The 144,179-nt window shown below is 41.2% G+C and overlaps 4 protein-coding genes, 1 long non-coding RNA gene and 2 pseudogenes across 5 annotated transcripts; 4 read left to right on the forward strand and 3 right to left on the reverse strand.

Moving 5' to 3' along the window:
- The first annotated feature begins 2,622 nt into the window (after positions 1–2,622).
- Positions 2,623–2,935, forward strand: LOC140599321 (small ubiquitin-related modifier 2 pseudogene; annotated as a pseudogene).
- Positions 2,936–3,573: 638 nt separating this feature from the next.
- Positions 3,574–62,163, reverse strand: LOC112912714 (uncharacterized). The gene is given in 6 exon segments (XM_072761595.1): positions 3,574–4,838; positions 47,492–47,582; positions 47,584–50,069; positions 59,010–59,105; positions 59,993–60,119; positions 61,964–62,163. Coding segments are annotated over 6 exon segments (4,080 nt in total). The 5' UTR covers positions 61,979–62,163.
- LOC140595233 (KRAB domain-containing protein 5-like) lies at positions 10,422–18,218 on the reverse strand. The gene is made up of 5 exons (XM_072737908.1): positions 18,150–18,218; positions 17,875–17,937; positions 15,890–16,016; positions 14,675–14,770; positions 10,422–10,489 (listed from the first exon to the last, which is right to left on the reverse strand). The coding sequence occupies exons 1-5, from the start codon at positions 18,216–18,218 to the stop codon at positions 10,422–10,424; spliced, it is 423 nt and encodes a 140-aa protein (XP_072594009.1).
- On the forward strand, positions 46,254–47,099 carry LOC140599312 (small ubiquitin-related modifier 2 pseudogene; annotated as a pseudogene).
- Positions 62,164–83,419: 21,256 nt separating the features above from the next.
- Positions 83,420–100,309, reverse strand: LOC140598978 (uncharacterized). The gene is made up of 3 exons (XM_072757683.1): positions 100,100–100,309; positions 99,505–99,600; positions 83,420–85,649 (listed from the first exon to the last, which is right to left on the reverse strand). The coding sequence occupies exons 1-3, from the start codon at positions 100,131–100,133 to the stop codon at positions 83,494–83,496; spliced, it is 2,286 nt and encodes a 761-aa protein (XP_072613784.1). The 5' UTR covers positions 100,134–100,309; the 3' UTR covers positions 83,420–83,493.
- A 10,774-nt stretch (positions 100,310–111,083) lies between these two features.
- On the forward strand, positions 111,084–126,113 carry LOC140599376 (uncharacterized). The gene is made up of 3 exons (XR_012002204.1): positions 111,084–111,228; positions 112,107–112,202; positions 126,045–126,113. It is a non-coding gene; the product is annotated as an uncharacterized lncRNA (long non-coding RNA).
- A 335-nt stretch (positions 126,114–126,448) lies between these two features.
- LOC140597770 (uncharacterized) lies at positions 126,449–127,927 on the forward strand. Its single transcript, XM_072747430.1, has one exon. It carries the CDS (start codon positions 126,449–126,451, stop codon positions 127,901–127,903), a length of 1,455 nt encoding a protein of 484 aa, XP_072603531.1. The 3' UTR covers positions 127,904–127,927.
- The last annotated feature ends 16,252 nt before the right edge of the window (positions 127,928–144,179 follow it).

Raw genomic sequence — 144,179 nt, forward strand, 5'->3', positions numbered from 1 at the left:
AGCACTGTAAAGGTGACTCATACAAAGCCTGTCATTTGCATTGTATACAGAGAATAGCTGCCCAGGAATAATATCAGGAATCTTACGAAGGGGTATTATGATAACCTACCTGAAAGGACAAGTAAGTTATTTGGAGACATTAAATAGCAGAGAACAATGTAAATTAAATTACATGTGAGAAAATCTGCAATGTATAATAGCCAGAGATAGAAAACTAAATACTGTGGGGAAAAGATTGATTAGCCCATAGTAGTTGGTTTCAATGAACCATTGGCTACTTCTTCCAGTAATTGCAAGATTATCATGGCAACAATATTTTTGCACACACATCAAAATCTGGAAGCAGTAACTCCTTCTCAAATTGTCATTTAGTGCTCTCTTTTTCCCAACCTCGAAGCACACGAGTAGGTTTTTAACTATTGACTAGCCATTTGGGGGACACAGGAGATATAGATGTTCATAAACATTACATAAGCTATAATTGATGTACCTGGAAAAACACCACCAAATTTTATGGGAAAGTACGTTGTTTTTCATAGGGTATTACATGAGTTATAAACACACTGTTAGAGTCCTACCAAAACTAGAATGGGGGAAATCTTTTTTTCCCAAGTGCACCATAATTAAAAACACTGCACGATGTAATCCCTTTATTTTATAATGACCCGTGCAGTGTCTTACTAGTCTTTGACTTAAAGTCTACTTTGATTGATGTAAGCATACCCATCCTGATTTCATCTGGTTTCTATTTGCATGGTATATATTTTTTCCACACCTGCACTTTCTGAGTGTGTTCTTAAGGCTGAAGGAAAATATACTTGGCTCTTCTATTTCTTTCCATTCAGCTATACCTTTTAATTGGAGAATTTAGTCCCTTTATATTTAAAGTAAGTAGAGATTAAAGTACGGAGTTACTGGTGTCATTCTTTCGTTTCCTGTCTGTTTTAGAAATATTTGCTCTCTTCTTCATTTGCTATTTATCTTTGTGATTTGGTGATTTTCTGTGGGTGTATACTTCGATTATTTTCTCCCTATCTATTATGTATTGACTACAGGTTTTTACTTTCTGGTTACCAAGAGGCTTAAAGAAAGACCTCATTTAACAGTTGATTTTAACTTGTTAACCGCTTAATTTCCATATAAAACTTTTCCAGGCTTGAGAGAACTCTTAAGAAATATGAATTTCCATTTGTATGCCATCCTAGGGAAGACTTATCTACTCTCTTTGTGGTATCTGTGCTGATTTCCTCATTGGAACCACACCACCTAATGTTGAGAATTCAACTTATAACCATGGCTATTATCAAGATTCGTCAGTATTTTACAGGACTGCCACCTATTTGTCCTTAAAGAACAACTAGCAAACCATTTTATTTAAACTATCCACAAAGATTTTTTAGTTTTAATGAATGGAGAATGATACTCTGAAACTTATTTCATGGTAACTTACATTAATGTTATAACCATGAACAGGATCTACATTTAGATCTTTATATATTCTAATTCATGTTGTTGTTCATCTTCAATGGGAAATGAGGTCAGCATGAGACCCACCGAAGGAAGAAGGGCATCTCCTTTTGATGCAGCAACAGTCAGCCATATAATTTCATATACCAACTAGGCATCCATGAATTTTCTGAAGTACAAAATGCTTTAAATGTACTAGTCACCAACCTTACACAGGGTCAGTAGAAAACAAGCACATCGAAATTATACCTTTGCAAAAATCCATCCCTTGTATCTTTTGAAGCATAATACATTATCCTCACGTTTAATTATATACTATTCCTTGAAGGTATTTGATGTAGAGTACTGTCTAAAAAGGGTAACTTATATACGGCTTTCTATTGGTTTGTGACATTTATTGATATTTGATGTTCAATAAGCACATTTCTAAAAATTTATGTCTTTCAACTTACTTTCCTTTCTGTAATCTCTGATGTTTTCTAAAGTCTACATATGAAAACAAGGTCTTTCCTCATTCATCTGTTTGTAGGTTTTGAATCTAGTATGCATTTTGGAATTTTTTTTAAAATTTCTTTTTATGGTAGTCACACAGAGAGAGAAAGAGAGGCCGAGACATAGGCCGAGGGAGAAGCAGGCTCCATGCACTGGAAGCCCGACGTGGTATTCGATCCCGGGTCTGCAGGATCGCTCCCTAGGCCAAGGCAGGCGCCAAACCGCTGCGCCACCCAGGGATCCCACATTTTGGAATATTGATTAAGGAGTGAATTCCAGTAAAGGAACTGCAACTTTTACACTTTATGGTTTCTATCCCTTATGATAGTATGACGCAGAGTAACTCCAGAGTTCTATCTAGAGGTTTATCTGGATGTAATGATGTTGTAATGACTTTCCTCAATGGTTAGTGTGCTTGCCAAATCTGTGGTATTTGTAAAATCCTCTCCACTATACATTTTCTGATCAGGAATCATGGTTTGTCATTGTTGAAAGGCCTTGCCACATTCTTTACACATATTTCATTACTCTCTGTTATGAATTACCTAATGGGGAGTAAGAGGAGAGCAGTACTTACAAATCCTCTCATAGTTGTTTCTTCTGCCACGTCTGCTATTTGTGTACTGTCGTTGGGGACCCGGTAGTTCTGAGAAGAGAGAGCTGAGGAGATGCTGGCACTCTCAATGGCCGAAGAAATACCCAATGAAGGAATCAAGACTGAGAACAATGATCATAATAATTCAAAGGTGATGGGGCACGATTGCTTTGTAGTACAGTTAAAGATGAAGAAGCGTATACCGCATGAAATAAACTAATGAAAAAGTACTGTGAACAGTAAGGTTTGTCAATGCAATAGGTCACAAGATTTGATGGGCATCCAATAAAGGAAAGAGACACACCTGCTCAGCTGGAAAACGGAGGAGAAAGATACAACTGATGGGTTCCAGCACCAGAGAGGTGTCTACTAGAAAGGGAACCTGTTCCTTGACAACTCTGCTCCTCCAGACCAAGAAGGGGTTTCCTCTGTTCTTTCATTTTTTCCTTCCCCATTTTTTATTGGACATAAGATAACTGTGTCTATGCACAAGCATATGGCTTTCAAAAAAAAAAAAAAAAACTAAAAAAACCCCAAAAGAACTAAATGGCCAATAGTACAGTTTGATCAACACCAAGAGGAGATACGATTAGGGGAAAAGTGGTTCTGTGAAAATACTCTTTTCCATTAATGCTGCAATTATTCAGCTCTTATCTTTACATTCCATGAGTTACTTTGCTCTCACAGTTTGACAACAACTATAAAAGAACATTGCATACCTTGTTAGATTGGATAATTTTTAAGTTTTTCATTTATCATTGTAAAATCAAGGAATACTTATATAATTTTGTTGTATACAGTTTTAGATGTAGGGCAATCGGTCTTAAAGAAGGGATAAATTACTGTAAAAAAAAAGAATCTTGATCATTTTCGTTCAAGTCAAATTTCTTGTTGCTTAAAAGAACTTAAAATTATTTTCGCACAATCCTAAAACTTTGAAGCTTTGCTCTAGTATGACTCCGTTGATAATGAGTGAAGTTTGAAAGGTGATTAAAGACTCACCACATTCTTTACATTCGTTAAGGTTTCTCTCTAGTATGAATTCTATGATGAGTAGTAAGGTGTGAGTGCTGGGTAAAGGCTCGACCACATTCTTTACATTGGTAAGGTTTCTCTCCAGTATGAATTCTGTGATGAAGAGTAAGGTTTGAGTGCTGGTTAAAGGCCTTGCCACATTCTTCACATTTGTAAGGTTTCTCTCCAGTGTGAATTCTGTGATGTTGAGTAAGATATGAATGCCAATTGAAGGCCTTGCCACATTCTTCACATTTGTAAGGTTTCTCTCCAGTATGAATTCTGTGATGTTGAGTAAGGCTCCAGAGCTGTGTAAAGGCCCTACCACATTCTTCACATTTGTAACGATCTCCTGTAATATGAATTCTGTGATGTTTAGAGAGGTGTGAAGGCTGCTTAAAGGCTTTGCCACATTCTTTACATTTGTAAGGTTTCTCTCCAGTATGAATTCTGTGATGCTGAGTAAAGCTTGAGTTATGTTTAAAGGCCTTGCCACATTCTTTACATTTATAAGGTTTCTCTGCAGTATGAATTCTGTGATGTTGAATAAGACCTGAATGAATCTTAAAGGCCTTGCCACATTCTTTACATTTATAAGGTTTCTCTCCAGTATGAAATCTGTGATGCTGAGTAAGGCTTGAGTTATGATTAAAGGCCTTGCCACATTCTTTACATTTATAAGGTTTGTCTGCAAAATGAATTCTGTGATGTTGAATAAGACTTGAGTGAGTCTTAAAGGCCTTGCCACATTCTTTACATTTGTAAGGTTTTTCTCCAGTATGAATTCTGCGATGAATAATAAGGTGTGAGCAATGGATAAAGGCCTTGCCACATTCTTCACATTTGTAAGGTTTCTCTCCAGTATGGATTCGCCTATGTGTATTTAGGGATGAGCAGACCTTAAACGTTTTACCACATTCTTCACATTTGTATGGTTCCTCTATAGTACGCAGTCCATGACGTTGAGGTAGTACTGGGTCCAAGGCAAAATCTTTGCCACATTCCTTATAAATGTCACTTTTCTCTCCACTATGGGCTGTCTTATATATACTTAGCCTTGATGCTTGACAAAACATGTTCCCAGGTTGATTACACCTGAATGGGTTTTTTCCCACATGAATTCTCTGTTGATCATCAACATTGGAGGACTGGTTAAGAGCACTCTCACATTCACTTTTAGGATTCCCTCCTGTATTCATACTATTATGTGCACTAAGGTTAGAGTTTTGATCAAAGACTTCCCCACATTTACTACACTCATGATGGTTCCCTAGAAACTGAGTCCACACACATGGACTAACATTGGAGCCCTGGTTAAATGTTCTCTCAGATTCACTGCACTGAGCACCTCTGTCTCCACTGAACAGGCTCTGGTAATTTGGTAGGATCGACTCCTTAGTGAAACACCTCTCAAATGGATCCTGTTTAGCACTTTGTTCTTCATTTTTAAATCTCTGATGTTTAGAAATATTTGACTGAATAGTCAATCCAATTCTTTTTTCACAAGGGTTCAAATAATTATTTTCAGCCTGGACTAGGTAACTTCCCAGATTTTCCAAACTGTCGTCGTTCCCTAAATATGTAAGTTTGAAGATTTGATTTGAGCTTTTGTTTTCAGAAACACACTGCTTTGTGGAAGTAGCAGACTTAAAAAGGGAGGTTACTGAAAATGTTCTATATCCTTCACCATTTCTGGCAGGGAGATTCTTATTATGCACAGATATCTTAGTATGGTTGTGGCCTTCATGATGTCTTTGATGCCCTTCACTCTCTCCATCATCGTCCCAATCTGTCATGAAGTGTAAATTCTGAATGGCATTATTTTTTAATCTACCCATTGACACTCTTTGGAAAGAAGCTTCGATGCTTGGCTTTGACAGCAAGCTCTGGGTGTCACGAGAAGATATGGCTGAAAGAAATCAAGAAAGAGAAATCTAAAATTAATCCACCTACTACTCTCAGATGAATATGCTGACAACCACTAATAGATAACCTGAAAATCAGTCAGAGAACATCAGCATGATGGCTCGGAAGGAATCATCAGGACTTTGTTCCTCAGTGGACACATAAACTAACACAGAATGTACTGACCACATAGCCTCATAGATAGCGGTAGTACTACAGCTATAGTAGTAGTACTGTAGTACTGTCATGCTATAGTACAAATTACTTTCTTATATCACAAAAAATAAGGAAAGTCGCATGAGTCCAAAGTTTGCAAAAGGGAGGAAATTTAAACATAAACAGAAAAGAAGAAAAGAGGAAACAGCAAAAATAGGAAAATATAGGGCAGCACGCGTGGCTCAATGGTTTGGCGCTGCCTTCAGCCCAGGGTGTGGTACTGGACTCGGTATCGAGTCCCACATCTGGCTCTCTGCATGGAATGGAGCCTGCTTCTCCCTTGGCCTCTGTCTGCCTCTCTCTCTCTCTCTCTCTCTCTCTCGTGAATAAATAAAAACTTAAAAAAAAAGGGAAATTATCAACAACAGGAAGAGTTGGTTTTCAGGAAAGATCAATAAAATTGACAGACTTTTAACAAAATCAAAGAAGAATGAAAAAAAAGGTAAATTAAAATCAGAAGTGAAGTGACAGCAGACAGTATTAACTGATACCATAAAAAAACAAATAATAAGAAGTGACAATGGATAACTATAGGCCAAGAAAGAGATACCAACAATGTGTATAAATTTCAAAAAGATGGGATCCCGGGGTGGCGCAGCGGTTTGGTGCCTGCCTTTGGCCCAGGGCATGATCCTGGAGACCCGGGATCGAATCCCTTATCAGGCTCCTGGTGCATGGAGCCTGCTTCTCCCTCCGCCTGTGTCTCTGCCTCTCTCTCTCTCTGTGACTATCATAAATAAATAAAAAAATTAAAAAAAAAATTTCAAAAAGATGTAAGCTCCCTAGATTTCAGGATTCCAATAAATATTTCATGAAGAAATATTTAAAAAGTCACAATTGATCTACAACTACTAAGTAGATGGAAAAAGTAATTTAAAACTTCCCAACAAAGAAAAGTCTTAATCCAAATGAATTCACTGGGTAATTCAGAGATTTAATGTAAAAGTACCTTTTTTTTGTTTAAATATTTTGTTCCTTTATTCATGAGAGACACACGCAGAGAGAGGCAGAAACACAGGCTGAGGGAGAAGCAGGCTCCATGCACAAAGCCTGATGTGGGACTTGATCAAGAGACTCTGTTTCACGCCCTGAGCCAAAGGCAAACGCGCAACCGCAGAACCACCCAGGAGTCCCATGGAAAGGTATCTCAAATCTCTTCCAACATTTTCAGGGAGGGAAGAGAAGGGAAATTATCAAAATAGTCTCTGTGACTCAAGTGTTACCAGGTTGTCAAAGGCAAAGGAAGACTGTACAAGTAAAGAAGATTACAAACTACTACCTGTGAGGTGCAGTTATACAAAGTCCACAATACAAAAAGCAAACTAGCACACTGAATCAAAAGCACGTTTTACAACACAATTAAAGGCAATTCTTCCTGGAATTCAAGGGTGTTTCAACATATGGAAAACTATAAGTTAAAGGCTCCACATTAACAGAATGAAGATCAAAAATGGCAATCATATTGCTGCAGAACAAGAATATGAGCATACTGGACAATGTTTCACTATTAAAAACACTCAAGAAAGTAGGAATAGAAGCAAACCACCTTAACTTAATAAAGGCCATATAGGTATGAAAACCTGAAATCTAATATATTCAATAGTAAAGAAAAACTGTAAGCTTCTTCTGTATGATCATAACAAAGGGATTGCACTTCTATTCAACACAGAACTGGATACTCTAGTCTGAATGGGAAAAAAAAAACATAAATGAATCCAAATGGGAAAAGAAAATGCAAGTTTATCTCTTTACGGATGACATCCTTAAAAAAACCCTAAAGAATACTTATTTTTTTGTTGTTTTGTTGGCTATCACGGGTATTGTTTATTTCTACTAATTTTTTCTAAGACACACTCCATTTTCAATTTTTTTAATACTATAAATGCCTGAATTAAGTTGCAGTTTCAACTTTTTTCTTTTTTTTTATTATATTCATTTCTTTATCATAGTAGGTTCTGTACCTAACATGAAGCCTAACTGGCTAACTGGGTCCTGAACCCAAGACCCTGAGATGGAGACCTAAGCTGAGATTAAGAGTCAGATGTGTAACTGACTGAGCCACCTAGACACCCCCAACTTTTCTTCTAAAGGTTACAAGACAAGGAACGAGAAAAGGAAGAAACTTAGCTGTGATCAAGTAGAGAAAGGAACTAACAAAGAAAATCAGAGATAGAGACCATAATAAACAGTAACATAACATTGACATAAATGCCCAGATTTTCCAAAAAATAATCAAAATTTTCACTACATTAACTAAGAAAAAAGGAGAGTAGCCTCAAAAATTAAAACAAGAAATGGGACAGAAAACACAACAGATAACTACAGAAATACATAGTGTGATAACAGATCGCCATGAACAATTATATACGAACAAATGAGGTAACTTAGAAAAATCCCAGATAATTCCCCTATATATATATATAAAACTACCAAGATTGAAATATAAATCTTAAACCCAACAAGTAGATCTTCACAGACCAGTAACAAGAATGAAAGTTGAATGTAGGATAAAAAAATTTCAGGCACAGAAAAGCCCAGGACCACAACCTTCGCTGGTCAGTTCTACCGAACATTAAAATGATAATAATAATTAATGACAATCTTCATCAAAATCTTACAAATAGTGGAATGGACAGATCATATTCAACATCATCCTATGAGGCCCAGCATTACCCTGGTACCAAAGCAGGATAAACATCGTACAAGAACAAAATACTCCAGTTTGTTTGATATACGTGTTGCTACTCTGGCCTTCTTTTGACATCCATTTGCAACTACAATGTTTTTCCCTGCAAGTGTAGCGAGTACCTAGCACCATAGAACCAGATTCCAATACCACTGACCATATCCCCTCTGCTATATCCTTTAGCCTCATGATTTATCTATTCTATAACTGAAAGCCTATACCTTCCATTCCCCTTTACCCAGTTGGCCCATCATCCCTCTCCATTCCACTCCAGAAAGCACCAGTTCTGTTTTGTTTTTGGAGTGGGTCTGTTTCTGCCTTTTTTGTGGTTTCTTGCCATTGATGACAATGAAAATAGACCTAGGAAGTATTGTGTGGACACTGTAAATAGACCTAGAAAGTACTGTGCTGATAAGTCAGGCAAATAAAAGCAAATAACACATGATTTCACTTATAAGTGCAGACTAAAACACAAGTGAAAAAATAAATAAAAAGGAGAAACAGATGCATAAATATCAATTTCATGTTTTTATTTTTTAAGATTATGTTCATTTATTCATGAGAGACACACAGAGTGAGGCAGAGAGAAAGGCTGAGGGAGAAGCAGGCTCCCTGCTGGGGATCGATCCCAGAACCTGGGATCACAACCGGAGCCGAAGGCAGAGGCTCAGTGACTGAGCCACCCAGGTGCCCATCAACTTCATTTTTAAATAAACTCATGGATAATCCCAAGAAATATAAAAATTACATGTTCCACATATTCTACAGTGGAACAAGCTTGCCTATAACAGTTTTCCAATGCTAGTAGAAGACAGAGGCTCTCAGATTCAAATCCAAGGATCTTAGGGTTCATGACACATGAAACAGAACAAATTTCTTGATCACGCTAATTTCACTGGCCAGCTCCAAATCCCCATTTCACACATGTAGATGCTGCATGTGCAGTGGGTTTGTGTCACATCTTGTGAGACCCTGAGCACAGGGAACCCCAATATCTTGAAGGAGCAGAGAGCATATCTTCCTGAACCTTTGCCATAAAGATGATATCTGTTTTCCTCTACAGTTAACAAATCTGTCCTCCACCTAAGGGTAAGATATTATCACTATATTTCAAAGCATTTTAAAAAAAAAATAAAAACAAAGCATTTTAATATTCACTCATCAGCGGAAAGTCAATTAAGTATAAACACTTTCAGTGCCTCTATCCTTAACATACACAGTAATTTAAACCCATAGAATCCTTTCCCAACAATATCCACCACTCAGTCTGACCCCAGCATGTCTCCTGACTAATTTTCCCAGATATGCACCACCTCATCAAACACTCATTAGCCTGACAAAGGATCTGGGAAAAAATCTATTCAATGTGGGTTGCCTGTGTGGCTCAGTCAATTCAGGGTCTGACTCTTGATTTCGACTCATGTCATGATCTCAGTGGTTGTGGGTTCAGGTTCCTCAACAGACTTTGGACTCGGTGCTCAGCATGAAGTCTACTTGAGATTCTCACCCTCTCCCTCCCACCCCATCCACATACACCCTCTCTGTAAAATAAAGAAAGTCTTTAAAACTTGAAAAAAGCAGTTTACATCAGGAAATATTTTTCAAGGCTATCATTGGCAGGATACAACGCAGAAGAATTGGGTGACTTATAACATTCACTTCTGCGCTGTTCCTGTGGGGCTTGCATTCAACCACGTAAACAAATCCCAGAACTCATGAAGGTCTACCTTAAACTTCTGTAGTGAACTTGCAGGGGAGATGTGTGAAGAAACACCTAAACTGTGTAGAAGCATATTAATTTACATGTAGTTGATGACAGATCTTGTACTTCTAAACCAGGCAGAGGCAGGTCCTGGAAACAGTGCAATCATGCGTCATTACAAGAAAATGGCTGAGAATTGGGAAACACATAGGATTTAGGGCAGAGATGTTCACCACCCATCAACAAGAAATATCATAAAGAACAACATAAGGGCACTTGGGTGGCTCAGTCGGTTAAGCCTTAGCTGAGGTCGTGATCCCAGTGTTTTGGGACTGAGCCCCATGTCAGACTCCCTGCTTGGTGGAGAGCCGGCTTCTAACTGTCCCTCTGCTGCTCCTCTTGCTTGTGCTCTCTGTCAAATAAATATATTAAATCTTAAAAAAAAAAAAAAAAAAGAACAGGGCAGCCCGGGTAGCTCAGCGGTTTAGCGCTGCCTACAGCCGAGGGCTGGAACCTGGAGACACGGGATCAAGTCCCATGTCGGGCTCCCTGCATGGAGCCTGCTTCTCCCTCTGCCTCTGTCTCTGCCTCTCTCTCTCCTTCTGTGTTTGTCTGTCATGAATAAATAAGTAAAATATTTAAAAAATAAAAACATTAAATTAGGGGATCCCTGGGTGGCTCAGCGTTTTGGCGCCTGCCTTTGTCCCAGGGCGCGATCCTGGAGACCTGGGATAGAATCCCACATCAGGCTCCCGGTGCATGGAGCCTGCTTCTCCCTCTGCCTGTGTCTCTGCCTCTCTCTCTCTCTCTCTCTCTCTGTGACTATCATAAATAAATAAAAAATAAAAAAAAAAGAAGTGTGATAAAAAAACATTAAATTAAAAGAAAAAAGGAACAATATAGACATGACGAGACCACGTAAATGAAACAGGTGATGACAAGGACAAACGTTCTTTGGGTGGCTCTGAAATGAGGTGAAGATTGGGAGGAAATGTTGATCTTATTATGAATACAGCTGACCTACTGCTTGTGCCTGGAGTGGATGAAAATCATGGAATTGCTGGTCCAGATCACAAGCTCACAACATGGTATCAAGGAATAACAACAATAGTCCATAAAGCAAATGTATCATTTTGATAAGATATCACAACCTTTTTTTTTTTTTTTACGATTCTATTTTTTATTCATGTGAGACACAGAGAGAGAGAGAGAGTGAGGCAGACACACAGGCAGAGGGAGAAACAGGCTCCAGCATGGAGCCCAAGGAGGGACTCGAACCAGGGTCCCCAGGTTCAAACCCCAGGCTGCAGACGCCGGTAACGCTGAACCACCCGGGCTACCCGAAATGACTAATGAAAGCAAATGAAAAGAAACCATAATATAACACTTTCAGAATATACTTCAATTTGTTATCCTTGTTGAGAAAACATGAAAAAATCGAAAACCTCAGTCACTACACAGAGAACAATGACACTTAATACATCTCTGATTGATATAATACAGATCATTATGATGCTTTTAGAAAAACAAAGGATTCTATCTCTGTGGTCTTAGTATATGAGAAAATTTCTAAAATGATAAAAACTACCAACCATAAAGTTTGATATGACAAATTGGATTACATTAAGAACTTCTCTGCATCATAAGCTCAAGAGACAGAAATAGAGTGAGAGAAGGAATAAAGGACCCATTCTCATAATATATATATGGATCTATAAAGCCTGAAGAAAAAAAATACCAAAACAGAAAAAATAGGCACAATAACCCAGCAGACACTTTGAAAAAGAGATTGTCAAGAGATGAAGAAGAGCCACATCAAAGAGACTAAGAAAGTTTGTGACACTTGCCCACAACAGCAGCTCACCCTCCCTGACACTCGAAGGCCACCCTGTGGAAAAACTCGTACCTCTCCTCAGGAGAGAAAGAAACGACTGACCTGTAGGTTCAGCGATCTGGCTTCTTGGCTGCTGCCGGAGGGACTTGTTTCTGTCACGCATGACATGGAAGCAGAGGGAACGACAGCACCCTCTGGATGCATTGTGGTGGCTGCTCAGACAGAGGGTGAGTGTTCAAACAAGAAAGAGACTACAGAGGTCAAGCAGAGGAAGGAATCATGTTAGGCATGGGACTCTTAATGTCGGTTCAGATCATGGTCATGATCCTTCAGATGGTCTCTGAACTCTGGACTAGAAACTGTCATCCGTGGGGCACCTGGATGGCTCAGTCGGTTCTGCGTCTGCTTTCAGCTCACATCCTGATCCCAGGGGCCTGGGATTGAGCCCAGGTCAGGCTCCCTGCTCAGGGCGCACTCTACTTCTCCCTCTCCCTCTGGTCCTCCCCTGTGCTATGCTCTCATTTGCTTTCTGTCACTCTCAAAAGAATAGATTAAAAATCTTATGGAAAAATTAAAAGAAAAAGAAAATTGTCATCGTGTAACTAAATACACAAGTAAAACCAAAACCACAACTAACTAATGTAGTGGAAAGTCCAAGACAAAAGGAAGCACATTGTTATGGAATGACAAAGCCAGAATAAGACAAAATTTAACCCTAGAAAAGTGACATTAAAATAGATGCATTAGGGATCCTTGGATGGTGCAGCGATTTGGCACCTGCCTTTGGCCCAGAGCGCGATCCTGGAGACCCGGGTTCGAGTCCCATGTCTGGCTCCCGCTGCATGGAGCCTGCTTATCCCTCTGCCTACGTCTCTGCCTCTCTCTCTCTCTCTCTCTCTGTAACTATCATAAATAAAAATTTAAAATAAAATAAAATAAAATAAAATAAAAGAGATGCATTAAAAATACGGGATCACTAGGTGGCTCAACGGTTTAGCGACTGCCTTCAGGCCAGGGCATGATCCTGGAGTCCCAGAATGGAATGAGTCCCACATCGGGCTCCCTGCATGGAGCCTGCTTATCCCTCTGCCTGTGTCTCTGCCTCTCTCTCCATCTCTCATGAATAAATAAATAAATAAATAAAATCTTTCAAAATAAAAAAACACCAAAGAGATGCATTTTTCTCAAGGAAACTTTCTATAAAACTAATTTTAAACTCTATGTATCATAAAAAACAAGCATGAATTATTGGCTGGTTTTCACTGACCACAGTATAAAAAAGAATGTTCATTAAAATGAATCATTAAAAGCTGTAAGTGAAAATCATATGAACAACCACTTAAAAAGGCATTATACAAATGTATTATTTTAGTAATATATCCCTCCTTGAACAGAGAATTTAAGGCTACAACCCACTCCTTAGAACCAAGGAAATAAACAACATCTTCATTTCCAAATAAACACCAAGAAAGTTGCAAAATATGCTGAAGGCCACTATACATAAAATACATATTTGGGATCAAATTCAGATATATTCCAAGGAAAGTAGAAGAAAAACCCAATGACTAATTGTCACTGAAGTAAAATTACATTTATGAACAAAAGCTTTCTTTAATATACAGGAATTATACGAATTATACCTCAGTGCTTTTTTTTTTTCTTTAAGACTTTATCCATGTATTTGAGAGAGAAGGAGAGAGAGAGAGAGAGCACAGCAGGGGAAGGGCAAGGAAGAACCAGACTCCCCACTGAGCAGGGAGCCCAATGGGGAGGGGCTGAGCCCCAGGACTCCAGGATCATGACCTGGGACCAACTGACTGGCCACCCAGACATCCCTCTACCTCACATGCCCATGTCATATCAGAACTTTTGATCTAATAAATAACAGATGAATCTCATATATAATGAAGAAAGTGAAAACACACTTGACAAAATAAAAAGAAATTTCTGTCATACAAGACAAATTCATCCAATGATGCAGTTATTAAGAAAGAAGGTAAAAACTGAGAATTTATTATGGCCTTCAAGTTCTAAGGTCTAAATGTTCTAGCTCCCCCATGGCATTAATTTAGTTAGGAATTCTAGGATACAAACAGATACGTTATATTATTTCACCACTGAGGAATGGAACACACTGTTATATCCTAATTTCAGTTCATACAAAGAAAAAATTAACGTTCAAGGTGAAATAAAGGATTAGATTTTCTTAGTTTAGGGAGGTGCTTTGTTATCTGATGAAATTACTGAGTGTCAATTTTGTACAATCAAGATTAAAGCCTCCATAACGTTGGAATGCATAAGGCAGAAAACGTGGTACCTGTCTCCAGTGTTCCCAGGATTTCTGCACCAAACCCCAGTATGCCCACCACTACCCCGACAGGCTTCTCATGACGCAAAACAGAACTTACAAAGGGCTAAGTCTATGGATCCTGAGAAACAGGGAGACTTCCCCAGGACCCTGACAGCAATGGAGAACCTTTCAATGATGGAGACCCTCCCACTCCCAGGGGAGTGTCCTGGCCCTCCCTGTGGAAGTGATGGACCATCAGTGGAGCTGAAGGAGAATCCTTAGAGAAGCTAAGAGCTTGATAATGGTGGATAGCACATGTCCCTCTGTGACAGGGAGAAAAATATAAATATAAACTAGGTTTCTCAAGAGTGTATCCATTCAAGGAGAACTACTCCCACCACAATTTAAGGTCTCTCTTTCCCCTTCACATGTGGACCGCACCTCTGTCATCTGCCTCATCCATTTCCACTTACCTGGATGGATGGTTACTCTCTTCTTTCTCTTCACACTCCAAGGCTCCTTCTTTTGCTCCAAAAAGGAGACCAGGTCTGGCTTTGACACAATGAGGCCTGGTTATTAGGAAAAAGAAAAATGGGTATTGCTGGAGATGTTCAATCAAGTATCATGCTCAGTAGAGACCATAGGACAGTGTAAAATTATAGAAAATGGGATCCCTGGGTGGCGCAGCGGTTTGGCGCCTGCCTTGGGCCCGGGGCTCGATCCTGGAGACCCGGGATCGACTCCCACGTCAGGCTCCCTGCATGGAGCCTGCTTCTCCCTCTGCCTGTGTCTCTGCCTCTCTGTCTCTCTGTGTGACTATCATGAATAAATAAAATCTTAAAAAAACCAAACCTTTAAAAAATAAATAAATAAATAAATAAAATAAAATTATAGAAAATACCTTCCCAAATGCTACTGACCAACAGCCCCTTTAGAACCAGTAGGAGGGCACACCGGGTGACTCAGTGGTTTGTGCCACCTTCAGCCCAGGGTGAGATTCGGGAGACCCGGGATCCAGTCCCACATCGGGCTCCCTGCATGGAGCCTGCTTCTCTCGCTGCCTGTGTCGCTGCCTCTCTCTCTCTGTGTCTCTCATCAATAAATAAAATCTTAAAAAAAAAAAAAAAAGAACAAGCAGAAGGAGTTTCAAATATTCAAATCATGGCTTCTACTTCCACGGACTAGATACAATAATAATACATAAAAACTGGAGTTTAAAATTCGGCAGTACCATTGGATGCCTGTCAATGTTTAGTACTGACATTCATCAACAGAAATGATGATGCTCCTTAAGGAAGGAGAATTAGGGGGGAACCCCTGGTGGCTCAGCAGTTTAGTGCCTGCCTTCAGCCCAGGGCGTGATCCTGGAGTCCCGGGATCAAGTCCCACATAGGGCTCCCAGCATGGAGCCTGCTTCTCTCTGCCTATGTCTCTGCCTCTCTCTGTATTGTCTCTCATAAATAAATAAATAACATGTTTTTAAAATTTTTTTTAAAAAAAGGAAGCTGAAGCTAGAGCTGAAAAGGAAATATGAAGATTTTTCTCCACATCTACAAATCCCCATTTATTTCCCTTTTTGCATGGATCCGAATTCCAGTCATGCAGAGGAATCTTCTAAGAGTCAGTCTTCAAAGGAAGGAAGAAAACCCAGAGTGTGGTCTGCGAAACCTGGAAGGAGTCATCCTCACCCAAGGAGAGAAGGTTTCCATAGTTCTCTAACATCACATCCCTGTACAGTTCCCGCTGAGTGTGGTTCAGGCATCCCCACTCCTCCTGAGAGAATTCTATGGCCACATCCCTGAACGTCAGCAGTCCCTGCAATAAATACCACAGTTACCAAGTGGCCACAGGCAGAGTTCACAAGGTACCTAAGAGGAAAGAGGGAGTTAAATGTCACCCCCTAGATCCCATGATCTGACCCTTACTGCCTATGGGCTTGTACCCTCTTTGTCCCATATTTTTCTTAGCCTCTTCTTTCTACCTTAATCTTTTACTTCAGGCATAGACTCCTGTGATGGAAACAGAAACTATCCAGCAAAAGAGGATAACTCCCCTGTGAAAAAGGTTGGCCCGGGCCAATTTTAGCTTAACCCCTGACTCACAATTATGCAGTTGGACCAAGGAGTGACCCATGGAATGACCAACAGTTGCTTTGAACTCATTATAATACTAAAATCTCCACTCAAGGAGAAGCACAAACCTCATTTATATAACAAAGTACATAGAGAACTGTTATCCTCAGCTTCATATGCCACGTTCTACTTAGCTCTACATAAGATGACAAGGCTCCAATTTCTAAATATCTACCCTAACCCTAAATAAAAGGAAATCATTCCCTCTGGCTCTGGGAGTCTCTTGTTGGGAAGTTACTCTCTGTGATCTCTGTATTTGCTGCAAGTCAAGTTTCCTTTGTGTGACAACTCGACCTGGTGTAGTTTCTATCTGTGATTCCCCAAGGAGTGAACTCCTTTTAGCGAAGTTCTACTAGAACTGGTTCTGGGTAGGTCAGCTTCCTGCTTATGCACTAAGATGGTGTTTAACACAGTAATATGCTCTAATGTATTGTCCAACTTTGACATAAGAGGATGGCATATGATTCAGAAAACCATTATGAATACTGTATGTTTATCCAAAATAATTTATAAATAAAGGTGTTGGGACATCTGGGTGGCTGGGCAGTTGAGCATCTGCCTTGGGCCCAGGGCATGATCCCAGGGTCCCAGATCGAGTCCCACGTGGGGCTCCCTGCATGGAGCCTGCTTCTCCCTCTGCCTGTGTCTCTGCCTCTCTCTCTCTGTGTCTCTCATGAGTAAATAGATAAAATCTTTAAAATAAATAAATAAATAAATAAATAAATAAATAAATAAATAAATATCTCAACAGAGGCATAACAAATTCCTGAGTACTGTAATTTATATCATGCATTATAGGTGGTATCTATTTTGTTTCAAGATTTTATTTATTTTTTTGAGAGAGAGAGAGAGTGCAAACAGGTTGGGAGAGGGAGAAGCAGATTCCTTGTGAAGCAGGGAACCCAATGTAGGGCTGGATCCCAAGACCCTGAGATCATGACCTGAGCTGAAGGCAGATGTTTAACGACTTCACCACACAGGCACCCACAGTTGTGTTTACTTCTTAGGTGGAAAATTTTTGTGGGTTACAAATGTACTTATCAAAGTCCAATGTGAATTAGAATTTTATTTTCTTTTTTTTTTTAAATATTTTATTTATTCATGAGAGACACAGAGAGAGAGAGAGAGAGAGAGAGTGAGAGAGAGAGGCAGAGACACAGGCAGAGGGAGAAGCAGGCTCCCTGGAGGGATCCCTATGCCGGACTCCATCCTGGGTCTCCAGGATCACGCCCTGGGCCGAAGGCAGGCGCTAAACCGCTGAGCCACCCAGGGATCCCCCAAATACAATCTTCAAAAATAAAAAATAAATACAGTTTTGGTGGCTTATTGGAAGCCCCGTTGTAGAGAAGGGAAAGACGGTGATGGGGAGAAGTGTTCTAAGATCGAACCTTGAGTATTGTATTTGAAAAGGTTTTTAAAAATAGGTGAAACCACAAGGCAGAAATATCAGAGCTAGAGGAATCAACATTTGCAATCTCCAAATGCAGGGAATTTCAGGCAAAAAAGGCAAAGCGGCCTCTCACCTGGGACACAAGGCTTACCTGAGACCGCGCCATTTCTGCTCCCTTCACCTGGTCCTCTGGCTGCTCTCGCACAAGATCTTCCTGGAGATCAGGAGAATACACCTTTAAAGCCGGCCACAGTCTCTCCACCTATAAACTGCTCCCCTGCAGGCAGGACTTTGAAATGCACAAAAAGCCCAACTTCCTAGTCCTTTGGGCCTGGAGCTGTTGAGAAGCTGTGACCTCCCACCTGGAACTCAGGAACTGATTTTCCTTCTCTGCTTCCAGGGGCCCTCCCCTCCCCAGATGCTCACAGATTCAGCTACAGCATAGGTCCCGTGTGCTGTGGCCCTAATCCTCCCTGACTCTGTCGTGGAGACCATTACCTCTCCTAAGGCGCAGCCTGCTCTCAATTCTCAGAAATTAACAGGAAGCCTTTCTCCTTAACTGCGGCCTCCCTGAGAATCACCTGGAGCACCGACTTAACGCTGTTGTTTCCACCATCAATTGACAGAATCAGAGGGGGAAGAACTTTTTTTTTTTTTAAGATTTTATTTACTTCTTCATGAGACACAGAGAGGCAGAGACAGGCAGAGGGAGATGCAGGCTTCTCGCAGGGACCCCCACGTGGGACTCGATACTGGGACGCTGGGATCACGTCCTGAACCAAAGGCAGACAGACACCCAACTGCTGAGCCACCCAGGCGTCCGGGGATGATCTATTTTGATACTCCAGGAAACATCAGGGGAGGTGACCGGGCAAAGCACCCCAACCCTGGCTGTGCGGTTACCAGATTTAAATCCACGGCTTCTTCACTGATAAGAGTTTCTTAAGATTTACACCTTCTCCCTCTTCCTGCTACACAAAGGGAGATACTCTTAGGAAAGGACCTTTCCTTTACAATTGCAAATATCTCTTACTTAAAGAATCGAATCGTGGGGGTCACAGCTTTTCCTGTGTCTTTTGTTGCTTTTTCTTTTTCAAGATTTTTTTTATTTATTTATTTGAGACAGAGAGAAAATGGAAAGGCTGAGCACAAGCAGGCAGAGAGGCAGAGGGTCAGAAGCAGGCTCCTCCTTTACCAGGGAGCCCAACCCGGGACTGAATCCCAGGACCGTGCTTCTCCCTCTGCCTATGTCTCTGCCTTTCTCTCTCTCTCTCTGTCTCTCATGAGGAAATAAATAAATAAATTCTTCTTACAAAATAAAAACTGCCTATAATTTTTTCACCAAAAGATTGGTTTATTTATTTTTTTAAAATATTTTATTGATTTATCACACACACACACACACACACACACACACACACACACAGAGGCAGAGATGCAGCCCAAGAGAGAGGCAGGCTCCATGCAGGGAGGCCTGATGTAGGACTCGATCCTGGGGATCCAGATTCTCGCTCTGGGCCCAAGGCAGGCGCTCAGCCGCTGAGCCACCCAGGGATCCCCTTTAAAGGTGGTCATTCAGGAATACAGAGAATTGCAATTAGGAACATAGAAACTGTGGCAAAACCATAGGCAAGTCCAGGAAACAAAGAGAGGCGGGCTTGGTTTGAGGAGACAAGCCTTAAGTTGAGAAGTCTGTTACAGAATAAAAATTATTTCTTGGAAAATGGTTTGAAGGACGGTGCGTTTTCACTGGTGAAGCTCTTGCCTGGGAAGGATAAGAAAAGCATCTCTTCCTTTGAAGAACCCGCCCCCCCCCCCCCCCTGCCCCGTGAGTAGGACCAGCCCTAATCCGGAGGCAGCCCATCCAGGTGCCTTCCTGGAATTTTAGCAATAAAAAACATTCTGTTTGTCCGGGATAAGAAAACCATTTCCGCCCACGCCCTGATTGAAATGTCCCTGAATAGGTTCATGTTGACCTTCTGAGAAATCAATAACCTGAATGCTATGTGATTCCCGCGATTCTTTTGTCTTTAAGTGGTTTTTTTGCCTTTAAAAGATGCCTGTAATTGCTAATCAGGGCTCTTCCTCCTCAGAGGTGGGGAGCCCGTTTGCGCAATCGTTCAATAAACCCGCTAATTGCATCTGCCTGTCTGGGGTCTGAGTCTCTGGGGCGTCCACCAGGACACGTTGGCACCCATGAGCCAGGGTCCAACACTTTTGGTTGCAATAGTAGGTATAAACCCCTTCCAAGGTCAAGCTTGTGTAAGGTCAAGATCTTCCCTTCCTGTTGGAACTGCCATTGACTATGAGCCATAGGGCTTAAGATCTCCCTCTGTGAAAACCTCCTGACTCCATTTTAGTGAGGGTTCCAATTACTAACTTTCAATCAACATTTGATCAATATATCAACATTTCCTTCACTCTCAGAGGGCAGCAAACATTCTCATCCTCACTTTGATGATGTTGACCTTTTTTTAGATTCCATGTGATTTCATACCAATTTTTTTTTCTGTGTGTGGTTTATTTATGTCAACAAAATATCCTCCATTTAGTGTGGGCCAAGCCCAGACTGCTCCATGATGGACCACTTTGGAGAAAGATGATTTTGATTTAAAAAGCAATCAAATGGGGCAGATTCAGGAAATGTCTTTTTCACGCCCTTCACTGACTAAAACGAATTTAGAGAGAACCTATCCCAGGCTGAAAGCTATCACCATATGTAACTACATTATTATATAAACTAAGTTTGAGAAACAGGGAGGACCATAGTTAGGCCTGTTTGAGAAAAGTTCTCTATGGCCTATCGTTTTTGAGTGGCCTCGATAATATTTGTTTATCAAATATTTCCTCGTTTCCTTCTTCCCTGTGAGTTGAATTTCTTCCCTTGGAGTTCCCAGACTTCAACCTTCTTCTTCTCAAAGACATATATCCTTTACTTTCCAGTCTTTGCAACACTCTGTTCTGTGGGGAGTATCCATATGTATGGTATAAATTTGATTTTCCTGTTTATCTTATGCCAATTTGATTCTTAGTCAATGAGAACTTCTTCAGATCTTCTGGTTTATGCTTTTGAATATTTCTCCAATCAATATTTAGCTCCTATTTTATACAACCAATGTTAAGGAAGAAAAAGAAACAGAAAGGCGGTGCCCGGTATCTACATTCTCAGGGAAAATATGAAACACTTAGTACCAACTGTGAGTATTATGAGAAATGACTAAAGTATTATGAGGATTAACTCACTTACATGTTCCTAAGGTCCCAGCAAAATATCATGAGTGTGCACAGAGTAAAAGCTCAATATATACTGCATTAATAAAATATCTATGCTATTTTCCAGATGTAGACTTTCTCAGACTCTAGCTTTGCCGAGCACTCCTGACTACATAAGTCTAACTCACTCCGCTATGCTCTCTAGCTGAAGTTTTGACTCATTGTAGCTTCTTGAGATTTCAACAGACCTCTGATGTGGGGGAAACAAGGAACCCGATGTTCCTGGAAGATCAAGTTTGACCATACTAGAAAGTGGCCTTCCCTGATGCCAGCAGGTCTCCTTGAGATCATACCAAGAACGATTAAGCACTGCAGCACTGCTTCCCTGCATGTCAATGCTCACTGCTCCTATGTGCCTTCCCCTGAAGGACTTCCTGCTTAGTCTGATTAATAGAGTGTCTTTGGACATAAATCCACCATGGTCTCCATCTGCCAACCTCCTGAACAAAGCAAATTTTCCCTTCCAACTGTGAAAATGAGTAATGGAATGCCTCACTAAAATGGAGTTGGCAAGGAGCTTTTCTGCCCTACAAACAGGTAGTCCATTGCAAACCCAGCAGGAAGAGATAGGCTTGATCTTATATGGCCTTGATCTTACTTATAGATACTACTCCTCTATTCCACCGGAAGGAAGAGACACTTATGTTTGAAAAATACTTTCCCTCCTCATGGGCATTTGAACAGAAATGGACTGACTTAACCGGAAGTCATCAAGAACTTCAATGGCCACAACTGCCTTCTTTGATCTTTCCAAAGGAACTTATTTTTAAAAATTTTATTTATTTAATCATGAGAGACAGGGAGAGACAGAGAGAGACAGAGAGGCAGAGACACAGGTAGAGGGAGAAGCAGGCTCCATGCAGGGAGCCAGGCATGGGACACGATCCCGGGTCTCCAGGCTCACACTCTGGGCCAAAGAAGGCACTAAACTGCTGAGGCACCCGCGATCCCCCATCCAAATGAAGTTTTATCAAAGATAAGTTGGACAACCATGGTTCTCAAATTGACAAAATTAAATGGGTTTCCTATTTTAATTGGTATTTTGAAGTTTTCAAACGCTATCAGGAATGTAATATCGCCTCATGACAACCTACACTTTCTCAAATACATAAGGTAAGTGGATAATTACAAAGATGAAAAGGGGCTTCTGGGAACTCTTTTTCCTCTCTCCTACCTTCTTTGTCAACTGCCTCTAGGAAGCCACCTCATGCTCAGCCCCTGCCTCCAGTGCAATCTTCCTTTCTTCTCTTCCATCCTAATTTCCACTCTCATTCTATCCTTTAGTTACACCTCCCTTTTCCTTTGAAGCTCCCTCTGCTACCTCATCCCCTGAATCTATTAAGAATCTGCCTTCCTTGAGTCTCTTGAGGACCTCAGTGGACCCAATGTCTCTTATTTTTCCTGGAGTAAGGCTGAACTTTGAGCTGAAGTTCCCTAAAGTTCCCGATAGTGACAAAGGATCCCAATAGGTTTGCTCAAGAATGTAACATAGTTATTCAAACTTCCCAAAGTGTTTTCTCAGAATTATATCAATCGGTCTACATGCTTGTTGGTGAGGGCCAGGTCAAACACTGCATGAAACTAGCTCAATGGGAACATCATGAGCAGAATCCAAAGCAACAAACCTGTAACTTTTGGCAAGATGCTACAAAATTTGCTAAAAGCCCCACTAACCAATTATGATGCATATTCCCAATCCTGTGGATTGGAACAAAATTCAGACTTGTACCCAGAAGACCAGTTGTTCCCTTCATGATGATTATGATCAACTTCAGTTGTCTTTAAAGAAATTTCTAGCCTTTATATGTTGAATCTGCTTCTGTAGTTTTTCATTCTACATTTATTTTTTAATTTTTGAAAAGTTTTTATTTATACATTTGACAGAGAGAGAGAGAGAGAGAGAGAGAGCATGGGCGGGGGGGAGGCGCAGAGAGAGAGAAGGACAAGCATACTCCGTGCTGACCAGGGAGTCAAGGGAGGGTTCAATCCAAGGACACTGGGATCCTGACCTGAGCCAAAGTCAGATGCTTAACTGACTGAGCCCCCCAGGTGACCCTTAACTCTATGTTTGTTAGTGGAGTGATCCAGGATCTTTCCCTTTTAATTAAAAGCATCAAGATGAAATGGGACATCATGTCCACCTCAGATTTAATTAATTAGACAAACCAGATTGCTCACACCCTGGAGAAGTCATCTAGAGGAAAGACCACTAAAAATTTTCATTATTCAACTCCAGCAAATGAATGCCCCTAAACAACAAGGGAAGCCTTGCTTCTGCAATTCCTTCAAGAAACCAGGACATTGGAGAAGAACAGTATTACACATTTAAGAGCTTTAGGCACCTTCAGCTCTTTAGCCAACTTTTTCAATGTCCTCCTGATTCTCAGTGGCAGGGCTCCAAGGAACTCTCCGGGCTTTTCCCAACCCTCCCTATCAATTGGCTTGGTGAAACTACTCTCCACGTTGGGAATAAATCTGTCTCTGTTCTTATTGACCCCTGAGCTACACCTCTCAGTGCTCAATCCCACTGCTATCAAGCAGCCCCTGCCTCAGAATACTAAAACAGTTAAAATATTATGGGTCTCTAACAAATCCCCCTGGGTGCCTGTGTCTGAACCCACTTCCTGTGTCTAGACCCTTTGAGCATTAGACAGTCTTTTCTCCTTAGTTCATCTGCCCCAAATATTTACTTACCGGCCTGAGATTTCTTTAAAAAATGTCATACTAGAATTTCTTCCTCCCAAAAGAGGAACATGATTCTAAAATCTCACAGTAGTAACCACACCTGGGAACTAGGGTAAATAAATGACACTTTAATATGTTTCCTATGCTCTGTCTCTGATAGCAATTATAGCTGAGGTTAGGGGTAGCAATCACTTCTATTGGATCAACTACCATCCTCATTTTTTAAAAAAGATTTTGTTTATTCATTCATGAGAGACACACACATAGAGGCAGAGACATAGGCAGAGGGAGAGGCAGGCTCCCTGAGGAGATTCTGAGGTGGGATTTGATCCCAGGACCCCCGGATCATGACCTGGGCCTAAGGCAGATGCTCAACCACTGAGCCACCCGGGTGCCCACTACCATCCTCTTTTTTTAAAAGAATTATTTATTCAAGAGAGACACAGAAAGAGAGAGAGGCAGAGACATAGACAGAGGGAGAAGTAGGCTCCTCGCAGGAAGCTCAATATGGGACTTGATCTCAGATCCTGGGATCATACCCTGAGCCAAAAGCAGATGCTCAAACGCTGAGCCCCCCAGGAGTCCCCACTACCATCCTTTTCATGAGGAAAATGTTCAACCGATATTGGCCCAATCCACAGTGCCCCTCCCATCAAGATTCAAATAGATCCTCAAAATACCTGTCTAGATTTAATCAATACCCTACACCTAAAGCAGCCCTTCAGGGCATCAAGCACATACCAGGATTACAAGGGTCAGGGCCTCCTTCTGTCCTAAGTCACTTCCTATAACATCCCTATTTTACCTGTGAGAAAACCCAAAGTCTGAGGATGGAGGTTTTCCCAGTATTTCTGAGAAACAAATAACATTGTTATCTGTCTGCATCCGGTTGTTCCTCACTCTCATGTACTAGTGACATCCATTCCCATTGAAAGCAAATTTTTCAATGAAACTCATCTATGCAGTTCATTTCTTTCTTTCTTTCTTTCTTTCTTTCTTTCTTTCTTTCTTTCTTTCTTTCTTCTTTCTTTCTTTCTTTCTTTCTTTCTTTCTTTCTTTCTTCTTTCTTTTTTGAATATTTTCTTCATTCATTCATGAGAGACAGAGAGAGAGAGGCAGAGACACAGGCACAGGAAGAAGCAGGCATTATACAGAGAGCCTGACATGCGACTTGATGCAGGGTCTCCAGGATCACGCCCTGGGCTGCAGGCGGCGCCAAACCGCTGCGCCACGGGGGCTGCCCTATGCAGTTCATTTCTAAGTATTCCAGTTGATAAGGGTAGCCAGTTTCTTTTTGCCTTCACTTCGGAGGGATGGCAATACACCTGGTCAATAATGCCTCCAGGTTACATAGTAGGTCCTTCCTGTTTGTCACAAATCTTAAAGGCTTATAAGAATGAGAAAGTTTTCTGCAAGCTCTTCTTTGTTATGATGTGTAGGTGATTTGGTTCTTTGCTCCCTTCTCAAGCTACTTTATATGAAGACATTATCTATTCCTTAAAACTTTTGCCCGAAGGAGACTTAAAGTGCCCCTCACTCCCCACAAAATACCCTACAGGTTGCCCACCCTTAGCTTAGATATTTAAGGTACCTGCTCTCAGAATAGGGACTAGATTTGGATTTGGGCAGACTTCAAGGCATCCTGAATTTCCCAAAACTTAAAACTAAGCAACAACTTTAAGGATTTCTTGGACTTTGCTAGTTATTGTCAAAGTTGGATTTCAAACTTCTCTTTCAGGTCTCACTCTGTATATGTTTTACTTAAAAAAAAAAAAAAAAAAAAAAGACTAAGCTAACCCCATGATTTAGAAAGGAGAGGAAGACATAGCCTTTGAGACTGTAAAAAAAAAAAAAAAAAAAAAAAAAATTAAAAGTCTAAAAGAGTCCCTACCTTCATATATCCTAATTATCAACTTCCCTTTTTCTTCCAGGATAAGGGGGAAGGAAATGACCTTGGAGTGCTCACTCAGAAACATAGGGACAAAAATATTGCCCACAGGGTATTATAGCCATCAACTGGATCATGCGGCTTGGTGATATATCCCCCTGGCCTCAGAGCCATTTCTGCCACTGTCTTTTAGGTAAGACCACTGAAGAAATAGTCACAGGGTCCCCTTGAACAACCTACAGTGCTCCCAAACTGCAGGGAATAAACTCTTGTATCCAAGTGACAGGTCTAAAGAAAGCACCAGGGTACCTTGGTGGCTCAGATGGCTACGTGTCTGCTTTCAGACTCACGTCCTGATCCCAGGGTCCTAGGATCAAGACCCTCAACCTGCTCCCTGCTCAGTGGGGAGTCTGCTTCTCCCTCTCCATCTGCTTCTCCCCCTCCTCATGTTCTCTCTTTCTCTGTTGCAAATTTATACATAAAATCTGAAAAAAAGAAGAGGAAGAAAGAGAGAAAGAAGGGAAGAACCAAACCCTGACTGGACCCGCACACCATCTGGTGATCTGAGCGTAAAGGTTTCCCTGAATTGCAGCAGACAATATCTGGAGACACAGATTTCCCTGGATGTACAGGCACATCATTTTCTCACTGGGGCTTCTTCTAACTCTATTGTGGAAAGAAAGTGCCCTTGACATATACTTCCCAATGTCTTGCAGGAGGCAGAAAGCTATTTTATTTATGACCTTTTTGGAAAAAGCCTCATTATGATTCGGTGCACATTTCTGAAGGTTAAGAAGGTGCAGATTTCTGAAAGTTTCTCTCTTACTGAACTACTAACCAACTCTGGATTTTTGTTGTTGTTATTAAAGATTTTATTTATTTATTCAGGTGAGACACTTAGAGAGAGAGGCAGACGAGAAGTGGGTTCCGCAAGGGGAGTTAGACGGGGGATTCAATCCCAGGATCGCAGCATCAGGCCTGGGCCTAAAGCAGGTGCTCAATGTTAGCCACCCAGACAGCCCTCAACTCTGGATTTGATTTGATTTCATTAATTTTTATCTCTTTAAAGATTGCATTTATTAATTCAAGAGAGACACAGAGAGAGGCAGAGACGTAGACAGAGGCAGGCTCCTCACTGGGAACCAGATGTGGTACTCGATCCCAGCACCCCGGGGTCACGACCTGAGCCACAGGCAGACGCTCAATCACTGAGCCACCCAGGTGTCCCAACAACTCTGGATTTTAATCCAAGTGCATGGTTTCTGAATTCAAAACTTTTAAGAGTATCATGGATAACACATGTGGCTCTTTTTTTTTTTTTAATTTTTTATTTATTTATGATAGTCACAGAGAGAGAGAGAGAGGCAGAGACACAGGCAGAGGGAGAAGCAGGCTCCATGCACCGGGAGCCTGATGTGGGATTCCATCCCGGGTCTCCAGGATCGCGCCCTGGGCCAAAGGCAGGCGCCAAACCGCTGCGCCACCCAGGGATCCCAACACATGTGGTTCTAAACAGCTTTTCTGATATAACACTACTCTTTTAAAATATCTTTGAAGTTTTGCTATTCCTACAAAAAAGTTCATTTGTTCATGGTTCATGTTTATACATGGTTTTATGTTCACAAATATGCTATGTTATGGCATTCAGTGCCCTCATATAGTATTACACCAGTTTGCGTCACAGCCGTTGTAACAGGTGACTTCCAGGCGGCATGGAGAGAAACAATTCTTTCCGAAGTCCAGATAAGTGCCAACAAATACTTTCAGTTGGCTACTATCAGAGCCAGGGTCCTGGTTTAGAACAAATACACAGTTGAATTGTCATTTACTTTTGATTTGTACTTGTTGTCTATCAATCTTTTGCAGATAATATTTGTCCAATGAGGGGATGCTGGCTCAACAGTCACAATCTTGAGAAGATACAAACTTCAGATACGAAGTACCTGAGAGTTTTTCCCTTGTAACCCTCCCTGTCACTCAAAAGTGCCTTATGTTCTTTCCAACTCCTATGTACTTTCCCTCTGACATGAGACATCACAACCGGGAAAGGTCCCTCCGGGCACTCAGAGACAAAACCTCTAAATATATAGAACCTGACTGAAACCATCAGTGATGCTTTTAAGGAAAGATCCTGAATTAAAAAGGGAATGTTGGGGGAATCCCTGTGTGGCTCAGCGGTTTAGCACCTGCCTCAGTCCAGGGTGTGTTCCTGGAGTCCTGGGATCGAGTCCCGCATCGGGCTCCCTGCATGGGGCCTGCTTCTCCATCTGCCTGGCTCTCTGTCTCTCTGTCTTTGTCTCTCTTTCTCTCTCTCTGTCATGAATAAATAAACAAAATCTTAAAAAAAAAAGGGGGGGGAAATGTCAAACTTGGTAATGAGAAACCTCATTAAAATGGAGCTGGGAGGTTTTGGCAGCATGAGCTCTGACATCCTCCCACTTGAAGTTAATTGTAGACTCATCAGTAAGAGATGGACTTGAAACTCCTGACTGGATCAGTCAGTGGAGAATGTGACTCTTGATCTTGCGGGTGTAAGTCTGAGCTCCATGTTGGGTGTAGAGTTTACTTAAAAAAAAAGTAGAGGAAAAAAAAAAAAGTAGAGGAGAAAAGACATAGATTTGGGTTTACATGGGCTGAACCTTGCACCTGGATATTGCTCTTTGACCCCAGCCCAAAAGAGCTCCTTTTCTCACCATCCTGGGCAAGAGATCCAACAATGAAAAGCAATCACACTGTAAATTCCCAGGTTACTTCAAAGGACTTAAGTTCATCACAACCTTCCCTACATACTCTTTCTATTATTTTATTCTTAAAAATTGTACATCACCGTGCCTGGATGGCTCCATAGGTTGAGTAGTCTGCCTTTGGCTCTGGTCATGACCTCAGAGTCCAGGGATTGGGTTCCCTGCTCGGCAGGGAGTCTGCTTCTTCCTCTCCCTCTGTCTCTTACTCTATCTCAAATAAATAAATAAATCTTTAAAAATTTTGTGCCTCTTCTTTTTCTAATAGGAATGCCTATGATTTTGCAGCTGCATTTTGTCCCAGCTCAGGATATTTTCCTTTGCTTTTGAATACACTCATCTTTTGGTTGTAAAATAAGTGGCAGTGTCTATTTTTAAGGTCACCAATACCAACACCAGTGTTGGCTTTTAACTATGGAGTAGCTGAACTTGGGTTTGAATAACAAGACATCAGTGCCTTCTCAAGCGTTCTGTAAACCTCAAAGTCGCAGCAAAGAATGTAATGCTTCAGGACTGTGACTCGTGGTCTTCACTGGAAACCGAGGCTACTTGTGTTACAACAAGATGGTGGGTATATGTGGCTCAGGTGTGCTGTGTCTGTTTTCTCTAGCTTAGTACTACTGATTCTGGATTTATGTGGTGCAACATCAGGGTTAGCAGAGCACTTTTATGAAGCTAATTCATGGGCTCCAGTCCAAACCCGCAGCACCACAATGTCTTAGGGAGGATGAGAGAACATGTAAACTTTTTATTCACATTAGAGCTAGAGAAGCCTTAGTTAAGCGGTTCTGGGCCCAGGTTTTCCATTAGAAGAGCACGTGGAGTTTCAGGTATGATCATCACTGGTGCTCTCCCCCACAGATTCTGTCAAAGAGTCTTGGTGGGAACCACAGTGTTCTTTTAATTAAGTGCTCCAGGTGATTTTAAGTGAGGCCATGGTGAAGCATGAGGGCTCTTCAGTAACTTATTAGAGTTGGGTGCTGGCTTAGGTCCAAGGGGAGTTAACAGTGTCTCCTCTACATAAGTCTGGAAGGGTCAGTCCATGCAGCACAGAGTTCCTATACTGCAATAGAATGTGTGATGTCTGTTGGAGGGGAGGCACCTTGATAATAGGGACGGAGAAACTGGAGGGTTGGTCTCCAAGTAGGAGCCCAAGGTCTTTGAAAAGCTCCAACACACAGAGGAGTAGGGAGTAGGGCCTTCTAATGTATTTTGATGTCCTGCCTATACACGAGTAGGTAATAGGTGAAGAGATTCTGTTTTAAAGGCAAATGCTTGAGGTGCATGGGGGGCTAGGTCACTTCAGTGTCTGACTCTTGGTTTTGGCTCAGGTTATGATCCTGGGGTTATGGGATAGATAGCCCAAATTAGGCTCCATGCTGAAGGCAGAGTCTGCTTGGGATTCTCTCTCTCCTTCTCCTTCTCTCCCTCCCTCTGCTTGCACTAGGTTTCTAAATAAGTAAATAAATAAAATTTAAAACTCAAATGCTTATGATCTGGCTGTGACTTCATTGGAAGTCAAATATCTCCTGAGAAGGAAAGCTAGAGCACAAGGAAGAAGAGAATGAAATGGCTGGTTCTCAGGTAAACCATGATCCCTGGTTAGAGGCTCTGTCATCTTTTCCTCCTGAAATTCCCAGCATTTAAAAATTGCTAAGGTTTATTTATCTACTTCTTTTAAAAAAAAAAAGATTTATTTTTTTACTCAGAGAGGGAGAGAAAGGCAGAGACACAGGCAGAGGGAGAAGCAGACGCCATACAGGGAGCCTGATGTGGGACTCAATCCCAGGACCTCGGGATCATGACCTGAACCAAAGGCAGACCCTCAGCCACTGAGCCACTCAGGTGCCACCTGTCCTGTAATTTTATTTATAAGATTTTGTTTATTTATTTAAAGATTTTATTTATTCATGAGAGACACAAAGAGAGCAGGAGAGAGAGGCAGAGACACAGGAAGGAGGAGAAACAGGCTCCATGCAGGAAGCCCAACGTGGGGATAGATCCCAGGACTCCCAGGATCACGACCTGGGCCAAAGGCAGGTGCTAAACTGCGAGCCACCCAGGGATACCTGTCTTGGAACTTTAAAAAATGTTCGTTCACAACAGATATGCAGGGGAAGGTGTTGAATCCAGGATTCCTATGGTGGATCAGCTCAGGTTCGGGGATACCAGTCAAGGATAACAGATCATATTTAGTTTTCATATGTATGTTTTATCAGCTCTCTGGAGACCAGGATTAGGAAAATGCAGAAATAGGGGCACCCAGGGGACCTAGTCAGTTAAGCAACCAACTCTTGGTTTTGGCTCAGGTGTGATTCATGGTCATGAGAACAAGCCCTGTGTCGATCTCTGCATTGACCATGGAGTGCACAAGGGATTGTCCCTCCCACTGTCCCCCTTCTCATGCTCTCTCTCTCAAGGAAATATATCTTTTGTTAAAAAAATGCAGAAACGGGTAGCCCAGGTGGCTCAATGCTTTAGTGCCGCTATTAGCCCAGGGTGTGATCCTGGACATCCGGGATTGAGTCCCACGTCAGGCTCCCTGCATGGAGCCTGCTTCTCCCTCTGCCTGGGTCTCTGCCTCTCTCTCTGGCCGTCTCTCATGATTACATAAAATCTTTAAAAATAAAAATAAATTAAAATGAAAAACAAACAAGTTGGCTATGTAGCCCAGAATGACTCCAAAAGTTATGAAAAAGAAACAGAGCCTTGCTCTCCAGAATGAAAAAAAAAGTTCTACCTAAAAAAAAAAAAAAAAAAAAAGGAAGAAAAATAGAAATGCTAAACATTAGTGGAATATGGGAGCTATTTAGGGTTTGAGTTTTTAATAAAAGATTTATTTATTTATTTATTTATTTATTTGAGAGAGAGAGAGAAAGCCTGCATGTGCCCTGGGTGAGGGGAGAGGCAGACGGAGGGAGAGAGAGAATCTCAAGTAGACTCCATGCTGAATGCAGAGCCCAATGCAGGGCTTGACACCACAACCCCTGAAAACATGACCTGAGCTGAAACCAAGAGTTAGATGCCTAACCTACTAAGCTACTCAGGCACCCTAGGACTTGAAGTTTGTATGAATCCACTGTTTTCTTTTACTTAGGTTCCTATTCTGATTTCCTTTGGGGTATCCCCCTGGCCTCAGAACCATTTCTGCTACTGTCTTTTAGGTAAGAGCACTGAAGAAATAGTCACAGGGTCCCCTTGAACAACCTACAGTGCTCCCAAACTGCAGGGAATAAACTCTTGTATCCAAGTGACAGGTCTAAAGAAAGCACCAGGGTACCTTGGTGGCTCAGATGGCTACATGTCTGCTTACAGACTCACGTCCTGATCCCAGGGTCCTAGGATCAAGACCCTCCACCTGCTCCCTGCTCAGTGGGGAGTCTGCTTCTCCCTCTCCATATGCTTCTCCCCCTGCTCATGTTCTCTCTTTCTCTGTTGCAAATTTATACATAAAATCTGAAAAAAAGAAGAGGAAGAAAGAGAGAAAGAAGGGAAGAACCAAACCCTGACTGGACCTGCACACCATCTGGTGATCTGAGGGTAAAGGTTTCCCTGAATTGCAGCAGACAATATCTGGAGACACAGATTTCCCTGGATGTACAGGCACATCATTATCTCACTGGGTCTTCTCCTAACTCTATTGTGGAAAGAAATTGCCCTCGACATACACTTCCCAATGTCTTGCAGGAGGTGGAAACCTCTTTATTTTATGACCTTTTTGGAAAAAGCCTCATTATGATTTGGTGCACATTTCTGAAGGTTTAGAAGAAGCTACACATGGGATTCGATCCCAGGATCCCGGGATCAGGCCTGGGCCTAAAGCAGATTCTCAACCTCTGAGTCACCCAGGCATCCCATATTTTTTTTTCAAGATTTTGTTTATTTACTCATGAGAGGTACAAGAAGAGAGGCAGAGACACAGGCCGAGGGAGGAGAAGCAGGCTCCATGCAAGGAGTCCGATATGGGACTCAATCCCTGGACAGGGATCATACCCTGGGCTGAAGGCAGGCGCTCAACCTCTGAGCCACCCTGACATCCCTCAACTCTGGATTTGATTAATTTTTACGTCTTTAAAGTTTGCATTTATTAATTCAAGAGAGACACACAGAGAGAGGCAGAGATGTAGGTAGAGAGAGTCCCACGTTGGGCTCCCTGTATGGGGACTGCGTCCCCCTCTGCCTGTGTCTCTGCCTCTCTCTTTCTCTCTCTCTCTGTGCCTCTCAGGAATCAATCAATCAGTCAATTAATCTTTAAAAAATCCTAAGATATAACACAAATGATGATTGAAACAAAAAAATATCAATGATATAAAAGACTCAGAAATATTAGCTGTTTTCTTTATAGCATTCTGAATATATGTTCAGGTTGTGAATAAATGACAGAGACATAATCATCCACAAATAGATTTATAAATTTTGTGTCATTGAGAATAGGTCCTAAGTCATCAAGACAATATTCTACTCTATCAATTTTAATGTGTGTAGTACTTTTGAAAAGTTTAGCACTCAAACCTTTCTTGCATCAGAGAATACAATCTGGGAAGAAACCTTACAGCATAAGGAGTTTGCTCAAGCCTTTAATTATTACTCAGACTTTCCTTGATATCACAGTATAAATACCTGGGGAGAAACCCCACAAATGCAGGGAATATAAGCAAAGTGTTTAAACAGAACTACAACCTAAGCAAACACTTGAACACTTGTACATTCATACTGGGAGAAATCCTAAAATGTAAAAATGTGTGGCAAAATGTTTGTCTGGATTTCAAGTCTCCCTCGATGGAGGACAATACATGCAGGGGAGAAGCCTACAAATGTAGAGAATATAGCCAAATCATTCACTAGAGCCACCACCTACTATAAATTAGAGAATTCAGCCTGGAGAGACTTGCAACAAACGTAGAGAATGTGGTAACGTCTTCACCCTGAAACTGACACTTATTCAACATCAGAGAGTGCTGACTAGAGAGAAACCCTAGAAATGAAGAGGGAAAGATCTTTGTTTTAAATATATATTTTGGGGCAGCACGGGTGGCTCAGCAGTGCAGAGCCCCCTTACCCCAGGGCCTGATCCTGGAGACCCGGGATCCAGTCCCACATCGGGCTCCCGATATGAAGCCTGCTTCTCCCTCTGCCTGTGTTTCTGCCTCTGTGTGTGTGTCTGTGTGTCTCTCTCATGAATAAATGAAAATCTTTAAATAATATATATACATATTAGAAAAAAACAGGTTTATACATGATACAAACATTAAAGATGTTCAAAACATTCAAGATGTCATAAGATGACAATCTATGTAATGAAAAAAAAATCCCAGTAAGTATCAGATTCACAGCAGAATGTACTAAGCCTATAGCACTTTGAAGAGATTCATCTGGTCCAGGTTTTCACTGCAAACTTGTAGGATTCTACATCTTTTATGTCATCCTTTTTTTTCCTGTACTGCAGTAGAACCAGGGCAAGTTTAGGAGGTTTTTCTCAGTCATAGGAGTGTAGCTACCTGTCGGTCATACTTTGTTTCTTGTTTTGAAAAAATTATATATTTAATCTTGAGACACACACCTACAGAGAGAGAAAGAGAGAGAGAGAGAGAGAGAGAGAGAGAGAGAGGCAGAGACACAGGCAGAGGGAGAAGCAGGCTCCATGCAGGGAGCCTGACGTGGAACTGGATCCCTTTGATTTCTTTGATCCCGGGACTCCACGATCCCACCCTGGGCCGAAGGCAGCCGCTAATGGCCAGGCCACCCAGAGATCCCCTGGTCATAACTTTCAAGTGGAACCTGACACACCTTGGGAGCCTTTGAAATATTTTCCCTATGGTTTGGGATGGAGACTTCTTTTCTAGTTTCTCTTTTTGTTTGAAAGATTTCATTTATTTATTCACTAGAGACACACACACACAGAGGCAGAGACACAGGCAAAGGGAGAAGCAGGCTCCTTGCAGGAAGCCTGATGTGACACTTGATCCCAGGACCTTGGGATCACAACCTGACCCAAAGGCAGATGCTCAACCACTGAGCCAGAGAGGCATCCCTCTTTCTAGTTTCACTGTGTCCAGAGGTGTGTCCATCGGCATCTCTGGCCCCTTCGATGTCTTCTAGGCCATCACCATCAGTCCCCAGATTCCAGGTGGGTGAAGCTTTAAGTCACAGCCATAGTTTCCATTGGCTGCTCCAATATCCTGTGCCAGATTCTACATGAGCAGATAAATACCACAGTTCCCATAGGTCTATTGGGCAAGAAGCTCAACAAATACATCACAAACATTGTAGGCTTTGGATCTTGTTCTGCTATACATTGTATGGAACACATAGACTAACTCCATGCAGCATTCAGATGGTCCTCAGATGTTTCATGTGTAGGACTCATTCTGGTTGTCATTCTGTGCACTCACAAGCCTAAAGGCCAACACCTTCATAGGAACAATATCTCACCTAGACCTTCTCTGAGATGACAGCTACCCCAAGGATTCTTTTTTTTTTTAATTTTTTAAAAAAATTTATTTATAATAGTCACACACAGAGAGAGAGAGAGAGAGAGAGAGAGAGTGAGGCAGAGACATAAGCAGAGGGAGAATAGGCTCCATGCACCGGGAGCCCAATGTGGGATTCGATCCCGGGTCTCCAGGATCGCACCTTGGGCCAAAGGCAGGAGCCAAACCACTGCACCACCCAGGGATCCCTACCCCAAGGATTCTTGTCCTTGAGAGTATGTTTGTCAATATTTATACCCCCGTCTGCCATCATTGTAATTTTTCTTTTCCATGAGATCATGTGGAAGGAAGTGAACAACACTGACTAATCAGGTGTACAGATATAAACAGATAGAACCTGTTTCTTTCCGTGGCATCTGGTCACGAGAAACCAGATGAAGGGACACCAGGGCGGCTCAGCAGTTGAGTGTCTGCCTTCAGCTCAGATTGTGATCCCAGAGTCCTGGGATGGAGTCCCACATCAGGCTCCATGCAGGGAGCCTGCTTCTCTCTCTGCCTATGTCTCTACCTCTCTCTATGTGTCTATCATGAATAAATAAATAAAATCTTTTTAATAAAGAAATAAAAATGGATGAAGACTCATAATACAGAACATCCAGGGCAGCCCTGGTGGCGCAGGGGTTTGGTGCTGCCTGTAGCCTGGTGTGTGATCCTGGGGTCCCGGGATCAAGTCCCACATCGGGCTCCCTGCATGGAGCCTACTTCTCCCTCTCCCTATGTGTCTCTGTCTCTGTCTCTCTCTCTGTCTCTCTCTGTGTCTATGAATAAATAAATAACAGCTTTAAAAAAAATAAAATCTAAAAAAACAAACAAACAAACAACAAAAAACATCCAGAAAATTTAGGTTAGAGCAAGTGGGTACATTGCTGAATTCAGGATTGTGGAGTCATTGTGAGGAAGGTGGTACACAGGGAACTTTGCTTCAGTTGGGCCAGTTCCCCGTCTGTGTTATCCTTTGAGTTCTGGTGTCATCCCTGATGGGTCATCCATGGACCAAAGACTTTTTTTTTTTTTTTCAAAGACTTTTTTATTAGCATACCAGCAGCATTTATTTGACATTCTTCTTAAGGAAAGCTTCTTAATATATGCATCCCAGAAAACTCTATTTATGTTAAGTTGCTTTTTCTTTTATTTTATAAAATAGAAATAAAAGAGACTAGACCAGACTAAATTAATATGAACTGTGTGTGGTGAATTTCTTTGGACAGGCTCAGCAATGATAGAGGCAGAGATATCAGAGTCTACCGCCAGATCCCTCCCTCGCCCAAACCAGATCTACCCCCTTCCGAGGCTGTGTCCAGGTCTGGCCTAGCTCTGGGATCTCTACCCTTCCCAGGACAGATTAGAGATCAGATTCTGAGTGGCTCTTCCTTTCATCTCTTCAGGGCTGCTGCTCACAATTCCCCAACCCCCAATATGATAAATGGGAGCAAAGGACTATAGATATTAGTAACTTCATTTCTGCTTTTTTTTTTCAATATACACTTGTTAACTAACTGTTTGAAAGATTTTATTTATTCACTCATTGGAAAACACACAGAGAGAGAGAGGGAGATAGAGAAAGAGAGGGAGAGGCAGACACACAGGCAGAGGGAGAAGCAGGCTCCATGCAGGGAACCTGAAGTGGGACTCAATCCCAGGTCTCCAGGATCACACCCTGGGCCGAAGGTGGTGCTAAACCCCTGAGCCACCCGGCTGCCCTTCATTTCTGTGTTTAACACTAAATCCTGTGCTTCATGACCCTTTCATCTAGATTCCTATTTTCCATTCCTGGAGATTCAGTAGTTGCTCAATTTACAAAATATAAATATCTATACATAATGACCTGATTAAAAAACAATGCAGCTGATTAAAATCCTTCTGACCTCCTATAGTTAGGATACAGTATTAGATATTTTTAATAAATTTGTGTTGAGAACTCCTAAGATATACTCTTTCAGCAAATTCCAAATATAATAGACATGGAATTATGTGTAGACTCCAGATTTCCAGAATCTGTACATCCTGTAACCTGAAATTTTGTACCATTCGACTAACATCTCCTATTTTGTCCTCAGTCATCTCCTGACCATCACAATTGTACTCTATCCTTTTTAAAACAGATTTTATTTATTCATGAGAGACAGAGAGGCAGAGACATAGGCTCCTTGGAAGGAGCCCAATGTGGGACAGGATCCTGGACCCCAGGATCATATCCTGAGCAAAGGCAGACACTCAACTGCTGAGCCACACGGGTATCCTAATTGTACTCTATTCTTAGGAGTTCAACGCAGATTCCAGGTATTGTTGAGATAATACAGTATTTGCCATTTTGTGTGGCTTATTGTTATCACATAACATCCTGAAGGCTCATCTCCTTTGTCCCAAATGGAAGCCTGTCGTTTTTTTAAAGGCTGAATTTTGGATACAGATATCTATAGATAGATAGATAGATAGATAGATAGATAGATAGATAGATAGATGATAGATAGATATAGATATTATAGACGTTATATAGTACGTATGACACATAGTAGATTCTGATATATTTCTATATCGTAAACAATATTACATTATATGTAGATAGAGAGGGATATAGCTATATCACATTCTCTTGAACCTCTCCTCCTAGAAAGCAGAGAAACAACAGGGAGATGACACTTCCTATTTGCTAGAATTACTAAGTTTCAGGAAAATACAAGGTAACACCAATGTGGAAGAATTAAAATGAATATATATTGCTAACGAGAGTGGACAGACTATAGGAAAACAGGCATATACTTACACAGTCATTTTTCTATCCTGTTAAGAAAATACAAACACAACAATGAGAGCTCTCTGAACTAATCTTTTTTTTTTCCTCTGAACTAATCTACCCTTTCTCTAGTTTTCCATTTATCCTTATTTCACACCTATAATCTACAAACCTTTTTCTCTTCATCAATAGGGAAACAGAAGATGAAGCACATAGGTGGAGCCCAGTATCTACATCTTCATCGTTATTATAGGACACCTGAGGGGAGCCCTGGTGGCGCAGCGGTTTGGCGCCGCCTGCAGCCCGGGGTGTGATCTTGGAGACCAAGGATCGAGTCCCACATTGGGCTTCCTGCATGGTGCCTGCTTCTCCCTCTCCCTGTGTCTCTGCCTCTCTCTCTGTCTCTGTGTCTATGAATAAATAAAGAAATCTTAAAAAAAGAAAAAAAGGACACCTAATGCCCAGCTTGGATGGTGTACGGGGACGACATCACATCATATATGTGAAGTTGCCAACATGGTGCACCGTAACTTCCTTGTGAACACCATACCTTCCTTCTGAACAAACTTCATGCTCAATCAACATTGCAGTAACGTATACACGTTGTTTTCCAAACAGAGACTTGCTCAGACATCAGCACATTGACTAGACTCCCTTCTGTGAACTCCAAAATGCGAAGAGAGAATGTGGTCCTTCAGGGTGGTGATTGGCGTTCTTTATTGGGAATCCACACAGAGGAAACTCACGACAGAGAAAATAAATAGTAGACTCTTTGCTGGGAACTCACCAGGAGTTGTTGGGGTTGACATCAGATGGTGGGGGTAGGGTGTTCAGGTGTGCTGTGCCTGCTTTCTCTAGTGTAGTGCCACTAAACATGGGTCTATTTGGTTAAATTAAAGGTATGGACTATGAGTGGACATCCCAGGAATGGAAGGTGGCCTGCTCCGATCCACTTCTACTGATGTGAAAATGCCAGTTTCATGCAGCATTGGGTAAGGAATGCAATGTCACTGACAATGAGTGTGATATGACAATATTTATGTAAACCAACCATTACGTATTTATGTTGAACCCAGTACAAAATATTTTAGTGTCTACGTGTTTTATACTCTGAAATTGCAGAACGGAAGCCCTCCCCCAACCTCACAACCTGTATGTCTGAAGGTCAAACTATTACTGACTGGGGGAAATTCATGGGCATTTTTAAACTTTATTTACATATTTCTCATTATACAATTGATGATATGCCTACGTGTATGTTTGCTATCGCTATCTTAGCCAATTGCAAGTATTTAGGAGGTCCTAAAAACAGAATTATGTTTTTCAAGTCTGAATTTCATTGAGCTTAACGGGGCTTTCTGTTTAGGGTGCTAAAGCTTAAAATCAAGGTTTCCTGAGGCATTGAAGGTACTGGTTTCCACATGATCTCCTCCATGGTCACAACTTGTGCGTGGTATCCTCAAGGCAGACAGACGATGTTGAGTCTCCCTGTTTACTCAACATTTTATCCGTGGTCCTTTACTGCCAATTCAACTGAAGGAACTACTAGGCATTTTATATAAGTAAGGTTATTGTCCCATGGCTGGAATTACAAACTTGACAGTTTTGAACCAAGTACAAATAAGACAAGTAATGAGTAGGAGGATGAATTAGTGACCTCCAAATGTACCCCTACAATTTCTACCACCCCCAGCACCATCCCTCCCCTCCTTCCTCTCTATCCCCCATTGTGACCTTAAGGTCTTCACCTCTGTGACCTTTACATTTCCGTGAAAACTCTTTCTCTGCAAAGGACTCTCCTAGTCTTCATTGCTCTTCTAGGTCCATGAAGTGTGTTTCAGACCTCTATACCAATAAACCCTTCTTGCCTGATTCTAGAGCTTTCTTCCTTCCATTGTCCCAAGAAACTCCATGTATTCTTTCCTCCTCCTCCAATGCCATTTGTCCCTTCCCCACCCAATTCCAATGATTTTAGCCCATTTATCGTATCTCTTATGTCCATTATCAATATCTGACCCATCAGTTAACAGAGTCCTTAGTTTCCTCATGACCCTACACTCATTACCCACAACCCTACACTCCCTGACTTTCTCATGGACCCTTTGGCCTACTGATGCCCACTCTTCTCCCAGCTCTGATGATCCCCCTCCACCCACATTAACTCTGTTCCCCAGGTATCATCTGTTCTCCCCATCCTTCATCTCCCATTGCAACACTGAATACTCACAGGACTGCATTCACAAGTAACTATCACCCTTCGACCCATATGGTCTTTAACCCATCACAGGCAATAAAATTTGCATATGTCTTTTACCCAACCTTGCCTTTGAACTCCCTTTGCCCATTAATTTGTCATCCAAGATCCCCTTCTTTCTCACGATTTCCTTTACCCTCTCATTCCCTCAACACACATAGGCCTCATACCCTAATGTCCCTGCATACACCCACCCAATCTTAAAATCTGTAGTGCACTTTAACCCCTCAGTGACATTGAAGAACCGAGTGCTTTTAGCCGTGTTCCAAGTTACAGAACCTGTCTCAATGTTCAAGTCCTAATCCTCAGTGCCTGTAACTGTAACCTATTTTGGGCAATAGGATCTTTGCAGATGTAATTAAGTTGATATGTCATACTGGATTCAGGTAAACCCCAATTCAATTCCTCTTGTCCTATTGAGAAGAGGGAAGTTTGTTTATTATTAGTTTTAAAAACATTTTATTTATATTTCTGAGAGACACAGAGAGAGAGAGGCAGAGACACAGGCAGAGAGAGAGAGAAGCAGGGTTCCTGCAGGGAGCCTGATGTGGGTCTCAATCCTGGGACTCCAGGATCACTCCCTGGGCTGAAGGCAGGGGCTCAACCACTCAGCCACCCAGGCGTCCCAAGAGGGAAGTTTACACACACAGTGCTGTGTGATGAAGGGACAGTGACGTGTTTACTAAGACAAAGATCAAGGATAGCTATAGTCCCCCGAAGTTAGAAAGGAAGACTCAATTCTTGAGACAAAATGTGGCCCTGCCAACAGCTTGGCTTCAGATGTCTAAGTGCCTCCAGAAGTGTGACACAATAATTTTTTGTGTTCTTTAGCACCCAGTTGTAAATATTTGTTACAGCAGCCCTAAGAAACTAACATGGGTCCTGTCTTCTCTTCCCTTGTGGCTGTGTTACCCCAAGCTCCCAGACTGTGCATTTCATTTATCCCTGTGTGCTCATTGTTACCGCCCCGCCCCGCCCCATATCACTACTTGTCTTCATGCCATGTACCTCAATCTAAAGTGGCACTCTCATTACTCTTTCACTGGCATATATTGTGAATATGGTCCTTGATGACATTATGAAGCAACATTGTTAAACATCCTACCAGAATTCTTATTTTCTATCTTCTCTACTAGCGCATGCTTGAAAATGTTGTATATTCTCATACATGTAGTCACATATTCTAACTTCAAAGATTTTGTGTAACTCTTTCTAGAAGCTATTTGCATTGTTCCATTTAGCTTATATTAAAGTTTTACCCCAAAAGACCATACCATTTACTAGACAGTCCATTCTAGAGAACATAATAATTACCTGTATATTTCACACTTGATATTAGCCAAAAAGTCAAGAAGCGACTACCTATATATTTCAGAGGTGCTTTTTCCTACTCACCTATGACTGTCTTCAGATTCCGAAGCTTCACCATCTGCACTGCCTTGGGTGTCTAGCCTGCTGGCCTTCTTTGCAGACTCCAGACTTGCCAGCTCTCACAATCATATTAGCCAATTCATTACAGGAAATTTATCCTGCTCTCTATCTATGCAGAGACATATAGAAAGAAAGACATCTCTTTCTTTATGTAGTAAACCTATATCTTGTCACTCTGTCTATGGAAATATAGACTAAAAATATGCATAGATGTGTGCATATCTATTCTATCAATTCTTTGAGAATCCTACTATAGATTTTAGTGTCCATACATTTTTTCCACTCAAAATCAATCTACTGAACTTAATTGATATTAATTACTATATGTTTTATCTTCCTTTATTTTTTAAAAAAGATTTTATTTATTTATTCATGAGACACACACTGAGATAGGGAGAGACAAGCAGGGGGAAAGCAGGCACCTTAAGGGGAGCCAGGCAGGGGACTTCGTCCTGGGACTCCAGATCTCAAGGGAGCTGAAGGCAGACACTCAATCACTTAACCACCCAGGTGTCCCACTATATGTTATGTCTAATTTGACAGAACTTCCTTTCCATGTGCTTCTGTGAAAAATTGTTTTTCTGTATTATCACAAAAAAATTTTTTTTTAATTTTTATTTATTTATGATAGTCACAGAGAGAGAGAGAGAGAGGCAGAGACACAGGCATAGGGAGAAGCAGGCTCCATGCACCGGGAGCCCGACGTGGGATTCGATCCCGGGTCTCCAGGATCGCGCCCTGGGCCAAAGGCAGGCGCCAAACCGCTGCGCCACCCAGGGATCCCTATTATCACAAAAATTAAAAGAGAAAGTCAAATGCCAAATTCCAGTTGAAATCTTCTGTGTGCGTGTATGACATATGTGTGTGTTTAATTAATACCTGAATGTATGCAGGTTTTCACATTTGCCATTAATACGAGATCTTTTCTAAGAATTTCGTATTTGGGGTTCCTGTTAAACAGCTTTATTTGGCATAACTTACATGCCACACAATTTATCCACTTAATGTGTACAATTGATAGCTTTTTAACTGAGTCACATGTAGGTATAAGCAAACCATTGTCAATTCTAGAACATTACCTTCGAAGAAACTTCACACTCTTTAGCTGTCACCACTCTCATCTTCTTATCCTCATATCTAATCAATAATCTGCTTACGTTTTTCCAGTTTTCTTCCCCTACTATTGACATGACATTATATAAGTTTAAAAGTGTACAATTTAACTATTATATATATAAAAAACATATATATATAGCAAAACATATACCACAATAAGTGTAGTTAGCATCCATTACCTCAACAGTTTACAATTTTGTGTGTGTGTTATAAGAATAAGAATTTTTTAGCAATTTTAAGATAGCAAATATAGTATTGTTAATTATAGCCAACATATATTTTATATATCTACCATATTATCTACTAATCTGAAAAGAGACAAGTCATTTCCAGGTCCTGGCTATTAGGAGTAATGCTATTGCAGGTTCTTTATTTTTCATATGTTTATAATTTTTCTAGTTTTGTACTTGTACCTGACTTCCACTTTTATGTCACTGTCATAGGAAAAGATGCCTAATACGATTTCAATCAAATTTATTAAGACTTGTTTGGTGACCCAATATAAAATCTATACTGGAGAATGTTCCTTGTGCATGTGAGAACAATGAGTTCTTTGCTGTTGGTGGAACATTGTAAGTCAATCTGCGAAATATCATTGAAGTCTGGTACTTCCTTATTGATTATCTTGTCCCATATTGAAGGTGCACAATTGAAGTCCCCTGCTATTGTATTGCTGTCTCTTGTTCTGTTCTTGTCTGTTCATTGTTGCTTATATATTTGGGTACTTTTATGTTGGGTACATAACTATTCTAAAGATTACATCCTTTGTCGAATTAACTCCTTCATTTTATTGTATTCAGGGAAAGTAGGTTATATTGATTTGGAAAACTGCGAAAGATTACTACGTATCAAATAAAATTCATTTTTAAAAGTAGGTGACTCCTATGTATCCAACCTTTGACCAAATGGACACCACAATGTAAGCACAAGCAGTATTATGTAGCTCAAGGAGCAAAAAGCAGTAATCAGAAGTAAATGTCCTCTTAATACAGATGCTAAATAAATACACAAACCTACAGCTTTAATACAAACTCATAGGTACATGTGCTTAGCCAGCTTTTGCCAACAATAAATGAGTAAATGTTTTATTTTCAATAAATGCACATATACTGTATTAAACCTTTAGTCACATGTAATGTAGTTAGTCTAAAAATCAAAGCATAATGTAAGGTTTTCTTATGTGAAGACCTACATTTCAGAAAGAATCCAACTTGAACTAAAGTCACAATCAGAAGTACTGTAAAGGTGACTCATACAAAGCCTGTCATTTGCATTGTATACAGAGAGTAGCTGCCCAGGAATAATATCAGGAATCTTATGAAGGGGTATTATGATAACCTACCTGAAAGGCCAAGTAAGTTATTTGGAGACTTTAAATAGCAGAGAACAATGTAAATTAAATTACATGTGAGAAAATCTGCAATGTATAATAGTCAGAGATAGAAAACTAAATACTGTGGGGAAAAGATTGATTAGCCCATACTAGTTGGTTTCTTTAAAAGACTCTTTTTTTTTTTAATTTTTATTTATTTATGATAGTCACAGAGAGACAGAGAGAAAGGCAGAGACATAGGCAGAGGGAGAAACAGGCTCCATGCACCGGGACCCTGATGTGGGATTTGATCCCGGGTCTCCAGGATCGCGCCCTGGGCCAAAGGCAAGCGCCAAACCACTGCGCCACCCAGGGATCCCTATTAGTTGGTTTCAATGAACCATTGGCTACTTCTTCCAGTAATTACCAAGATTATCATGGCAACAATATTTTTCCACACACATCAAAATCTGGAAGCAGTAACTCCTTCTCAAATTGTCATTTAGTGCTCTCTTTTTCCCAACCTCGAAGCACACGAGTAGGTTTTTAACTATTGACTAGCCATTTAGGGGACACAGGAGATATAGATGTTCATAAACATTACATAAGCTATAATTGATGTACCTGGAAAAACACCACCAAAATTTATGGGAAAGTACATTGTTTTTCATAGGGGTATTACATGAGTTATAAACACAGTTAGACTCCTACCAAAACTAGAATGGGGGAAATCTGTTTTCCCAAATGCACCATAATTAAAAACACTGCACGATGTAACCCCTTTATTTTATAATGACCCGTGCAGTGTCTTACTAGTCTTTGACTTAAAGTCTACTTTGATTGATGTAAGCATACCCATCCTGATTTCATCTGGTTTCTATTTGCATGGTATATCTTTTTTTCACACCTGCACTTTCGGTCTGAGTGTGTTAAGGCTGAAGGAAAACATACTTGGCTCTTCTATTTCTTTCCATTCAGGTATACCTTTCAATTGGAGAATTTAGTCCCTTTATATTTAAAGTAAGTAGAGATTAAAGTATGGAGTTATGGGTGTCATTCTTTCGTTTCCTGTCTGTTTTAGAAATATTTGCTCTCTTCTTCATTTGCTATTTATCTTTGTGATTTGGTGATTTTCTGTGGGTGTATACTTCCATTATTTCCTCCCTATCTATTATGTATTGACTACAGGTTTTTACTTTCTGGTTACCAAGAGGCTTAAAAAAGACCTCTTTTAACACTTGATTTTAACTTGTTAACCGCTTAATTTCTATATAAAACTTTTTCAGGCTTGAGAGAACTCTTAAGATATATGAATTTCCATTTGTATGCCATCGTAGGGAAGACTTATCTATTCCCTTTGTGGTATCTGTGCTGATTCCTCATTGGAACCACACCACCTGATGCTGAGAATTCAACTTATAACCATGGCGATTATCAAGACTTGTCAGTATTTTACAGGACTGCCACCTCTTTGTCCTTAAAGACCAACTAGCAAACCATTTTATTTAAACTATCCACAAAGTTTTTTAATTTTAATGAATGGAGAATGATATTCTGAAAACTTATTTCATGGTCACTTACATTAATGTTATAACCATGAACAGCATCTCCATTTAGATCTTCTTCATATATTCTAATTCATGTTGTTGTTCATCTTCAATGGGAAATGAGGTCAGCATGAGACCCACCGAAGGAAGAAGGGCATCATCTTTGATGCAGCAACAGTCAGCCATATAATTTCATATACCAACTAGGCATCCATGAATTTTCTAAAGTACAAAATGCATTAAATGTACTAGTCAGCAAGCTCAAACAGGGTCAGTATAAAACAAGCACATCGAAATTATACCTTTGCAAAAATTCATCCCTTGTATCTTTTGAAGCTTAATACATTATCCTCACATTTAACTTTGTTCTATTCCTTGTAAGTATTTGATGTAGAATAGTGTCTAAAAAGTGTAACTTATATATTGCTTTCTATTGATTTGTGACATTGACATTTGATATTCCATAAGTACATTTCTAAATATTTATGTCTTTCAACTTACTTTTCTTTCTGTAATCTCTGATGTTTTCTAAAGTCTATATATAAAAACAAGGTCTTTCCTCATTCATCTGTTTGTAGGTTTTGAATCTAGTACGCGTTTTGGGATTTTTTTTTTAAATTTCTTTTTAGGGTAGTCACAGAGAGAGAGAGAGAGAGAGAGAGAGAGGCAGAGGCATAGGCAGAGGGAGAAGCAGGCTTCATGCTCCGGAAGCCCGATGTGGGATTCGATCCCGGTTCTCCAGGATTGCACCCTGAGCAAAGGCAGGCGGCAAACCGCTGCGCCACCCAGGGATCCCACATTTTGGGATATTGATTAAAGAGTGAATTCCAGTAAAGGAACTGCAACTTTTACAGTTTATGGTTTCTATCCTGTATGATAGCTATGATGCTGAGTAACTCCAGAGTTCTATCTAGAGGTTTATCTGGATGTAATGACATTGTAATGACTTTCCCCAGATGGTAAGGCTTGAGTACTGGTTAGTGTGCTAGCCAAATCTGTGGATTGTAAAATCCTGTCCGCTATATATTTTCTGATCAGGAATCATGGTTTGGCATTGTTGAAAGGCCTTGCCACATTCTTTACACATATTTCATTACTCTCTGTTATGAATTACCTAATGGGGAGTAAGAGTAGAGCAGTACTTACAAATCCTCTCATAGTTGCTTCTTCTGCCACTTCTGCTATTTGTGTACTGTCGTTGGGGACCCGGTAGTTCTGAGAAGAGAGAGCTGAGGAGATGCTGGCACTCTCAATGGCCGAAGAAATACCCAATGAAGGAATCAAGACTGAGAACAATGATCATAATAATTCAAAGGTGATGGGGCAGGATTGCTTTGTAGAACAGTTAAATATAAAGAAGCATATACCGCATGAAATAAACTAATGAAAAACTATTGTGAACAATAAGGTTTGTCAGTGCAATAGGTCACAAGATTTGATGGGCATCCAATAAAGGAAAAAGACACACCTGCACAGCTGGAAAACGGAGGAGAAAGATACAACTAATGGGTTCCAGCACCAGAGAGGTGTCTACTAGGAAGGGAACGTGTTCCTTGACAACTCTGCTCCTCCAGACCAAGAAGGGGTTTCCTCTGTTCTTTCATTTTTTCCCTCCCCATTCCTTTATTTGACATAAGATAACTGTGTCTCTGCACAAGCATATGGCTTAAAAAAAAAAAACAAAAAAAACCCAAAAGAACTAAATGACCAATGGGACAGTTTGATCAAATCAAGAGGAAATAGGATGAGGGGAAATGTGGTTCTGTGAAAATACTCTTTTCCATTAATGCTGCGATTATTCAGCTCTTATCTTTACATTCCATGAGTTACTTTGTACTCACAGTTTGACAACAACTATAAAAGAACATTGCATACCTTGTTAGATTGGATAATTTTTAAGTTTTTCATTTATCAGTGTAAAATCAAGGAATACTTATATAATTTTGTTGTATACAGTTTTAGATGTAGGGCAATCTGTCTTAAAGAAGGGATAAATTACTATAAAAGAAAAGAATCTTTTTTTTTTTTTAATTTTTATTCATTTATGATAGTCACACACACAGAGAGAGAGAGAGAGGCAGAGACACAGGCAGAGGGAGAAGCAGGCTCCATGCACCGGGAGCCCGACATGGGATTCGATCCCGGGTCTCCAGGATCGCGCCCTGGGCCAAAGACAGGCGCTAAACCGCTGCGCCACCCAGGGATCCCAAGAAAAGAATCTTGATCATTTTCCGTTCAAGTCAAGTTTCTTGTTGCTTAAAAGAACTTAAAATTTTTTTTTCTCACAATCTAAAACTTTGAGGCTTTGCTCTAGTATGACTTCTTGGATAGTGAGTAAAGGTTGAAAGGTGATTAAAGGCCTCACCACATTCTTTACATTTGTTAAGGTTTCTCTTCAGTATGAATTCTGTGATGATGACTAAGGTTTGACTGGTGGTAAAAGGCCTTGCCACATTCTTTACATTTGTAAGGTTTCTCTTCAGTATGAATTCTGTGATGGTTAGTAAGGCTTGAATGCAGGCTAAAGGCCTTGCCACATTCTTTGCATTTGTAAGGTTTTTCTCCAGTGTGAATTCTGTGATGTTGAGTAAGATATGAATGCTTATTAAAGGCCTTGCCACATTCCTTACATTTGTGAGGTTTCTCACCAGTATGGATTCTGTAATGCTGAGGAAGGGTAGAGACATGTTTAAAGGCCTTGCCACATTCTTTACATTTGTAAGGTTTCTCTTCAGTATGAATTCTGTGATGGTTAGAAAGGCCTGAATGCCGGTTAAAGGCCTTGCCACATTCTTTACATTTGTAAGGTTTCTCTCCAGTGTGAATTCTGTGATGCTGAGTAAGATAGGAATGCTTATTAAAGGCCTTGCCACATTCCTTACATTTATAAGGTTTCTCACCAGTATGAATTCTGTGATGTTGAGTAAGGCGTGAGTGCTGTGTAAAGGCCCTGCCACATTCTTCACATTTGTAACGTTCTCCTGTAATATGAATTCTGTGATGTTTATAGAGGTGTGCAGCCTGCTTAAAGGCTTTGCCACATTCTTCACATTTGTAAGGTTTCTCTCCAGTATGAATCCTGTGATGCTGAGTAAGGCTTGAGTTATGTTTAAAGGCCTTGCCACATTCTTTACATTTATAAGGTTTCTCTGCAGTATGAATTCTGTGATGTTGAATAAGACCTGAGTGAGTCTTAAAGGCCTTGCCACATTCTTTACATTTGTAAGGTTTCTCTTCAGTATGAATTCTGCGATGAATATTAAGGTGTGAGCGCTGGATAAAGGCCTTGCCACATTCTTTACATTTGTAAGGTTTCTCTCCAGTGTGAATTCTGTGATGCTGAGTAAGATAGGAATGCTTATTAAAGGCCTTGCCACATTCCTTACATTTATAAGGTTTCTCACCAGTATGAATTCTGTGATGTTGAGTAAGGCGTGAGTGCTGTGTAAAGGCCCTGCCACATTCTTCACATTTGTAACGTTCTCCTGTAATATGAATTCTGTGATGTTTATAGAGGTGTGCAGCCTGCTTAAAGGCTTTGCCACATTCTTCACATTTGTAAGGTTTCTCTCCAGTATGAATTCTGTGATGCTGAGTAAGGCTTGAGTTATGTTTAAAGGCCTTGCCACATTCTTTACATTTATAAGGTTTCTCTGCAAAATGAATTCTGTGATGTTGAATAAGACTTGAGTGAGTCTTAAAGGCCTTGCCACATTCTTTACATTTGTAAGGTTTCTCTCCAGTATGAATTCTGCGATGAATAATAAGGTGTGAGCAATGGATAAAGGCCTTGCCACATTCTTCACATTTGTAAGGTTTCTCTCCAGTATGGATTCGCCTATGTGTATTTAGGGATGAGCAGATCTTAAACGTTTTGCCACATTCTTCACATTTGTAAGGTTCCTCTCCAGTACGCAGTCTGTGATGTTGAGGTAGTACTGAGTCCAAGGCAAAATCTTTGCCACATTCCTTATAAATGACACTTTTCTCTCCACTATGGGCTGTCTTATATATACTTAGCCTTGATGCTTGACAAAACATGTTCCCAGGTTGATTACACCTGAATGGGTTTTTTCCCACATGAATTCTCTGTTGATCATCAACATTGGAGGCCTGGTAAAGAGCACTCTCACATTCACTTTTAGGATTCCCTCCTGTATTCATACTATAATGTGCACTAAGGTTAGAGTTTTGATCAAAGACTTCCCCACATTTACTACACTCATGATGGTTCCTTAGAAACTGAGTCCACACACATGGACTAACATTGGAGCCCTGGATAAATGTTTTCTCAGATTCACTGCATTGAGCAACTCTGTCTCCACTGAACAGGCTCTGGTAATTTGGTAGGATTGACTCCTTAGTGAAACACCTCTCAAATGGATCCTGTTTAGCACTTTGTTCTTCATTTTTAAATCTCTGATGTTTAGAAATATTTGACTGAATAGTCAATCCAATTCTTTTTTCACAAGGGTTCAAATAATTATTTTCAGCCTGGACTAGGTAACTTCCCAGATTTTCCAAACTGTCGTCGTTCCCTAAATATGTAAGTTTCAATATTTGATTTGAGCTTTTGTTTTCAGAAACACACTGCTTTGTGGAAGTAGCAGACTTAAAAAGGGAGGTTACTGAAAATGTTCTATATCCTTCACCATTTTGGCCAGGGAGATTCTTATTATGCGCAGATATCTCAGTATGGTTGTGGCCTTCATGATGTCTTTGATGCCCTTCACTCTCTCCATCATCGTCCCAGTCTGTCATGAAGTGTAAATTCTCAATGGCATTATTTTTTAATCTACCCATTGACACTCTTTGGAAAGAAGCTTCGATGCTTGGCATTGACAGCAAGCTCTGGGTGTCACGAGAAGATATGGCTGAAAGAAATCAAGAAAGAGAAATGTAAAATTATTCCACTTACTACTCTCAGATGAATATGCTAACAACCACTAATAGATAACCTGAAAATCAGTCAGAAAACATCAGCAAGATGGCTCGGAAGGAATCATCAGGACTTTGTTCCTCAGTGGACACATAAACTAACACAGAATGTACTGACCACATAGCCTCATAGATAGCGGTAGTACTACAGCTATAGTAGTAGTACTGTAGTACTGTCATGCTATAGTACAAATTACTTTCTTATATCACAAAAAATCAGGAAAGTCCCGTGAGTCCGAAGTTTGCAAAAGGGAGGAAATTTAAACATAAGCAGAAAAGAACAAAGAGGAAACAGCAAAAATAGGAAAATATAGGGCAGCACGTGTGACTCAGTGGTTTGGCGCTGCCTTCAGACCAGGGTGTGGTCCTGGACTCGGTATCGAGTCCCACATCTGGCTCTCTGCATGGAATGGAGCCTGCTTCTCCCTTGGCCTCTGTCTGCCTCTCTCTCTCTCTCTCTCTCTCTCTCTCTCATGAATAAATAAAAATTTAAAAAAAAAAGGGAAATTATCAACAACAGGAAGAGTTGGTTTTCAGGAAAGATCAATAAAATTGACAGACTTTTAACAAAATCAAGGAAGAATGAAAAAAAAGGTAAATTAAAATCAGAAGTGAAGTGACAGTAGACAGTATTAACTGATACCATAAAAACACAAATAATAATAAGTGAGAATGGATAACTATATGCCAAGAAAGAGATACCAAAAATGGGAATAAATTTCAAAAAGATGTAAGCTCCCTAGATTTCAGGATTCCAATAAATATTTCCTGAAGAAATATTAAAAAGTCACAATTGATCTACAACTACTAAGTAGATGGAAAAAGTAATTTAAAACTTCCCAACAAAGAAAAGTCTTATTCCAAATGAATTCACTGGATAATTCAGAGATTTAATGTAAAAGTACCTTTTTTTTCTTTAAATATTTTGTTCCTTTATTCATGAGAGACACGCAGAGAGAGGCAGAAACACAGGCTGAGGGAGAAGCAGGCTCCATGCACAAAGCCTGATGTGGGACTTGATCCAGAGACTCTGTTTCACGCCCTGAGCCAAAGGTAGACACGCAACCGCAGAGTCACCCAGGAGTCCCATGGAAAGGTATTTCAAATCTCTTCCAACATTTTCAGGGAGGGAAGAGAAGGGAAATTCTCAAAATAGTCTCTGTGACTCAAGTGTTACCAGGTTGTCAAAGGCAAAGGAAGACTGTACAAGTAAAGAAGATTACAAACTACTACCTGTGAGGCGCAGTTATACAAAGTCCACAATAAAAAAAGCAAACTAGCACACTGAATCAAAAGCACGTTTTACAACACAATTAAAGGCAATTCTTCCTGGAATTCAAGGGTGTTTCAACATATGGAAAACTATAAGTTAAAGGCTCCACATTAACAGAATGAAGATCAAAAATGGCAATCAGGGCAGCCCCGGTGGCGCAGCGGTTCGGCGCCGCCTGCAGCCTGGGGTGCGATCCTGGAGACCCGGGATCGAGTCCCACATCAGGCTCCCTGCATGGAGCCTGCTTCTCCCTCTGCCTCTCTCTCTCTGCGTCTATGAATAAATAAACAAAATCTTAAAAAAAAAAATGGCAATCATATTGCTGCAGAACAAGAATATGAGTATACTGGACAATGTTTCATTATTAAAAACACTCAAGGAAAGTAGGAATAGAAGCAAACCACCTTAACTTAATAAAGGCCATATAGGTATGAAAACCTGAAATCTAATATATTCAATAGTAAAGAAAAACTGTAAGCTTCTTCTGTATGATCATAACAAAGGGATTGCACTTCTATTCAACACAGTACTGGATATTCTAGTCTGAATGGGAAAAAAAAAACATAAATGAATTCAAATGGGAAAAGAAAATGCAAGTTTATCTCTTTACGGATGACATCCTTAAAAAAACCCTAAAGAATACTTATTTTTTTGTTGTTTTGTTGGCTATCACGGGTATTGTTTATTTCTACTAATTTTTTCTAAGACACACTCCATTTTCAATTTTTTTAATACTATAAATGCCTGAATTAAGTTGCAGTTTCAACTTTTTTCTTTTTTTTTATTATATTCATTTCTTTATCATAGTAGGTTCCATACCTAACATGAAGCCTAACTGGCTAGCTGGGTCCTGAACCCAGGACCCTGAGATGGAGACCTAAGCTGAGATTAAGAGTCAGATGTGCAACCGAATGAGCCACCTAGACACCCCCAACTTCTCTTCTAAAGGTTACAAGACAAGGAATGAGAAAAGGAAGAAACTTAGCTGTGATCAAGTAGAGAAAGGAACTAACAAAGAAAATCAGAGATAGAGACCATAATAAACAGTAACATAACATTGACGTCAATGCCCAGATTTTCCAAAAAATAATCAAAATTTTCACTACATTAACTAAGAAAAAAGGAGAGAAGCCTCAAAAACTAAAACAAGAAATGGGACAGAAAACACAACAGATAACTACAGAAATACATAGTGTGATAACAGATTGCCATGAACAATTATATACGAACAAATGAGGTAACTTAGAAAAATCCCAGATAATTCCTCTATATATATATATAAAACTACCAAGATTGAAATATAAATCTTAAACCCAACAAGTAGATCTTCACAGACCAGTAACAAGAATGTAAGTTGAATATAGAATAAAAAAATTCCAGGCACAGAAAAGCCCAGGACCACAACCTTCGCTGGTCAGTTCTACCGAACATTAAAATGATAATAATAATAAATGACAATCTTCATCAAAATCTTACAAATAGTGGAATGGACAGAACATATTCAACATCATCCTATGAGGCCCAGCATTACCCTGGTACCAAAGCAGGATAAACATCGTACAAGAACAAAATAGTCTAGTTTGTTTGATATACGTGTTGCTACTCTGGCTTTCTTTTGACATCCATTTGCAACTACAATGTTTTTCCATGCAAGTGTAGCGAGTACCTAGCACCATAGAACCAGATTCCAATACCACTGACCATATCCCCTCTGCTATATCCTTTAGCCTCATGATTTATCTATTCTATAACTGAAAGCCTATACCTTCCATTCCCCTTTACCCAGTTGGCCCATCATCCCTCTCCATTCCACTCCAGAAAGCAGCAGTTCTGTTTCGTTTTTGGAGTGGGTCTGTTTCTGCCTTTTTTCTGCTTTCTTGCCATTGATGACAATGAAAATAGACCTAGGAAGTATTGTGCTGGCCACTGTAAATAGACCTAGAAAGTACTGTGCTGATAAGTCAGGCAACTAAAAGCAAATAACACATGATTTCACTTATAAGTGCAGACTAAAAAACAAGTGAACAAATAAATAAAAAGGAGAAACAGATGCATAAATATCAATTTCATGTTTTTATTTTTTAAAATTATGTTCATTTATTCATGAGACACACACAGAGTGAGGCAGAGAGAAAGGCTGAAGGAGAAGCAGGCTCCCTGCTGGGGATCGATCCCAGAACCTGGGATCACAACCCGAGCCGAAGGCAGAGGCTCAGTGACTGAGCCACCCAGGTGCCCATCAACTTCATTTTTAAATAAACTCATGGATAATCACAAGAAGTATAAAAATTACATGTTCCACATATTCTATAGCACAACAAGGTTGCCTATAACAGTTTTCCAATGCTAGCAGAAGACAAGGACTCTCAGATTCAAATCCAAGGATCTTAGGGTTCATGACACATGAAACAGAACAAATTTCTTGATCACGCTAATTTCACTGGCCAGCTCCAAATGCCCATTTCACACATGTAGATGCTGCATGTGCAGTGGGTTTGTGTCACATCTGTGAGACCCTGAGCACAGGGAACCCCAATATCTTGAAGGAGCAGAGAGCATATCTTCCTGAACCTTTGCCATAAAGATGATATCCGTTTTCCTCTACAGTTAACAAATCTGTCCTCCACCTAAGGGTAAGATATTATCACTATATTTCAAAGCATTTAAAAAAAAAAAAGGCATTTTAATATTCACTCATCAGCAGAAAGTCACGTAAGTATAAACACTTTCAGTGCCTCTATCCTTAACATACACAGTAATTTAAACCCATAGAATCCTTTCCCAACAATATCCACCACTCAGTCTGACCCCAGCATGTCTCCTGACTAATTTTCCCAGATATGCACCACCTCATCAAACACTCATTAGCCTGACACAGGATCTGGGATAAAATCTATTCAATGTGGGTTGCCTGCGTGGCTCAGTCAATTCAGTGTCTGACTCTTGATTTCGACTCATGTCATGATCTCAGTGGTTGTGGGTTCAGGTTCCTCAACAGACTTTGGACTCGGTGCTCAGCATGAAGTCTACTTGAGATTCTCTCCCTCTCCCTCCCACCCCATCCACATACACCCTCTCTGTAAAATAAAGTCTTTAAAACTTGAAAAAAGCAGTTTACATCAGGAAATATTTTTCAAGGCTATCATTGGCAGGATACAACGCAGAAGAATTGGGTGACTTATAACATTCACTTCTGCACTGTTCCTGTAGGGCTTGCATTCAACCACGTAAAGAAATCCCAGTACTCATGAAGGTCTACCTTAAACTTCTGTAGTGAAATTGCAGGGGAGATGTGTGAAGATACACCTAAACTGTGCAGAAGCATATTAATTTACATGTAGTTGATGACAGATCTTGTACTTCTAACCCAGGCAGAGGCAGGTCCTGGAAACAGTGCAATCATGCGTCATTACAAGAAAATGGCTGAGAAGTGGGAAACACATAGGATTTAGGGCAGAGATGTTCACCACCCATCAACAAGAAATATCATAAAGAACAACATAAGGGCACTTGGGTGGCTCAGTTGGTTAAGCCTTAGCTGAGGTCGTGATCCCAGTGTTTTGAGACTGAGCCCCATGTCAGACTCCCTGCTTGGTGGAGAGCCGGCTTCTAACTGTCCCTCTGCTGCTCCTCTTGCTTGTGCTCTCTGTCAAATAAATATATTAAATCTTAAAAAAAAAAAAAAAAAAAAAAAAACAGGGCAGCCCGGGTAGCTCAGCGGTTTAGCGCTGCCTACAGCCGAGGGCTGGAACCTGGAGACACGGGATCAAGTCCCATGTCGGGTGCCCGCATGGAGCCTGCTTCTCCCTCTGCCTCTGCCTCTGACTCTGCCTCTCTCTCTCCCTCTGTGTTTGTCTGTCATGAATAAATAAATAAAATATTTAAAAAATAAAAACATTAAATTAGGGGATCCCTGGGTGGCGCAGCGGTTTGGCGCCTGCCTTTGTCCCAGGGCGCGATCCCGGAGACCCGCGATCGAATCCCACATCAGGCTCCCGGTGCATGGAGCCTGCTTCTCCCTCTGCCTGTGTCTCTGCCTCTCTCTCTCTCTCTCTATCATAAATAAATAAAAATTAAAAAAAAAAAAGAAGTGTGATAAAAAAAACATTAAATTAAAAGAAAAAAGGAACAATATAGACATGACGAGACCACGTAAATGAAACGGGATCACAAGGACAAACATTCTTTGGGTGGCTCTGAAATGAGGTGAAGATTGGGAGGAAATGTTGATCTTATTATGAATATAGCTGACCTACTGCTTGTGCGTGGAGTGGATGAAAATCATGGAATTGCTGGTCCAGATCACAAGCTCACAACATGGTATCAAGGAATAACAACAATGGTCCATAAAGCAAATGTATCATTTTGATAAGATATCACAACCTTTTTTTTTTTTTACGATTTTATTTTTTATTCATGTGAGACACAGAGAAAGAGAGAGAGTGAGGCAGAGACACAGGCAGAGGGAGAAGCAGGCTCCAGCATGGAGCCCAAGGAGGGACTCGAACCAGGGTCCCCAGGTTCAAACCCCTGGCCACAGACGGCACTAACGCTGAACCACCCGGGCTACCCGAAATGACTAATGAAAGCAAATGAAAAGAAACCATAATATAACACTTTCAGAATATACTTCAATTTGTTATCCTTGTTGAGAAAACATGAAAAAATTGAAAACCTCAGTCACTACACAGAGAACAATGACACTTAATACATCTCTGATTGATATAATATAGATCATTATGATGCTTTTAGAAAAACAAAGGATTCTATCTCTGTGGTCTTAGTATATGAGAAAATTTCTAAAATGATAAAAACTACCAACCATAAAGTTTGATATGACAAATTGGATTACATTAAGAACTTCTCTGCATCATAAGCTCAAGAGACAGAAATAGAGTGAGAGAAGGAATAAAGGACCCATTCTCATAATATATATATGGATCTATAAAGCCTGAAGAAAAAAAATACCAAAACAGAAAAAATAGGCACAATAACCCAGCAGACACTTTGAAAAAGAGATTGTCAAGAGATGAAGAAGAGCCACATCAAAGAGACTAAGAGAGTTTGTGACACTTGCCCACAACAGCAGCTCACCCTCCCTGACACTCGAAGGCCACCCTGTGGAAAAACTCGTACCTCTCCTCAGGAGAGAAAGAAACGAGTGACCTGTAGGTTCAGCGATCTGGCTTCTTGGCTGCTGCCGGAGGGACTTGTTTCTGTCACGCATGACATGGAAGCAGAGGGAACGACAGCACCCTCTGGATGCATTGTGGTGGCTGCTCAGACAGAGGGTGAGTGTTCAAACAAGAAAGAGACTACAGAGGTCAAGCAGAGGAAGGAATCATGTTAGGCATGGGACTCTTAATGTCGGTTCAGATCATGGTCATGATCCTTCAGATGGTCTCTGAACTCTGGACTTGAAAACTGTCATCCTTGGGGCACCTGGATGGCTCAGTCGGTTCTGCGTCTGCTTTCAGCTCACATCCTGATCCCAGGGGCCTGGGATTGAGCCCAGGTCAGGCTCCCTGCTCAGGGCGCACTCTACTTCTCCCTCTCCCTCTGGTCCTCCCCTGTGCTATGCTCTCATTTGCTCTTTCTGTCTCTCTCAAAAGAATTGATTAAAAATCTTATGGAAAAATTAAAAGAAAAAGAAAATTGTCATCGTGTAACTAAATACACAAGTAAAACCAAAACCACAACTAACTAATGTAGTGGAAAGTCCAAGACAAAAGGAAGCACATTGTTATGGAATGACAAAGCCAGAATAAGACAAAATTTAACCCTAGAAAAGTGACATTAAAATAGATGCATTAGGGATCCTTGGATGGCGCAGCGATTTGGCACCTGCCTTTGGCCCAGGGTGCAATCCTGGAGACCCGGGTTCGAGTCCCACATCGGGCTCCCGGTGCATGGAGCCTGCTTATCCCTCTGCCTGTGTCTCTGCTTCTCTCTCCATCTCTCATGAATAAATAAATAAATAAATAAAATCTTTCAAAAAAAAAAAAAAAAACACCAAAGAGATGCATTTTTCTCAAGGAAACTTTCTATAAAACTAATTTTAAACTCTATGTATCATAAAAAACAAGCATGAATTATTGGCTGGTTTTCACTGACCACAGTATAAAAAAGAATGTTCATTAAAATGAATCATTAAAAGCTGTAAGTGAAAATCATACGAACAACCACTTAAAAAGGCATTATACAAATGTATTATTTTAGTAATATATCCCTCCTTGAACAGAGAATTTAAGGCTACAACCCACTCCTTAGAACCAAGGAAATAAACAACATCTTCATTTCCAAATAAACACCAAGAAAGTTGCAAAATATGCTGAAGGCCACTATACATAAAATACATATTTGGGATTAAATTCAGATATATTCCAAGGAAAGTAGAAGAAAAACCCAATGACTAATTATCACTGAAGTAAAATTACATTTATGAACAAAAGCTTTCTTTAAAATACAGGAATTATACGAATTATACCTCAGTGCTTCTTTTTTTTCTTTAAGACTTTATCCATGTATTTGAGAGAGAATGAGAGAGAGAGAGAGAGCACAGCAGGGGAAGGGCAAGGAAGAAGCAGACTCCCCACTGAGCAGGGAGCCCAATGGGGAGGGGCTGAGCCCCAGGACTCCAGGATCATGACCTGGGACCAACTGACTGGCCACCCAGACATCCCTCTACCTCACATGCCCATGTCATATCAGAACTTTTGATCTAATAAATAACAGATGAATCTCATATATAACGAAGAAAGTGAAAACACACTTGACAAAATAAAAAGAAATTTCTGTCATACAAGACAAATTCATCCAATGATGCAAGTATTAAGAAAGAAGGTAAAAACTGAGAATTTATTATAGCCTTCAAGTTCTAAGGTCTAAATGTTCTAGCTCCCCCATGGCATTAATTTAGGTAGGAATTCTAGGATACAAATAGATATGTTATATTATTTCACCACTGAGGAATGGAACACACTGTTATATCCTAATTTCAGTTCATACAAAGAAAAAATTAACTTTCAAGGTGAAATAAAGATTAGATTTTCTTAGTTTAGGGAGGTGCTTTGTTATCTGATGAAATTACTGAGTGTCAATTTTGTACAATCAAGATTAAAGCCTCCATAACGTTGGAATGCATAAGGCAGAAAACGTGGTACCTGTCTCCAGTGTTCCCAGGATTTCTGCACCAAACCCCAGTATGCCCACCACTACCCCGACAGGCTTCTCATGACGCAAAACAGAACTTACAAAGGGCTAAGTCTATGGATCCTGAGAAACAGGGAGACTTCCCCAGGACCCTCACAGCAATGGAGAACCTTTCAATGATGGAGACCCTCCCACTCCCAGGGGAGTCTCCTGGCCCTCCCTGTGGAAGTGATGGACCATCAGTGGAGCTGAAGGAGAATCCTTAGAGAAGCTAAGAGCTTGATAATGGTGGATAGCACATGTCCCTCTGTGACAGGGAGAAAAATATAAACTAGGTTTCTCAAGAGTGTATCCATTCAAGGAGAACTACTCCCACCACAATTTAAGGTCTCTCTTCCCCCTTCACATGTGGACCGCACCTCTGTCATCTGCCTCATCCATTTCCACTTACCTGGATGGATGGTTACTCTCTTCTTTCTCTTCACACTCCAAGGCTCCTTCTTTTGCTCCAAAAAGGAGACCAGGTCTGGCTTTGACACAATGAGGCCTGGTTATTAGGAAAAAGGAAAATGGGTATTGCTGGAGATGTTCAATCAAGTATCATGCTCAGTAGAGACCACAGGACAGTGTAAAATTATAGAAAATACCTTCCCAAATGCTACTGACCAACAGCCCCTTTAGAACCAGTAGGAGGGCACACCGGGTGACTCAGTGGTTTGCGCCACCTTCAGCCCAGGGTGAGATTTGGGAGACCCGGGATCCAGTCCCACATCGGGCTCCCTGCATGGAGCCTGCTTCTCCCACTGCCTGTGTCGCTGCCTCTCTCTCTCCGTGTCTCTCATCAATAAATAAAATCTTAAAAAAAAAAAAAAAAAAACAAGCAGAAGGAGTTTCAAATATTCAAATCATGGCTTCTACTTCCACGGACTAGATACAATAATAATACATAAAAACTGGAGTTTAAAATTCGGCAGCACCATTGGATGCCTGTCAATGTTTAGTACTGACATTCATCAACAGAAATGATGATGCTCCTTAAGGAAGGAGAATTAGGGGGGAACCCCTGGTGGCTCAGCAGTTTAGTGCCTGCCTTCAGCCCAGGGCGGGATCCTGGAGTCCCGGGATCAAGTCCCACATAGGGCTCCCAGCATGGCGCCTGCTTCTCTCTGCCTATGTCTCTGCCTCTCTCTGTATTGTCTCTCATAAATAAATAAATAACATGTTTTTAAAATTTTTTTTAAAAAAAGGAAGCTGAAGCTAGAGCTGAAAAGGAAATATGAAGATTTTTCTCCACATCTACAAATCCCCATTTATTTCCCTTTTTGCATGGATCCGAATTCCAGTCATGCAGAGGAATCTTCTAAGAGTCAGTCTTCAAAGGAAGGAAGAAAACCCAGAGTGTGGTCTGCGAAACCTGGAAGGAGTCATCCTCACCCAAGGAGAGAAGGTTTCCATAGTTCTCTAACATCACATCCCTGTACAGTTCCCGCTGAGTGTGGTTCAGGCATCCCCACTCCTCCTGAGAGAATTCTATGGCCACATCCCTGAATGTCAGCAGTCCCTGCAATAAATACCACAGTTACCAAGTGGCCACAGGCAGAGTTCACAAGGTACCTAAGAGGAAAGAGGGAGTTAAATGTCACCCCCTAGATCCCATGATCTGACCCTTACTGCTCATGGGCTTGTACCCTCTTTGTCCCATATTTTTCTCAGCCTCTTCTTTCTACCTTAATCTTTTACTTCAGGCATAGACTCCTGTGATGGAAACAGAAACTATCCAGCAAAAGAGGATAACTCCCCTGTGAAAAAGGTTGGCCCGGGCCAATTTTAGCTTAACCCCTGACTCACAATTATGCAGTTGGACCAAGGAGTGACCCATGGAATGACCAACAGTTGCCTTGAACTCATTATAATACTAAAATCTCCACTCAAGGAGAAGCACAAACCTCATTTATATAACAAAGTACATAGAGAACTGTTATCCTCAGCTTCACATGCCACCTTCTACTTAGCTCTACATAAGATGACAAGGCTCCAATTTCTAAGTATCTACCCTAACCCTAAATAAAAGGAAATCATTCCCTCTGGCTCTGGGAGTCTCTTGTTGGGAAGTTACTCTCTGTGATCTCCGTATTTGCCGCAAGTCAAGTTTCCTTTGTGTGACAACTCGACCTGGTGTAGTTTCTATCTGTGATTCCCCAAGGAGTGAACTCCTTTTAGCGAAGTTCTACTAGAACTGGTTCTGGCTAGGTCAGCTTCCTGCTTACGCACTAAGATGATGTTTAACACAGTAATATGCTCTAATGTATTGTCCAACTTTGACATAAGAGGATGGCATATGATTCAGAAAACCATTATGAATACTGTATGTTTATCCAAGATAATTTATAAAATAAAGCTGTTGGGACACCTGGGTGGCTGGGCAGTTGAGCATCTGCCTTTGGCCCAGGGCATGATCCCAGGGTCCCGGGATCGAGTCCCACGTGGGGCTCCCTGCATGGAGCCTGCTTCTCCCTCTGCCTGTGTCTCTGCCTCTCTCTCTCTGTGTCTCTCATGAATAAATAGATAAAATCTTTTAAATAAATAAATAATAAATAAATAAATATGTCAACAGAGGCATAACAAATTCCTGAGTACTGTAATTTATATCATGCGTTATAGGTGGTATCTATTTTTTTTCAAGATTTTATTTATTTATTTGAGAGAGAGAGAGAGTGCAAACAGGTTGGGAGAGGGAGAAGCAGATTCCTTGTGAAGCAGGGAACCCAAAGTAGGGCTGGATCCCAAGACCCTGAGATCATGACCTGAGCTGAAGGCAGATGTTTAACGACTTCACCACACAGGCACCCACAGTTGTGTTTACTTCTTAGGTGGAAAATTTTGGTGGGTTACAAATGTACTTATCAAAGTCCAATGTGAATTAGAATTTTCTTTTTTTTTAATTTTATTTATTCATGAGAGACACACAGAGAGAGAGAGAGAGAGAGAGAGAGAGCGAGTGAGAGAGAGAGGCAGAGACACAGGCAGAGGGAGAAGCAGGCTCCCTGGAGAGAGCCCGATGCCGGACTCCATCCCGGGTCTTCCAGGATCACGCCCTGGGCCGAAGGCAGGCGCTAAACCGCTGAGTCACCCAGGGATCCCCCAAATACAATCTTCAAAAATAAAAAATAAATACAGTTTTGGTGGCTTATTGGAAGCCCCGTTGGAGAGAAGGGAAAGAAGGTGATGGGGAGAAGTGTTCTAAGATCGAACCTTGAGTATTGTATTTGAAAAGGTTTTTAAAAATAAGTGAAACCACGAGGCAGAAATATCAGAGCTAGAGGAATCAACATTTGCAATCTCCAAATGCAGGGAATTTCAGGCAAAAAAGGCAAAGCGGCCTCTCACCTGGGACACAAGGCTTACCTGAGACCGCGCCATTTCTGCTCCCTTCACCTGGTCCTCTGGCTGCTCTCGCACAAGATCTTCCTGGAGATCAGGAGAATACACCTTTAAAGCCGGCCACAGTCTCTCCACCTATAAACTGCTCCCCTGCAGGCAGGACTTTGAAATGCACAAAAAGCCCAACTTCCTAGTCCTTTGGGCCTGGAGCTGTTGAGAAGCTGTGACCTCCCAGCTGGAACTCAGGAACTGATTTTCCTTCTCTGCTTCCAGGGGCCCTCCCCTCCCCCAGATGCTCACAGATTCCGCTACAGCATAGGTCCCGTGTGCTGTGGCCCTAATCCTCCCTGACTCTGTCGTGGAGACCATTACCTCTCCTAAGGCGCAGCCTGCTCTCAATTCTCAGAAATTAACAGGAAGCCTTTCTCCTTAACTGCGGCCTCCCTGAGAATCACCTGGAGCACCGACTTAACGCTGTTGTTTCCACCATCAATTGACAGAATCAGAGGGGGAAGAACTTTTTTTTTTTTTAAGATTTTATTTACTTCTTCATGAGACACAGAGAGGCAGAGACAGGCAGAGGGAGATGCAGGCTTCTCGCAGGGACCCCCACGTGGGACTCGATACTGGGACGCTGGGATCACGTCCTGAACCAAAGGCAGACAGACACCCAACTGCTGAGCCACCCAGGTGTCCGGGGATGATCTATTTTGATACTCCAGGAAACATCTGGGGAGGTGACCAGGCAAAGCACCACAACCCTGGCTGTGTGGTTACCAGATTTAAATCCACGGCTTCTTCACTGATAAGAGTTTCTTAAGATTTACACCTTCTCCCTCTTCCTGCTACACAAAGGGAAATACTCTTAGGAAAGGACCTTTCCCTTACAAATGCAAATATCTCTTACTTAAAGAAACGTTGGGCGTCACAGCTTTTCCTGTGTCTTCTGTTGCTTTTTCTTTTTCAAGATTTTATTTATTTATTTGAGACAGAGAGAGAGAGAAAATGGAAAGGCAGAGCACAAGCAGGCAGAGAGGCAGAGGGTCAGAAGCAGGCTCCTCCTTTACCAGGGAGCCCAACCCGGGACTGAATCCCAGGACCCTGCTTCTCCCTCTGCCTGTGTCTCTGCCTTTCTCTCTCTCTCTCTGTCTCTCATGAGGAAATAAATAAATAAATTCTTCTTAAAAAATAAAAACTGCCTATAATTTTTTCACCAAAAAATGTTTTTTTTAAAAAAAAATATTTTATTGATTTATCACACACACACACACAGAGGCAGAGACGCAGCCCAAGAGAGAAGCAGGCTCCATGCAGGGAGGCCTGTTATAGGACTGGATCCTGGGCATCCTGATTCTCCCTCTGGGCTCAAGGCAGGCGCTCAGCCGCTGAGCCACCCAGGGATCCCCTTCAAAGGTGGGTTCATTCAGGAATACAGAGAATTGCAATTAGGAACATACAAGCTGTGGCAAAACCATAGTCAAGTCCAGGGAACAAAGAGAGGCGGGCTTTGTTTGAGGAGACAAGGCTTAAGTTGAGAAGTCTGTTACAGAATAAAAATTATTTCTGGGAAAATGGTTTGAAGGACGGTGGGTTTTCACTGGTGAGGCTGTTGCCTGGGAAGGATAAGAAAAGCATCTCTTCCTTTGGTTGCAATAGTAGGTATAAACCGCTTCCAAGGTCAAGCTTGTGTAAGGTCAAGATCTTCCCTTCCTGTTGGAACTGCCATTGACTATGAGCGATAGGGCTTAAGATCTCCCTCTGTGAAAACCTCCTGACTCCATTTTAGTGAGGGTTCCAATTACTAACTTTCAATCAACATTTGATCAATATCTCAACATTTCCTTCACTCTCAGAGGGCAGCAAACATTCTCATCCTCACTTTGATGATGTTGACCTTTTTTTTTTTTTGATGTTGACCTTTAGATTCCATGTGATTTCATACCAAATTTTTTTTTTCTGTGTGTGGTTTATTTATGTCAACAAAATATCCTCCATTTAGTGTGGGCCAAGCCCTGACTGCTCCATGAGGAACCACTTTGGCAGAAAGATGATTTTGATTTAAAAAGCAATCAAATGGGGCAGATTCAGGAAATGTCTTTTTCACGCCCTTCACTGACTAAAACGAATTTAGAGAGAGAACCTATCCCAGGCTGAAAGCTATCACCATATGTAACTACATTATTATATAAACTAAGTTTGAGGGATCCCTGGGTGGCGCAGCAGTTTGGCGCCTGCCTTTGGCCCAGGGCGCAATCCTGGAGACCAGGGATCGAATCCCACATCAGGCTCCCGGTGCATGGAGCTTGCTTCTCCCTCCGCCTGTGTCTCTGCCTCTCTCTCTCTCTCTGTGACTATCATAAATAAATAAAAAATTAAAATAAATAAACTAACTTTGAGAAACAGGGAGGACCATAGTTAGGCCTGTTTGAGAAAAGTTCTCTATGGCCTATTGTTTTTGAGTGGCCTCGATAATATTTGCTTACCAAATATTTCCTCCTTTTCTTCTTCACTGTGAGTTGAATTTCTTCCCTTGGAGTTCCCAGACTTCAACCTTCTTCTTCTCCAAGACATATATCCTTTACTTTCCAGTCTTTGCAACAACCGTTCTGTGGGGAGTATCCATATGTATGGTTTAAATTTGATTTTCCTGTTTATCTTATGCCAATTTGATTCTTAGTCAATAATGAGAACTTCTTCAGATGTTCTGGTTTATGCTTTTGTATATTTCTCCAACCAATATTTAGCTCCTATTTTATACAACCAATGTTAAGGAAGAAAAAGAAACAGAAAGGCGGTGCCCGGTATCTACATTCTCAGGGAAAATATGAAACACTTAGTACCAACTGTGAGTATTATGAGAAATGACTAAAGTATTATGAGGATTAACTCATTTACATGTTCCTAAGGTCCCAGCAAAATATCATGAGTGTGCACAGAGTAAAAGATCAATATATACTGCATTAATAAAATATCTATGTTATTTTCCAGATGTAGACTTTCTCAGACTCTAGCTTTGCCGAGCACTCCTGACTACATAAGTCTAACTCACTCCGCTATGCTCTCTAGCTGAAGGCTTGACTCATTGTAGCTTCTTGAGATTTCAACAGACCTCTGATGTGGGGGAAACAAGGAACCCGATGTTCCTGGAAGATCAAGTTTGACAGTACTAGAAAGTGGCCTTCCCTGATGCCAGCAGGTCTCCTTGAGATCATACCAAGAACGATTAAGCACTGCAGCACTGCTTCCCTGCATGTCAATGCTCACTGCTCCTATGTGCCTTCCCCTGAAAGACTTCCTGCTTAGTCTGATTAATAGAGTGTCTTTGGACATAAATCCACCATGGTCTCCATCTGCCAACCTCCTTAACAAAGCAAATTTTCCCTTCCAACTGTGAAAATGAGTAATGGAATGCCTCACTAAAATGGAGTTGGCAAGGAGCTTTTCTGCCCTAATACAGGTAGTCCATTGCAAACCCAGCAGGAAGAGATGGACTTGATCTTATATGGCCTTGATCTTACTTATAGATACTACTCCTCTATTCCACCTGAAGGAAGAGACACTTATGTTTGAAAAATACTTTCCCTCCTCATGGGCATTTGAACAGAAATGGACTGACTTAACCGGAAGTCATCAAGAACTTCAATGGCCACATTGCCTTCTTTGATCTTTCCAAAGGAACTTTTTTTTTTTTTTAATTTTATTTATTTAATCATGAGAGACAGGGAGAGACAGAGAGAGACAGAGAGGCAGAGACACAGGTAGAGGGAGAAGCAGGCTCCATGCAGGGAGCCAGGCATGGGACTCGATCCCGGGTCTCCAGGATCACACTCTGGGCCAAAGAAGGCGCTAAACTGCTGAGGCACCCGTGATGCCACATCCAAAGGAACTTTTATCAAAGATAAATTGGACAACCATGGTTCTAAAATTGACAAAATTAAACGGGTTTCCTATTTTAATTGGTATGTGGAACCCTGGCTCACGGGTGCCAAAGTGTCCCGGCGGATACCCCAGAGACTCTGGCCCCAGACAGGCAGATGCAATTAGCAAGAGGGTTTATTGAACGTTTGCACAAACGGGCTCCCCGCCTACGAGGAGGAAAAGAGCCCCGATTAGCAATTACAGGCATCTTTTAAAGGCAAAAAGACCGCTTAAAGGCAAAGAAACCGGGGGAGTAGCATAGCATCCAGGTTATTGATTTCTCAGCATGAACCTGTTCAGGGACATTTCAGTCAGGGCGTGGGGGGAATGGTTTTCTTATCTCAGACAACCAGAATATTTTTTTGTTGCTTAAATTCCAGGAAGGCGCAGGGATGGGCTGCCTCTGGATTAGGGCTGGTCCTACTCACAGGGGGGAGGGGGGGTGTTCTTCAGGTATTTTGAAGGTTTCAAACGCTATCAGGAATGTAATATCGTCTCATGACAACCTCACTTTTTCAAATAAATAAGGTAAGCAGATAATTACAAAAATGAAAAGGGGCTTCTGGGAACTCTTCTTCCTCTCCCCTACCTTCTTTGTCAACTGCCTCTAGGCAGTTGCTAATGCTCAGCCCCTGCCTCCAGTGCAATCTTCCTTTCTTCTCTTCCATCCTAATCTCCACTCTCATTCTATCCTTTAGTTACACCTCCCTTTTCCTTTGAAGCTCCCTCTGCTACCTTGTCCCCTGAATCTATTAAGAATCTGCCTTCCTTGAGTCCTTTGAGGACCTCAGTGGACCCAATGTCTCTTATTTTTCCTGGAGTAAGGCTGAACGTTGAGCTGAAGTTCCCTCAAGTTCCCTATAGTGAATGAAGATCCCAATAGGTTTGGTCAGGAATGTAACATAGTTATTCAAACTTCCCAAAGTGGTTTCTCAGATTTATATCAATTGGTCTACATGCTTGTTGGTGAGGGCCAGGTCAAACACTGCATGAAACTAGCTCAATGGGAACATCATGAGCAGAATCCAAAGCAACAAACCTGTAACTTTTGGCAAGATGCTACAAAACTTGCTAAAGGCCCCACTAACCAATTATGATGCATATTCCCAATCCTGTGGAGTGGAACAAAGTTCAGACTTGTACCCAGAAGACCAGTTGTTCCCTTCATGATGATTATGATCAACTTCAATTGTCTTTAAAGAAATTTCTAGCCTTTATATGTTGAATCTACTTGTGTAGCTTTTCAATCTATATTTATTTTTTAATTTTTGAAAAGTTTTTATTTATACATTTGACAGAGAGAGAGAGAGAGAGAGCATGGGCGAGGGCGGGGGGTGGGGGCGAGGCACAGAGAGAGAAAAGGACAAGCAGACTCCTTGCTCAGCAGGGAGCCCAAGGGAGGGTTCAATCCAAGGATGCTGGGATCAGGACCTGAGCCAAAGTCAGATGCTTAACTGACTGAGCCCCCCAGGTGACCCTTAACTCTATGTTTGTTAGGGAGTGATCCAGGATCTTTCCCTTTTAATAAAAAGCATCATGATGAAAAGGGACATCATGTCCACTTCAGATTTAATTAATTAGACAAACCAGATTGCTCACACCCTGGAGAAGTCATCTAGAGGAAAGACCACTAAAAATTTTCATTATTCAACTCCAGCAAATGAATACCCCTAAACAAAAATGGAAGCCTTGTTTCTGCAATTCCTTCAAGAAACCAGGACATTGGAGAAGAACAGTATTACACATTTAAGAGCTTTAGGCACCTTCAGCTCTTTAGCCAACTTTTTCAATATCCTCCTGATTCTCAGTGGCAGGGCTCCAAGGAACTCTCCGGGCTTTCCCCAAGCCTCCCTTTCAATTGGCTTTGTGAAACTACTCTCCACGTTGGGAATAAATCTGTCTCTGTTCTTATTGACCCCTGAGCTACACCTCTCAGTGCTCAATCCCACTGCTATCAAGCAGCCCCTGCCTCAGAATACTAAAACAGTTAAAATATTATGGGTCTCTAACAAATCTCCCTGGGTGCCTGTGTCTGAACCCACTTCCTGTGTCTAGACCCTTTGAGCATTAGACAGTCTTTTCTCCTTAGTTCATCTGCCCCAAATATTTACTTACCAGCCTGAGATTTCTTTAAAAAATGTCATAGTAGAATTTCTTCCTCCCAAAAGAGGAACATGATTCTAAAATCTCACAGTAGTAACCACACCTGGGAACTAGGGTAAATAAATGACACTTTAATATGTTTCCTATGCTCTGTCTCTGATAGTAATTATAGCTGAGGTTAGGGGTAGCGATCACTTCTATTGGATCAACTACCATCCTCATTTTTTAAAAAAGATTTTGTTTATTCATTCATGAGAGACACACACATAGAGGCAGAGACATAGGCAGAGGGAGAGGCAGGCTTCTCTCAGGGAGCTCACTGTGGGACTTGATCTCAGATCCTGTGATCATACCGTGAGCCAAAAGCAGATGCTCAACCGCTGAGCCACCCAGGAGTCCCCACTACCATCCTTTTCATGAGGAAAATGTTCAACCAATATTGGCCCAATCCACAGTGCCCCTCCCATCAAGATTCAAATAGATCCTCAAAATACCTGTCTAGAATTAATCAATACCCTACATGTAAAGCAGCCCTTCCAGGCATCAAGCACATACCAGGATTACAAGGGCCAGGGCCTCCTTCTGTCCTAAGTCACTTCCTATAACATCCCTATTTTACCTGTGAGAAAACCCAAAGTCTGAGGATGGAGGTTTTCCCAGTATTTCTGAGAAACAAATAACATTGTTATCTGTCTGCATCCGGTTGTGTCTAACTCTCATGTACTAGTGACATCCATTCCCATTGAAAGCAAATTTTTCACTGAAACTCATCTATGCAGTTCATTTCTTTCTTTCTTTCTTTCTTTCTTTCTTTCTTTCTTTCTTTCTTTCTTTCTTTCTTCTTTCTTTGTTTTTCTTTCTTTCTTTCTTTCTTTCTTTCTTTTTTCATTCTTTCTTCTTTCTTTCTTTCTTTTTTTTTTGAATATTTTCTTCATTCATTCATGAGACACAGAGAGACAGAGAGAGAGAGGCAGAGACACAGGCAGAGGAAGAAGCAGGCATTATACAGAGAGCCTGACATGCGACTTGATGCAGGGTCTCCAGGATCACGCCCAGGGCTGCAGGCGGCGCCAAACCGCTGCGCCACGGGGGCTGCCCTTTGCAGTTCATTTCTAAGTATTCCAGTTGAAAAGGGTAGCCAGTTTCTTTTTGCCTTCACTTCGGAGGGATGGCAATACACCTGGTCAATAATGCCTCCAGGTTACATAGTAGGTCCTTCCTGTTTGTCACAAATCTTAAAGGCTTATAAGAATGAGAAAGTTTTCTGCAAGCTCTTCTTTGTTATGATGTGTAGGTGATTTGGTTCTTTGCTCCCTTCTCAAGCTACTTTATATGAAGACATTATCTATTCCTTAAAACTTTTGCCCGAAGGAGACTTAAAGTGCCCCTCACTCCCCACAAAATACCCTACAGGTTGCCCACCCTTAGCTTAGATATTTAAGGTACCTGCTCTCAGAATAGGGACTAGATTTGGATTTGGGCAGACTTCAAGGCATCCTGAATTTCCAAAAACTTAAAACTAAGCAACAACTTTAAGGATTTCTTGGACTTTGCTAGTTATTGTCAAAGTTGGATTTCAAACTTCTCTTTCAGGTCTCACTCTGTATATGTTTTACTTAAAAAGAAAAAAAAAAAAAAAAAAGACTAACCTAACCCTATGATTTAGAAAGGAGAGGAACACATAGCCTTTGAGACTGTAAAAAATAAAAATAAAGGAATAAAAATAAATAAATAAAAATTAAAAGTCTAAAAGAGTCCCTACCTTCATATATCCTAATTATCAACTTCCCTTTTTCTTCCAGGATATAAGGGGGAAGGAAATGACCTTGGAGTGCTCACTCAGAAACATAGGGACAAAAATATTGCCCACAGGGTATTATAGCCATCAATTGGACCATGTGGCTTGGTGATATCCCCCTGGCCTCAGAGCCATTTCTGCTACTGTCTTTTAGGTAAAACCACTGAAGAAATAGTCACAGGGTCCCCTTGAACAACCTATAGTACTCCCAAACTCCAGGGAATAAACTCCTGTATCCAAGTGACATGCCTAAAGAAAGCACCAGGGTGCCTTGGTGGCTCAGATGGTTATGTGTCTGCCTTCAGTCTCATGTCATGATACCAGGGTCCTAGGATCAAGACCCTCAACCTGCTCCCTATTCGGTGGGGAGTCTGCTTCTCCCTCTCCATCTGCTTCTCCCCTTGCTCATGTTCTCTCTTTCTCTGTTGCAAATTTACACATAAAATCTGAAAAAAAGAAGAGGAAGAAAGAGAGAAAGAAGGGAAGAACCAAACCCTGACTGGACCTGCACACCATCTGGTGATCTGAGTGTAAAAGTTTCCCTGAATTGCAGCAGACAATATCTAGAGACACAGATTTCCCTGGATGTACAGGCACATCATTTTCTCACTGGGGCTTCTTCTAACTCTATTGTGGAAGGAAAGTGCCCTTGACATATACCTCCCAATGTCTTGCAGGAGGCAGAAAGCTATTTTATTTATGACCTTTTTGGAAAAAGCCTCATCATGATTTGATGCACATTTCTGAAGGTTAAGAAGGTGCAGATTTCTCAAAGTTTCTTTCTTACGAAGGTACTAACCAACTCTGGATTTTTGTTGTTGTTATTAAAGATTTTATTTATTTATTCAGGTGAGACACAGAGAGAGAGAGGCAGAAGGAGAAGCAGGTTCCCCAAGGGGAGCTAGACGGGGGATTCAATCCCAGGATCGCAGCATCAGGCCTGGGCCTAAAGCAGGTACTCAACGTTAGCCACCCAGACAGCTGGATTTGATTTGATTTCATTAATTTTTATCTCTTTAAAGATTGCATTTATTAATTCAAGAGAGACACACAGAGAGAGGCAGAGACGTAGACAGAGGCAGGCTCCTCACTGGGAGCCAGATGTGGTACTCTATCCCAGCACCCCGGGGCCACGACCTGAGCCACAGGCAGACGCTCAATCACTGAGCCACCCAGGTGTCCCACCAACTCTGGATTTTAATCCAAGTGCATGGTTTCTGAATTCAAAACTTTTAAGAGTATCATGGATAACACATGTGGTTCTAAACAGCTTTTCTGAGATAACACTACTCTTTTTTTTTTTTTTTTTTATGATAGTCACAGAGAGAGAGAGCGAGGCAGAGACACAGGCAGAGGGAGAAGCAGGCTCCATGCACCGGGAGCCCGATGTGGGATTCGATCCCGGGTCTCCAGGATCGCGCCCTGGGCCAAAGGCAGGCGCCAAACCGCTGCGCCACCCAGGGATCCCAACACTACTCTTTTAAAATATCTTTGAAGTTTTGCTATTCCTACAAAAAAGTTCATTTGTTCATGGTTCATGTTTATACATGGTTTTATGTTCACAAATATGCTATGTTATGGCATTCAGTGCCCTCATATAGTATTACACCAGTTTGCGTCACAGCCGTTGTAACAGGTGACTTCCAGGCGGCATGGAGAGAAACAATTCTTTCCGAAGTCCAGATAAGTGCCAACAAATACTTTCAGTTGGCTACTATCAGAGCCAGGGTCCTGGTTTAGAACAAATACACAGTTGAATTGTCATTTACTTTTGATTTGTACTTGTTGTCTATCAATCTTTTGCAGATAATATTTGTCCAATGAGGGGATGCTGGCTCAACAGTCACAATCTTGAGAAGATACAAACTTCAGATACGAAGTACCTGAGAGTTTTTCCCTTGTAACCCTCCCTGTCACTCAAAAGTGCCTTATGTTCTTTCCAACTCCTATGTACTTTCCCTCTGACATGAGACATCACAACCGGGAAAGGTCCCTCCGGGCACTCAGAGACAAAACCTCTAAATATATAGAACCTGACTGAAACCATCAGTGATGCTTTTAAGGAAAGATCCTGATTTAAAAGGGCAATGTTGGGGGGATCCCTGTGTGGCTCAGCGGTTTAGCACCTGCCTCAGTCCAGGGTGTGGTCCTGGAGTCCTGGGATCGAGTCCCGCATCGGGCTGCCTGCATGGGGCCTGCTTCTCCATCTGCCTGGCTCTCTGTTTCTCTGTCTTTGTCTCTCTTTCTGTCTCTCTGTCATGAATAAATAAACAAAATCTTAAAAAAAAAGGGGGGGGGAAATGTCAAACTTGGTAATGAGAAACCTCATTAAAATGGAGCTGGGAGGTTTTGGCAGCATGAGCTCTGACATCCTCCCACTTGAAGTTAATTGTAGACTCATCAGTAAGAGATGGACTTGAAACTCCTGACTGGATCAGTCAGTGGAGAATGTGACTCTTGATCTTGCGGGTGTAAGTTTGAGCTCCATGTTGGGTGTAGAGTTTACTTAAAATAAAAAGTTGAGGAGAAAAACATAGATTTGGGTTTACATGGTCTGAACCTTGGACCTGGATATTGCTCTTCGACCCCAGCCCAAAAGAGCCCCTTTTCTCACCATCCTGGGCAAGAGATCCAACAATGAGAAGCAATCACATTGTAAATTCCCAGGTTACTTCAAAGGACTTTAAGTTCATCACAACCTTCCCTACATACTCTTTCTATTATTTTATTCTTAAAAATTGTAGATCACTGTGCCTGGATGGCTCCATAGGTTGAGTAGTCTGCCTTTGACTCTGGTCATGACCTCAGAGTCCAGGGATTGGATTCCCTGCTCGGCAGGGAGTCTGCTTCTTCCTCTCCCTCTGTCTCTTACTCTATCTCAAATAAATAAATAAATCTTTAAAAATTTTGTGCCTCTTCTTTTTCTAATAGGCATGCCAATGATTTTTCGGCTGCTTTTTTGTCCCAGCTCAGGATATTTTCCTTTGCCTTTGAATAAACTCATCTTTTGGTTGTAAAATAAGTGGCAGTGTTTATTTTTAAGGTCACCAATACCAACACCAGTGTTGGCTTTTAACTATGGAGCAGCTGAACTTGGGTTTGAATAACAAGACATCAGTGCCTTCTCAAGCATTCTGTAAACCTCAAAGTCTCAGCAAAGAATTTAATGCTTCAGGACTGTGACTCGTGGTCTTCACTGGAAACCAAGGCTACTTGTGTTATGACAAGATGGTGGGTATATGTGGCCCAGGTGTGCTGTGTCTGTTTTCTCTAGCTTAGTACTACTGATTCTGGATTTATGTGATGCAACATCAGGACTAGCACAGCACTTTTATGATGCCAGTTCATGGGCTCCAGACCAAACCCGCAGCACCACAATGTCATAGGGAGGATGAGAGAACATGTAAACTTTTTATTCACATTGGAGCTAGAGAAGCTTAGTTAAGCGGTTCTGGGCCCAGGTTTTCCATTAGAAGAGCACGTGGAGTTTCAGGTATGATCATCACTGGTGCTCTCCCCCACAGATTCTGTCAAAGAGTCTTGGTGGGAACCACAGTGTTCTTTTAATTAAGTGCTCCAGGTGATTTTAAGTGAGGCCATGGTGAAGCATGAGGGCTCTTCAGTAACTTATTAGAGTTGGGTGCTGGCTTAGGTCCAAGGGGAGTTAACAGTGTCTCCTCTACATAAGTCTGGAAGGGTCAGTCCATGCAGCACAGAGTTCCTATACTGCAGTAGAATGTGTGATGTCTGTTGGAGGGGAGGCGCGTTGATAATAGGGATGGAGAAACTGGAGGGTTGGTTTCCAAGTAGGAGCTCAGGGTCTTTGAAAAGCTCCAACACACAGAGGGGTAGGGAGTAGGGCCTTCTAATGTATTTTAATGTCCTGACAATACACGAGTAGGTAATAGGTGAAGAGATTCTGCTTTAAAGGCCAATGCTTGGGGTGCATGGGGGGCTAGGTCACTTCAGTGTCTATCTCTTGGTTTTACCTCAGGTTATGATCCTGGGGTTATGGGATAGATAGCCCAAATTAGGCTCCATGCTGAAGGCAGAGTCTGCTTGGGATTCTCTCTCTCCTTCTCCTTCTCTCCCTCCCAATGCTTGCACTAGGTTTCTAAATAAATAAATAAATAAAATTTAAAAATCAAATGCTTATGATCTGGCTGTGACTTCTTTGGAAGTGTAATATCTCCTGAGAAGGAAAGCTAGAGCACAAGGAAGAAGAGAATGAAATGTCTGGTTCTCAGGTAAACCTTGATCCCTGGTTAGAGGCTCTGTCATCTTTTCCTCCTGAAATTCCAGGCATTTAAAAATTCCTAAGGTTTATTTATCTACTTCTTTTTTTTTTTTTAAGATTTATTTATTAACTCAGACAGAGAGAGAGGCAGAGACACAGGCAGAGGGAGCAGCAGACACCATATAGGGAGCCTGATGTGGGACTCAATCCCAGGACCTCGGGATCATGACCTGAGCCAAAGGCAGACCCTCAGCCACTGAGCCACTCAGGTGCCACCTGTCCTGGAATTTTATTTATAAGATTTTATTTATTTTTATTTATTTATTTTATTTATTTATTTATTTATTTTTATTTTTATTTATAAGTTCGTTCACGAAAGATATGCAGGGGAAGGTGTTGAATCCAGGATTTATTTATTTATTTATTTATTTATTTATTTATTTATTTATTTTATGATAGTCACAGAGAGAGAGAGAGAGGCAGAGACACAGGCAGAGGGAGAAGCAGGCTCCATGCACCTGGAGCCTGATGTGGGATTCGATCCCGGGTCTCCAGGATCGCGCCCTGGGCCAAAGGCAGGCGCCAAACTGCTGCGCCACCCAGGGATCCCTTTATTAATTTTTATTTATAAGTTCGTTCACGACAGATATGCAGGGGAAGGTGTTGAATCCAGGATTCTTATTGTGGATCAGCTCAGGTTCTGGGATACCAGCCAAGGATAACAGATCATATTTTGTTTCCATATGTATGTTATGTCAGCTCTCTGGAGACCGGGATTATGAAAATGCAGAAATAGGGGCACCTGGGTGACGTAGTCAGTTAAGCAACCAACTCTTTTTTTTTGGCTCAGGTGTATTTCATGGTCATGAGATCAAGCCCTGTGTCAGGCTCTGCATTGACCATGGAGTGCACATGGTATTGTCCCTCCCACTGCCCCCCTTCTCATGCTCTCTCTCTCAAAGAAATAAATCTTTTGTTTAAAAAAATGCAGAAACGGGTAGCCCAGGTGCCTCAATAGCTTAGTGTTCCCTTAAGCCCAGGGTGTGATCCTGGACATCCGGGTTGAGTTCCACGTCAGGCTCCCTGCATGGAGCCTGCTTCTCCCTCTGCCTGGGTCTCTGCCTCTCTCTCTGTCCGTCTCTCATGAATACATAAAATATTTAAAAATAAAAATAAATTAAAATGCAGAAACAAACAAGTTGGCTATGTAGCCCCGAATGACTCCAAAAGTTATGAAAAAGAAAGAGCCTTGCTCTCCAGAATGAAAAAAAAAAGTGCTACCGAAAAAAACAAACAAAAACAAAAAACAAAAAACAAAAACAACAAAGGAAGAAAAATAGGAACGCTAAACATTAGCAGAATATGGGAGCTATTTAGGGTTTGAGTTTTTAATAAAAGATTTATTTGTTTATTTATTTATTTTTTATTTCCGAGAGAGAGAGAGAGAGAGAGAAAGAAAGAAGGCCTGCATGTGCCCTGGAGTGCGGGGAGAGGCAGACGGAGGGAGAGAGAGAATCTCAAGTAGACTCCATGCTGAATGCAGAGCCCAATGCAGGGCTTGACACCACAACCCCTGAAAACATGACCTGAGCTGAAACCAAGAGTTAGATGCTTAACCTACTAAACTACCCAGGCACCCTAGGACTTGAAGTTTGTATGAATCCACTGTTTTCTTTTACTTAGGTTCCTATTCTGATTTCTTTGGGATATCCCCCTGGCTTCAGAGCCATTTCTGCCACTGTCTTTTAGGTAAGACCACTGAAGAAATAGTCACAGGGTCCCCTTGAATAACCAACAGTGCTCCCAAACTGCAGGGAATAAACTCTTGTATCCAAGTGACATGTCTAAGGAAAGCACCAGGGTGCCTTGGTGGCTCTGATGGTTATGTGTCTGCCTTCAGGCTCACGTCCTGATCCCAAGGTCCTAGGATCAGGATCCTCAACCTGGTCCCTGCTCGGTGGGGAGTCTGCTTCTCCCTCTCCATCTGCTTCTCCCCCTGCTCATGTTCTCTCTTTCTCTGTTGCAAATTTATACATAAAATCTGAAAAAAAGAAGAGGAAGAAAGAGAGGAAGAAGGGAAGAATCAAACCCTGACTGGACCTGCACACAATCTGGTGATCTGAGGGTAAAGGTTTCCCTGAATTGAAGCAGACAATATCTGGAGACACAGATTTCCCTGGATGTACAGGCACATCATTATCTCACTGGGTCTTCTTCTAACTCTATTGTGGAAAGAAAGTGCCCTCGACATATACTTCCAATGTCTTGCAGGAGGCGAAAACCTCTTTATTTTATGACCTTTTTGGGAAAAGCCTCATTATGATTCGGTGCACATTTCTGAAGGTTTAGAAGGTGCAGATTTCGCAAAGCTTTCCTCTTACTGAGCTACTAACCAACATTGGTTTTTTTTTGTTGTTGTTAAAGATTTATTTATTCATGTGAGACACAGATAGAGAGAGGCAGAAGGAGAAGCGGGTTCCCCACGAGAAGCTATACATGGGCTTCGATCCCAGGATCCCGGGATCAGGACTGGGCCTAAAGCAGATCTCAACCTCTGAGTCACCCAGGTATCCCATATTTTTTTTTCAAGATTTTGTTTATTTACTCATGAGAGGCACAAGAAGAGAGGCAGAGACACAGGCTGAGGGAGGAGAAGCAGGCTTCATGCAAGGAGTCCAATGTGGGACGCAATCCCTGGACAGGGATCATACCCTGGGCTGAAGGCAGGCACTCAACCTCTGAGCCATCCTGACAGCCCTCAACTCTGGATTTGATTTTATTTGATTAATTTTTACATCTTTAAAGTTTGCATTTATTAATTCAAGAGAGACACACAGAGAGAGGCAGAGATGTAGGTAGAGGGAGTCCCACGTCGGGCTCCCTGCATGGAGTCTGCGTCCCCCTCTGCCTGTGTCTCTGCCCCTCTCTCTCTCTCTCTCTCTCTGTGCCTCTCATGAATCAATTAATCAATCAATTAATCTTTTAAAAAAATCCTAAGATATAACACAAATGTTGATTGAAACAAAAAAATTTCAATGATATAAAAGACTCAGAAATATTAGGTGTTTTCTTTATAACATTCTGAATATATGTTCAGGTTGTGAATAAATGACAGAGACATAATCATCCACAAATAGATTTATAAATTTTGTGCCATTGAGAATAGGTCCTAAGTCATCAAGACAATATTCTACTCTATCAATTTTAATGTGTGTAGTACCTTTGAAAAGTTTAGCACTCAAACCTCTCGCATCAGAGAATACAAATTGGGAAGGAACCTTACAACGTAAGAAGTTTGCTCAAGCCTTTATTACTCAGACTTTCCTTGACATCACAGTATAAATACCTGGGGAGAAACCCCACAAATGCAGAGAATATAAGCAAAGCCTTTAAACAGAACTACAACCTAAGCAAACACTTGACCCCTTGTACATTCATACTGGGAGAAATCCTAAAATTTAAAAATGTGTGGCAAAATGTTTGTCTGGATTTCAAGTCTCCCTCGATGGAGGACAATACATGCAGGGGAGAAGCCCCACAAATGTAGAGAATATAGCCAAATCATTAACTAGAGCCACCACCTACTATAAATTAGAGAATTCAGCCTGGAGACACCTGGAACAAACGTAGAGAATGTGGTAACGTCTTCACCCTGAAACTGACACTTATTCAACATCAGAGAGTGCTGACTAGAGAGAAACCCTAGAAATGAAGAGGGAAAGATCTTTATTTTAAATATATATTTTGGGGCAGCACGGGTGGCTCAGCAGTGCAGAGCCCCGTTACCCCACGGCCTGATCCTGGAGACCAGGGATCGAGTCCCACATCAGGCTCCTGATATGAAGCCTGCTTCTCCCTCTGCCTGTGTTTCTGCCTCTGTGTGTGTATCTGTGTGTCTCTCTCATGAATAAATAAAAATCTTTAAATAATATATATACATATTAGAAAAAAACAGGTTTATACACCATAAGAACACTAAAGATGTTCAAAACTTTAAAGATGTCATAAGATGACAATCTATGTAATGAAAAAAAAATCCCAGTAAGTATCAGATTCACAGCAGAATGTACTAAGCCTATAGCACTTTGAAGAGATTCATCTGGTCCAGCTTTTCACTGCAAACTTGTAGGATTCTACATCTTTTATGTCATCCTTTCTTTTCCTGTACTGCAATAGAACCAGGGCAAGTTTAGGAGGTTTTTCTCAGTCATAGGTGTGTAGCTACCTGTCGGTCATACTTTGTTTCTTGTTTTGAAAAAATTATATATTTAATTTTTAGACACACACCCACAGAGAGAGAAAAAGAGAGAGAGAGAGAGAGAGGCAGAGACACAGTCAGAGGGAGAAGCAGGCTCCATGCAGGGAGCCTGATGAGGAACTGGATCCCTTTGATTTCTTTGATCCTGGGACTCCACGATCCCACCCTGGGCCAAAGGCATCCGCTAATGGCCAGGCCACCCAGGGATCCCATGGTCATAACTTTCAAGTGGAACCTGACACACCTTGGGAGCCTTTGAAATATTTTCCCTATGGTTTGGATAGAGACTTCTTTTCTAGTTCCTCTTTTTGTTTGAAAGATTTCATTTATTTATTCACTAGAGACACACACACACAGAGGCAGAGACACAGGCAGAGGGAGAAGCAGGCTCCTTGCAGGAAGCCTGATGTGACACTTGATCCCAGGACCTTGGGATCACAACCTGAGCCAAAGGCAGATGCTCAACCACTGAGCCAGAGAGGCATCCCTCTTTTCCAGTTTCACTGTGTCCTGAGGTGTGTCCATCGGCAACTCTGGCCCCTTGGATGTCTTCTAGGCCATCACCATCAGTCCCCAGATTCCAGGTGTGTGAAGCTTTAAGTCACAGCCATAGTTTCCATTGGCTGCTCCAATATCCTGTGCCAGATTCTACATGAGCAGATAAATACCACAGTTCCCATAGGTCTATTGGGCAAGAAGCTCAACAAATACATCACAAACATTGTAGGCTTTGGATCTTGTTCTGCTATACATTGTATGGAACACATAGACTAACTCCATGCAGCATTCAGATGGTCCTCAGATGTTTCATGTGTAGGACTCATTCTGGTTGTCATTCTGTGCACTCACAAGCCTAAAGGCCAACACCTTCATAGGAACAGTATCTCACCTAGACCTTCTCTGAGATGACAGCTACCCCAAGGATTCTTGTCCTTGAGAGTATGTTTGTCAATTTTTATACCCCCGTCTGCCATCATTGTAATTTTTCTTTTTCATGAGATCATGTGGAGGGAAGTGAACAACACTGACCAAGCAGGTGTACAGATATAAACAGATAGAACCTGTTTCTTTCCGTGGCATCTGGTCACGAGAAAACCAGATGAAGGGAACCTGGGTGGCTCAGCGGTTGAGTGTCTGCCTTCAGCTCAGATTGTGATCCCAGAGTCCTGGGATGGAGTCCCACATCAGGCTCCATGCAGGGAGCCTGTTTCTCTCTCTGCCTATGTCTGTGCCTCTCTCTCTGTGTCTATCATGAATAAATAAATAAAATCTTTTTTTTAAAAAAGAAAGAAAAACAGATGAAGACTCATGATACAGAACATCCAGGGGAGCCCGGGTGTTGCAGCGGTTTGGTGCCACCTGCAGCCTGGGGTGTGATCCTGGAGTCCTGGGATCAAGTCCCACATCGGGCTCCCTGCATGGAGCCTGCTTCTCCCTCTCCCTCTCCCTCTCCCTCTCCCTCTCCCTCTCCCTCTCCCTCTCCCTCTCTCTCTATGAATAAATAAATAAATTCTTTAAAACAAAATAAAATCTAAAAAAAAAAAAAAGAAAGAAAAAGAACATCCAGAAAATTCAGGTTAGAGCAAGTGGGTACCTTGCTGAATTCAGGATTTTGGAGTCATTGTGTGGAAGACGTGGTACACAGGGAACTTGGCTTCAGTTGGGCCACTTCCCCGTCTGTGTTATCCTGTGAGTTCTGGTGTCATCCCTGATGGGTCATCCATGGACCAAAGACTTTTTTATTAGCATACCAGCAGCATTTATTTGACGTTCTTTTTATTTTTTTTATTTATTTATGATAGTCACAGAGAGAGAGAGAGAGAGAGGCAGAGACACAGGCGGAGGGAGAAGCAGGCTCCATGCACCGGGAGCCCGATGTGGGATTCGATCCCGGGTCTCCAGGATCACGCCCTGGGCCAAAGGCAGGCGCCAAACTGCTGCGCCACCCAGGGATCCCTTGACGTTCTTTTTAAAGAAAGCTTTTAATATAAGCATCCTAGAAAACTCTATGTTAAGTTGCTTTTTCTTTTATTTTATAAAAGAGAAATAAAAGAGACTAGGCCAGGCTAAAATAATATGAACTCTGTGTGGTGAACCTTTGGACAGGCTTAGCAATGATAGAGGCAGAGATATCAGAGTCTACTGCCAGATCCCTGATTTCCTCATTGGAACCACACCACCTGATGTTGAGAATTAAACTTATAACCATGGCGATTATCAAGATTTATCAGTATTTTACAGGAGTAGCACCTCTTTTTCCCTAAAGACCAACTAGCAAACCATTTAATTTTAACTATCCACAAAGATTTTAGTTTTAATGAATGGAGAATGATATTCTGAAAACTTATTTCATGGTAACTTACATTAATGTTATCACCATGAACAGCATCTCCATTTAGATCTTCTTCATATATTCTAAATCGTGTTGTTGTTCATCTTCAATGGGAAATGAGGTCGGCATGAGACCCACCTAAGGAAGAAGGGCATCTCATCTTTGATGCAGCAAGTCAGCCATATAATTTCATATACCAATTAGGCATCCGTGAATTTTCAAAAAAAAAAAAGCATTAATATGTACTAGTCACCAATCTCACACACGGTCAGTGTAAAACAAGCACATTGAAATTATACCTTTGCAAAAATCCATCCCTTGTATCTTTGCAAGCGTAATACATCATTTTCATGTTTAACTTTGTGCTATTCCTTCTAAGTATTTTTTTGAAAAAGATTTATTTATTTATTTATTTATTTATTTATTTATTTATTCAGAGAGAGCAAGAAAGAGGCAGATACAGGCAGAGGGAGAAGCAGGCTCCATGCAGGAAACCTGATGAGGGACTTGATACCGGATCTCCAGGATCACACCCCAGGCTGAAGGCGACGCTAAACCGCTATGCCACCGGGAATGCCCTACTTGTAAGTATTTGATATAGAGTACCGTCTAAAAAGTGTAACTGATATACTTTGTATTGATTTGTGACATTTATTGACATCAGATGTTCAATAAGTACATTTTTAAATATTTATATCTTTCAACTTACTTTCCTTTCTGTAATCTCTGATGTTTTCTAAAGTCTATATAGAAAAACAAGGTCTTTCCTCATTCACGTTTGTAGGTTTTGAATCTAGTACGCATTTTGAGATATTGATCCAGGACTGAATTCCAGTTAAAGGAACTGCAACTTTTACACTTTATGGTTTCTATTCTGTACGATACAAATGATTTTAAGTCCAGAGTTCTATCTAGAGGTTTATCTAGATGTAGTGTTGTAATAATTTTCCTCAGATGGGAAGGCTGGAGTACTGGTTAACGGGCTTGCCACATCTTTCGTATTTGTAAAATCCAATCAACTATACATTTTTTATCAGGAATCACGGTTTTCCATTGTTAAAAGGCCTTGCCACATTCTTTACACATATTTCATTTCTCTGATATGAATTATCTAATGTGGAGGAAGAGTTGAGCAGTACTTACAAATCCTCTCATAGTTGCTTCTACTGACACTCTTGGTGCTACTTGTGTGATGTCGATGCGGACCTGGTACCTCTGAGAAGAGGTAGCCAGGAGATGCTGGCACTCTTAGTGGCCAAAGGAATACCCAAATGAGTCCAAACGTAGGGGTAATTTGGTGACAGGCACTGAGGGGAGCACTTGATGGGATGAGCACTGGGTGTTATGCTATATGTTGGCAAACTGAACTCCAATAAAAAAAATAATAAAAAATAGAAAAAGGAGTCAAGACTGAGAACAATGATATTAATTCCAAGGTGATGGGCAGGGTTGTTTTGTAGTGCAGTTAAAGTAGAAGCACCTACCATATGTAATAAACTAATGAAAAACTATTGTGAACAATAATGTTTGTCAATGCAATAGGTTACATGATTTGATGGGCATCCGATAAAGGAAGACACACACTTGCACAGCTGGAAATGGAGGAGAAAGATACAACTGATGGGTTCCAGCACCAGACAGAAGGTGTCTACTAGAAAGGGAACCTTCTATGTTACAACTCTGCTCCTCCAGACCAAGAAGGGGATTCCTGTTCTTTTGCTTTTCTCTTCCCCATTCCTTTATTGGACACCAGGTAACTTTGTCTCTGCACAAGCATATGGCTTTTAAAAGACAAAACAAAACTAAATGGTCAATGGTACAGTTTGATCAACATCAAGAGGAGATAGAATGAGGGGAAAAAGTGGTTCGTGAAACTACTCTTTTCCATTAATGCTGTGATTATTCAGCTCTTATTGTTACATTCCATGAGTTATTTTGCTCTTACAGTTTGACAACAACAATAAAAGAACATAAAAGTCCTTCCATTCCTTGTTAGTGTTGTGCCCTAGATTACGAATCTGAGAAACCACCAAGGAGCCGAAACTGATGCAAACACATGAGAGTTTATTTACAAGTTTGAGCTTGGGTCCAAGTTTACCCGAAACAGCAGAGCAGGGACTTGGACCCCAAGGTGTGTTCCAGCTCAGTTTTATGGGCTGGTCTAGGCGACCTCCAGAAGGGATGGAGGAATTTCTCAAGTTCTGTTTACATTCTAATATGAGGCTTTCTAGGGCATTAAGCTCTGTTCTCATTCTGATATGGAACTTTCTAGGGCGTTAATCTGTAAGCTGTTTTTTCCTGTAACTGAAGTAAGGTAAAGTTCAGCTCTTATTCACAGGGGCCAGAGATGGCTGTACATGTGCTAATGCTGAAGTTAAGGTGGAATGGCCTAATTTTCTCGGCCTCCACAGTTACATTGGAGAATGTTTAAGTTTTTCATTTATCATTGCAAAATCAAGGAATATTTTATATAATTTTGTTGTATAAAGTTTTAGATGTAGGACAATCTGTCTTAAAGTAGAGACAAGGGATCCCTGGGTGGTGCAGCGGTTTGGCGCCTGCCTTTGGCCCAGGGCGCGATCCTGGAGACCCGGGATCGGGTCCCACATCGGGCTCCCGGTGCATGGAGCCTGCTTCTCCCTCTGCCTGTGTCTCTGCCTCTCTCTCTCTCTGTATGACAATCACAAACAAAAAAAAAAAAAAAAAAAAAAATTAAAGTAGAGACAAATTGCTCTAAAAGAAAAGAATATTGATCATTTTCCATTCAAGTCAAGTTTCTTGTTGTTGAAAATAACTTAAACATTCTCTCACAATCCTAAAACTTTGAAGCCTTGCTCTAGTGGGACTTCTTTGATAATGAGTAAAGGCTGAATAGAGATTAAAGGCCTCACCACATTCTTTACATTTGTTAAGGTTTTTCTTTAGTGTGAATTCTGTGATGACTAGTAAGGTGTGGGTGCTGGGTAAAGGCTCGACCACATTCTTCACACTGGTAAGGTTTCTCTCCAGTATGAATTCTATAATGTCGAGGAAGACTTGAGTGATGGTTAAAGGCCTTGCCACATTCCTCACATTTGAAAGGTTTCTGTCCAGTGTGAATTCTGTGATGTTGAGTAAGAGATGAATGACTACGAAAGGTCTTGTTACATTCTTCACATTTGTGAGGTTTTTTGCCAGTATGAATTCTGTGATGTTGAATAAGGTTCCAGCGCTGTGTGAAGGCCCTGCCACATTCTTTACATTTGTAAGGTTTCTCTCCAGTATGAATTCTGTGATGTTGAACAGAACTTGAATGAGAGCGAAAGGCCTTGCCACATTCTTTACATTTGTAAGGTTTCTCTCCAGTGTGAATTCTGAAATGTTGAGTAAGATTTGATTGAGTACTAAAGGTCTTGTCACATTCCTCACATTTGTGAGGTTTCTTGCCAGTATGAATTCTGTGATGTTGAAGAAGGCTCCAGGGCTGTCTAAAGGCCCTGCCACATTCTTTACATTTGTAACATTCTCCTGTAATATGAATTCTATGATGTGTAGAAAGGTGTGAGTGCTGCTTAAAGGCTTTGCCACATTCTTTACATTTGTAAGGTTTCTCTCCTGTGTGAACTCTATGATGCTGATTAAGGGAAGAGCCATGTCTAAAGGTCTTGCCACATTCTTTACATTTGTAAGGTTTCTCTCCAGTGTGAATTCTGTGATGTTTAGAAAGCGATGAATGACTACTAAAGGTCTTGTCACATTCCTCACATTTGAGAGGTTTCTTGCCAGTATGAATTCTTTGATGTTGAATAAGGTACCAGGGCTGTGTAAAGGCCCTGCCACATTCTTTACATTTGTGCAGTTTCTCTCTAGTATGAATTCTGTGATGTTGAATAAGACCTGAATGAGTGTAAAAGGCCTTGCCACATTCATCACATTTGTGTGGTTTCTTGCCAGTATGAATTATGTGATGTTGAGTAAGGCTTGAGTGCTGTGTAAAGGCCTTGCCACATTCATCACATTTGTAAACTTTGTCTACAGTATGCATTCGCCTATGTCTATTTAGGGATAAGGAGACCTTAAAGGTTTCACCACATTCTTCACATTTGTACAGTTTCTCCCCAGTACGTATTCCGTGACATTGAGGTAGTATTGAGTTCAAGTCAAAATCTTTCCCACGTTTCTTAGAAATGTCACTTTTCTTTCCACTATGAACTGTCTTATGTATACTTAGCCTTGGTGCTTGGCAAAACATGTTCCCAGGTTTATTACACCTGAATGAGTTTTTTCCCACTTGAATTCTCTGTTGATCATCAACATTGAAGGACTGGTTAAGAGCATTCTCACATTCATTTTTAGGTTTCTCTCCTGTATCCACACTACCCTGTGTACTAAGGTTAGAGTTTTGATCAAAGACTTCCCCACATTTACTACCCTCATCATGGTTCCCTAGAAGCTGAGTCCTCACACATCGACTAACATTGGAGCCCTGGTTAAATGTTTTCTCAGATTCCCTGCATTGAGCAACTCTGTCTCCATTGAACAGTCTCTGGTAATTTTGTAGGGTCGACTCCTTAGTGAAACACCTCTCAAATGGATCCTGGTTAGCACTTTCATCGTCATTTTCAAATCTCTGATTTTTAGAAATATTCGACTGAATAGTCAATCCAATTCTTTTTTCACAAGGGTTCAAATAATTATTTTCAGCATGGACTAGGTAACTTCCCAGATTTTCCAAACTGTCATCGTTCCCTAAATATGTAAGTTTGAACATTTGATTTGAGCTTTTGTTTTCAGAAACGCACTGCTTTGTGGAAGTAGCTGACTTAAAAAGGGAGGTTACTGAAAATGTTTTATATCCTTGACCATTTTGGGCAGGGAGATTCTTATGATGGGCAGATGTCTCAGTTTTGTTGTGTCCTTCATGATGCCTTTCATGAACTTCACTCTCTCCATCATTATCCCAGTCTGTCATGAAGTGTAAATTCTCAATGGCATTATTTTTTAATCTACCCACTGACAATCTTTGCAAAGAAGCTTCCATGCTTGGCTTTGACAGCAAGCTCTGGGTGTCACAAGAAGATATGGCTGAAAGATATCAAGAAAGAGAAATGTAAAATTATTCCACTCACTACTCTCAGATGAATATGCTGACAACCAGTACTAGATAACCTGAAAATCAGTCAGAGAACATCAGCAAGATGGCTCGGAAGTAATCATCAGGACTTTGTTCCTCAATGGACACATAAACTTACACAGAAAGTACTGACCACATAGCCTAATAGATAGCTGTAGTATTGTCATGCTATAGTACAAATCACTCTTATATCTCAAAAAATCACAAAAGTACCGCGAGTGCAAAGTTTGCAACACGGAGGAAATTTAAAGTTTAAAAGAAAAGGACAAAACAGGAAACAGCAAAAATAGGAAAATATCGGGCACCCCCGTGGCTCAGTGGTTTGGTGCTGCCTTCAGCCCAGGGTGTGGTCCAGGACCCAGATCAAGTCCCAAGTCCAGCTCCCTGAATGGAATGCAGCCTGCTTCTCCCTTGGCCTGTGTCTCTGCCTCTCTCTCTCTCTCTTTGTCTGCCTCTGATGAATAAATAAAAGCTAAAAAAAAAAAAAAAAAAAAAAGGGAAATTATCAACAACAGGAAGAGTTGGTTTTCAGGAAAGATGAACAAAATTGACAGACTTTTAACAAAATCAAGTAAGAATGAAAAAAAAAGGCCAATTAAAATCAGAAGTGAAGTGACAGCAGACAGTATTAACTGATACCATAAAAACACAAATAATAAAAAGTGACAATGGGTAACTATATGCAAAGAAAGAGATACCAAAAATGTGTATAAATTTCAGAAAAGTTGTAAGCTACCTAGATTTCAGGATTCCAATAAATATTTCCTGAAGAAATATTTAAAAAGTCACAATTGATCTATAACTTCTAAGTAGATTGAAAAAGTAATTTAAAACTTCCCAACAGGGCAGCCCGGGTGGCGCAGGGGCAGCCCCGGTGGCAGAGGGGTTTAGCACCGGCTGCAGCCCACTGTGCAATCCTGGAGACCCTGGATTGAGTCCCATGTCAAGCTCTCTGCATGGAGCCTGTTTCTCCCTCTGCCTGTGTCTCTGCCTCTCTCTCTCTCTGACCTATGAAAAAATAAATAAAATCTTAAAAAACAAACAAACAAAAACTTCCCAAGAAAGAAAAGTTTTATTCCAAATGAATTCACTGGATAATTCAGAGATTTAATGTAAAAGTACTTCTTTTTTCTTTCTTTAAAGATTTTATTCACTTATTCATGAGAGACACACACACACAGAGGCAGAGGGAGAAGCAGGCTCCATGCACAAAGCCTGATGTGGGACTCGATCCAGAGACTCTGAGTTCACGACTTGAGCCAAAGGCAGACGCGCAACCGCTGAGCCACCCAGGAGTCCCATGGAAAAGTATTTCAAATCTCTTCCAATATTTTCAGGGGTGAAGGGAAATTATCAAAATAGTCTCTGTGATTCCAGTGTTACCAGGTTGTCAAAGGTGAAGGAAGACTGTACAAGTAAAGAAGATTACAAACTACTACCCGTGAGACACAGTTATACAAAGTCCACAATAAAAAAAACAAACTAGCACTGAAGCAAAAGCATGTTTTACAGCACAACTAAAGGCAATTCTTCCTGGAATTCAAGGGTTCTTTGACATATGGAAAACTATAAGTTAAAGGCTCCACATTAACAGAATGAAGATCAAAAATGGCAATCATATTGCTGCAGAACAAGAATAAGAGCATATTGGACAATGTTTCACTATTAAAAACACTCAAGAAAGCAGGAATAGAAGCAAACCACCTTAACTTAAAAAAGGCCATATAGGTATGAAAACCTGAAATCTAACACATTCAATAGTAAAAAAAAAAAAAAAAAAAAAAACTGTAAGCTTCTTCTGTATGATCATAACAAAGGGATTTCACTTCTATTCAACACAGTACTGGATATTCTAGTTTGAATGGGAAAATAAACAAAGAAAAAAAAAACATAAATGGGAAACATAAATCCAAATGGCAAAAGAAAATGCAAGTTTATCTTGTTACAGATGACATCCATAAAAAGCCCCAGAGAATCCTTATTTTTTTGTTGTTTTGTTTGTTATCACTGGTATTGTTTATTTCTAGTAATATTTTCTACGACACATTGCATTGTCAATTTTTTTAATAATATAAATGCCTGAATTAATTTGCAGTTTCAACCTTTTTATTTATTCATTTCTTTATTATAGTAGGTTCCATACCTAACATGAAGCCTAACTGGCTAACTGGGTCCTGAACCCAAGACCCTGAGATGGAGACCTAAGCTGAGATTAAGAGTCAGATGTGTAACCGACTGAGCCACCTACACACTTTTATTTTATTCTGAATGTTACAAGACAAGGAACTTGAAAAAGAAGAAATTTAGCTGTGATCAAGTAGAGAAAGAAGCTAACAAAGAAAAATCAGAGATAGAGACCATAAGAAACAGTAACATAACACTGACATGAATGCCCAGATTTTCCAAAAAATAATCAAAATTTTAACTACATTAACTAAGAAAAAAGGAGAGAAGTCTCAAAAATTAAAACAAGAAATGGGACAGAAAACACAACAGATAACTATAGAAATACATAGTGTGATAACAGATCGCCATGAACAATTATATAGTAACAAATCAGGTAACTTCGAAAAATCCCAGAGAATTCCCCTATATATATAAAACTACCAAGATTGAAATATATATCTTAAACCCAACAAGCAGATCTTCACAGACCAATACCAAGAATGAAAGTTGAATGTAGAATGAAAAAATTCCAGACACAGAAAAGCCCAGGACCACATACCTTCGCTGGTCAGTTCTACCGAACATTAAAATAATAATTAATGACAATCCATCAAAATCTTACAAATAGTGGAATGGACAGAACATATTCAACATCATCCTATGAGGCCCAGCATTACCCTGGTACCAAAGCAGGATAAACATCGTACAAGAACAAAATAGTCTAGTTTGTTTGATATACGTGTTGCTACTCTGGCTTTCTTTTGACATCCATTTGCAACTTAAATGTTTTTCCATGCAAGTGTAGAGAGTACCTAGCACCATAGAACCAGATTCCAATACCACTGACCATATCCCCTCTGCTATATCTTTTAGCCTCATGATGTATCGATTCTATAACTGAAAGCCTATACCTTCCATTCCCCTTTACCCAGTTGGCCCATCATCCCTCTCCATTCGACTCCAGAAAGCAGCAGTTCTGTTTTGTTTTTGGAGTGGGTCTGTTTCTGCCATTTTTGCGGTTTCTAGCCATTGATGACATTGAAAAGAGACGGAGGAGGTATTGTGCTGGACAATGTAAATAGACCTAGAAAGTACTGTGCTGATAAGTCAGGCAAATAAAAGCAAATAACATATGATTTCACTTATAGGTGCAGGATAAAAAACAAATGAACAAACAAATAAAAAGCAGAAACTTTGTATTAGACAATAAAATCTGTAGAACTTAACCTACCTCCAGTGAAGAAAGGAGAGAGAGAATGGTAAAACGGCTTTGGTTTGCGAAAATTCCAGCTACAATCTATAACAAGTAAATTAAAAAAAAACAACAGTAAATTATTGCTATTGTCAAGCCTCTAGAAGCCATTCTGCTTTGGGATATAGGAATAATTATTCATCAGAATAGAGAGGCGCACTGAAGGCTTTGACATCCAACCTGACATTGGTTGTGTGGTTCTCTGAGATTCCTAAATGTCCGGGATGCCCGGAAAACATGGAGAAAGAGTAGAGTGGAAGTGCGCTCCAAGACTGTGGTGCTATTAATTCATGTGAAGAAATGACTAATTTCAGCACATGAAAAGAAACCACAAGGTAGCACTTTCAGAATACACTTCAATTTGTTAGCCATGTTGAGAAAATAGGAAAAATCAGAAAACCTCAGTCACTACACAAACAAGAGAACAATGACTCTTAATACATTTCTGATTGATATTATATAGATCATTATGATGTTTTTAGAAAAACACAAAGGGTCTATCTCTGTGGTCTTAGTATATGAGAAAATTTATTTATTGATTGATTTATTGATTTATTGATTTATTTATTTATTTTTTAGAAAATTTAAAAAATGATAAAAACCACCAGCCATAAAGGTTGAAATGAAAAATTGGTTTACATTAAGAACTTCTCTGCATCATAAGCTCAAGAGAGAGAAATAGAGAGAAGGAAAAAAGGATATATATATATATATATATATATACATATATATATATATATATAAAACGCCTGAAGAAAAAAGTGCCAAAACAGAAGAAATAGGCAAAATAAACCAGCAGATCCTTTAAAAAGAGATTATCAAAAGGTTAATGCCCAACTCCATAGTAACAATAACAAAAAAGCTGATAAAATGACCACTTGGGGGACGCCTGGATGGCTCAGCGGTTGAGTGCCTGCCTTTCGCTCCTGGCATGATCCCAGGGTTGGGAGATACAGACCTGCATTGGGTTCCCTTCATGGAGCCTGCTCCTGCTTCTGCCAGTGTCTCTGCCTCTCTCTCTCTCTCTCTCTCTCTCTCTCTGTCTCTCATGAATAAATAAATAAAATCTTAAAAAAAGAGAGATAGAGAAAATGACATAAACTACTAAGTTTTAGAGAGTGTGTGGATGGGGACGCTAGGTTCTGCCTTTGGCTCAGGTTGTGATTCTGGGGTCCTGGGATCAAGTCCTGCTTCAGGCTCCCCGGGGGAAACCTGCTTCTCTCTCTACCTGTATCTCTGCCCCTCTCTGTATGTCTTCATGAATAAATAAATAAAATCTTAAGTATTTAGTAGTATTTGGTATTAAAGCTGAGTATGATTAAACATATTTACCAACAATTTGATCTCATCTATATAACCAGCAGATATGTGTGCACGTTCCACTAAAAGATAAGTTATAGATTTTACATGCCAGTACTATCATGACAGTCCTGCACTGAAAATCATTCCCCTCCATTAGCCATAAAATGATGTAATCAACTGATATTCACACAACGGAGTCAGATGGATCCATTCTAAAGAATGATGCACAATAACATGAAGGAATACAGATCAATTCACAAGCATAGATAGAAAAAAAGCCAAATACAAGAGTTCCCACTGCCTGATTTCATTTATATAAAGTACAAAAATGAGGACAGCGATCTATGGCTTTCCGTGTTAAGAGTGCTGAGCCTTGTGGAAAGGTACCAAGGAAATAAAAGGAATTGCAGAGGTCAAGTAATATTTTTTTTGAGGTCAAATAATATTGTTTCTTGACCTCAACAGTTTATTTATTTTTTTTAATATTAAAAAAAAATTTTTTTTACTTATTTATGATAGTCACAGAGAGAGAGAGAGAGAGGCAGAGACACAGGCAGAGGGAGAAGCAGGCTCCATGCACCGGGAGCCCATTGTGGGACCCGATCCCGGGTCTCCAGGATCGCGCCCTGGGCCAAAGGTAGGCGCCAAACCGCTGCGCCACCCAGGGATCCCGACCTCAACAGTTTATAGAGACGTGCTTAGTTTGTGAAATTCAATTGAGCTGTTAACATATGTTCTATATATGTGACTTTACTTCAAAAAAATATTCGACATGGGAAATTCTCTGGCTCAGTTGTGGAACATGCAACTCTTGATTTGGGAGTTTGAGCCTTGTGTTAGGGGCAGAAATTGCTCAGAAATGGGGACCTAAAAATGTTCACTTGCTAATATTAAAAATAAATAAAAATGAAGTTTAAAATTTAAAAATTCTAATAACCTCCAAAAAAAACTAGATGTAAAGGAGAAGTGTCATAAAGTAGATATATTGACAAGGTGAAATAAAATGTAGGAAGGACGAGATTTTCAAAGAATGCTTTAGTTTCTAGCTCAAGCAATATGGTACTGATATACATAGTTTACAGAAAAAAAAAAGAAGAAAATGTACAATTATTTTCTTAAAATGCCTATACGAACACAAGAAAGGAATAAAAAAACAGGGAGCATATTAGGAAAGACAAAAAATGTAGTATAGCCAAACCCCAATATCTTCATTAAGATTTTTTTTTCATTAAGATATTAAACACAAATAAACCAAATGTTCCTGGTGACACTAAGCATTGCTCAAATATATTCCACTGGAATTTTCTGGAGATAGAACTAAAACATGAGGGTGAAATTGAAAAAAAGAAAACGGAACAAAACGTGTGCAGTGATAACCAACCAAACAAGTGGCATGGCAAAATAAAAATCCTATTGAATAACCTTTAACGCCAAAGGACTTGGTCACTATTAGTAGTTTTATTTTTCAAGATCTAGATGTACAGGATTTCAATAATCTATTTCATGGAGAATAAGCATAATCTATATTTGTGTGCATATTTATACACACATATAAACATACACAGATATACATCCATGTATATAGGGAAACATTTATTTTAGCTCAGGAGACATTAAAAAAAAAATACTTATCACAGAGGGATGACATCATCAACATGGTGAAGCAGGTAGTTCCACCTCAGTACTTCTGAGATAGACATCACTAGGCAACTCTCAGTACTCAAGAGTGAGACTGAAGCACCCCTTGGACCACAGAGACAAGGGGGACATTAGAAGGGCAAGAGGAACAATTTCAGTCTGACCACAATGCACCTTCCCTGGGGCCAGCACAGTGCTCCACCAGGAGGGGCCAGCTGGAACTACAATTGTTCCACCATGAGAGAGAGAGCCCATGGTGGGCACCCAGCATTCCCCAAATGTCAAGCTGATTCTTGGGTGCCCACATAGGTCTGGCCTCAAGGGGATCCCTGGAGGAATCTGGGATCTTATAGACATCTGCTTCTAGTCATTGGTTTTCACAGTGGGTTCCCTGGACAGGTCCCTGAAAAAGTGTAAGAAAGGAAATTTGGGGAGTGCACCCCAGAAGTCCTAACATGGCAATGTGGAGATAGACACAGCAATCTAAGATTTACAAGTGCTCCTGGTGATTCTGATATGGGCTAAATTGGACAACCTCTGCAGGAACGAAGTCACAGCTCATCCCTGAGTTATCCACAGGTAAGTCATTCCTAGAAATGCTCTATGTGGGGTTCCTGGGGGGCTCAGTCACTTAAGGGTCTGCCTTGGGCTCAGGTCATGGTCCCAGAGTCCTAGGATGGAGCCTCACCTTGGGCTCTCTGCTCAGTGAGGAGTCTGCTTCTCCCTCTCCTCACTGTTCATGCTCCCTCACTCTCTGTCACTCTCTCAAATAAATGAATAAATAAAACCTTTTTTTGAAAAAAAAAAAAAAGTCTATGCTTACAGTCATGTCAATATTGTGACAGACACACACACACACATACGATGTGAATAACACAAATCTTTATTCATAAATGAATTTGACTCTAACAGTCTTTCGCGGCTTCCTGCAGTTCTGTCTCTGCCTTCTCTCCATGCTCTCCTTGAGCTTCCTGAGATCTCCCCAAATACACTCTGTTCACATTGTACAATGAATGGAATTCAGATGAAAGTGAATTGGAACTTATATAAATATTTTTTCAAGTTAGTTATGAAATTCATAAAAGACATTAATACAGGTTATGGGAAGCACCTGGGTGGCTCAGCGGTTGGGCGTTTGCCTCCGGCTCAGGACATGATCCTGGCATGCAGCCTCCTTCTCCCTTTGCCTGTGTCTCTGCCTCTCTGTGTCTTTCATGAATAAGTAAATAGAATCTTTAATAAAATACAGGTTATGGAAGAGTTAGTTATACCTCCCTCCGGGACCTGTGAAAATCTCATTATGTCAACTGCATAACTAATATTCTTGACTTGGATCAATTGCTATCCTGAAGATACATTCAGCTTTTAATAAAGTACCACTGTTTTCTCCTTAAAATGCAAATGGAAAAAAATATTTAAAATTCAGTGTTTCTCTGTAGTACTTTAATGCAAGGAAAGGTGCCCTGGACACTTACTTCATTGGGACTTCTATCACGCTTACAAGTCAGACACAACCAGCATCTCCATGTGGACTTTCTTCATTAATTGTACATTATAATGTCCTTAGTCTTCCATGTTAAAGTAAGTAGGAATGAAGTCCCCTCATACCAGAGCCCTGCATGTCTGTGAGACAGCAGCAACCAAATCATTGTACATGTTCACAAATGGTAATGCCTTGGGATGAGATGATTTCAGAGTAAAATTAACATCTGCCATGCAAAAAATGTCAAATATGGTCAAAAGAAAACGAGACACACCGAAAATAATCTCTCTTCAGACAACCATCTCCTCCTCCATCCGGACAGGGATATTAACAGATACAGATGACCGCTGAGTATCATGGGTTTCAACAGTGGAGGTCCATATATATATATATATATATATATATATATATATATATATGAAAACAGGACAGTACTGTAATGTGGTTTCACTTAATATTTTCTATTCTGAAGCTAACATTATTATAAAAAATACCATATATAATACAGGTAACATACCAAAATTGCGATGATTGACTGTTTATGTTCCAGGTGAGGCTTCTGAGGTCAACAACAAGTATTTCCATTAGAAAACAGGTATGGTTTTCATTTTGGGGCACTCAAAAGATACACAAGATTTTCTTTTCTTTTTTTAAAGATTTATTTATTTATTAATCTATCTATTTATTTATTTATTTATAGAGATGCAGAGACACAGGCAGAGGGAGAAGCAGGCTCCATGCAGAGAGCCTGACATGGGACTCGATCCAGGGTCTCCAGGATCACACCCTGGCCTGCAGGCAGAGCTTAAACTGCTGCCCCACTGGGGCTGACCCACACAGGTTTTCAATTGTAAAGAGGTGGTGCCCCTAACACTTGCATTGTCCAAGGCTGCGATTTGAGTGATCTGTGTGTTTTAACTTTGGATTTTTCTCTATAATACTTTGATTACAGATCATGCCTGAAAAGGGATATTGACTTACTGCTTTCTTCTGTGAACTCTGATGTTAGATTTCCTTTCCATCTCACAACTTACCAATTATTTATGTCCTTAATGTTTTTATCCTTTATAAAGATGTTTCTTTTCTCAAGTATGTAGTAAAACCAAAGGTCTTGCATCAATTTTACATTTTTTTAAAGATTTTATTTATTTATTCATGAGAGATACACAGAGAGAGGTAGATGCACAGGCAGAGGGAAAAGCAGCCTCCCTTCAGGGAGCCTGATGTGAAACTCGATCCCAGGACTCCAGGATCATGTCCTGGGTCAAAGGCAGGCCCTAAACTGCTCAGCCACCCAGGGATCCCATTTTTCTATGGTTTCTGCCCAGTATGCTTTGTTATCTTACTGATGTTCAAGAAGAGTGCAGTTCCAGGCACAGATGTGGACACTATTCTTAACAACTCTAAGTTATTCCACAGGATGCATTATCTCATGTTGAATAGTTCTGGTTATGAATTAAATGCCTTGAACATTCTTTTTTTTTTTTTTTAAAGATTTATTTATTTATTTATGATAGTCACAGAGAGAGAGAGAGAGAGAGAGGCAGAGACACAGGAAGAGGAACAAGCAGGCTCCATGCACCGAGAGCCCGACGTGGGATTCGATCCCAGGTCTCCAGGATCGCACCCTGGGCCAAAGGCAGGCGCCATACCGCTGCGCCACCCAGGGACCCCCTGAACATTCTTTACATTTAAGGGCTTCCCCTCACTATGCACCCTCTGCTCCACTATGCACATCTCTCCACATTGTACCTCTCTGTTCACAAAGTTTGCAGTTTCACATAAAGTTTTTGTCAAATTTTATTGTACATTTGTCTACGTTAGGCTGTTAAGTTTTGGGTATTAGTTAAAGATTTTGCCGCATTTTAGACATTAGGAAGGTTTCTTCTTATTGTAAAATCTCTGCTATTGAGTGCTGAACACAACTTAAAAGCGTTGCTCTAGTTGCTACATTTGGAAGTCCTTTCTCCAGTGAGGGTACAGGATATACAATGAGATTTGAGCTTTATTAGACTTTCCCACCTTTATTACTTTTATACTGGTTCTCTGTATGGCCACCGGGGTGGGTCAGTTGGTTAAGCATCTGCCTTCAGCTAGGGTCATGATCACGGGGTTCTGAAATCAAGCCCTGCCACCAGGCTCCCTGCTCTGCAGGGAGTCTCCTCCTTCCTCTCTGTCAGCATCCCCTCCCACCCGCAACACCTGCCTGTGCTGTCTAAAATAAATTGCAGCTTTTAAAAAAAGTAAATACCTTTGTAATTATGGAAGATAAAGACCTCACTGAAGATCTTCCAATGTTCTGAACACATGAATACTTGTATCAAATTAGGTATTATGTGGCAAGTACTGTACACTGATATCTGGATAAAGACCATCCTGTGTTAATCAAAATTAGAGACTTTGGAATAAGGAAGGATTACATGCTGGTGGGAGAACAATGAATCCAGTGAAAAGAATTTTCAAATCAATCGCATTTAGAAATTTTTCTTAAGTTTTAAATGTTTGACTTTCAGAAATATTTCAGAGCATGATTTATTCAACTTTATATTTGAAATGGTTTGAATGATTATTTTTATTCAAAGTAATTTCTTTACTTTGGACTAGGTCACTTTCCAAAACTTCCAAATGTCCTTTCAAAAATCTGTAGGTTTAAAAGTGGATGTGGGTCCTTGCACTCAAACACATCATTCTGCAAATATAACTGAATTAAAGTGGGATTCTCCAACAATTGTTTTATATCTCTGATCTCTTCTGGCAGTGAAGACTCCATTATGGGCTACTGTCCCAGTATGCTTATATCCATCATCACATCCCTCCCGCCCTCCAGGACCCCATCCTTCCCAGTCATTCATTAAGCATAAATACTTAGGTCTACACATTCCATATCATCCCCTATCACACTATGGAATGAATCTTCTTTGCCTGTCTTGGCCAACAAGCCTACGGTGTATGGAAAGACACAATTAAAATATTTATTATCTATTTTCTTAAGATTTACTTATTTATTCATGAAAGACACACACACACACACAGAGAGGTAGAGACACAGGCAGAGAGAGAAGCAAGCTCCATTCAGGGAGCAAAATGTGGGCCTCGATCCTGGGACTCAGGATCATGCCCTGGGCTGAAGGCAGGAGCTCAACCCCTCAGACACCCAGGCATCTCCACAACTCAAAGATTTAAAATAAGACATCCCACTTAGTGAACTCACATGCACATATGTTAAAATGCTAATGTGTAAATTAATACCCAGTATAGCACTGCAGAGGAATCTGGAGACATCGGAACCACCAGGATTTGCTCTACCATGAAAACAAAAATGGACCAAATTACTTTTTTTTAGTGTACCAGAAGCCAGTGAGGAAAACACAACACCCCCAGGCAAGTACAGATGAAGAAGAGGCACATCAAAGACACTAAGAAAGTTTGTGACACTTGCCCCCGACAGAAGCAGCTCACCCTCCCTGACACTCGAAGACCACCCTGTGAAAAAACTCGTACCTCTCCTCAGGAGAGAAAGAAACGACTGACCTGTAGGTTCAGCGATCTGGCTTCTTGGCTGCTGCCTGAGGGACTTGTTTCTGTCACGCATGACATGGAAGCAGAGGGAACGACAGCACCCTCTGGATGCATTGTGGTGGCTGCTCAGACAGAGGGTGAGTGTTCAAACAAGAAAGAGACTACAGAGGTGAAGCAGAGGAAGGAATCATGTTAGGCATCGGACTTAATTTCGGTTCAGGTCACGGTCACGATCCTTCAGTCTGTCTCTGAACTCTGTACTTGAAAACTGTCATCCGTGGGGCACCTGGATGGCTCAGTCGGTTCTGCGTCTGCTTTCAGCTCACATCCTGATCCCAGGGGCCTGGGATTGAGCCCAGGTCAGGCTCCCTGCTCAGCACGGACTCTCCTTCTCCCTTTCCCTCTGGTCCTCCCCTGTGCTATGCTCTCATTTGCTCTTTCTCTCTCAAATCAATAGATAAAAAATCTTATGGAAAAATTAAAAGGAAAAGAAAATGGTCATGGTGTAACTAAATACACAAGTAAAACCAAACCCACAACTAACTAATGTAGTGGAAAATCCCAGACAAAGGAAGCACATTGTAATGGAATTACAAAGCCAGAATAAGACAAAATTTAGCCCTAGGAAAACTACATTAAAATACATGCATTAATTACAGGATCCCTGGGTGGCTCAGTGGATTAGTGTCTCTCTTCAGGCCAAGGTATAATCCCGGAGTCCCGGAATCCTTCCCATCCCCACATTGGGCTCCCTGCATGGAGCCTGCATCTCCATCTGCCTGTGTCTCTGCCTCTCTCTCCATTGCTCATGAATAAATAAATAAACAAAATCTTTCAAAAAACAACAACAACAACAACAAACAGATGAATTCTTCTCAAAAAAACATTCTATAAAACTAATTTTAAACTGAATCTATGTATCAAAAAAAAAAAAAGCATGAATTATTGGCTGGTTTTCAGTGACACAATATAAGGAATATTCATTAAAATCAATCATTAAAGGCTGTAAGTGAAAATCGTATGAACAACCACTTAAAAAGGCATTATACAAATGTATTATTTTATTAATATATCCCTCCTTGAACAGAGGATTTAAGGCTACATCCCACTCCTTAGAACCAAGGAAATAAACAACATCTTCATTTCTAAATAAACACCAAGAACGTTGCAAAATATGCTAAAGGCCACTACACATAAAATACATATTTGGGATTAAATTCAGATACATTCCAAGGAAAGTAGAAGAAAAACCCAATGACTAATTGTCACTGAAGCAAAATTATATTTATGAACGAAAGCTTTCTTCAAAATACAGGAATTATACGAATTATACCTCACTGCTTTCTTGGTTTTTTTTTAAGATTTTATCCATGTATTTGAGAGAGAAAGAGAGAGCACAGCAGGGGAAGGCACAGGAAGAAGCAGACTCCCCACTGAGGAGGGAGCCCAATGGAGGGGGCTGAACCCAGGACTCCAGGATCATGACCTGGGACCAACTGACTGGCAACCCAGACATCCCTCTACCTCACATGCCCATGTCATATCAGAACTTTTGATCTAATAAATAACAGATGAATCTCATATATAACTAATAAGAAAGTGAAAACACACTTGACAAAATAAAAAGAAATTCCTGTCATACAAGACAAATTCATCCAATGATGCAAGAATTAAGAAAGAAGGTAAAAATTGAGAATTTATTATAGCCTTCAAGTTCTAAGGTCTAAATGTTCTAGCTCCCCCATAACATTATTTTAGGTAAGAATTCTAGGATACAAACAGATACGTTATATTATTTCACCACTGAGGAATGGAACACACTGTTATATCCTAATTTCAGTTCATACAAAGAAAAAATTAACTTTCAAAGTGAAAAAAAGGATTAGATTTTATTATTTTAGGGAGGTGCTTTGTTATCTGATGAAATTACTGAGTGTCAATTTTGTACAATCAAGATTAAAGCCTCCATAACATTGGAATGCATAAGCCAGAAAACGTGGTATCTGTCTCCAGTGTTCCCAGGACTTCTGCACCAACCCCAAGTATGCCCACCACTACCCTCACATGCTTCTCACATGTGGCAAAACAAAACTTACAAAGGGCTAAGTCTATGGATCCTGAGAAACAGGGAGACTTCCCCAGGACCGTCACAGCAATGGAGAACCTCTGAGATGATGGAGACCCTCCCACTCCCAGGGGAGTCTCCTGGCCCTCCCTGTGGAATTGATGGACCATCAGTGGAGCTGAAGGAGAATCCTTAGAGAAGCTAAGAGCTTGAAAATGGTGGATAGCACATGTCCCTCTGTGACAGGGAGAAAAATATAAACTAGGTTTCTCAAGAGTGTATCCATTCAAGGAGAACTACTCCCAACACAATTTAAGGTCTCTCTTCCCCCTTCACATGTGGACCGCACCTCTGTCATCTGCCTCATTCATTTCCACTTACCTGGATGGATGGTTACTCTCTTCTTTCTCTTCACACTCCAAGGCTCCTTCTTTTGCTCCAAAAAGGAGACCAGGTCTGGCTTTGACACAGTGAGACCTGTTTATTAGAAAAAAGGGATGAGTATTGTTGGTGGTTCTAACTTTCAATCCACTCTTGTGCTCAGTAGAGAAGAGAAAAAGACACTGTAGATTCAAGAAAATGATTTCCTGAAGGCTGTTGCCCAACTGCCCCATTAGAACACACAGGAGAGATGTCCAGTGTTCAGAATTGTCCTCCACAGCCAAGAACTAGACACAAGAATAAGAGGTGTAAGTTGGAGTTTAACTTACGGAGTGTACTATTTTCTGCCACTCACTGTACAAAATTCCCACGCATCTACAGAAGTGATGATGTTACCTTAAGGAAGAGGAAATTAAAGCTGAAAGGAAGCAATTGAAGACTTTTGTCTCTGCCTATAAAGGGCTACTTTTTCCCTTTACTGCCCAGATCCACATTCCAGTCATTCAAAGAGGAATCTTCCAAGAGACAGACAGTCTTCAAAGGAAGGAAGGAAACCTGAGCGTGGTATGGAAAATCTGGAAGGAGTGATCCTCACCCAAGAAGAGGAGGTGTCCGTAGTTCTCTAACATCACATCCCTGTAGAGTTTCCGCTGAGTGTGGTCCAGGCATGTCCACTCCTCCTGAGAGAATTCTATGGCCACATCCCTGAATGTCAGCAGACCCGGGATCGAATCCGACGTCGGGCACCCGGTGCATGGAGCCTGCTTCTCCCTCTGCCTGTGTCTCTGCCCCTCTCTCTCTCTCTGTGTGACTATCATAAATAAATAAAAATTTAAAAAAAAAAAAAAAAAAGGAAGGAAGGAAACCTGAGTGTGGTATGGAAAATCTGGAAGGAGTGATCCTCACCCAAGAAGAGGAGGTGTCCGTAGTTCTCTAACATCACATCCCTGTAGAGTTTCCGCTGAGCGTGGTTCAGGCATGTCCACTCCTCCTGAGAGAATTCTATGGCCACATCCCTGAATGTCAGCAGTCTCTGCAATAAATACCAATTACCAAGTGGTCATAGGCAGAGGTCATCACGGCCCAACTGATGAAGGAGGGAGTTAGTGTCACCAGGTAGACCCCAAGACCTGACCTTCAGGTGTTTACCAGCTTGTACCCTCCAACCTTGGCCCCAGATTTACTTAACCTCTCTGTCCACCACATCTTTTACTTGAGGCAAAAAACCCCATGGGCAGAGTCTCCTGTGATGGAAACAGAAACTATCCACCAAAAGGTAAGGACCGATCTCCACGTGGGAAAAGAAGGCAGAAAGAAAGCTATATGACATTAAAGGGCCCTGTAAAATGCAGTCCCTTGACAAATACTTGAGTCAGTTAGAGTATAAAGCTCCTGGAGGAAGTCCTCAACTTTCTTAAGGTGAATACCTTCCTAGAGGGAAAAACAACCTTAGTTTCACAACAACAGGGCCATTGTATCCTGTTGAGTGTTTTTTAGCATATGAAAAGCCATTTGGAACTCCCTTCCTCTGCACTTGCCCCAACACCAGAATGTGTAATCAGTTGCTCCTCACAATCCCTGGGCAACTGGAGCCAGTCAGAAGCAGCCTGCAGCAGCAGCAGCAGCTGCAGCTCTTTCTACTGATAGGTTCTGTCCTCATCTTTAATACAAACTCGTTTTTGCACCAAAGACCTCTCAAGAATTCTTGACCTCAAGGTTCTGGACCTCAGCACCATTCCAAAACTACATCCCCCTGAGGAACAGCCTGGACCAGCCCAATTTGAGCTAAACCCCTGACTCACCCTCTACACTTGAAACAAACAGTAACCTGTGGAGTAACCAAAAAAGTCTCTTACCTCATTTTATTACCAAAGTCTCCAGCAAGGAGGAGCACAAACCGCAGTTATATAACCCAAGTGTGTGTAGAAATGCTGGCTTCAGGTGCATGTGGGGTTTCTGCCCAGTTCTACAGACGATGACAAGGCCCCTCTTTCTAAATATCCAGCCTGACCCTAAACAACAGGAAACCTTTCCCCCTTGCTCTGTGAGTCTCTGCTTAGGAAGTTATTCTCAGTGATCTTGAGGCAGCAAATCAAGTTTCCTATCTGTGACATCCACACACGGGTATAGTTTCTATCTGTAGTTCTATAATCTTTCAGGATTTTAAGATTTAAAAAAAAAAAAAAAAAAAAAAGGGCAGCCCCGGTGGCGCAGGGTTTATCGCCGCCCGCAGCCCGGGGTGTGATCCTGGCGACCTGGAATCGAGTCGCACGTCGGGCTCCCTGCATGGAGCCTGCTTCTCCCTCTGCCTGTGTCTCTGCCTCTCTTTCGCTCTCTCTGAATAAATAAATAAATAAATCTCAAAAAAAAAAAGGTTTTATTTATTTATTCATGAGAATAGACAGAGAGAGAGAGAGCGAGAGAGATACAGAGACACAGACAACAGGCAGAGGGAGAAGCAGGCTCTCTGGAGAGAGCCCGATGCGGGGCTCGATCCCGGGTCTCCAGGATCACGCCCTGGGCCGAAGGCAGGTGCTAAACCGCTGAGCCACACAGGGATCCCCCAAATACAATCTTCAAAAATAAAAAATATATACAGTTTTGGTGGCTTATTGGAAGCCCCGTTGGAGAGAAGGGAAAGAAGGTGATGGGGAGAAGTGTTCTAAGATCGAACCTTGAGTATTGTATTTGAAAAAGTTTTTAAAATAAGTGAAACCACGAGGCAGAAATATCAGAGCTAGAGGAATCAACATTTGCAATCTCCAAATGCAGGGAATTTCAGGCAAAAAAGGCAAAGCGGCCTCTCACCTGGGACACAAGGCTTACCTGAGACCGCGCCATTTCTGCTCCCTTCACCTGGTCCTCTGGCTGCCCTCTCACAAGATCTTCCTGGAGATCAGGAGAATACACCTTTAAAGCCGGCCACAGTCTCTCCACCTATAAACTGCTCCCCTGCAGGCAGGACTTTGAAATGCACAAAAAGCCCAACTTCCTAGTCCTTTGGGCCTGGAGCTGTTGAGAAGCTGTGACCTCCCAGCTGGAACTCAGGAACTGATTTTCCTTCTCTGCTTCCAGGGGCCCTCCCCTCCCCCAGATGCTCACAGATTCAGCTACAGCATAGGTCCCGTGTGCTGTGGCCCTAATCCTCCCTGACTCTGTCGTGGAGACCATTACCTCTCCTAAGGCGCAGCCTGCTCTCAATTCTCAGAAATTAACGGGAAGCCTTTCTCCTTAACTGTGGCCTCCCTGAGAATCACCGGGAGCACCGACTTAACACTGTTGTTTTCACCCACACCAAGTTACAGAATCAGAGGGAAATGATGATCCTTTTTGATAGTCCAGGAAATACCTGGGGAGGTGACTGGTAACGAAGGCTCTGCTATTACTGGTTTTAAATCCAGGCCTTCTCCATGGATCAGAGTTTCTGGAGATTTACCTTTTCCTTCTTCCTGCTACACAAAGTGAGAGACTCAGGAATGGACCTTTCCCTATGCAAAATGTCTCTTAAGATAGTAAGTACTGGGTTTCACAGCTTTTCCTGTTTCTGCTTTTTTTTTTTTTTTTTTTTTAAGATTTTGGATATTTATTTGAGAAAGAGAGAGTGAGAAAGAGCACAAGCAAAGGGAATGACAGAGAGGGAAAACCAGGCTCCTTGCTGAGCAGGAAGCCTGACCCAGGACTCAATCCCAGGACCCTGGGCTCCTGACATGAGATGAAGGCAGAGGCTTAATCCATTGAGCCATCCAATCACCCCTGTCTGTGCATTAAAATACCCAGCCTAAAATAATCCTTATGCCAAAAGACATATTTTGGGGTAACAAATTGCTCTCCTTCAGCAGGTAAATGTTGATTTTCAAAACTACCTGCTGATGAAGTTTTAGAATATAGGTGAGGTCCAGAGCCAACAACCAAGAAAGAATTCTTGAGACATCCTTTGGTGCTAAATGGTGGTTTTATTAAAGCCCTGGGACAGGACCCATGGGCAGGAAGAGCTGGTGGCCCGATCTTGTGAGGGTTGGCTGATTATATAGCTGGAGTTGGGAGGGGTTTGAGGATAGCATACTCCCTAAGGCATTTTGGAAGCAAGGTTTCCAGGACCTTGAAGGGGCTGGCAATTGTTGGGAAAAGGCCACGTATTACCTTCTAAAAAAACCTGAGTCATGAGACCCTTTAGATGGCTATCAGTGGGTCATGTGCTTGGGGGATGATTTGCAACAGGTATCCTGGGGGGTGTAGAGATAAAGGAAACTTATAAAATAATTTTTATACATTAAAGTAGACTTACAGGGGACGCCTGGGTGGCTCAGCAGTTGAGGTTCTGTCTTTGGCTCAGGGCGTGATCTCGGAGTTCTGGGATGGAGACCCACCTCGGGATCCTTGCATGGAGCCTGCTTCTCCTTCTGCCTGTGTCTCTGCCTCTCTGTGTGTCTCTCATGAATAAATAAATAAAATCTTAAACAAAAAGATATTTTTTTATTTATTCATGAGAGACGGGAAGAGAGAGGCAGAGACACAGGCAGAAGGAGAAGCAGGCTCCATGCCCGGAGCCTGATGTGGGACTCCATCCTGCGTCCCCAGGATCATGCCTTGGGTTTAAGGCGGTGCTAAGCCACTGAGCCACCCTGGCTGCCCCAGATAATACCCAATTTTAATAAAAATATTGAGGAATTAGAATTCTCATTTACTACTGATGGTGATGTGGGAAACAAAGGCAAAAGAAAAATTAAATTTCCTTACTGCCTGCAGCCTATTGACAAGTCCTTGAACTAAGTAGAGTGACCTTCCTCTGGGAGCTCAACTATCTGGATGTTGACACTTTGCTTAGGGCAAAAGACAATGGTACAATAACATCATTCTAACACCACCCCCTCCTCCTGTCCCTTTCTCCCCACCCCCATCCTATGAGTCTATTTTTTATTTTTGTAAAGTCTTTATTTATAAATAATGAAAGAGAGAGAGAGAGAGAGAGAGAGAGAGAGAGAGAGTGACCTGGGGTTAGAAGCAGAGGGAGAGGGAGAAGCAGATTCCCCACTGAGCAGGAAGCCCCCATCCAAGACTAGATCTCAGGACCCTCAGATTATGATGTGAGCCCAAGGCAGACATTTAACAGACTGAGCCACCCAAATGTCTCCTTTGTGTTTACTTTAACATATAAAAATTCCTTTGGAAACTACCTTTATCTCTACCTCCCAAGATACATGTTAGCAATTTTCCTCCGACATATAGCCCACCAATATACATCTGAGGTGTCTCCTGACAGGATTTATTGAAGAGTACTAAGTGTCCTTTCCTTCCCAGGAGCTAGCCCCTGGAATGCCTGGGTCGCTCAGTGGTTGAGGCTCTGACTTAGACTGGGGGCATGATCCTGGAGTCCCAGGTTTGAGTCCCACACCGGGCTACCTGTGGGGAGCCTGCTTCTCCCTCTCTCTGTAGGTCTCCCTCTCTCTGTGTCTCTCATGAATAAATAAAATCTTAAAAACAAAAAAAGCTAGTCCTGTTGACATCCTGGAAGCCTTGTTTCCAAAATGCTTTGGAGGCTCATGCTGTCCCGAACATAAAGCAGAAACATCAAAACTAGAAAAATCAGTGTTTGCAATTTTTAAATGTGAGGAATTTCTGGAGAAAAAGAGGACATGGCCTCTGACCCAGGACACCAGGCTTTCCTGACAACGGGCCATTTCTTCTCTCCCAACTTCAAACTATATAATCAGTCACCTGTTGCAACCCCAGTGCAGCTCTTCCTGCCCATGGGTCCTGTCCCTGTACTTTAACAAAACCACCTTTCTGCACTAAAGACGTCTCAAGAATTCTTTCTTGGCTACTGGCTCCAAACCCCAACACCCAACACTTTACATCAATGGGAATTTCTTTTTATTTACTTATTTTTTAAAGATTTTTCCTTTTTTTCATTCACGCATGAGAGACACAGAAAGAGGCAGAGACAAAGGGAGAGGGAGAAGCAGACTCCCTATGGGGAGCTTGATGCAGGACTTGATCCCAGAACCCAGGGATCACACCCTGAGTGGAAGGCAGAAGCTCAACTACTGAGCCAGGCAGTTGTCCCATCAATGGGAATTTAAAAAGTACATTTAATTTGTACCATTATTTGGCATAAACTTTCCTATGGAAGGGGAGCATTTTGTCGCCACAAAACATGTCTCTTTGGCCTAAGGATTATTTTATTTTATTTTATTTTATTTGTTTATTTGTTTTATTTTATTTTATTTTATTTTATTTTATTATTTTATTTATTTTATTTTATTTTATTTTATTTTATTTTATTTTATTTTATTTTATTTTAAGATTTAATTTATCCACAAGAGACACACAGAGACAGAGACTAAGGCAGAGGGAGGAGGAGAGGACTCCAGGCAGGGAGCCCAATGCAGGAGATGCGGGATGCCGGCCTGGTTTCCGGGACTCCAGGATCACACCCTGAGGGGAAGGTAGATGCTTAACCCCTGAGCCACCCAGGGGTCCCACCTAAGGATTATTTTAAAGAAACTAAGGAAAAGCTCTGAAACCCAGAAGGTGCCTTTTGCAACACACATTTTATTTATAAGGGAAAGCTCCACTTGTAAGGGTGTTTTCCTCTGCGTAGCTGCAAGAGGGAGAAAGTGTAAATTCTAGAAACTGATCACTGCGGAAGACATGGATTTAAATCTGGATAACAACCAAAAGAACGGTCATTCCTTTGGGCCTGGTCACCTCTCCAAATGCTTCCCAATAGGATCATGTGTGGAGTTTCAAATAGAATCATATCTAGTGCCCCCCTCCCCTCACCCCCCGCCCCCCCCCCGCCCCCCACATTCTGTCATTCCGTGAGGGTGGAAACAACAGTGATGTTTTAATTAAATGCACATGAGCCTGGGAGGGTCAGTTCCATGCAACACACTTTTCCTAGCCTCCAGAGGAATCTGTCTCCATCTGTGGAAGAGTAGGCCCCCTGAAAAGCAGAGAAGGAAAAACTCAAAGATTGGTCTCCAGGGAGAAAAGCAGTTCTGAATAGCTCCTGACACAAAGGATGAGGAAGTTGGGCCTTTGCATTTCAAAGTCCTACCTGTAGGTGAGCAGCCTAGGAGAGGCTCTGCTGGTGGCTTTAAAGGCATTTTTTTCTGGGTGCAGCTATGATTCCTCCTGGAATTCCTTCTGAGAAAGAGCTCTAGAGGAGGTGACAGAAGAAATGGCCAGTTGTCAGGTAAGCCTTCCATCCCAGGTCAGAGGCCATGTCCTCCTTTTCTCTCCAAATTCCTCAGATTTAGATATTGCAAACATTGGTTTTTCTAGTTCTGATGTTTCTGCTTTATGTTAGCACCTAATTTTTAAACCTTTTCAGAAATGACACTCAAGATCAGGTCTTTAGACCACTTCTCCCTATTAACCAGAGCCTTTTATCCCTTCTCCCCAATCTGGCTCTCAGTAGGCCGTCAACAGTTGTCACTTTGAATTACAGACCTGCGTGCAAGTATTGAAAATAGTTCCTTTGTGAGAGATCCACGGGGTCGGTGTTGAGTTAAAGAATCCTTTTTTTTTTTTTCCCTTTAGACTTTATGAATTTATTCATGAGAGACACAGAGAGAGAGAGGCAGAGACACAGGCAGAGGGAGACGCAGGCTCCATGCAGGGAGCCTGACTTGGGACTGGATCCCGGGATACCAGGATCTCGCCCTGTGCGGGAGGCAGGCGCTAAACTCCTGAGCCACCCAGGAATCCCCCAAGTTAAATAATAAACACAGTGGATATAAGATCCCAAAAAAAAGGAATATTGTCTGAGAACAAGCGGGGGCCCAGTCTTACTGTTTAGAATATGGAGAAGGTACTATATTTAAAATATACTAGATATTACAGGAAATGGAAACTGTCTGTGACTTTGTTGGGCCCAAGACTGCCAATCTGAGAAACCACCAGAAGCCGACAAGGATGCAAGTAAACGAGGGTTTATTTACAAGCTTGAGCTTGGGTCCAAGTATACTCCACACAGCAGAGCAGGGGCTTGGACCCCGAAGTGGGTTACAGCTGGGTTTTTTATGGGCTGGTCTAGGGGATTTTCAGAAGGGGTGGAGGAATTTTTGTTTTCCTTTCCAATATGGGGAAAGGCTGGGGGGGGAGTTTCTTAAGATCTGATATGGGATTCTCTGCCGAGGGCATTCTGGGCTTTATGGTCTTTCCCATATGGGATTCCCTGCCTAGGACATTCTGCAGTTTTTCCTGTAAAGTTCACCTCTTATTCCTAGGGGCCTAAGATAGCTGTACTTGTGCTAATGCTAAACTTGAGGTGGAATGGCCTTAATTTTTCTCGTCCTCCACAACTGAAGTTTGTATAAATGAAGAGTATTCATTAAGTTTACAGTCTGATTTACTCTTTAGGGGCCACAAGAATGTGGTGCCTAAATGGGGTGTCTCTTGATTGAATGCGGGCCCCCAAATATAGGGCAACCATCAGATTGAAGCTGGTAGCAGAGGAAGTGAGAGAATTCACCTGAGGCAGAACAAAGGAGCTAGAAGTTCACTTTGAATAGACAGCGAGGGAGCTGGAGGGAGCTGCAGGTAGGACCACAGAGGAGAGGCTGTCTGCAAAGAGGTATAGAGCGTGGGGGCTGTGGTTAAAGGGGGAAGATGAGGAGATATGGCAACAAATGGAATCTTCCCTTTTTTGGGGAAGTGTACCTGGTTGTAAGAAGCCCTTTGGCTAGTTCAGGCCTCTGGACACTTCAGGGTGGGTTGTCTGATGGGCCTGTCTGCATTCAGCCAGGTGGTCACTGGCTCTTTCTGCATTCCATTGCTCAAGCCTGTTTGCCTCAAAGCAGCGACTATGAAGAACACACTGTTGCAGGGTTCTTGTCTGCCGAGTGGAAGAATGACTCTCGTGGACACAAAAGGGTGAAGTGATAGTTTACCAAGTGAGGGTGAGAACAGAAAGAAAGCTGTCTAGAGTGAGAGGGGTTTCGAACTGGTTGCCCATGAAGGCTTTTATGTTTCATCTTTTGTAGACACCTGACCCGGGGACTTGAATCTTGACATCACCACTGATAGCACCACCATTACTTCTCCTTTCGCTATCTCATCTCTGTGGTTTAAAACAAACGAGTTGGTCTGTTTATGTTCCCTTATCTGTGGTTTTCTTACGGCTCCCCATTTCTGGGATTTTTGGTGAGCCCTGCCTGTCCCTTCCTCAACACCAGTAGTAATGGGTCCTTCAGTGTTCCTTAGGGACGGATATCAACGTTTCATTACAGCTGGTGTTAACTTCTTTTGGTTTGATGCTCTGCTAGATGTCTCTGCTGCAATGATCCTATTTTCCTTTTCTCTTTGTAAGGATCTTAGATTTACTGAGCAATGTGCAGAAACCATCCCTTTTCACCTGGAAACTTCTTTCTTCTGAGTTTCTCTTTGTTTGTAGTTTCTTAGGAGAACAAAGCAAAAGAAATCTAGGTAAAATGAAAAGTCCATAGTGAGATTTGCAGCTCACTGATAATACTTGAGACCTGCAAAGTCTGACTTTTCTCAGGGAATTCACAGCTGCCTTAGTGTTAATGCTTTGCTTGAGGCAAAGAGCAACCTTAGCTTGATGGTAGCCAGACTCCCAGGATCCTAGAAGTCCTCTTGAACAGATGTAAATCCCTTTAGAAACTTATTTTATCTATACTGCGCACCCCCCCAGCTTAAAAGCATATAATCCATGCTTCCTCAAAATCACACTGCAGCTTTTTCTGCCCATGGGTCATATCCCCGAGCATTCATTTAAAAAAAGATTTTTTTCACCAAAAATGTCTCATGGATAGTTTCTTGACCTTTTACTCTCAACCCACACCAAGCAGTTTCCACTGGACAAATGAAAACTCAGCTTCATGTAGTTGATCATATCGACTTCAGGGAGTGGAGGTTCTCCATCAAGCAGACTTCTGTCCTGTGAGTTTTTATTATATTCCACACTTATGTCACTGACATCCTCCTTTCTTTAAAAAGCTTTTATTTATTTACTCATGAGAGACACAGAGAGAGAGACAGAGACATAGGCAGAGGGAGAGCAGGCTCTTTGAGGGGAGCCTGACCTGGGACTCCATCCTGGGACTCCATCCTGAGACTCCGGGATCACGTCTGGAGTAAAAGGCTGAGGCTCAACTGCTGAGCACCCAGGCGTCCCACACTTCTGGTTTAAAGGCAAACGTTTTTTTCTTGTATTCCCTCATTGTGCTAGACTCAAATAATAGCTGTTTTGTATCTATTTCATGTCTTTGTATAGATAGGGTGAATGAAAGAAACATCATTATCCACAAAGAGATTTATAAGTCTCAGATCATTGACAGTGTTTCTTAAATTCGTCAGCATGACAATTTGCTGCTCTATCACGTTTTTTTTAAAGATTCTTTATTTATTTGAGAGAGAGCGTGTGAGCACAAGCAGGAGGAGTAGCAGAGAGAGCTACTTATTTAAAAAAAAAAAAAGTTGATGACTACATTTGTAGCCCCCCAAAACTTTCCCTGTGTGAAAAAGACACAACTTAACTGTATGATATAAACATAGTTTTCAATAATGTATATACCTATGTTGATGCTTTAAATTTACAACTTCAATTGGATAAACACAGTATTGATGTACTGATGTATTTATTTAAATATTTTATTTATTCATTCATGAGAGACACACAGATAGAGAGAGAGAGATAGAGGCAGAGACGCAGGCAGCAGGAGCGGCAGGCTCCATATGGGGAGCCCGATTAGGGACTTGATCCCGGGATTCCAGGATCACGCCCTGGGCTGAAGGCAGGAGCTAAACAGCTGAGCCACCCAGGGATCCCCAACACACAGTATTTATAAGTTTTGTGGATCACATGCTATCCTCTGACCTCAAAGTTAGTACATTAGAGCCTAATACCATGTTAAATACTATTTTGCTGCATAAAGCAGGAAACGCCCGTAAGACAGAACTAGTTCTAAAATAGCTCAAATGACAGGAGTTCACTGCTTGGTGAGTCACAGATGGAAACTACACTACATGGGGTTCTCACACACGGGGATCTTGATTTGCCACAAATAAGATTATAGGGCATAACTTCCAAAGCAGAGACTCACAGAGCAAGGGGAAATGATGAATGATTTCCTATTATGGGGGGTTAGGGTGGATATTTAGAAAGGGTAGCCTGTTACCTTATGTAGAGCTGGCATAAGGTTGCATATAGACGTTAAGAAAATACTTTGTACTTTAGGTAAATGATGTTTGTCCTCCATGCATGGAGAATTTTAGTATTATAATGAGGTAAAAGTAACTGTAGATGACTCCATTGGTTACACCTTAGTCTGTCTGCCTCAACCTGTGCCAGGCCAAACACTTCCTCGGGGCAGTCATTCCCCTTCTTCATTGGATAGTTTCTGTTTCACCACTGGAGACTGCCCATGAGGTGTTTTGGCCTCAGTAAAGGCTAAGGTGGAAAGAAGAGGTTAAGTAAAATGTGAGAGACTAGGGTTGGCATTTATAAGCAGGTAAGCAGAAAGGGTCAGATCATGGGTTCTAGCTGGTGACACTAACTCCCTCTTTTATCTTAGGCACGTTGTGAACTCTTGTCAATGGCCATTTGGTAATTGTGGGATTTATTGCAGGGACTGCTGACGTTCAGGGATGTGGCCGTAGAATTCTCTCAGGAGGAGTGGAGATGTCTGAACCATACTCAGCGGGAATTATACAGAGATGTGATGTTAGAGAACTATGGACACCTCCTCTTCGTGGGTGAGAATAACTGCTTTGAGATTTCCCAAACCAACTCAAGGTTTCGTTCCTTCCTTTGAAGACTGTCTCTTGGGTGATTCCTCATTGCATGACTGGAATCCAGTCCATGCAGTAAGGAACATAAGTTGGGCTTTTTAGATTTATTTTTGTTCATTTTTATTTATTCATGCGGGTGGAGGAGCAGAGGAAGAAGCAGGCTCCATGCAAGGATCTCAACGTGGGACTTGATCCCAGGACTCCGGCACCACAGCCTGAGCCAAAGGCAGATGCTCAAGCAGATGCTCAACCGCTGAGCCACCCAGGCGAGCTGGGGTTGTAGGTTTAGAGAAAAATCTTAATGATATTTGCTTTTCAGCTTTAGCTTCCCCTTCCTTAAGGTGACATCATTTCTGTAGATTAGTGGCAATTCTGAACATTGAGCAGCATAAAATTGTATTGCCAACATTTTTTTGAAGATTTTTATTTATTTATTAGAGACACACACACACACACAGAGAGAGAGAGAGAGAGAGAGGCAGAGACTCACACAGGCAGAGGGAGAGGCAGGCTCCATGCAGGGAGCCCGACGTGGGACTCGATCCCAGGTCTCCAGGATCACGCCCTAGGCTGAAGACAGCTCTACACTGCTGAGCCACTCGGCCTGCCCTTATTGCCCACATTTAAACTCCAATTTTTACTCATTATTATATCAGTAGTACTTGGAAGTGGAAGTCAGGATGTGAATATTTGAAACCCTACCTGTTCTAAAGTGGCTGTTGGTCAACAGTGTTTGGAAATCATCTTCTGTTATTTTACAATGGCCTCTCTTCTCTATTGAGCACAATAGTGGATTGAAAGAATCTCCAGCAATACTTCTATCCCCTTTCTCTAATAAACAGGTCTAATTGTATCAAAGCCAGATTTGGTCTCCTTTTTGGAGCAAAGGAGGGAACCTTGGGATCTGCAGACAAAGAAGACAGTAGCCATCCATCCAGGTAGGTGGGAATATGTGAAGCAGATGACAGAAGTTGAGGTCCAAATCTAAAGGAGGACGATAGACCCTAAAGTGTGGTTCCAGTAGCTCTCCTTGAATCAAAGTCAGTTGGGGAAGCCCAGTTGTATTTCTCTGTCTCTTCCAAGGGACATCTATTATGCAACATTATCATGCTCTTTTATTCTCTTAAGGATTCTCCTTCAGGTCCAGTTATGGTCCATCACATCCACAGGGAGGGCCAGGAGACCCCCATGGGAGTGGGAGGGCCTCCATAATCTGAGAGCTTCTCCATGGTTTTGAGGACCTTGGGGAAATCTCCGTGTTTCTGAAGAACTTGATGCTAACTCTTTTCTAAGTTCTGTTTTGCCTCGTGTGGGAAGTGTGCCAGAGTTGTGGTGGGCATACGGGTTTTGGTGCAGAAATCCCAGGAACACTAGAGACAGACATCCCATGATTTCTGATTTATGCATTTCACTGTTATGGAGGCTTTAATCTTAATCATACAAAATTAGAAACTCAGTGATTTCATCAGATAAAGTCCCTTGATGATCCTTGCCTGAATTATTTAAGATTTGCATACTAGTCCTGGCCAGTTACATTATTTATTCTACCTTTATTTGCTAGCACTTTATTTTTTATTTTTTTAAGGTTGTATTCATTTATTCATGAGAGACACACACAGAGAGAGAGAGAGAGAGAGAGAGAGAGGCAGAGACATAGGGAGAGAGAGAAGCAGGCTCCATGCAGGGAGCCCGATGTGAGACTCGATCCCGGGACTCCAGGATCATGCCCCGAGCTGAAGGCAGGGGCTCAACTGCTAGGCCAACCAGGCATCCCTAGATCAAAAGTTCTGATATGACATGGGCATGTATGTGCTTTATAAGAAGTGAAGTAGATAGTAAAATTCCCATATTGAAAAAATGTTTTGCGTGTAGAATAATTTTACTTTGAATAATTCTTTTTTTAAAAGATTTATTTTTTAAGTTTTATTTCTTTATTTTTATTTTTATTATTTATTTTAAAGGTTTTATTTATTTATGAGACACACAGAGAGAGATAGAGGCAGAGGGAGAAGCAGGCCCCATGCATGGAGCCCGACGTGGGAACTCGATCCCGAACCCGGATCGTGCTCTGGGCTGAAGGCGGCGCCAAATCGCTGAGCCACCTGGGCTGCCCTATTTATTTATTTACTTATTCATAAGAGACACACACAGAGAGAATGAGAGAGAGAGAGAGGCAGAGACATAGACAGAGGGAGAAGCCGGCTCCTCGCAGTGAGCCCAGAGTGGGACTCCTTCCCCGGACCTGGGATCATGTCCTGAGCCAAAGGCAGACGCTCAACCGCTAAGCCCCCCAGGCATCTCTGATGGATTAATTGTAATGTGTCACTGTGTTTCTGTCTTGACATTTATCCTACTTTGAGTTTACTGAGCTTATTGAATTTGCCTCTTTCCACATATGTGTGAAGTAGAAGCCTTTAGCTCTTCATGTAAACTCTCTGCCCCCTTTCACTCCTCTCCTTATGGGGTCCCCTTAATGTACATATCATCCCACTTGTTGGGGTCCCATGGATCCCCAGGCCATGTCCTTTTCCACATTTTTATTTGGTGTTCTTAGTAGGTGATTTAAAACAAAGGGTCTTGGGGATCCCTGGGGGCTCAGTGGTTTAGTGCCTGCCTGTGGCCAGGGGTGTGATCCTGGAGTCCCCGGATCGACTCCCATGTCACGCTCCCTGCATGGATCCTGCTTTTCCCCCTGCCTGTGTCTCTGCCTCTCTCTCTTTCTCTCTGTCTCTCATGAATAAGTGAATAAAATCTTAGAACAAAACAGGGTCTTTGGAGAGCCTGATTCATTCTTTTGCTTGAGCAAGTGTGTTGCTCACTCCTTAGTGCATTTATTTATTTATTTATTTTCTTTTTTTGTCGAGAGAGAGAGAGGCAGAGACACAGGCAGAGGGAGAAGCAGGCTCCATGCAGGAAGGCAGACATGGGACTGGATCCGGGGTCCCCAGGATTATGCCCTGGGTGGAAGGCAGCGTAAACCGCTGAGCCCCTGGGGTGCCCACTGTATTTTTTTTTAAGATTGTATTTATTTATTTATTCATGAGAGACACAGAGAGAGGCAGAGACACAGGCAGAGGTAGAAGCAAGCTCCCTGTAGGGAGCCCGATGTGCCACCCAATCCTGGACCTCAGGATCATGACCTGAGCGAAAGGCAGAAGCTCAACCGGGGAGCCACCCAGGCATCCCTCCTTAGTGTATTTTTCAGTTCAGTGATTGTACTCTTCGGCTCCCAATTCCTGGTTGGTTGATAGTTATACTTTGTCTCTTTTGTTTACATTTCGGTCACACAGTTTTCTGAGATCATTTAGTCACATATCTGTTTTCATTTCTCCATGTACATCTTTATGATAGTTAATTCTCTGTTATCCAATTAATAGTTCCTCATTATTCTAGGGTCAGATTGGGGTATATATTTTGTTCCTGTGACTGGAACACATTTGTCTTTTCTTTTCTTTTTTTTTTTTTCTTTTTCATTTTAAGATTTATTTATTTATTCATGAGAGAGGCAGAGACACAGGCCAAGGGAGAAGCAGGCTCCACACAGGGAGCCCAACGTGGGACTCGATCCTGGGTCTCCAGGATCAGGCCCCGGGGCTGAAGGTGGCACTAAACCACTGAGCCACCCGGGCTGCCTAACATTTTTCTATTTCTTTGTGTCATGTGATCTTCTGTTGACATTTGTGAATTATGAAAACAGAAAAAAGAAAAAGAAAAAAAGAAATAGAAAAGCAGCTTCTGGGCCCAGGATTATGTAATTTCTTTGTAGAGAACACACATAATAGTAATCCTGGCAGCTGTCACACATATGCTGGGCATTTGTCATGTCTGAGTTTTTGTTTTTTACACGTTACAAAAGGGCAGTTACTGCTTTATAGCTCATGGTATCTTCCTGGCTCTTTCCCTTCAGCCCTATTATCTCTCCATTGTTTGAACAAGTGCCCGCCTTCTGTCCGAGCAGCTACCACACTGCTTCCAGAGGGTGTTCTCACTCTCTTTTTTCCATGTCATGTATGACAGAAACAAGTTCCTCAGGCAGCTATAATGGAGCCAGATCATTGAACATACAGGCCACTCTTTTGTAAGAGTTTTCTCACGATGTTGCCATGGAGTGACAGGTTGAGCAGCTAGCTGCAAGGAGCAAGTGTCAAAAACTTCCTTTGTCTCTCTGATACGGCCTTTCTTCATTTGTACTTGCCTGGGGATGCTGTGCTCTCCTCATTGGCTTCTGGAGCATTCTAAAAGGTAATTTGGTCCTTTTTTGTCTCCATGGAAGAGCAAAGCCCTAAGTGCTTCCAATTCCTCAGTTGCTGATGTCCTATGATAGGTATTAATTTTACAAATTAGCATTTTAATGTACATGCATGTGAGCTTAGTAAGTGGAAAAACTTATTTTGTATCTTTTAGTTGTGTCTTTCCATAACACCCTAGGCTTATTAGCAAAGACAGGCAAAGAAGATTGTTATATAGGAAGATCCAAAAGCTGTGGCCCTGAGTATTTATAATTAATGAATGTCTGGGAAAGGGATGGGGGAGGGAAAAGCAGGAAGGATGTTTCGATGGATATAACCAAACTATGAAAATCACCCTTAATTAAATCTCAACTACCAGAAGAGGTCAAGGATATAAAACATTAGGGGGGAAACCTCACCTTACGTGAGTCACATTGGCAGAAGGGTATCTTTGACCCTGAGGGCCAAATTCCATTTTCATGCATACCTGTTCTCTGAAAGGACATTTGCAAATTCTGGAAACTCCCCCTAGTCCATCCTGAAAATAATCATTCAAACCATTTGAAATATAAGATTGGATCAGTCATTCACTGAGACATGTCTGAAAGTTAGACATGGAGAAAGAAAGCTAAAAGTTCTAAATGTGGGATGCCTGGGTGGCTCAGCGGTTGAGAGTCTCCTTTGGCTCAGGGCATGATCCCAGGGTCCGGGGCCCGGGGCCGCATCGGGCTCCCTGTGAGGAGCCTGCTTCTCTCTCTGCCTGTGTCTCTGCCTCTCTCTTTCTCTCTCTCTTTCTCTTGTGTGTGTCCTCAAAAATAAATAAATAAAATCTTGGGAAAAAGAGATAAATAAATGGATAAAATAATTTTTAAGATATAAGGAACATAAGATAAAGAAACATCCTGAATTTTAAATAGTTTTACCAAGGAGCACCCAGGTGGCCTAGTGAATTACGCATCTGATTCTTGGTTTAAGCTCCGGTCATCATCTCAGGCATCATCACCATAGTCTCCTCATGGGGTGGAGTGTGTTGTGGATTCCATCCTTTTCTACGCATCTCGTGGTCACTCATTCTCTCTTTAAAATAAATAAGGAATCCTTTTTTTTGGCTTTCGGACATCAAATTGTTTTATTTTTAATTTTTTTTTAATTTTTTTTTTAGTTGGAGTTCAATTTGCCAACATATAGCATAACACCCAGTGCTCATCCCATCAAGTGCCCCCCTCAGGGCTGGTCCCCCAGTGAACCCCCACCCCCCGCCCACCTCCCTTTCCACCACCCCTTGTTCGTTTCCCAGAGTTAGGAGTCTCTCGTGTTCTGTCTCTCTCTGATATTTCTCACTCATTTTTTCTCCTTTCCCCTTTATTCCCTTTCACTATTTTTTATATTTCCCATATGAATGAGACGATATAACGTTTGTCCTTTTCCGATTGACTTATTTCACTCAGCATAATCCCCTCCAGTTCCATCCATGTCAAAGCAAATGGTGGGTATTTAAGTAAATAAACATCTTTAAAAAATAAATAGATTTGCCAATTGCTGTTTAAGACTATGCTGGCAGTTCATTAACATCTGGATGTATCTTTATATTAGCAGTTGGTAGAAGTCAGGAATATTAGTTATCCCGTTGAAATAAAGAGATTTCACAGACATCTGAGGAAAGTATAGTTAGCTATTCTGTAAAGGGTATAAAATTATTGTAAGTCCACTTCTACTCCATACTTGGTCTCTATTTATTTATTTATTTTAAAGATTTATTTATTTATTTTTATTCAGAGAGAGGCAGAGAGGCAGAGACACAGGCAGAGGGAGAAGCAGCCTCCATGCAGGAAGCCCCACATGAGACTCGATCCCAGGTCTCCAGGATCACACCCCAGGCTGCAGGCGGCGCTGTACTGCTGGGCCACCGGGGCTGCCCTGGTCTCTGTTTAAAAAGCATTGAGAGGGACGCCTGGGTAGCTCAGTGGTTGAGCGTCTGCCTTTTGGCTCAGGGCGTGATCTCGGGGTCCTGGGATTGAGTCCCACCTCAGGCTCTGTGCAGTGAGACTGCTTCTCCCTCTGCCTAGGTCTCTGCCTCTGTCTCTGTGTCTCTTGTGATTAAGTAAATAAAATCTTTAAAAAAATTTAAAAAAGGCATTGAGAACAGAATTCACAGAAAATTACCTCTGAGGAACAAGAATGGTTCTTGTTTGTCTGAATGCTTATAATGGGTATTTTGACTAAGAATCATGGTGATGTGGCAGTGGTGTCTTTAGAGTGCATTTAAAATTATATGTTTAATTAGTAACACTGGATGGATTGTAATGTGTTAACAGTGATCTGGAGTGAAGTTTTTTTTTTTTTTTTTTAAGGATTTTATTTATTTAATCATGAAAGACACAGAGAGAGAGAGATAGAGACAGAGAAAGAGAGGCAGAGGCACAGGCAGAGGGTGAAGCAGGCTCCCTGCAGGAAGCCCAGTGTGGGAACTGGATCCCGGGTCTCCAGGATCATGCCCTGGGCCAAAGGCAGCGGTAATCCGCTCAGCCACCGGGCTCTGCCCTGGATTGAAGTTTTATCCCATACCAACCATAGCCTGCCCCAACTTCATCAAGGTTGTAGGTAAGGAGACAGGGACACAAAGTATACTTGACCTTTGTGCTATGGGAGTTTGAACACCGTGTAGGTCTACTTATAGCGAGATTTATTTATAGTACAGTATTGTAAATGTATTTTCTCTTTCCTCTGCTCTTCTTAATATTGTCTTTTTTTGAGCATCCTTTGTTGTAGTATTATCATCTGTAAAATAACATGTATATTCATTGACTTTTTTTCTTTAATGAGAGAATAAGAGAGAATATGCAGGGGGAGCAGTAGAGGGAGAGGGAGAGCCGATTTGGGCTCGATCTCAGGACCCTGGGATCATAACCTGAGCCAAAGGTAGACGGTTAATAGACTGAGCCACCAAGCATCTTTAATGGACTGTTTTTGATTAGGTTTCTGTTCAACAGGAGGCTATTAAAATTAAGTGTTAGAGAGTCCATATTATACATGGATTTTCAACTGCATGGGTGTTGGCACGAACCTCTGCTGTATTCAGGAGTCACCTGTATTTGTTAGAGCAGTGGGATGCTGTGACTAATAATCTTTTTTCCCTGTGGTTTTAAACCTCAAATTATTTGAGGTTATTTTGTTTTTAAGATTTTATTCATTTATTCACAAGACACACACACAAGCAGAGTCAGAGACCTAGGCAGAGGGCGGAGCAGGTTGCATGCAGGAAGCTCGATGTGGGACTCCATCCCTTGATCCCAGGACCCCAGGATGATGCCCTGAGCAAAGGCAGAAGGTCAACTGCTCAGCCACCCAGGCGTCCCTATTTGAGGTTATTTTCCTCAAGTTTACGTGATGTGTATTTTCCTCCTTATACTATACTGCTGCTAAAGCAGTATGATGGGTTTTTTTCCTTTAAGATTTTATTTATTTATTTGAGTGAGAGAGAGCACAAGCAGGGGGAACAGCAGTGGGAGAGGGAGAAGCAGAGACTCCCTGCTAAGCAGGGAACCCGATGTAGGGCTTGATCCCAGGACCCCGAGATCATGAGCTGAGCTGAAGACAGAAGCTAAATCAACTGAGCCACCCAGGCACCCCAGGATGATGTTTCTAATAAGGATGATATAGATGTATTATTGAGCGTGTGGCTAAATGATTTCTTGATAATGCTGTGTTGGAATGCATTTTGTATAATCACACTGCCTGCAGGGGCTTTGAACGGACCCTAGTTCTACCCAGTGGCAAATACGCTAGATAAAAGGCCCCAAGTCACAAGTAAAGGTAACTTTTGATAGGACTTCCTCTATAGTGTTTGTGAAAGAGCTGTCTGCTGGCAGTATTTAGCATAAGCTCCCCTTAGAGAAGATCCCTGAACAGTTAATCTTACTCATTTTGGTTTGATTTGTGCATTCTAGATTTAGCCCAGGAACTCGAAAGCACTCCATCCATGGACTCGAAACATGGCATCTGCCCCACTTCTTGGTCATTTTCTCTGCCTGCACTCAATCTTGAACCCTTCATGCTGTCTCTCAAGGCATATTATTTACATCCTCCAGTACCTATAAGTAGTAAACTTTATTTCCCTTTCTTTGTTTTCTTTTATTGAACCTTGGCTCATCATCCAATGCCCAGGGGTCCTACTTAAAAACTGTTAACTGAACAAAGTCAATACACATATAATTACAAGCCATATCTACAGAATTTTCTATCGCTATTTATAAAATTTTACTCTATATTTTTCTTTGTTTATGTTGTTTTGGTGAGCGTACAGAAGACAACATTTATGGGTTTGGTATCCACAGAATGCAAAGTGTTATATGAAGTTAAAGATACGGGCAGCCCAGGCGGCTCAGCGGTTTAGCGCTGCCTTCAGCCCAAGGCCTGATCCTGGAGACCCGGGATCGAGTCCCACGTCAGGCTCCCTGCATGGAGCCTGTGTCTCTGCCTCTCTCTCTGTCTCTGTCTCTCTCTCTCTCTCTCTCTCTGTGTCTCTCATGAATAAATAAATAAAATCTTTTTTAAAAACGTTTAAAAAAGAAAAGCTAAAGATATATCTCTTTTTTCTTTTTTTTTCTTTTTAAGATTTTTAAAATTTATTCACGGGAGGCAGAGAGAGAGGCAGAAGCAGAGACATAGGCAGAGGGAGAAGCAGGCTCCTCAGGAAGCACGATGTGGCACTCGATCCTGCAAATCTGGGATCACGCCCTGAGTCGAAGGCAGATGTTGAACCACTAACACCCCCCCCGCCCCTCGGGCATCCCAAGATATATTTCAGAATAGTAGAGTAACTAGGAAGAAGTACCTGTGTGTATATGTGTGGGTATACCTATATCTCCAGAAGGAAAGGGAATACTGGGGCAAAGAAGGTTATTTTCAAACTTCGTGATTTCCTAGTAAACAAAAATGTTTACTAGATTCCTGATGGGAATAATTTTCTATACATTGCGTTGAATTTATTTCTCCTAAATTTCGTATGCCTTGGTTTGAAAATCTCTCTGGGCAAATTGTGTCTCATCTACTTGCCTATTACTCATGTAGGATCTAGTCTGTTTTCCTTGTTTGAATGTTCAGGAACTGCTGCTTGTATGTCTTAGGGATTTTAAGAATGGTTTGCATGAAATAACATGGTGTTCAAAAATTCATCCGAATGTGGGAGTAATTTCTCACTGAGCATATTAAATTCCATGTAGGATAATTGCTACATTTCATTTCTTCCTTCTTAATTGGAGAAGAACGCTAAGTACGATTTCTTTACTTACTATTCTTTTCCTTCTTGGAAGTGACATCATCCAAGTTAGTTACTTTCCTATAACAGTTTGATTAGGTCAAAATGTGGAGACTTCATGAGTCATGGGATGTTCTAACATTGATTTGAAGAGACCAAGTTGGGACAATGCTCGGGGTATGGTAGATGTTCTAAACATAAGAAGACAGTATTTTACTGGGATTGATGATGCAGCCCAAGGCGAGATGAAAAATATCTAGGCTAAAGAACCGACATGAATTCTTCATGGGGGGGAGAGACTACCTGTTCTAGTCTGCACTACTGATTGTAAGTTTAGAAAGACAAATTTTACTTGTTTTGTTTCCGAATCATTCCCAGTTTTTCCATGTCTTCCTCTCCTTTATAGTGTGTGGCATCACAGCTGTCCTCCTTTTGTATGTTATGGAGACCCCATTGTCACTGCTCTCTCCCTCCCACATAAGCCACACAGGCTGTTGTAGGTTCTTAGGAGGAGCTTTACTTTTTTTAATTGAGTCAGAAATGGTTGGTAACTGGATCATTTGAGGCCATATCTGAGATGTAAATACTAAGCTGTCACCACTTCCTTGGTAGACCAGGAAAACACATCAGTGGGCCACAGGACTACTTCAGGCATTTGGTACTAAGAGTTGTGAGGACAGATAAGACATGCTAATGGTATCCTTCGAGAGGGAGAGAAGGCTTAGTGAAAGCAAGTATGAACAATTTAAGGGATTTCATTTATTTTTTTTCTAGGTTTTATTTATTTATTCATGAGAGACACAGAGAGAGGCAGAGACACAGACAGAGGGAGAAGCAGGCTCCATGCAGGGAGACACGATCCCGGGTCTCCAGGATCAGGCCCTGGGCCGAAGGCGGTGCCAAACCGCTGAGCCACCCGGGCTTCCCAAGGGATTTCATTTATATGAGAAAGGGACACAGAGAGAGCATGCAAGAGCTTGCAGGAGTCAGGGGAGGGGCAGAGGGAGAAGGAGAAGCAGACTCCCCAATGAGTGGGGAGCTCAGTGTGTTGCTCGATCCCATGATTCTGGGATCGATCAAGGCAGATGCCCAGACAACCATACCAACCTGATCCTGGACAACTCTTGAAACTTGGGGAAATTCTGGTCGGGAGCTCACTTTGGTCACTGCAATGTCTTAAGTAGCTTCTAGTGATGAATAAATTGACAGAGATGGGGACTTGAGGAATGTGGTGATTTTTCTGGGATTCAAGGCAGTCAGATCCATTCCACATGAGTTAATGAATTCCCTGGTGGTCCTCAGACCTAGCTGCTATTGGGTGACATAGATAACTATACCTTTCCAGGTGCAGATGTGGGAGTGGGTGGAGAGAGGATTCCGGATGATTAAACATTTTGGGCATAGGTTTAAGGTGTCATCTGGCAGAGTCGATGTTGATGATGAAGAAGGCTTTTGGATACTAATAGGCAGAAGAAGAAACACTGATATCCCAGGTATATAACCCCCACCTAGATCTGCTTCACTATACATGTTTGACATTCCAGGGATGGTGACCCACGGCTGGCACAACCTCCCTCCCTCACTTCCACTCAGCCCCATGTTCAATCTAGTCCTGTGTTCTTGACTGTGTGCAAAGCACTGCATATCTTAGGAGCAGGTCACCAGTCATGGATGCTTCAAATGACCATGGATGCCTCCAATGGCCCACCCAGTTTTTAGTCTTGATATCCCTATGTGGTTTCACAGCCCATGTAGTCCTTAACACCCTCCCTGATCTGAGTGGAAAGAGGATTTTTATCAGTTGTCAAAACAGATAAAATAAAGTTGGGTATCATGTTATACTCATATTTTAAAGTGGTTTCACTGAAGGATAATGATTCATTCAGGGAAAGCCATCCTCCCCAAGGCACAATGCCCACCGTGTCATTGACCTACTCTGGGCTCTTTTCTTCTTGGGAGAAGACCCTAGTTCTAGGTGGTCCCCCATGGTGGGGCACTATGCTGGCCCATGGGGAAGTGTACTGTGGTCATAGGGAAACGACTCCACTTAACCTTCTGATGCTGTCCCTATTGATCTCTGTAGTCCAGGGGGTGCTCAGCATCAGCCCTGAGTCCTGAGAATTGCCCAGTGATGTCTTATGTGTATAGTTGCTAGTTGAGCTTATTATGAGAAGTACAGAAGTGGGATCTACCTATGTCACCATCTTTATGATGTCAACCCTGTGATGAATACTTTTATATCTCGTGAGGTAAAAATGAATGTCTTGCTACATACATGTATGTATGTGTGTATATGTTTATATGTGTATATAAATATGCACACACTGATTATGTGTTATTGATGAGATAGAATGGAGTACATTTAGATACTTAACAACATTATGAAGAAGAGTGACAAACTCCTTCAGTGTTAAAAATTATTCGATATCATTCTTATTTTTGCCATGCAGCGTGTTTAATTGGTTATCACACACGGTTTTGTTCTTTGTTTAGTTTTTTTCCAATTTCATCCTCACGTTTCAGTTACAACTCTAGGAAAATTCCAACGGAATATATTCAAGCAAAGTTTAGTGTTACCAGGAACATTTAGTTTATATATGTTTAGTATTCTAATGGAGATGTTGGGGTTTGGAATTACCGTGTTTTTACTTTACACTCTATCCGCTTAATTTTTTTGTGTTTTCCTATATGAATTTTAAGAAAATAATTCTATATTTCCTTCTTTTTTTGTGAATATTGTATACTCAGTACCATATTGCTTTAGCTATAAATTCTTGCACGCCATGAAAATTTAGTCACAGTGGGAAGTTCCTTCCTAACTTTAATTTCAACTTGTCAGCATACATTATGACACTTTTATTTGAGTATTTGTTTGTTTGTTTGTTTGATTGATTGATTACAGACTTTATTTATTAGAGAGAGAAAGAGAGAGAACAGAGTAGAGGGAGAGGGAGAAGCGGACTCCCTGCTGCTGAGCAAGGATCCTGGGGCCCTGAGATCATGACTTCTGCCAAAGGCAGATGCTTAACCCACTGAGCCACTCAGGTGCCCTGACACTGATCTTTCAATATACATCTCTTATTCTTGACATTTTTTTAAAGTAAAGTCACATGTGGAGATTGTAGGTGAACAGTTCAGTGGGATTTCACAACCGAATCCCATCTCTATAATCCATTGAGCTCAAGAAACTTTATTTTGTTTATCCTCTAAAATTCCCCTTGAGGTCCTTAGTAATTTTCCCAAAAGCTCAACACTCCTTTAACACATGAGGAATAGGTGTCTGTCCTTGTTTTTGTACTTTACATGAATGTAATCAGGTGACAGGAACTCTTTTGTAATTGGCATTTTTTTCCTTTCTGTCTCTTGCCTGTAAATGTATGTATCACTGCATGTTGCTGTGCACCATTCATTAGAGTTGGATGGATCCAGTTCCATCGTGTGAATATCAACTGACTGCATCATTCTAGTATTAATAGGCAAGTGAATGGTTCTCGGTCTATGACTATCATGACTATTACTGGCATGTAAAATCTATAATTTGTCTTTATGTGAAAAATGTAGATATATCTGCTGCCTCTGTGTGTGTGTGTGTGTGTGTGTGTGTGTGTGTGAGTGAGTGAATTGTTGGTAAGTAGGTTTATTCAGCTTTAACAGACACTATGAAACTCCATCCCACAATGTTTATACCACTTTTCACACACATCGCAGCACATGGGATTTCTGGCTTATCTACATACTTTCCAAAATTTGGTAGTTTATGTCATTTTCACAGTAGGCTTCTGGTTGGAAGGAGAATAACCAACTCTTGGTTTTATTTGCTTTGTTGTAGTTACTTCGTTTTACTATTGAGTAAAATCTTTGTATAATCTCTTCAAAGTGTCCGGTTAGTTATTATGATCCTCTTCCTGTTAATGTGCAGTCTCAAATTGATAGTATTGAATTCCAGGAAGAATTGTCACTTGATCATGTTGTAAAATGGTAAAGTGTGCTTTTGGTTCCATTTGCATTATTTCATTGTGGACTTTGCATGAATATTCCTCACAGATAGTAGTTCATAGATTTCTTTACTTGTAGTTTGTCCTATGGCTTTGATAACCTGCTAATGCTGGTGTCACAGAGAGTGTTGTCATTTTCTCCCTTCTCTTTACTCCTTGCAAATATTTGAGGATATTTGAAGTACTTTCTCATTATATATTTGTATGAATTATCCCGTGAATTCATCTGGCATAGGATTTTTCCTTGTTCGGAGGTTTTTTTAAATTACTTTGTCAATTTACTTAGTAGGCGTAGATCAGTTGAGATTGTTTTAGAGATTGCTTCATGATGGAGTCCAGGTAAGTTAGATCTTTTTGGCTTTTTTTTAAGATTTTATTATTTATTCATGAGAAACAGAGAGAGAGAGAGAGAGAGAGAGGCAGAGACACAGGCAGAGGGAGAAGCAGGCTCAATGCAGGGAGCCCCACATGGGACTGGATCCTGGGTCTCCAGGATCAGGCCCTGGGCCAAAGGTGGCACTGAACCGCTGAGCCACCAGGCTGGACCCTTTTTGGGTATTTATATCCATTCAACGGTATTTATTCCTTGGCATATATATGTATCATTGCCTCTTTTAATTATTTTCATTTCTGTAGTATTGGTTATACCATTTCTTCCTATTTTAGTTGGTTTCCTCTTCCATTCTTACTTTAGTTCTAGGTCCATCAATTTTTATTTTTATTTTTTCTGAAAACCAAATCCTCGTATTGTTGATATTTTCCTAAATCCTATTTTATTCGTTTCTGTTTTATGTTTAAGTTTCCTTTCTTCCACAGAATGACAGGATTGCCCAGTCAGTTAAGTGTTTGAGTTCAGCTCAGGTCATGATCTCGAGGTCCTGGGTTTAAATCTTGTGTCATGCTCCCTGCTGAGCCGGGAGTCTGCTTGCCCCTCTCCTTTGGCCTGCCCCTTGCTCATTCTCTCTGTCTGTCTGTCTGTCTGTCTCTCAGATAAGTAAAATAGTTTTTTAAAAATTCCTTCCCTCTGCTGATTTTGGGCTCCTATGGTACTTTTCATGATTACTTGAGCTACAGGAAAGTGGTTTGTGTCACACTATGGAATTAACTGTTATGCTATGTGGTCAGTATGTTGTGTACAAGTTTATGTGTCCATGGAGGGATGAAGTCCTGAGGACTCCTCAACAATCTTGCTGATATTCTCTGACTGATTTGATGGCTTTATATTAGATGTCATCAGTATTTTCTTCTGAAAGTAGTAAGTGGAATGACTTGCCTTTTCTGTTATTCTATATTTTTCAGCTGTATCTTCACATGACACCCCAAGCTTCCTGTCAGAGCTGTGCAAAGAAGCTTCATTTCCAAATGTATCAGTGGGTCCATATAAACATAATGTCCTTGAGAATTTACAGTTAATGATAGACTGGGACAATGATCATAAAGGATATATCCAAATTGAGGCTACTGCCCATAATAAGAATCTCACTGCCCCACATGGTGAAGGATATAAAACATTGTGTAAAACCTTTCTTTTTAAAGCCACTAGTTCTATAAAGCAGAGTGTTTCTGTAGGCAACAGCTCAAATCAAATATTCAAAGATACATATTTATGGAAAGATAATGTAGAAAATCTAGAAAGTTACCATGCTGAAGATAATAATTTGAACAATCTGGAAAATAGGATTAAACCAACCTTTCAGTCAAATATGTCTAAACATCAGAGATTTATAAATGAAGAAGCAACTGCTAGGTGGTTTCAATATGAGAGGTCCTTCACCAAGGACTCAACCCTACAAAATTACCAGACCATTTTCAGTGAAGACAGACTTGCTCAAGGCAGTGAATCTGAGGAAGAATGTAATCAAGGCCCAAATGTTGATAAACATCTGAGGACTCATTCTCCAGAGACCCATTCTGAATGTAATACATGGGGGGATGTCTATCATCAAAGAGCCAACCTTGTATGTAACTGTATGCATAGGAGAGAGAATCCTTATAAATATAATGATTGTGAAAATGATCTTAACCACTCCACCAGTGTTGGTGATCATCCGACAATTCATGGGAGAAAAAACCCATGCAGATACACTAAACCTGGGAACCTGTTGAGTCAGTCATCAAGAATACGCACACATAAGACAGTGTGTAGTAGAGAGCAACCTTACAAGGGTCAAGAACATAGCAAGGCCATTATCCATCAATCAGTCCTCACTCAGCATCACACAATTCATAAGGGAGAGAAACCTTATCAATGTAAACAATGTGGCAAAGCCTTTATCAGTCAATCACAACTTACTCAACATCACAGAATTCATATGAGAGAGAAACGTTACAAATGTAAAGAATGTGGCAAAGCCTTTATCTGTCAATCTAAACTTACTCAACATCACAGAACTCATACAGGAGAGAAACCTTATGTATGTAAAGAATGTGGCAAAGCCTTTAACAACCAACCAAACCTTATTCGACATCACAAATTACATACTGGAGAGAAACCTTATAAATGTAAAGAATGTGACAAGGCATTTATCCATCCATCAGGCCTTACTGAACATCACAGATTTCATACTAGAGAGAAGTCTTATGAATGTAAGGAATGTGGCAAGGCCTTTATATATAAATCAAACTTTACTCAACATCACAAAACCCATTCTGGGGAGAAACCTTATGAATGTAAAGAATGTGGCAAGGCATTTATCCATCAGTCAGGCCTTACTCAACATCACAGAATTCATACTAAAGAGAAACCTTATAAATGTGAGGAATGTGGAAAAGCTTTTAACCACCACTTAAACCTTCGTAGACATCACAGAATCCATACTGGAGAGAAACCTTATAAATGTAAAGAATGTGGCAGGACCTACAGCCATCGGTCAAGCTTTATTCACCATCACAAACTTCATACTGGAGAGAAACCTTATGAATGTGAAGAATGTGGCAAGGCTTTTCTCCGTCAATCAAGCTTTAGTCAACATCTCAGAATTCATACTGGAGAGAAATCTTACCAATGTAAACAATGCGGCAAGGGTTTTTATCAGCAATCAAACCTTACTCAGCATCACAGAATTCATACTGGAGAGAGACCTTATATATGTAACGAATGTGGGAAGGCCTTTATCCATCAATCAAACTTTATTCGACATCACAGGATTCATACTTGAGCAGTTCTTACAAATATAAGACAGTGAGAGATGGGGATCCCTGGGTGGCGCAACGGTTTGGCGCCTGCCTTTGGCCCAGGGCGCAATCCTGGAGACCCGGGATCGAATCCCACATCAGGCTCCCGGTGCATGGAGCCTGCTTCTCCCTCTGCCTATGTCTCTGCCTCTCTCTCTCTATCATAAATAAATGAAAAATTAAAAAAAAAAAAAGACAGTGAGAGAATTTGTAAGACCTGTTGAACCCTAACTCTACATCAGAGCATTCATATTGGAGAGTAACTAATACTTGTGTAAAGAATGTGGCAAGACCCTTAAGCAATGTTACACTTTCATTCCTTATCAGAGAATGGATAGTGGAAGTGATTATAAATATAAATATTGGCAAGCCCTTTCATATTTCTCAAGCCTCTCTCATCATTACAGAATTCATACTAGAGAGAAATATTATAACTAAAGAATGTGGTAAAGGTTTCAGGATGTTCAACCCTCACTCAGCATCACTGAGTTCATACTGAGGAAAAATGATACAAAATCGAATGAATGTGGCAAACCTCTAGCTGGAAGTCATAACTTGCTCCATATTACAGTTATCATACAAAAACAAAATTGAAATGGGAAGAAAGTGGCCAAATCTTTAACTGGAATCAAATCCTTACTCAGTATCCCTAAACACAATCTTGGTTCAAAGTGTAGCAACATAATGAAGGAGGAGAGCATGTTACACCTTAGGAAACCTCACAGTTCAGAGAAGAAAAGTAACTTGAAAGGTAAAAATAATTAGAAATGTATTTAATTGAACATAAAATGTGAATAAATATCACAATTCATAGTACAAAGCAGTTTATCTGTCACTCTATTCAGACATCACATCAAAAAGGGACTAATATAAAGTTAGTTAGATCATATGTGCAATTATGCTTCAAAAGAGAGAAGGGATGGATTTTTGCATGGGTATAATTTCAATGTGTTTTTGTTTTCATTGAGCCTATATGAGATTTGTGACTTTTGCAAATATTAATGTGTTTCTATAGTCACAACTCCTCAGAAAATTTTTTTATTCCTAGTGGGTTTGTGAAACTATGTAAGTGATTGTTGTTGCATCAAAGATATGAGATGCTCTTCTTCCTTAAGTGGGATTCATCATACCTAATTTTCCATGGAACATTAAGGACAATACAACATAAATATATGAAGAAAATATATATTTTTAAAGATTTTATTTATTCATGAGAGACAATAGAGAGAAGGCAGAGACATAGGAAGAGGGAGAAATAGGCTCCCTGTAGGGAACCTGACATGGGACTTGATCCCGGGTCTTCAGGACCACACCTGAAACTGAAGGTGTTGCTAAGCCACTGAGCCACTCGGGCTGCCCTAAACAACCTAAGTTTGATTGATAGATCTATAGCAATCTTTTATACTTTTTCAATTAAATATGACCTGCTTTTCCTGAAAAAAATAAAAATAAAAAAATAAGGGGGTCCGTTCAACAAATGGATATAACCTTATGATTATCTATGTACCCAACATGAAAGTACATAACACATGAAGCAAGTATTAACAGAGAAGAACAGAGGAAAAGATGGTAATACATTAGAAGGGGACTTCAGGGGACGCCTGGGTGGCTCAGCGGTTGAGCGTCTGCCTTTGGCTCAGGGTGTGATCCTGGAGTCCCAGGATCGAGTCTTGTATCTGGCTTCCTGGGCCTCCTGCATGGAGCCTGCTTCTCCCTCTGCCTCTCTCTCTCTCTGTGTCTCTCATGAATAAAGAAATAAGATCTTTTAAAAGGGGGGGGGACTTTAATATTGTACCTTAAATAATGGATAGATCATCCAGACAAAATCAATAAGGTGATGTCAGACTTTAATGATAGAAGCAGACAGAACATTCCATTCAACAGCATCAGTAAAACAGATTCTTCTCACAGGCCCATGAAGCATTCTCCAGTGTCGATTTTATATTGCTCCACAAAAGAAGTCCTAATTAATATATGACTGAAATCATATCAAGCATCTTTTCCAAGCCACTTTGGCATGAAACTAGAAGTCAATTTCAAGTACAAAACTAGAAAATTCCCAAATACGTGAAAAATAAGCAAGTTGCAACCTTATTCATGATAGGCAAAATATGGAAATAACTTGCCCATTGGCAGACAAGTAGATAATGTGCATTTATACAATGGATGCTCTAACAATACATTTAAAGGTTTCTAATTGAATAGCTCTTAAAAATTCTTATCACGTCAAAAATTTTAACTAAGGTGATGTTAACTATGTTTTAAAATAATATATACTGGGATGCCTGGGTGGCTCAGTGCTTGAGTGGCTGCCTTTGGCCCAGGGTGTGATCCTGGAGTCCCGGGATCGAGTCCCACATCAGGCTACCTGCATGGAGCCTGTTTCTCCCTCTGCCTATCTCTCTGCCTGTCTCTTTCTGTGACTCTTATCAATAAGATAATCTTAAAAATATATATATATATACTTATATGAAGCATGTATCTTAAACTTATATAATGTTTTATGTTGATTATATCTCAATGAGACTGGGAAACAATATTAGTGGTTGCTTAGGCATACGAATAAAAGGTTGGGGATGGTGAGAGCTAAAGAATGAGTTTTCTTTAAGAGGTGATTACTTGTGATTTGACTATGGTTTGCCTGCACCTATGTGTAGAATCAGTTAAAGACCTACCGTCTGTACATTTTAAATAGGTGAATTATACAGCATGTAAATTGTATGCAAATCTGTTTTAAAAGAACCCCAAATAAATGCCCGTATGAGAAGACCTAGTAGTATAACATCTCAAGACTATAAATTCAGCTGTTAAACACATATACGGGATACCTCGGTGGTCAGGTGTTTGGTGCCTGCCCTTAGCCCGGGGCGTGATCCTGGAGTCTCGGGATCGAGTTCCCACATTGGGCTTCCTTCAGGGAACCTGCTTCATGCTCTGCCTGTGTCTCTGCCTCTCTCTGTGTCTCTCATGAATGAATAAATAAAATCTTAAAAAAAAAAAAGGCACATATATGTGTAGGATTTCAAATGGAATTTAGGGGTTAACTGTCTTCTGTGTTTTCAATTTTGTAGTAATACAAAAATTTTTGAAAGGAAGCCCATGGGTAGGAGGTTTTGTCAAATTACACATATATAATTATTAGTAGGATTTGAAATTCAGCACTTCAATATTGGATGAAGAAAGTAGAGATGCTAAAATATGTATGGGTTTCTGCAAAGAAACAGAATCAATAGAATTCATATCTATCTCTTTTTGTACTTTTAATATCTTTCTATAGATCTATAGCTACAGAGATAGATATAAGCTTATGATAAAGAGAAATAGATCTCTATTTCTCTATATTTCTACATAGAGAGTGAAAGGTTTCTTTAATGAATTGACTAAATCAATTGAGAGAGCTGGCAAGAGAAGGCTGCAAAGAAGGCCATCAATCTAGAGACCTGGGAAATAGCTGATGCTGAAGCTGGACAATCTGAAGAGCATCTGGAGACAGACTTAGGTCAAAAGGAAGAAGCACCTTTGAAATGTACAGCTAATTATGTTCTCCAGAACAGACTGCCTAGTAGGTAGTGTGGGTTTATTTTCATATAACTTTAATATAAACTCACTAAAATGGAAAAAGACAAATTTCTAAAAAGAGTTCAACATAATCTTTTTTTTTTTAAAGATCTTATTTATTCACAAGAGACACACAGAAGCAGAGAAAAAGGAAAAGGGAAGAGAAGCAGGCTCCATGCAGAGAGCCTGATGTGGAACCTGATCCCCAGAACTCCGCGATCAAGCCCTGAGCCAATGGCAGACATGCCCAACCTCTGAGCCACCCGGGCATCCCAAGTTAAACATAATCTTAGAATATGTTGACTAAGTGTATAAGAATATACAGCATTTTCAAGCATGGACTGGTGAGTAGCTGCAAAATCAGAATTATGGTATGTATACATTTAACAATAGAATCAGGAGCATATACATTTTTTTTTAGGTATTATAGGTAAATAGTGTTAGCCAAAGAGAAAATATTTTAATTATTAAATAGGATTAAAAGACAGAATACCTCTGCAATTGAACCTCATTTTTCTAAGTATAGGAGAAGCTAATTGATAAACTAACTTGAATATTCAAGAATGAAAATTGATCAGATTTCACAGCTAGAGGTGGAGTACAAATAAATACATGGATAGCACTTTTAGCCTTATGATAGATGAGATAAAAATAAATGGTAATAAAGAGTACTGGTGAAGCCAGGAGGAAAAAAAAAAAACTATAAATAAAATTGGATATAAGTGCAACTTTAGGGAAGAGCTGTCCAGTATGTGTAAAAATTTTCAATTCATTTACCTGTGAAGTAGTAATTATAGTTCACATTCTACTACTCCTAGAAATAAATAGGGGCACCTGGGTGGCTGAGTGAGTTAAGCATCTATCTGCCTTCAGCTCAGGTCATGATCCCAGGGTCCTGGGATTGAGTCCCAAGTCTCGCTCTCTGGTCAGTGGGGAGCCCGTTGCTCCCTTTCCCTCTCCCTCCGCATGTGCTCTCTCAAATAAAAAAAAGGTTTAACAAAGAAATATATACAAATGCGTCTGAAATATGAATCACAACATTCTTTATATAGAAGAAATTAAAAATGGCTTCTATGTGTTCAATAGAAAATACTTAGATGGATATTTTAAGATTTGTCCTAATTCCATTTTTACTACTACTGAAACATCTCTAAAACATATCACAGAAATGTTGAGAAAAGCTGCATCACCTTATGTGACACAATATGCTCATAAAATGGCATGCATCCTTTAACTCAATATCTGTATGTATATTTAAAAAAGGCATAGAGCTAGGAAAATTGGAGCGTATGTTTTGGTAGAGAGGGATTCGTATTGTATATATATTAGTACAGATCATAACTTCTTTAGAGGTATTTGAAATATTTGCCCAAAAAAAGAAATGTTGCTTTGGTAACAACTATTGGAACCACACTTGAAACTGTCTGATTGCAAAGCCAAAGTTCTACATTGCTTCCCCAGTGTTGAATTGTAAGCCTTTGTCTCTCACTTATAATGAATGATCCAGAACAATTCCTCGATATACAACTGGCATTCAGTTCAATGAATGCAATAGATTATTTCATACACCTCCAAGTTTTAGATATCTAGATTGATTCTATTGTTTAAAAATTAATTAACAAATCAAATTTGATGTATGATTTTAAAGGCAGTGTTGATAACTGATTTCAGGTTTTGGAATAATTTATTCTACTCCCTATACCAATCTCTATTTTGTATTCAGTGATGCTCTCATTCATTCTCTAATGAGCCTTTTAAATTCTGGCAGAGCTCATGCCCCCTTAGTCCTCTGCATTTTTCAGGACTTTGCACTTTATTGAGGCCACTGACCCCATCTGGATTACACGTGTAATTTCTTTAATCCCAGTCTGCACAGAGCAGCCCGAATATCAAGTGCCCACTAAGCACTACAGGCTGTCCCTCCTCTGTGATATTGAGAACCTCACTGCCAACTCCAAAGGGAATCTTGGACCTCAAAGCTGATCCACCCCAAAGCAAACCTCAAAAGCTCTAGGTCATTACTTCACAGTGAGACTTGTTCAGGGCTACGGAAAAAGCCCAAGGAGGAAGTGAGAACTGACAGATTTTGCGATATAGAGGAGAAATATTCAGAGAGCCGGCCTTCAGAAGAACAAGGAAACAAGGAAACAAGTGAATGAAAAGCCCCCTGGACACCTCAGAGGGAGATAAGTAAAGGTTTTCAAGTTGTGAAAAGAATGGTCTCTGAGTGACAGTTTCAAAAATAGAAATATTTTTCTCTAACTATGGGTTAGGATGCACGTAAGGGAGACGTTGATTCCGTCTCTATTGGAACATCCATCTTCTGGTGATTATTGACTGTTGACGTGAGGAAGTAACCAGTACTAAAAAAGCTTTGCATCGTGTGTTTCATAGAGCAGCTGTTAGCCTCAAATGCATTTTGTGACATTCTCTCTGGTTTAAAAAAGATTTTAGTACCATGCCTCAGTTTAACATGGATTTCTCCACAGTTTCTACTATGCACAAGACTTCCCACATCTTTTTTGATAATAGCTTCCTGTTACTCAGGTGTGAATAGAGAAAGAGGTGATCTGATAATACTAACAACTTCATTTCTACACTATTGTATCAAAGCTTGAAGTTTCATACTTATGGTATCACATCGATCACTTCATAATGTGATATGACTCTTCACTTACTGTGATACCTGACATTGCACTTTGACACTGCTTACACACAAATGAATACTGTCTAATAAAAATTTTGTTTTTTCTGTCTGATAAATTACCTCATTCTGTTTTCATGAAATCCACGTTGGTCATGGGGCAGATTCCTTTTCCTATTAAACTGCAGTAATTCACCTAACATAATAAAACCTCCAAATCTGGGACACCTGTGTGGAGCATCTGCCTTTGGCTCAGGGCATGATCCCAGAGTCCTGGGATCAAGTTCCACATCGGGCATCTGTAATGGAGCCTGCTTCTCCCTCTGCCTATGTCTCTGCCTCTCTCTGTGTCTCTCATGAATAAATAAATAAAATCTTAAAAAAGAAACTCGCAATCTTTCTTCATAGTTCATATCTATTCCTAAAAATCTTGTGAAAAAAAATTTTAAAAAATACTATCGGGTACCTGGGCAGCTCAGTGGTTGAGCATCTGCCTTTGGCTCAGGTCATGATCCTGAGGTTCTGGGATAGAGTCCTCCACCAGGTTCCCCGCAGGGAGCCTGTGTCTCCCTCTACCTATGTCTTTGCCTCTCTGTGTGTGTCTCTCATGAATAAATATGTAAACTCTTAAAAAATACTATCTAAATTAAAATGTCAAGGTATGAGAAACAAAAGTAAATATAGATCAAAATTGTTTGAGGGATGCCTGAGTGGCTCATTTGCTTAAGGGTCTGCCTTTGGCTCAGGTCATGATCCCAGGGTCCTGGGATGGATCCCCACATTGGGCTCCCTGTTCAATGGGGAGTCTGCTTCTCCCTCTGTCCCTCTTTCTGCTTCTGCTCTCTTTCATATGAATTAGTAAAATCTTTAAAAAAATTCTTTGAAACCATGACCCAGCCGTCATGGTTTGTTAATATAAAACAGTAGTTAAAGTACCATCTTTGCTACAACCCCAGCTACTCTAATTCCAAGCAGTGTACACATTTTCACATATTGGCTAAAATTGTGCATCCATATCATTTTCCTCTGCAAATTAAAACTATGAATGGGCCAATATTCCAGAGTCATGAAAATTTTTGTAAAGTAACACATATCCAGTGTTCAGATCAGTAATTCGTATAAATTGTTATTTCAAGGCTAATGTGGTTGGTTGAGCATTGGAAGCCTTTAAGAAAAGGACCTCTAGGGATGCCTGGATGACTCAGAGGTTGGGCGTTTGCCTTCAACTCCGGGCATGATCCTGAGGTTCTGGGATCGAGTCCTACATCGGGCTCCTGCATGGAATCTGCTTCTCCCTCTCCCTGTGTCTCTGCCTCTCTCTCTCTCTTTCTCATGAATAAATAAATAAAAAATCCTTAAGGAAAAGAAAGGACCTCTATTTTCATAATTTCCTTGAGTAGTAAAAAATGCAAACTCTTGGCTTTCAGCTGACATGTTCCATATGACTCCTGCCTCCTATTTCCATAAAGGATTCTCTGGCGACAAAGGTGAATAGCAGTCATCTGGAAACCAGTAGAGTGGTCTCCAGACACTCTACAATAGGAGTAACATTTCTATTATCGGGTATTGTTGAAAACCTGAGGAATTTCTCTCTTCTTTACCATTATACCTTCCTTTCCACTGGGAACAGGTAAAGTCCATAGGTCTGATTCTCAAACACCTGACCATAGCCAACTCCAGGAGTCACTCAGACAATGGTTGGTTTGGGGCTGAAAGACATCCTTAATGATTTTGGATACAAACTTGTGTTCTAAGTTCATAAAGTGGGCAGAGGTGTGTCTGTTGGCACCACCTGCCTCTTGAGTGTCTTTCAGGAGATGGTGATCAGTCCCTGGAATTCCAGGTGGGTGGAGTTTAAGGTGAAATCTCCCAAGTACATGGAGTCCCGTGTGTCCCTTTATTCGATGCTATATACACTAATAAATTTGACTTTTCCTATATATGTAGCTGGCAAAATGAACAGCAAGAACATCACACACAAAAAAAGATTTTGGATACTGTTGTGCTACATTTCAAGGAGAAATCACAGGGCCACTATTTGTGCATGGCTATTATTCCTAGTGTTTTACCTTTGGGACTCATGATGTGGGGCAGTGGCTTCATGATTTTCATGCTGTCCAGGCAGAAGAAGCAGGGGTTTAACACATCTATGGAAACTGGGTTTTCCCCAGATCCTCCCAGGAGACCACAGTTACCCAGAACATCATTGTCCTCCTGAGCACTTTTATATCATTGAACACCCTAGCCTCCATCTTCCAGGTGCGTGGTGTTTGTTAGTAACCCCAATAGTTGATATTGAACATCTCTGCACTACTTGCTGCAAGTTTTTAAAATTTTTAAATGATTTTATTAATTTATTTGAGAGGGAGAGAATACATGAGTGGGGGAGAGCAAAGGGACTGGGAGAAGCAGGCTCCTCGCTGAGCTGGGAGCCTGATGCAGGGCTTGATCCCAGGACCCTGGTTTTATGACCTGAGCTGAAGGCAGACATTTCACTGACTGAGGCACCCAGGTGCTCCAGAAGGATGTATATGTTTAACAACATCATCAAGGACTATATTTATAATGTATGCCACTGAAAGAGCACTGACATTTTAGTTTTAGGTCAAAGTACTTGGCATGAAGATGGGAGTGATACAGGGGTGGGGCATGAAAGAGGGCATGGGATAAATGGAGCTGCAGAGAGTCTGGGGGCTTGGGGTAACAGAGCCACAGGGGAAGGGAGGACAGAAGCTGTGTTAGTTTCCTAGGGCTTCTTTAACAAATTCCACAACTGGGTGACTTAACAAACCAAGTATTAGTGTCTCACAGTTCTAGAGGTTCCTAGATGTCCGAAGTCAAGCTGTTGGCAGGGTCATACTTTATCTCAAGAATGGAGTCTTCCCTCTTTCTCACTTCTGGAGACTGTCAGCTATCCTTGGCCTTCCTCGGCTAGTTGATGCATCACTCAGTCTCTGCCTTCATCATCACGCACTATTCTGTGTGTGTCTAAACTTCTCTCTTCTCATAGGACACCAGCCATGAATTCAGGTTTACCTAAATCCAGTGTGGCCTCCTTTTAACTTGATTACATCTGCAAAGATACTATTGCCTTAAAAACAACAACAACAACAACAAAAACACAAGATACTATTGCCCAATAAGGTACAATTACAGGTACTGTGAATTAGAACTTGAGCACATTTTTTTAAAAAAAGATTTTATTTATTTATTTTTTTTTTTAATTTTTTATTTATTTATGATAGTCACAGAGAGAGAGAGAGGCAGAGACACAGGCAGAGGGAGAAGCGGGCTCCATGCACCGGGAGCCCGATGTGGGATTCGATCCCGGGTCTCCAGGATCGCGCCCTGGGCCAAAGGCAGGCGCCAAACCGCTGCGCCACCCAGGGATCCCAAGATTTTATTTATTTATTCATTAGAAGCACACACAGAGAGAGGCAGAGACATAGACAGAGGGAGAAGCAGGCTCCCCGCAGGAAGACTGATGTGAGACTGGATCCCTGGACCTGGGACCATTCCCTGAGCCAAAGGCAGACACTCAACCACTGAGCCATCCGGGCATCCCAGAACTTGAGCATATGTATTTGAGGCACACTATATAACCCACAACAGGGCTAAAGGGCATGAGGGAGTTAAAGGTCACTGAGGGATTAAAGTGCACTACAGGGGATCCCTGGGTGGGGCATCGGTTTGGCGCTTGCCTTTGGCCCAGGGCGCGATCCTGAAGACCTGGGATCGAATCCCACGTTGGGCTCCTGGTGCATGGAGCCTGCTTCTCCCTCTGCCTATGTCTCTGCCTCTTCTCTCTGTGTGTGTGACTATCATAAATTAAAAAAAAAAAAATTAAAAAAAAAGTGCACTACAGGTTTTAAGTTTGGGGGTGGAGTACATACAGGGACATTAAGGATGAGGCATATATGTGTGTTGAGGGAATAAGAGTGTGAAAGAAATCCTGGGAAGGAAAGAGATCATGGATGAGGAATTAATTGGGAAAAGGGAATTAGGATGCAAAGTTTAGTAAAAGGCATATAAACCTTACTGCCTATGAAGGGTTAAAAACTATGGGATGGAAAGGTGATAGCTGCTTATGAATTCAGTCCAGGGGGTATTCAGTGTCTTACCAGAGATAAAAGGGTGGGAAATAAAAGCTGATGCCTGGGAAACATGATCGGCACAGGGAGTAAATGTGGGTGGAGTGAGATCATCAGAACTGGGAGAAAAGTGGGCATCAGTAGGCTAAAAGGGCTATGAGAAAGCGGGAGTGTAGAGTTGGGGTAATGAATGCAGGGACATATGGAAACTAAGGACTCCTGATAATGATGGCTAAGGCATTGAGGCCAGTGGACATAAAAAACACAATAAATAGGCTGAAGTCATGGAATAGGGAGAAGATAGATGGGACAATGGAGAACGGAGGATTTTGTGTCAAAGGAAGGGTCAGAAGTTTGAGCTGAAGCTCTCAGGCCAGGCAAAATGTGATTTATTGGTATAGAGTTTTAAAATGCACTGGATAAACTTAGAAGAGCAACAAAGAAGACTAGGAGGGTCATTTGCAGGGAAAGATTCAGGTTTCATGGAAATCTAAAGGTTCCATGGGTGTAGAGATTGTGGTGACAGTGAGATATGGAGAGGAGAGAAGACAGCGATGGAGCTGGGGGTGATGGAGGTTGCAGGGGTACATTTGGAGGTCACTAATTCATTCTCTTATTCATTAATTCTCTCATTTGCATTTGATCCACAATTATCAACAGTTTCTAATTCTAGCCCACAAACCAATAACCTTATTTATATAAAATACCAGTAATCCTTTTTGACTGAATAGACAGTAAAGGACCACAGGTAAATTCTGAGTAAACAGTGAGATTAAACATTTTCTCTCTACGTGGGGATACCCTGCACTAGGTAAGACCAGGCTGGAGATCTTGTGGAAACCATGAGAAGAAAATTCTGCCAACAACCGATATGCTCCTGGAAGTGACTGCTGACCTTGACATTCCTGAGAAGATCCAATGCCTCTTGAAACTATGATTTTAACCTTATAGGACCCCAAGTCCACTGAAATTCAGACTCAGAATCATGGTTTTATTATCTCCTAAATGCACAGTGATTGGTTATGGTAATGATAGAAAACAGCTATCCATGAGCATATCATTAACTGTAAAAAGAAAATTATAAACTATAAATTTGGAGACAATTACCCTCAAACCAATCATAGTTTTATCTTCAGACATAATAGCTTGTCAGGTTGAGATGGATCCTCCCTCTTATGCAAATTCAGAGTATAACACACAGATGCTAAAATATTTTGCATTTAGTTCAGTGTTTACATAAATATTATGTTATCAAATATACTGTCAAATTCTTTTTCTTTTTTTTTTTTAAAGATTTAATTTATTTATTCATAAGAGACACACAGACAGAGGCAGAGACATAGACATAGGGAGAAGCAGGCTCCCCGCAGGGTGCCTGATGGGAGACTTGATCCCAGGACCCCGGGATCCCGACCTGAACTAAAGGCCGATGCTGAACCACTGAGCCAACCAGGTGCCCCTCAAATTGCTTTTCTTAATCAATGCCATAGAAGTGGATCTGTGGCAACAAAAAACCCACATCGTATCCCACAATAATTATAAACACAACACCCTTGGGGAAACACTCTTGTTTATATAACTACGTAATTGAATGTATCCGTCTTCTGCTATCACACATCAGGAAATGTGGATCTTTGATTTGTACACATGTGACTTACAGGGTGGTTCTGGGACAGGAGATTGTTGTACCATCATGACTGCATTCTTATAATGGATGGACAATTGCTAAATTATCCTTGCAAATGGAATTTAAAAAAAACCCTCAGAACCAATAATCTCCAACCAACTACATTTCCTTTTTTTTTTTTAAAGATGTATTTATTTATGATAGACATAGAGAGAGAGAGAGAGGCAGAGACACAGAAGGAGGGAGAAGCAGGCTCCATGCCGGGAGCCCGACGTGGGACTTGATCCCGGGACTCCAGGATCAGGCCCTGGGCCAAAGGCAGGCACTATACCGCTGGGCCACCCAGGGATCCCCCCAACTACATTTCCACTGTTAAATTAAATAAGGAAGCCATAGACTGACGTGTCTTTAAAGCCTAGGTAGCCTCTGTACGCAAAGCACAATAGGACCAGAACAGAAGCAAATGAATTTAAGAAAAAATAATTACAGGTATGCCTGGGTGGCTCAGGGGTTGGGCATCTGCTTTTGGCTCATACTGGGGTTCCGGGATCAAGTTCCACATGGGGCTTCCTGTGGGGAGCCTGCTTCTCCCTCTGCCTATGTCTCTGCTTCTCTCATGAATAAATAAACAAAATCTTAAAGAAAAACACACACACACACAAATAGTTACAAACAGACCTTCCAATAATGAGGCAACCACTTAAGGTATACACAATGAAACACTATCTTTGCTTTGCTTCCACATCCTCTCTATAAAAATCTCACTGCTAGCTCCTAAGGTGAGGAAGACTATTTGAATAGACAAACTAACTGGCTAAATTAACTCTGGAAACTGAATATACATCAGCTCATCTTTTAAAGGCACACCGTACTACCTTTCGTTTTGAGCACTTTTCTGACACAGCCTGAACATCTTGCCCATTTGCAATGTGTGTATAAGAATCAGTATGACATCTCTACCTGCCCCTCTCTGCCCCCTTTTGGACAAGTGCACAACACACCACCATGACTCTGCCTTCACTTCTTAGACTTCAGTCTCCCTAAGGCTACCCACTGCTCCTGTGCAGACAGGGTCTCCCCAAGTGCTGCACATGTGCACAGAGACATTGGGGCACAGCGCCCCTCTCAGGCACAAAACTGCAGGCACATGCTCCTCCCTTCTCCCCAGATCACCAGCCTTGAAATCTGTCAAGCCCACATACCTGGGTTCTCAGTACAGGCAAACTGGGACTCTATGGACACGATGGACACAGCAGTCCTCCCTCTAACCAACATTGTTATCACACCCAGATGTTTTGGTGCCCTCTCTCTCGTTCTGGCCTTTCTTATTGCCAAAAGTTCACACATGTGCACAAAGAGAACGCAGGTGAATCCTGAAGGATCCTGAATACGCACCTGCCAGAAAGAAAAGGGCCCCCAGCAGATGGGGATCAGGGACTGGACATTCAGGATAATCCTATGTAATATGAACACATAAGATGCTCTTCAGTCCCACCCATCCAGAGAACCTTTTGATGTCCCCAGATTCCTCTTTTGTATTTTGGGGCAAACATCATGAGCACAGAGCTCAGCTGCTCCAAAATTTCCATTGGAAATAGTCCCTCTGCCTAATGATGTGACTGTCAGAGTGTAACAGGGAATTGTCAGTTTAGAGTCTGTCAAAATGACCATAGACCACAAAACTGCCAGTCTCTGCACCTCCCTTCTCAGAATGGCTCAGAGAACAGTGTTCCTTGCAAGTCCACGTACTGGTGGCCTGAGATGGCATTCACACTTTCCTGAGGCTTTGGCTCAGATAAAGAAGGCAAAGGACTCTAAATTTGGTGAGTCACTTTCGGCCTTTCTGGTTATAACAGTGCTTCCAAAGCAACACATATCATCCCACCTTTTTTCCTGGGATGTCCACTCATAGTCCACAAATTAAAATTAACCAAATATAAAAATGCAAATATTGACCCATCAAATTTCCCTCTGATCCTCTAATCCATCCTTCCTTTCTCTCTCCCAGTCTGCTCTCTATACATGTGCCTTCACTTCCAATATTATTTTTAAGATTACTGATCATGAAAAAGTAGAGAAGGATCTGTACTCCCAAGAAGGCACAACCAGCATCCAAATCCTCCTGGGAAAAACAAGTGTAGAGTACCCCAATTCCCAGGGATTCAGAAAGACTAACTTGCATGATGTATGTAAGATTCTCAGCAGTGTCCTGGACTCAATGCATACTCACATACCTGAAGCATGTAGTTGGTGATAAACATTTCATGAGTGCATGTTATTTACCCCAAACATCCTTGCTCAGACACCACAGCCTTATCTAGTCCCTAATCAACCTGCAGAGGGTGAGAAACTCTAGAAACTCTGAAACTGGAAAATGAGTCTGCATCCAAAATCACGGAGAAAGTGTTTCAGACCAAAAACTGCAAAGGTGTCTGGTATTCCCCTAGAATATCAACATTTGGCTACATTCAGATGGCTGAGAAAACTCTGTCAACCTTGCCCTGGTTCCACTGCAGTAATGGTTCCCACTGAAAATCTGGACCATGAAGATCATTCCCAGTGTCCAATATTCAGCTACCATTTTCCAGGGCTCACTATTTACATTAAAAAAAAGAGAGAGAGAGAAATCAGGGATGCCTGGGTGGCTCAGCAGTTGAGCATCTGCCTTTCGGCTCAGGGCGTGATGCCGGGGTCCTGGGATCCAGTCCCACATCAGGCTTCCAGCACAGAGTCTGCTTCTCCCTCTGCCTGTCTCTGCCTCTCTCTGTATCTCTCATGAATCAATAAATAAAATCTTAAAAAAGAAAAACCCAGAGAAATCAGCAGGGAAACAGGAATTGTGGGCTACCTTTTCCATGAGAAATGAAATCTAAAATATTGACCAACGTCTAAAATCATTCAATACTGTTTACAATATGTGGTCCACTCTTACTAATGCCTTATTCTAATTATTTTGATATTCAGAATTTTATGCATCTGGGCTAATGTTCTCTTGTAACTGATGTCAGATAATAGGATGCATTGAAAAGAACCATAGAGTTTTTTTTTTCTTTACAACTGACAAAGATGTTTAGATAAAAAAAGTTCAGTCATCATCTAAATATTGATAGAGCCAGTATTTTTTTTTTGTTTTTTTTTTTTGTTTTTTTTTTTTAGAGCCAGTATTTAAACAGGAGGAGTTCACATGCCCTTCCAGAAAACATTGGTTCTTGGATTCTCTTCTCTGTTTGACAATCAATGCTTCATCCAAAAGACTTCACACAGAACAGTCTTCATTCTCTGAGACTTGAGAGTATAAGTTCCAGACCTGGACACACACATATTGCCTGAGTATTTAATTGCCTACTGAGGATCATGTACACAGGTCCAGCTTCCCGGTTAAGACACAGGAGAGAACAGCCAGCCCACACATGAGCCCACTTTCACATTGGAGAACCAGGACCACAATCCACCTAATACAATTCATGCTCATCTGTATATCTTTTTTTTAAGGTATTATTTATTTATTCATGACAGACAGAGAGAGGTAGAGACATGGGCAGAGGGAGAAGCAGGCTCCTTATGGGGAACCCAATGTGAGCCTCAATCCTGGGACCCCAGGATCACGTCCTGAGCTGAAGGCAGATGCTCAACTCCTGAGCCACCTGGGCATCCCCTCATCTGTGTATTTGACTGCATCCTTCATGGACTAATATTTTTATTGATGATGACCACCAGAAAGATGCCTCCAGAATTTCATTCTCAAAGCAGGTTTCCAAAAGAGGCCCCATTGACACCACCTGAGGACTTGTGGGAATGGAAAGTTGGGGGACACAGCCTAAAACAATTGAAATGTAACAAGGAAAGAGGCCTAGAAACCTGAGATTTTACAAGTGCACCAGCTAATTCTGATGCAAGAGAAATTTGAGAGCCACTGCAGTAACAAAATCACAAGTCATCCCTGAATTATACATGGATAACTCACTCTTAGATACTCTCTCTGTGGTGATATTAGTGGTGTCACACACAAAAACATACACATTGTCTTTATTTACAGAGAAATCTGATTCTAACATAGTCCTCTTCTGGTTTACAGGTCTTCCATGTCTCATTTTCCTCAGTGCTCTCCTCAAGCTTCCTGGGAGTACCCACAAATACACTTATTTTCACATTATTTCATGAAAATATTCCAACCTATAGTGAACTGAAATCTACTCAAATATTTCATCAAATAAAATGTGAAACACAGGAGCACCTGGGTGGCTCAGTCAGTTAAGCTACTGAAGAATTAGAACTTTACTTGCATTCATGATTATATTCTTCTGAATCTGGGTAGGCATACTCTAAGTTTCAGGTGCCTC

This window comes from Vulpes vulpes, chromosome 1 (genome assembly GCF_048418805.1).
Source record: "Vulpes vulpes isolate BD-2025 chromosome 1, VulVul3, whole genome shotgun sequence".
In the NCBI taxonomy this organism is placed as follows: domain Eukaryota; kingdom Metazoa; phylum Chordata; class Mammalia; order Carnivora; family Canidae; genus Vulpes; species Vulpes vulpes.

What these genes read in the sequence shown, in the direction of transcription:
- LOC140595233 (XM_072737908.1), bottom strand. Translation starts at nt 18,218, where the DNA reads ATGGTCTCCACGACAGAGTCAGGGAGGATTAGGGCCACAGCACACGGG. An exon ending in CAGAAATGGCGCGGTCTCAG is followed by an intron (nt 16,017 to 17,874) that starts GTAAGCCTTGTG and finishes TATTTATTGCAG; the next exon opens with GGACTGCTGACGTTCAGGGA. An exon ending in GAGAGTAACCATCCATCCAG is followed by an intron (nt 10,490 to 14,674) that starts GTAAGTGGAAAT and finishes TTTATTTGACAG; the next exon opens with AGAGCACAAGCAAGAGGAGC.
- LOC140598978 (XM_072757683.1), bottom strand. Translation starts at nt 100,133, where the DNA reads ATGTTAGAGAACTACGGACACCTCCTCTTCTTGG. An exon ending in CGGACACCTCCTCTTCTTGG is followed by an intron (nt 99,601 to 100,099) that starts GTGAGGATCACT and finishes TCTAATAAACAG; the next exon opens with GTCTCACTGTGTCAAAGCCA. An exon ending in GAGAGTAACCATCCATCCAG is followed by an intron (nt 85,650 to 99,504) that starts GTAAGTGGAAAT and finishes GATATCTTTCAG; the next exon opens with CCATATCTTCTTGTGACACC.
- LOC140597770 (XM_072747430.1), top strand. Translation starts at nt 126,449, where the DNA reads ATGTCTAAACATCAGAGATTTATAAATGAAGAAGCAACTGCTAGGTGG.